Source organism: Musca domestica, unplaced genomic scaffold, assembly GCF_030504385.1.
Source record: "Musca domestica strain aabys unplaced genomic scaffold, Musca_domestica.polishedcontigs.V.1.1 1, whole genome shotgun sequence".
NCBI lineage: Eukaryota > Metazoa > Arthropoda > Insecta > Diptera > Muscidae > Musca > Musca domestica.
In genome coordinates, this window is record NW_026712114.1 from 8,009,087 (window position 1) to 8,153,265 (window position 144,179).

At 35.7% G+C, this 144,179-nt stretch overlaps 1 protein-coding gene across 1 annotated transcript; it reads left to right on the forward strand.

Annotated features, from left to right (window-relative positions):
- Positions 1-4,929: 4,929 nt before the first annotated feature.
- On the forward strand, positions 4,930-117,596 carry LOC101894763 (dopamine receptor 2). Its single transcript, XM_059118536.1, has 2 exons — positions 4,930-5,839; positions 115,688-117,596. The coding sequence occupies exon 2, from the start codon at positions 115,890-115,892 to the stop codon at positions 117,594-117,596; it is 1,707 nt and encodes a 568-aa protein (XP_058974519.1). The 5' UTR covers positions 4,930-5,839; positions 115,688-115,889.
- Positions 117,597-144,179: the final 26,583 nt, after the last annotated feature.

Below are 144,179 nucleotides of genomic sequence, written 5' to 3' on the forward strand. Positions count from 1 at the left end.
CAATGTTCGCATTAATCAATGTCCTTCAAACAGCGACAACAACGACAACAACAGCAAATCATAAAAAGTACATAACATTTAAACAGTTAGGTGCTATAAGCGTTGATGTTGACATTCTTTTGGGTTGTTAATGCCAAATAACTTTAAATTTCATGCTTATCAAGTTACATGCAACATTTCATGAAACACAGAACGCCAAACAATGGCTGAGCATCCACATGTGTGAGCGAGTGTGTGTGTGTGTGTCAGTTGGCACGCAGTACATGGCATGACAAAAAAGGTACATTCAACGAAAAAAAGAAAAAAAAAAACAAACACGCAAATGTCAGCTCACTTGACGTATGAGCCATTTTGAATTTATACAAAAACGCACACACACACACGGACTTTCTCTCATACCAAATTTTTGGTTAGCGCAGCCATGCCTGTGGCAAATGCAAACGCACACGCAATTTTGCGAGCATCCCAGGCTAAAATTGCCCTTTTCCCAAAGAAAACCATGTGAAGTAACACCAACACCATTTTGTTTAAAATCTCCCCCTCCCTAAATAAAACGACAAAGTTCCTTGTTTACGCCACAAAACAATTGTTGAAAAAAAAAAAATCAAATTTACCGCCTGGAAAAAATAAACCATACGAAGCATTTTATTATCTTCCTCCAGCAGCAAAAGTCTTCGCAGTCAAGCATGGCTGGCAGTTTGAGAATTTTATTTTGATAATGGCTGTCTTTTCGAAAAATATCAATCATTTTGAACAAAACAACATAAATACAGAAATAAATCAAAAAAAAAATCTAAGGCTATAACGGGGTAAGGAAAGGAAGAATAACGACGTAAATTTAATAATGTTTAAATAAACGGTTAACAATTTTAAAGACTCGTTAAAAGTGAAAGTTTTAAAGGTAAAGAACAAAAAATAAGTTAAATAGTATCAGTCGGTTTTGTCGACAGATGTATACACTCTGCCAATGTTTTCAACATACAGGGTGAGATAAAAAAAACTGCAACAAAGTCAAACGCCATTTTACATTTTTTCATTTACATTTTTTCTTTTAATTTTATTGAATGAAAGCAAAAAATATCGTAAATAGCATCAAATTTTAGAATAAGTTTAGATTTGTTCGAATTAGTCATCTTTGCCACCAATTATGGCCTTCAAACGGCCAATGAAACCGTCACACGCTGTCCGAATGTTGCTCGGCTCTTCTGATGCCACGGTTGATTAATACGAGCGGAGAGCGACCATCGGCTGTGATGGTGTGGACCGCCATACCACACCATCACTATGGCCGACGCTTGAGTTCTGGTGGCCAACCGAAGGTGCACATTTTCAGCTGACCTCTTTGGCAAGTAAACACGATCATTTTGTTTATTTACAAACTGCTGGACAACGAATGTTTTCTCATCGGAGAAAACCAAATTCGGCAGTCCACCACTTTCGGCCAAGCGAAGCAACTCTTTAGCTCTTTTGAGTCTATTTTCTTTCTGTTGCGGTCAAAGATCTTGCACTTTTTGGAATTTCAATCGCTCGGGGTAGCTCATTTTTCAATATTTGCCGATTGGAATATTGGGATATGTTCAGCTCACAAGCCATTTATCGGCCCCTACGATGCGGGTTTCAATAAAGTCGCTTCTTTGCTTTTCGAACCATTTCTGTTGATGTTGCTGTTTTTGTCCGTCCACTTCCTTGACGTCGGGCTACGCTACCAGCATCACGGTAACGAGCGACGGTATGAAACACAAAAGATTTATTCACACTTAAATGCAGGAATGCTCTAACGATAGCCACTTGTGGTTTTCCAGCCAAATATAAAGAAATCACACTATCACGCTTGAATTCCATCAGGAATAACTTTTTTCGGAAATTTCTCACCAATATGCTTTTGTACGCTTGAAAACAATATAATGAGCTGTCACTGGAATAATTTGTACAGCTGTCGGACGAGTGGCTCAGAAATGAGAGCATTCGTCTGAACTTGGTTGAAGTTTTTTCATCTCACCCTGTATATGGTTAAAAGTCCCCTATTAGACTCTGATACTCTTTGAAAAATAATGTATAAAAGGCCTATTGGAACGCTGATAGTCACAAATAAAAAGTAAAAAATATAAATTTATACAATTTTTAGATTTTAAAATTTCCAACAAGAATTCTTATAATTTCAAAATAACATCGTTAAAACATCTTCTCCTGTGGCTCGGATTTTTTCTTTAAAAATGGTTAAAAAGTTTACGATTAAGGCTGTCATATACCTTGAAGAAATGTGATTAATAAATATACAATTAACGTCATATGGCATTTATTCTGAAATAATATTTTAAACATCCAGAATTGAGGCTCATATAATCCCCCATGTGGCTGAGGGTCAACGAAAAATGAGTTCGATCGGATTGTAGTTTTTATTAGAGTTGAGTCAATCACAAGTTTTTTTAAACGTGTGAGTGATTTCCTACAGTTCATATATTTCATATCACTCATACGCAAAGTTTTAATACAAACGATCGGAGTCCTCGGAACGGAACAACTCTACTTTTTATATCCTCCATCATTTAAGGTTTTTTTATACCATCAGCCATATGGTTAGAGAGGGTATATATCATTTGATACGGCCAAAACATGCCTCATCGAAATAACGGGTTTAGACCCTAGGTCTCTTTGGGCCAAATCTATTTCAGGACATTTGGAGTCGATCTAGCGGTGTCCGTCCATCCGTCCGTCTCTCTGTCTGTCTGACTGGTGCGCACGATTAGTCTCGAAGGGAGTATCGGATTCGGTTCAAGCTCGGTACATCGTAATATTATTGTCAAATATAGATCGAGTTCGATAATGGGCAAAATCCTCCTCTCACACAAAAAGTCGAAATTTTTAAAAATATGTATATTTTTTTCTGCACCGAAATTTCCAATTTTGCTCCCACTTTGCCAATCGTAATATTTGCATCAGTGCTACGTCAGGTGCGAAAATGAACAATGTCGGTTTACTTCATCAAGTACCTACCGCACAAAGGGTCAAAATTTTGAATAATTTTAACTCTTATAAAATGTGATTTAAGAGTCCGATCATCTTCAAATTACACACATTCCAGAATTTTTATTAACCCAAGGTCTGATGAGAAGATGAAATATATCGGTACATTCCCCACAAAGGGTCAAAATTTTGAATATCGATGAAGCTAATGAGACGCGAAATTAACATTCAATTGCATTCAGTCTTTGCTCATCTCAATTTTTCTATCAACACAAGATCTGATATAGAGATGGTACATATCGGACCATTCCTTCTGGTACGTCCTCCACAAAGGGTCGAAGGTCTACTGTAAAGATGGGATTTATTGGTCAACTTCTTGTGGTACCTCCCCCACAAAGTGTCAATATTTTGAATATCCATTAAGCTTATATTATAATATGTTCGTCAACACACGATCTGTTATAATGATGGTAGAGATCGGACCATTTCTTCTGGTACGTCCCTACTAAGGGTTCAAAGTTTAAAAAAAAAGATCAAGAAGGCGAAATAAGCATCCAACCCTCTTCAAATTTCACACATACACAATTTTTGCTAACACAAGATTTGTTGTGAAGATGATATATATCTGCGAACCCCTTCTGTTATCTCAGCCACAAAAGGGTCACAAGTTTCAATATTTTTATCGGTCATAACTTGCGAAACAAGTCAGCGATTCTTTGCAATTTGCTATATCTCAATATTTCTCTCTTTGCCAGAAACCTGAGATGAATATGGAATTTCTGATTTTCCATAAATTAGATATAAATGTTCGACATTCTTATTATTTTGGCCATACCAATATTTTAATCTGTATTAGATGAAGCATGAAAATAGAATACTTTGGCCGACTATATTTAGTACCTCACGACAATGTTGACATTTTCTAAAAATTATCACATATCTCATATAAAGTGAAGGAAGTAACCAATATAGTCGAAACCTGGCACGTCTCAATATTTATATCATATTTATTTAGGTCCTATACGAAATTGACAATATTAGTCCATTTCTTCGGAACCTACTCCATAGATGGAACAATTTGAATAATCATAACAGAAGTCAAAATATAATTAAATAATCGAACATTGGCATAGGGTATACATCGGTCGGCAAAACCGACTGACACTTTTTAGCTTCACTTCAATTTTGGAAAGTCTGTATTTTCGACTGTATTAGAGAGAGTTACAAATTTCGAATATCGAACAAGTTGCACTGATTTGAGCTGGATTTGTGTAAAAAGTTTAAAAGTTATTCAATATCTCTTACCAGTTTCGAAGAAAAACACTTTTTCGAAAATGCCACATGTGCTATCTTCTACCATTAATTTTTTCGTAAGAGTTGTAATTTCTATGGACATGGAAATATTGGGATGCGGCAAATGGTGATGAGCTACATAGATGCACGCACCTTTAAGCGAACCCCAATCAAATAATTAAAGACATTTCTAAGATTTTTTTCCAAAACTAGATTTGCGGACATCGAAAAAAAATCGTTAGTGGAGCATATCTGACAATTTTTTTTTTTTTTTTTGAATTTCAAAACAATTTCTACACTTACCAAAATCGGAAAATTACAATTCCAGCGTTTATCTATTTCACGTATATTTTTGTTTCATTTCCTAGACACGTTTGTAGAAAGTTTATTAAATTTCCTTTTTTTTCAAAAATTGAAGCCCGAAAAGTTTTTCTACAAAACCTTGCACTGAGCACGATTTAAAATAGCCAACAATACCAACAAAGGATCGAAAATAAATTCTAAAATAATAACTTTAAGCATATTAAATTCCCAAACAAACTTTCGCCAAAAAAAAAGAAAACAAAGTACGCTTGTGCAATATTTTTCCAGACAGTTGTAATTAAATAAATTTAAAATAATATTTTTTTCCTATGAATCAAATCATATTTATTTCCAGACAAACCGAAAAAAAGAATAGAAAACAAAAAGAAGTATGAAATGAAATGAAATAACAGAAAAATACAAAAGAACGAAAAAAAAAAACAAATACTAATAAAATAATTTGAATTCGTGTGTTTGACAACAAGAAATAAAAAAGGACAAAGCCAAGGAAAAGTGAACAAACAAAATATAAAAGATTCAACTACAGTGGCAGAGATATCGTTTCAGTCAAGAACAACAACAACAGTAATAATAATAACAACATATAATTTGTAACAATAACAAACACATTTATCATCCGTAAAAACAACAAGAACTACAGCAAAATATGTAACCAAACTGGAGATTTGAAACAACAACAAGAAGGATAACAACATCCATACGTCCTTGCATTCCAGGCAGGCAGGCAGGCGGGTGTATATATGTGCCGACACCATAAGCCAGCCAGTGTTGGTGATAAAGTGTTCTGGTGTTGTGGCAATTGTTTTTCCATGCGGCCAAACAGATATTCTCCGGCTGTCTTTTGTGTGTTAATGAAAATCTCTTCAACAAAACAACAACAACAAGAACAACAATAGAAACAACCAACAAAAATAGAATATGATAATAAAACAAAACCAATAAACTGCTGCCCAAGTGTGGAGACATTCAAATAAGTGTATCCTTGAACTTGCTGGCATTTGTAAACAGACGCCTGGCCGAACGTACTCACATGTGTGTGAATATTGTGCCAGCATTTCCGTTTTGAGCGTGTGTGTGTATATTTTTTTGGAAACATTCAACTTAGTTCCTACAACTGCTTGTGTTTGTCTTCTTCAGTGCTCTGCATTTTCTAATAAAGTTGGAATTTATGAATTTTCATTTTCATCTGCATTTGAATTCAAATCCGAAATGTTTCTTGGCTCCGGTTCCTAGATTTTCACGTGTCTTGCAATCAATGGTAAGTGTTGTTTACATAGTATGTATGTATGTATATATGCGTGTGTGCACATTTGTTCATTTTGTATACCCTACAGAAATACGTGAAAGTAGTATCCACGTGTGAGTTAAGTTTGATAAAAACAGGTTAAATATTTAGCGGGATAAAAAAAAATATAAAATTATGTCTAACAATTCTCATTTCTTCATTAATGGAGGAAAAATTGTAAAAAATACGTGTGTATGTGTTTATAGAACTTAACGTTTTAGAACCTTCTATGAAAAGGTTTAATAAATTCGAAAAAAAAGAACATGTTTTCCTGTAGAAATATTGAAATCGACAACATAGGTCCACTATTAAGTACAGGTCCCATATAGTGCTACATCTTGATTTCGGTACTTCGCAGCTCAAATTTTTCAGAAGAATTCGGGCTTTCCTTAAATAAAAATTCGACCTACAATCTTTAAGATCTTTCGCTAAGGAATATTTCCCCCAAAATATTATGGACGAATTTCTATAAAAACATAAAATAATTGATGGTCTCTAGGATGCGTTAACCGATTTTGTTATTGCAAACTTTATATGAAAGGTGACGTCAATACCAAGGTTTCTATGGGCACTGGTTCATAAGTTACACATATTCGTCATCTATTTCGATACTTATTTTTATACCCTACACCACAAGGTGGTCAGGGTATTATGTCTTTGTGCATTTGTTTGTAACAGGCAAAGAGAAACGAGATAGACCCATAGTTCCTTTTGATAATCTGCATAGAATCACATTCTGAGTCGATGTATGCATGTCCGTCCGTCTGTCTGTCCGTCTGTCCATGAATTTTTGTAAACAAAGTACAGTTCGCATTTATTGCCCGATCCAGATAATATTTTGCACAAACCACTTGTTTGGTCCAAGGACGAACCCTATTGAATTGGAGATAATCGGTAAAAATTTAGATATAGCTCCCTTATATATCTTCATCCGATTTGCCTTTTATTGTGCACCAAACGTGTAATATCAGCCCGAATAGTATGGAATCTTGCAAATACAACCAAATTAGGCCTGAAAATAAATATGCCAAATTTGATCGAAATCGGTTCAGATATAGCTATAGCTCCCATATATATTTTTCATCCGATTTGTTATATTTGTTACCCACAGCCGTAATATGCACTCCGTAACAACGATATTCAGGGAAATATATCAAATGCTGTTCAGAAATACCTTTGCTATATTTTATCGAGGTCGGTACAGATATGGATATAGCTCCCATATATAACTTCGTCCGATTTACATTTTATTGTGCCCCAAATGTCTAATATAGGATGGACTTTGGCACATACGACCGAATTGAGTCTAGAAGCTAGTATGCCAAATTTGGTGAAGATCGGTTCAGATATAGCAATAGCTCCCATATATATTGTTAATCCGATTTGTCATATTTGTTACCCACAACCGTAATATGCACTCCGTAACAACGATATTCAGGGAAATATATCAAATACAGCTCAGAAATATCTATCCCAAATTTGATCGAGATCGGTTCAGATTTGAATATAGCTTCCATATATATTTTTATCCGATTTCAAATTAATTTTGCACCAAATGGGCAATACAAGTCGAAATTTAAAAGATACAAATGCTTCGGCATATTTAGTCCTTTAAACATTAAGTTATAATTATAATCATAGCGTGTATGATTGAATTCTCCCGTAAAAACTTTTAATTGTTATGCTGAGCTCTACTAAATTAACAAAGTGGTGTAGGGTATCATAAAATCGGCCCCACCCGACTTTAAGACTTTCTTTACCGGTTAATTTTCTATTTGAAACATATTTTTTGAAAATGTTTCAGTGTCTGGCTGATTAAACGCCCAGTCAAAACGGCCGAAGCTAGGATTTTGAAATCTAGCAAGTGGGTCAATATTAGCATATAGGGATAAGATAAGCATTAGTTTTTAGAGATACGAATTATTAGTGTACTAAAAGGTACTAAGAAATGTCATTTATTGTATTCAGCAAAACACATAGAGCTAGCATTCTTAAGTTGGGCATAAGTTTCCCTAATGGGGCGTAGGACAGATGTCCTACGCTATATTGAAATCATGTCAAAATTTGACACACAAAAATTGTTGAAAATAATTTCAAATAGACAGAGCATTTTTGATTAGAATATTTCTGCTGATGTTGCTGTTTTCTTCCGTCCTCATCGTTGACATCGGGCTACGCTACCAGTATCACGGTAACGAGCGATGGTACGAGACATAAAAGATTTATTCACATTTAAATGCTGGAGTGCTCTAGCGATATCCACTTGTGGATTTCCAACCAAATATAAAGAAATGACACTATCACGATTGAATTCCATCATCAAATTCCATTTTTTTTTTGGAAAATGCTCACCAAAATCCTTTTGTACGCTTGTAAGGAATATAATGATCTGTCACTGGAACAATTTTAAAAGCTGTCGGACGAGTGTCGTAGAAATGAATTAGAATTTTAAGAATTCTAAGATTTTTTAAAAAGTGTATGTCGGGCTTGCTGATAGCCAATGTTCGATTGTTTACACATATTTTGACTTCTGGTGTGATTAATCAAATTTTTGACTCTCTATGGAGTAGGTTCCGAAGATATGAGCCAATATAGTCGGACCTATATTATTATCATACATATATTGCGACGTGTCAGGCTTGGACTACATCGACTACCTTCTTCACTTTATATGAAGTATGTGATAATTTTGAGAAAATGTTAAAATGTGCGTGAATAACCAGATATAGTCGACCAAAAATACAGTTAAAAATACTTATATGGACAAAATGACAAGAAAATCGAACATTTATCTCCAATTTTATGGGAAATCATAATGAATGACAAATAAAGGAATTGATAATTGTGACCATTTGTGGGTGAGGTACCAGAAGGGGTTCGCAGATATATATCTTGTGTTAGCAAAAAATTTGAAATTTGAAAATAGTTGGATGCTTATGTCTCTTTGATTAAGCTTTTGTTTTTCAAAATTTGAACCCTATGTGGGGGGGTCCAATCTCTACCATCTTGAACCGGATGATTATTACGGACATTATAATCATTTTATTTATTAAAAAAATTTACCCCTTGGGGGGGAGATATCATAATGAATGGTCCGATCTCAACCACCTTTATAACAGATCTAGTGTTAATAGAAACATTTTGATGTGCCAAATCTGAATGGAATCAGATGAGCTTCATAGATATTTAAAATGTAAACCCTTTGTGGGGGAGGTAGCAGAAGGAGAGGATCGATATATTCCATCTTATCAACATATCTCGGTTTAAAAAAAATATTGGAATGTGTGAAATTTTAAGATATTCGGATCCTTACATCATATTTTATATTCAAAATTTTGACCAATTGTGGGGGAGGCACTTGATGGAGTGAACCGATATTGTCCACTTTCACACCTGACCTAGCACTGACGCATATTTTATGGTTTTCAAAGTTGGAGCAAAATCGGATAATTATTTCTCTTTCTGTGCAGGGGCAGGTACAAGAAGGAGTGGACCGATATTGCCCATCTCCGAGCTCGATCTAAGTTTGACAAAAATATTATGATGTACAAAGTTTGGACCAAATCGGGTACTTCCTTCGAGAGTTTTCGTGCGCACCAGTTAGACAGACAGACGAACGGGCGGACATCGCTAGATCGTCTACAAATGTCCTGAAACGGATTTGGTACAAAGAGACCCAAGGTCTATAACCGTTGTTTCGACTAGGCACGTTTTGAGGCTGAGGATATAAAAAATTGTGTAAATTATAATTTTCTAATTTTATTTTATTCAACACAATACTGACCTCCTCATGTAGGTCTTCTCGCAGTCTCCACTGCCGTCTGCGGAAACCCTTTAATACGGATTTTCTTTTCCTGCAAAATTCTACGTCCATTGTTTGAGTTAATTTAATAAAGTCAAATGACAAAACTTTCTTCAAATTCTTTTCATGCAAATTCAAGGTCTTTCTTGGTTTCAGTTAAGAATAATTTTTCGTTTTCTTAAATACACACACACACACCCATATTCACATACTTTGCAATACCTTTTGGCACGCAAGAAACCTTGCTGGCCATTGTATGGGAATGATGATATATGTATGAATGTGTGTGTGTGCGTGAATGATGCAAAGGATTGTAAAATGGGCAAATTTGTGTTTGTATTAGTGTGTTGAATAAATGTCATTCATATAAATTAAGTTACGTTTAACATTTACATTTTCTATGAATCTCACAATTCAGATAATGTATGGGGAGTTTTTGTGTGTGCGTGTGGCTGTGTGTGTGTGTGTATGTTTTCCGCATGTATTTTTTATGAATATGCAAATCATTACATGGCATTGCTTAAATTAATTTACTTAATTGCATTTATTCAAAATATGTTTTGTTCGGAGAAGAAAGGGAAATCACTTTCGCTGGAAGGGCCAAATTGTTGTGAAGATGAGGTGCGACATTGTGGTATTTATTTATACTAAAAATAGGTCTAGGTTCTTTTCTTTTTTACGCCATTTTTTAACATAAAAATCTAACTAATTTGTATTAAAAATTATAAACACAAAATTTTGCAATTGCAATTTTTATACCCTCAGCCGTATGGCTAGAGAGGGTATATATCTTTTGATACGGCCAAAAAGTGTCTCATCAAAATAACTCTAGGCTCTAGGTCTCTTTGGACCAAATCCGTTTCTGGACATTTGGAGTCGATCTAGTGATGTCCGCCCATCTGACTGGAAGGCTGGCTGGCTATAACTCTCGAAGGGAGTATCCGATTTGATCCAAACTTGGTACATTGTAATATGTTTGTCAAACTTAGATCGAGTTCGAAGATGAGCAAAATCGGTCTACTCCTTCTGGTACCTCCCCACACAAAATATCAATATTTTTAAAGAAAATAATTTACTGCACAGAAACTTTGTAAATTCTAAAATAGGGTGAGATGAAAAACCAGCAACCAAATTCAAACTGCTGTCATTTCTAAGCCACTCGTCCGACAGCCGTTAAAATTATTCCAGTGACAGCTCATTATATTGGTTACAAGCGTACACAAATCATTTTGGTGAAAATTTTCCAAAACAAAAGTTATTCGCGATGGAATTCAAGCGTGATAATGTGATTTCTTTATATTTGGTTGGAAAAACAACAAGTAGCGATCGTTAGAGCACTCCAGCATTAAAATGTGAATAAATCTTTTTTGTCTCGTACCATCACACGTTTCCGTGACACTGCTAGCGTAGCCCGACCTTAAAGATGTGGACGGAAGAAAACAACAACATCAGCAGAAATGGTTCGAAAAGTAAAGGAGCGACTTGATCGAAAACCGCGTTGCAGTGGCCAAAAAAATGGCTCGTGAGCTGAACATATAGCAATATTCCATTCGGCAAATATTGAAAAATGAGCTCGGGGTGAAGTCATTGAAATTCCAAAACGTGCAAGAACTTACACCGCAACAGTTAGAAAATAGATTCAAAAGAGCTAAAGTGTTGCTTCGCTTGGCCGAAAGTGGTGAACTGCCGAATTTGGTTTTCTCCGATGAGAAAACATTCGTTGTTTAGCAATTTGTAAACAAACAAATGATCGTGGCCGCCATAATAGCCGATGTTCGCTCTCCGCTCGTTTTAATCGACCGTGGCATCAGAATAAATGCCGAATATTATCGCGAACATATTCGGGAGGGTGTATTATAGCTTTGGACACGCAAACATTTTGGCCACAGACCTTGGACATTTCAGCAGGTCTCAGCACCATCGCACTCAGCACGCGCCACCCAAGAAAGGTTTCAAAATGAGGTTCCTCGCTTCTTTTCCAGCGCACAATGGCCACCAAAATCTCCGGATACCAATCCATTGGACTATTGCGTCTGGACTATTTTGGAAAGCAAGGTGTGCACTAAAAAATACCAAAGTGTCGATCACCTCAAGGGAGCGCTTCGCCGGGAATGGTCCATAATACCGCAGAGCAACATCCGGGCAGCATGTGACGGTTTCATTGGCCATTTTGAAGGTCATATTTCGAAGGTGACCAATTCATACAAATCTAAACTAATTCTAAAATTTGCTCCTATTTCCGACAATTTAAAACAAATGTAACTTCGTTACAGTTTTTTTATCTCACCCTGTATATCGGTCCAATCCTTCTGGTACCACCCCCACATAGTTTCAACATTTTTAATATACATGAAGCTCATACAACGCGAAATTAACATCCGATTGCATCCAGACTTGGCACATCTTAATATTTTCATAAACACAATATCTGATATAAATAGAGTAGAGGTGGGGCCATTCCTCCTGGTACGTCCCCCACAAAGGGTCAATGTTTTGAATAACCGAAACGATCATAAAATCCAAAATACGCATCCTGTTCTCTTCGTATTTCACACATCCCATTATCTCCACTGACACTAGATCTTCTGTGAATATTATATATATCGATCCACTCCTTCTGGTGCCTTCCCCACAAAGGCTCAACATTTTTAATATTCCCGAAGCTCATAAAATGCGATATTAATATCCGATTCCATTTAGACTGTTATCAAGACTGTAGATATCGAGCCGTTTCTCTTGGTACCTCCTCCCACATGGTGTCAAATTTCGAATAACCAAAACGATTACTAAATCCGAAATAATCATCCTGTTCTCTTCATATTTCAAATATTCCATTATTTCTTCTCACACAATATCTGCTGTGAAGATGGAATATATCGGTGTATTCCCGGTATCGGAATACCCATGAAACATCCGATTCTATTCAGACTTGGCATATCTTAAAATTTCTGTTTACACTAGATTTGTCATCAAGATGGTAGACTTCGGACCATTTCTTCCGATGTGAAAAACCAAACGCTCAAAGAAAGCCAAATAAGCATCCACCTCTCTTCAAATTTCACACACACACACAAACATTTTTGCTAACACAATGTCTTTTGTGAATATGGCATATATCTCCGAACCTCTTCAGGTACCTCACCCACAAAGGGTCACAATTATCAATACTTACATCTGTCATAGCTTGCAAAACAATTCGGCGATTCTTTACAACTTTCGATATCTAATTATTTCTCTCAACCAGAAACCTGAGATGAATATGTATATATATTCGATTTCCTTCAAATTTTGCACGTACCAATATTTTTATCTGTATTAGATGCAGTATGAAAATGGAAAACTTCGGTCCGCCATATTTGGTACCTCACACATATTTCCACATATTCCAAAAGATTTGCACATATCTCATATGAAATTTAGGAAATAGACGATATAGTCCAAATATGGCACGTTGCAATATTTATAGCAGAGTTAGGTCAAATACGAATCGGACAATATTGGCCAACTGCTTCCGAACCTCCCCCACAAAAGGGGCAACAGTTAGAATAATCATAACTCAAGGCTGGGGGTATAAATCTGCCGGCAAAATCGACTAATTTTATTTAACTTGTTATATTAAAAATAAAATAGCTTTTAGTTATTTGCATTAAAAATTATAAACACAATATTTTCCAATTTCCATTTTTTATACAAATATAAAGTAAATATTGCTCTTTAATCCCAAATGAACTTCAATTCTAAGAGAAATTATTTACTTTTGTGTTAAAAACAAATTTAGTGGCATAAAGTGTTATTGTTCATGTCCAGCTCGTCGACTATAAAGTGTTTCACAAAATTATTCTTAGAAAAGCAACAAAGAGGGCAATTCAAAAAGCAAAAAATATGTAAAAATAGCTGTGGTATCATTTCGCATTGTGATGTCAACACCCTCGTCCAATTCTCCCTCGAAACATGAGCGTGTAGCTAAAATCTCTCAAATCAACATGTTTTATGGTTAATTTTACAAGCCACTCACTTGGCAGTGGGTTTTCAAGGCTGGCACTTTTTATTTTGGAGACAAAAAAAAAACAAATTCCGAAACGAAAAAAAAAAAAAAAACAAAAAATAATTGCTTTTCTATTTGTGAGTGACATTTGCAGTGTTCAGCGTTATAATCATTTGTTATTTATAGGATAATTTATGTAGTCGTATCAGATTTATGTAAACGTTAATAAATCATTTTATGAGCAGCGAAAGCGTAAAAATACAAAATAAATATTTTTTGCAGCAAAAAAAAAAAAAATTGTTAACTCGATAAAAAAACAAGTAAGCAAAGGCTACAGTCGAGCGGGGCCAACCGTTGAATACCCTACAACACTATAATAAACGATACAGTTTATATAGGCGAGATACTCGAAAGAATTCCACAAAATATTGTGACAAATAATAAAAGAAAACCATCAGGTTTCGTTCTCTAATTTTCGAACAATAGCAACTTAAACTAATTTGCTCATTTCCAATTTATTGGTAGATGTTGCACGTAAATGGTCTTCCTAGATCTGGAACCAATATTTCCCAAAGACCTATAATCTCTCAGAAGTGGCAAAAGATTAACATTTATTATTGGTTTTTGACTGAAACGCATCTATATGAGATACAGACATTTGACTATATTCTTCAACGAAATCAGCGTTAACGAAATAGTCAGAAGTGCGTCTTTCCTGTATTTGTGAATTCTCCAAAAAGTCACTGGAATGGACACTTTCGAATTTTGTCTATAAAAGTTGGCAATCTCCTTCACACATTGAATATTTTTGGATAGCCATCCAAACTGCTTGGCTTTTGCAATGTCCGGTAACCCCCATAATTACGACCTGCTGAAAATTTTGCAGTTTTTTGGTCCATTTCAACCCCTAAATATATGGCGATCATCTCCAAAAAGAATAGGCTTTTATTCTGACCCTCATCTTATCTCCACGCAAAATTTCGTAAGGATCGGGCCATAAATGCGATCTGTATATGATATCCTGATATCCTAACTACTTAGTTTTGTTAGCTGTAGAAATATTACCAAATATTTAATTCAACATGAAAATATGCCAAAAATATGACAAAATTGAAAAAATATGAGAAAATTTTACAAAATCAATATTTTCATCTTTAGAGAGATATTTTTATGCGATTTTTTAGACGTTTTTTCTTTTCTGCCAAGAGGCCATTCTGAATTAATGAGAACTGTTGAAATCAGTTCAGCCGTTCTCGACATATAAGAGATTTTTCAAGCATATCTTCTTTGATAAACATATATATCGCACATATTTTGCTATATATCCGTTTTGTTGGATGTTAACATCAATGTAAAGATCAGAAGTAACCTTGTCATGGCTTTGTGATTTCGCCGGGATTTAAAATATTCGCGGTTTAATGAAAAATTTTGAATTTTTTCAACAAAAAAGATATGGTCTATTTTACCCGCTAAATATTATCCGATGACCACCCAAATGGGTAGGCTTCTTGCCAGCCCTAAACTCTAGCTACATGCGAAATTCCGCGTCGATTGGTCTATAATTGCGACCTGTAGAGCAAGTGCAAAATCAGGAATTTTTTCAGTTTTTGGTCCATTTCGACCCCTAAATATTATGCGATCATCACCAAAAGAAATAAGGTTCTATTCTGACCCTAGCCCCACCTCCATTTTAAATTTCGTGAAGATCGGACCATAATTGCGACCTGTAGAGTGATTACAAATTAACATGGACAGACGGACAGACGGACAGACGGACGGACGGACATACATAGCTAGATCGACTCAGCTCGACGAGATAGGAAGATCCATATATACTTTCCTATGTGGGAAATCAATATTTCGTGGTGTTACATAATTTTTGGCCCAATCAAACTTATAATACCCCCAACACATAGTGTTGTAGGGTATAACAACTTTTAGGAGATTATTTGTTTTTTTTATTAAAATAACTCAATAGGCAGAGAAGAGACAGTCAAATGTTGTTTTAACCAAACAAGCCTTAGGGTTGCCATTTATAATTGAGTATATGACCAAGATATAAGTGAAACCTGTAGATATCGGACAAATGTGTGCGAGGATGTTATATATACATTTATAAGGCATATAAGAAGTTAAACTTTGAAATTGGATGGAACTACTGTATTAGAGCTATAACCAAATTTGAACCGATTTTCTCAAAATCGTACAGAGGTATTTTTCTGCTGTATGTGGTCTTTCGTAACAAACATCATTGATATAGAGTGCAAACGATGACGTTAAGAAGATATAATTAAAAAAAAAAAAAAAAACAGATGAAACATACATATGGAAAATATAGCTATATGTGACCTGAAAACTATTTAGACTTTATTCTAGCCGGATATTGATCGTATGATCCAAATTTGAACGTATCACAGTAGTTCAGAAATGTATTTCCTGACCAAAATTCCAATTTTTTATCCCTACACAACAAGGTGGTCAGGGTATTATGTCTTTGTGCATTGTTTGTAACAGGCAAAATTATAGTACAATTATAGTGCACAAACCTTTTGCTTGGCCCAAGGACGAACCTTATTGAAATTGGAGATAATCGGTCAAAATTAAGATATAGCTCCGATATATATCTTCGTCCGATTTGCCTTTTATTGTGGACCAAACGTGTCATATCAGCCCGAATATTATGGAATTTTGCACAACCAAATTGGGCCTGAAAATAAGTATGCCAAATTTGATCGAAATCACTTCTGTAACACTCTGTAACAGCAATTTTTGGGGAAATATATCAAATACAGCTCAGAAATGCATTTGCTAAATTTTATCGAGATCGGTTCAGATTTGGATATAGCTCCCATATACAACTTCGTTCGATTTACCTTTTATTGTGCACCAAACATCTAATATTTGTCCAACTAGGATGGAATTTGGCACTTACGACCGAACTGAGTCTAGAAGCTAGTATGTCAAATTTAATGAAGATCGGTTCAGATATAGCTATAGCTCCCATATATATTGTTCATTCGATTTATTATATTTGTTACCCACAGCCGTAATATGCACTCCGTAACAACGATAATCAGGAAAATACATGAAATACAGCTCAGAAAAATATTTACAAAATTTTATCGAGATCGGTTCCGATTCGGATATAGCTCCCATATATATCTTTATCCGATTTCAAATTAATTGAGCACCAAATGGGCAACCAAGTCCGAATTTAAAAGATACAAATGCTTCGGCGTATTTAGTCTTTTGAACTTTAAATTATAATTATAATTATAGCGTGTATGATTGAATTCTCACATAAAAACTTTTAATTGTTATGCTGAGCTCTACTTAATTAGCAAAGTGGTGTAGGGTATCATAAAGTCGGCCCCGCCCGACTTTAAGATTTTCTTTACTGGTTTTGTCATTCAAAAGTTATCAAATTTTGACCAGCAATAACCATTCTGAACCAAAGTACATAGCATGGTTGGTGCTTTATTTAATTCATATTGAAGCAAATGTATTGATAGAAAACATAATAATTAAAAGGAATCTAAAATTTAGTATTGTTACGTCAAGTAAATATATTTTTCTCCATTTTCTTCTAAAATTAATATATAATTTTATGATCAACTATTTTAAAATTTAAAGTATCACCATTTTTCAAAAAAAAAAAATAATAATAATAAATAAATAAAATAAAGTGGGGCCATACCAAAACGGGAATCTATATTTATTTATTTATTTCATACCATAATACCAAAGCCTCCAAAGCCAATGAATAGTATTAATAATGTAATTATGCTCCAAGTAGAAAATAATAAATTAAAACTAATTATAACTAAGTCAATATATTATCAATATCAATATATATCCCCAGCCATAACTACACAAAAAAATTAAAAAAAATATTAAAATAAATAAAGGCCGTGATAGCAACAAAACAACAAGCCTTAAATAAGTGTACATACTCAAAGGTAAAATTACTAAAACATTTACTGTTTTTAACAGACATTTACTCTTTTTAACAAACATACTAATAACATACAGTAGATAATATGATAATACGATCAGAATTACAATTTTATACTACAAAGATTGTCATTTTCCCAAATTTGAACAATTTCGTGGGTAAACGAGACTAGGATTATAAAAATATGTGCGCTATAGGAAAACATGGACCTAGATATTCTATGTTTTGTCACCGGAGCTAGAATCCATTATGAACTACAAATACTAAGTTTTAGACAAATCCGTGAATATACTTTGAGTAGTGTTATTACTATTCAAACTGGCGGCCAATATTGTCCATTTAATATCTGACTTAAGTCTGATATTAATATTACAAAGTGCCAGATTTGGCATGTAATATTCTTTTGGAAAATGTGGAAATGTACAAGATGTATCAGGGGACCGAAGTTTTCTACTAATACTGACCAAAATATTGGAATGTGAAACATTCAAAGAAAATCGAACATTTATTTGCAATCATATGGGAATAATTATTAATCAAAATGTTGACCTTTTGTGAGAGAGGTACCAGATCTCTGTTTGAGAGAAACATTTAGATATAGCCACTTTGAAAAGAATCACCGACTTGTATCGCATGTTAAAAAGGATATATTTAAAATTGTGACTTTTGTTGTTAGGTTAGTTTAGGTTAGGCTTAATCCCTTTATTATTGTTTTTTATAAAATCAACGTTTGTTTATAAGTTGAGAATGATGTTAATGTTTACCAGGGGGTAAGGCAGGGAATGCCTAGGTTTCGGAAAGAGCCACCAATCCTCATCAGTTCCCTTGTTTTTTTTTTTTTTTTTTTTTTTTTGTCTGGGATATTCTTCCCAGAAGTTATTTTAAAAATAACTTCTATGACAAAAAACATATTTTTTTACCCAAGTGACGAGATCGTAAGCTCAATAGAAGATGAACCAAAGAAATAAATAAAACTAAAATTCTTTTGGAAAATCTTCTAAATCTTACAAGCGCACTTTTAAACATTTTCATCTTTCTCCACTTGTTATGCTTTCGTTTGCCATGAACGAAGTAGCATAACCATGTAAGTTGGTTTTGTTTGTTACAACAAAAACCCCTTCGTTGGCCTAACCATTTTGCAACAACAAAATACTGTGGCATCCCGAACAAACAAGCCAACATAGTTCTAAATTGTCACCCTTTGAGAGTTACAAGGAGAAGTGGACCGATGTCTACCATCTTCACATCAGATATTCCGTTAAGAGAAATATTGGAATGCGTTAGATTTAGAAAAAATCTAATGCCTTTTTCGCATTTTGGTAAATTTGACCCGTTGTGGGAGAGTTACCGGAAGAAGTGGACCGATATTTCCCATCTCCGACCTCGATCTAAATTTTATAAAAATATCACCCGCCAGATGGAGAGACGGATGGACATGCCCAGATCGACTTCAAATGTCCTGATACGGATTTGGACAAAGAGACCTCGAGAGATTCACAAGAAGCAAATGCATCCTCCACATGTCACTGTGTAGTATGGTTTTTGGGCTGGAGGAATCATTGGACCTTTTTTATGAAAATGAGCAAACAACCAATAGTGTTCAATGTCGTTAAATGATAACCAGTTTTTTTCTTTCCTAGAATTGAAGAAATGAATGTGGAGGGCATGTCGTTTCAACAAAACGGCGCCACATGTCATACAGCTAGAGAAATAATTGCTGCATCAGTCATTTCCCGGTGGGGTTATTTCGCGTTATGTAGAGCAGAACTGACCGCCTATATCGTGCAATTTAACACCTTTAGTTTTTTTTTTGTTTTTTTTTTTTTGAGGGGTATGGGTTACTCGAATAAGCCGACTCAAGCTTTAAAGAGGAAATTGGCTGCTGCATTAATGAAGAACCGCAGCATTAATGCAAAACGGTCATTGAACATTTTATTAAAATATCGTGTGTGTGCCAGTAGAACCGCGACGGCCATCTGCACGATATATTGTTTCTTGCTGAACCTCATTCTGTCTAATACCAAATTTCAGATTTCAAGCACTACCTGTTCACCCAATACCAAATTGTACCAAATATAGTACTATTGAGAACTTTTCCTGCACAATATTAAATGGTACCATTCAAAAAGTTTAACACTAAAGTTCGAATGTCCAAAAACCCTTTGGTACATCCATTCATGTACTCCATCAGTGACTTTCAATCCAAAATTCCACCTCATTCCGATCGTCCAATTAAATTTTTAGTATATTTTAGTACGAATTTCCAAAGGCCCAGTTTTGTCGTACTCCTATGCACCATGACTGCCCTCGTTGAAAATTTCAAGATGTTAGCATCAGGCGTTTCGTCTGGGCATTGATTCTCAGCCAGTCAGTTATTCCACTACTTTTATGTATATAGATTGAACAATTTTATATTAAAGATATATATGAACATCCCACTTTTTCGGGTACTTTCTGGTAACCCCCATTTAAACGGACAAAATTTCAAAAAAAAAAAAAAAAAAACTGGTAGTTCGAAATGGACAGGGGTTTCCGTATGGTAGAAACACCGAATTGATTGAACTGAAAGGCACACGCAATTGTGTAATTCTAAGAACTTAGTCACCAGATGGAAATATTGAATATCGGATTCCGGATCGGAATTAATTATATAGGAAAATATACATACTTGGCTGTAATAAAATCTTGAAGAAAATAAATGAGAAATCTTCGCAATAACATTATCACATTTTAGCATACGCATTAAATCATAACCTTTCTTCTAAAATTGTCACTATCATCCCATTGCACAGGGAAAATAATTTTTGAACATACGAAATATATTCTTTAACGAAGTAAGGTCTTAGTCGATGCAGCCACATGAATCTGACAATTGTAATAGCACCAATATTCTTACAAATTACAAAGGAGACAAAGTTTGGCACAAGTACTTTTCTCCTGCATCTTTTTTTTAATTTTTTGGTAGTTGCAATCCCAAAAAAACGGCAACCACCGCCCCTAACTCAACCTCCCTCGCTTAGAGTGTGCCGCGAACGAACAAATAAGTGTTGCTTTAAGTTTTTCCCAAGTATTGGAAATTGAAGTAGAATCGCTCTCAGCATTGCTGGTTCTGGTGTTTGCCTGGTTAGAAGTTATCTATCTCCAGCAAGCAGAAAAGTTTTCTTATTAAATAAAGCGGTTTCCACTTCAGAAAACCATTCAAAATTCTTTTTCACAATTTTTATAATTTTTTTCTTCGTTTCTCCACTCTCCTGGTTGTTGTTATTCACTTTCCAACGAGTTTTAGATAAGTTTATACAAACGACAACAGCTAACCAAAAAAATACAAAAAAAAAAGGAAAAAAATGTTTAGATAACGTGGTGAGAGAACATAAAACTTTTCCAAACATTTTGATTTCGTTTACTTATTTCTTGTATTTTCTTTGAGGGGTGAAAGAAAAAAGTGAAATCATGCCTAAATATAATTTATAGCAAGAATTTAAGGTATTTTTATTTATTTTCCAGAAATAGGTTTGATTTTCCTTTCGATTATAAGCACACGAGTACAGAGAAGAAGGTTCTTGGGGGGTTTTCTCAGGCTCTTCCTTTTGTGCTTGTAGCCGGTTTTGTTTTTAAATTTCATTTCAGTTCATTGACTGTAGCAAGTTTTTGGAGGAGGATGATGTGAAAAACTTTTAATTTACTTTGTATGGCATCGAATACTTCATATTAATATTGAAAATCTAGATTCGTAGAAGAAAACGGACAAAAAGTTTTTTCTACACTAATCAGCTTTTGATGTTGTGAAAAAAATGTATTTTCTTCAACATTTGTTATATATAAACTTTTAAACTTTTTATACCCTACAACACTATGTGTTGGGGGTATTATAAGTTTGATTGGGCCAGAATTTATGTAACACCTCGAAATATTGGTTTCCCATATAGGAAAGTATATATGGATCTTCCTAGCTCGCCGAGCTGAGTCGATCTAGCTATGTATGTCCGTCCGTCCGTCTGTCCGTCTGTCCATGTTAATTTGTAATCACTCTACAGGTCGCAATTATGGTCCGATCTTCACGAAATTTAAAATGGAGGTGGGGTTAGGGTCAGAATAGAAGCCTATTTCTTTTGGAGACGATCGCCAAATGTTTAGGGGTTGAAATGGACCAAATACTGAAAAAATATTCGGATTTTGCAGTAGCTATATAAGTCGCAATTATAGACCAATCGACGCGGAATTTCGTATGTAGCTAGAGTTTAGGGCGGGGAAGAAGCCTACCAATTAGGGTGGTCATCGGATAATATTTAGCGGGTAAAATATACCATATCTTTTGTGTTGAAAAAATTTAAAATTTTTCATTAAACCGCGAATATTTTAAATCCGGGCGAAATCACGAAGCCATGACAAGGTTATTTCTGACCTTTACATTGATGTTAACATCCAACAAATCGGATATATAGCAAAATATGTGCGATATATAAGTATGTCTATCAAAGAAAGATCTCTTGTATGTCGAGAACGGCTGAACTGATTTCGACAGTTCTCATTAATTCAGAATGGCCTCTTGGCAGGAAACAAAAAACCTCTAAAAAATCTCATAAAAATATCTCTCTAAAGCTGAAAATATTAATTTTGTAACATTTTCTCATATTTTTTCAATTTTGTCATATTTTTGGCATATTTTCATTTTGAATTAAACGTTTGGTAATATTTCTACAGCTAACAAAACTAAGTAGTTAGGATATCAGGCTATCATATACAGATCGCATTTATGGCCCGATCCTTACGAAATTTTGCATGGGTGTAAGATAGAAGCCTACTCTTTTTGGAGATGATCGCCATATATTTAGGGGTTGAAATGGACCAAAAAAACTGCAAAATTGTCTGCAGGTCGTAATTATCGCCCGATCCTCACGCACATTTGAATGGGGGTTACCGGACATTGCAAAAAGCCAAGCAGTTTTGGATGGCCATCCAAAAATATTCAATGTGTGAAATAGTTTGCCAACTTTTGTAGACAAAATACGAAAATGTCCATTCCAGTGACTCTTTGGTGAATTCACAAATACAGGAAAGACACACTTCTGACTATTTCGTTAAAGCTGATTTCGTGGAAGACTATATTCTTCCACAATGTCTGTATCTCATATAAATGCGTTTCAATCAAAAGCCAATAATAAATGTTAATCTTTTGCCACTTCTGAGAGATTATAGGTCTTTGGGAAATATTGGTTCCAGATCTAGGAAGACCATTTACGTGCAACATCTACCAATAAATTGGAAATGAGCAAATTAGTTTAAGTTGCTATTATTCGAAAATTAGAGAACCAAACCTGATGGTTTTCTTTTATAATTTGTCACAATATCTTGTGGAATTCTTTCGAGTGTCTCGCCTATACAAACAGTATCGTTGTATTGTAGTGTTGTAGGGTATTCAACGGTGTTGTAGGGTATTCAACGGTCGGCCCCGCTCGACTGTAGCCTTTGCTTACTTGTTATAAATGAGGTTATAAATGATAATGAAGGACTATTCTAATTATTTCCAGTGAGGAAAAGTCAAAAGTCAGACGGGGCTGACTATATGGTACCCAACACCACTATGCAGTCTCATTAGAGCTCCCGTAACAAAAGAATTTATTTGAAGCTGATTATACCACCTATCAACCTTTTGCTTTAGAGCAGTTATAATTCTGTTTCAGGTGGAACTAATATATGGAAGGAATATCCAATTCTGAATCGATTTTCACTAAATTTGAAGGAGACATTTTTATATTTTATACCATATAATATATGCTATGAAGTGCATGATATCACTTCGAGAAGGATTATTTATTATATATTATATATCGGAGCCGAGTTCCACCAAACTTACGTTCCGAAATTCACTCCATTTGCCTGATATTAGTTATTATTTGTACAATTAGCCTGGAATCGGATTAAGGATATATATGGGAGCCGATCTTGATAAAATTTGGCAGAAGTATTTCTGGGTTGTATCTGATATCGGGTACCAAATATCATTCTTGTGGGTGGATATTACGAATGTGAAGGACTAAACTCCAAATCGGTTGAAATATATATGGGAGCTTGCTTTTAGGCTGAGTTTCGTCGAAAGTGATAAAATTCAGTCCATTTGGACTGGTATCAACTATTTGGTGTAAAAAAAAAACTTGAAATCGGGTAAAGTTATGTATGTGGCGGCCACATCCAAATCTGGTCTGATCTCTTCAAAAATTTACAGAGGTATAAGTTACATAAGTTATCTGGTACCAAATATCGTTCTTGTGGGGTGTATATTACGAATGTGAAGGTCTTATACACCAAATCGGTTGAAACATATATGTGGGAGCTTAAACTATATCTGAACCGATTTTCACCAAATTTTGATGCACTTGCTTCTAGACTGACTTCGGTCAGAAACTGTGGCCATTTGAATTGATATTGGCCACTTGGTGCACAATAAACAAAAAATCGGTTGAAGATATATATGGGAGCTATATCTAAATTTGAACCGAAACTCACCAATTCAATACGGTCCGTCCTTTGCCCAAGCAATTTTGCTTGGAAAATTTCATCTCAATCGAATAATAAATGCGACCTCCATTTTGGACAAACGGTCGGACGGACTGACCGTGTTTACTTGCCAAAGCGGTCGGCTGAAAATGTGCACCTTCGGTTGGTCACCAGAACTCAAGCGCCGGCCATGGTGATGGTGTGGGCCGGCATAACAGCCGATGGTCGCTCTCCGCTCGTAATAATCGACCAGAAGAAAGAAATGCGTAAATATACTGGAGGGTGTATTCAAGCCTTGGGCACGCAAACATTTTGGCCGCAGACCTTGGACAATGCAGACCTTGCTGAATGCTTACAAAATGAGATTCCTCGCTTCATTTGCAGCGCACAATTGCCACCAAAATCTCCGGATACCAATCCGTTGGACTATTGTGTCTGTAGTATTTTGGAAAGCAAGGTTGGCACTAAGCAAGCCAAAATACCGCAGAGCAACATTCGGGCAGTGTGTGTCGGTTTCGTTGGCCATTTGAAGGCCATAATTCGTGTCAGCGGTGACCAATTCGAACAAATCTTAACTTATTCTAAAATTTGATGCTATTTCCGTAATTTTTAGCTTTCCTTCAATAAAATTAAAAAAACAAGTTAAAAAGCAGTAAGATCGGCCGGGCCGAACTTTGAATACCCTCCACCATTTGGAACGAATTTGGAAACTTTCAAAATATAAAATCCTTGAAAAATTCCGTTAAAATATTAAAAATACCGAATACAGCCGTTATATTGGGGTATATACGACGTGGGCATACATAGGCATTGTTTGTCATAAGCCATTACCATATTCAAATTCGAAACTTGAAATAAACGGTGAATAATGTAGCTAAAATCATAAAAATATCGTATATAGCGAGCTACCGTTATATCGGAGATGTGCGAAGACCTGGACCACCATAGACAATTTTCTGTCATAGGCTGTATCCATTACAAATTTCAAATACGACATTTCAAACAATTTCGGTGGGTATTGTACATAAACTCGTCAAAATACCGAATATAGGGAGGTACTGATATATGGGGCCTACACGAAGACCTGGACCTGCATAGACAATTTTCTGTCAGAGACTGTAGTTCCCATTACGAACTCTAAGTACGTAATTTAAAACAATTCCTGTGAATAATGACGCTAAAATCATCAAAATACCGAATAGTGGGAGGTAACGTTATATGGAGGCTACACGAAGACGTGGACCTGCATAAACAATTTTTTGTCTTAGACTGTAGTATCCATTTTAAACTTCAAATACCAAATTTGAAACAATTCCGGTGAATAATGGCGTACCGTTATATGGGGGCTATATGAAAACGTGAATCTACAAGGCCCATTTACAAACTTAACCTGCCTACTGGAAAAATAAACATGTGAGCAAAATTTTAGCCTTCTATCTCAATTCGTTCGAAAGATAGCGTAATTACAACAGACAGACAGACATCGCTGAATCGACTTAGAATTTTACGCTGATGAAGAACATAACATTGTAATGAGACGCTGCATAACAAAAGAGGCAGTTGGGATCCTTTTCATTTTATTGTTATTTAAACAAAGGTGATACAAGATTGAGATTCAATGCGCAAGTAATGAAAAGAAATCAGAGGGATTTTCAAAGGCTATAAGCAATTTATCGAAATAGTAGAGGATTTTGGATTGGAAAGAAAGACCAAAACCCTTGTAATAACTAAACTCATTACATAACTGCTGTACAACAAGTTTAAAAGTATCAGTCGGTTTTGCTGACAGATGTATACCCTCAGCCAATGTTCGATTATTTAAATATATTTTAACTTCAGTTATGATTATTCAAATTGTTGACCCCCTATGGAGTAGGGTCGGAAGGAATAAACCAATGTAATCCATTTCGTATCAGGCCAAAATAAATATGATATAAATATTGCGAAGTGCCAGGTTTGGTCTATATTGATTATTTCCTCACTCTTTCCACATGAGATATATGATAATTTTTAGAAAATGTCGAAATGCACGTGAGGTACCAGATATAGTCTGGGAAGTACTCCATTTTCCTACTTTATCCAATACAGATAAAAAATATAAGTATGATTAAAATTACAAGAAAATCGAAATTTTTATATCCAAGTTTATGCGAAATCATTAATTCCATATTCATCTCAGGTTTCTGGTTTAGTTAATATTTAAATGTAGCAAGTGTTAAAGAATCGCTGACTTTTTTTTCTCAACTTATGCCAGATAAAAGTATGGAAAATTGTGACCTTTTGTGGATGAGATACCAGAAGGGGTTTGCAGACATATATTCACAACAGATCATTTGTAAGCAAAGGTTTGTGCGAATGAAATTTGGAGAGAGTTCTTCGAGCGTTTTGTTTCTTAAAATCTTGAAACCTTTGTGGGCGAGGTACCAGAAGAAGTGGTTCGATCTCAACGATCTTTTTAACAGATCTTGTGTTGTGGAAATATTGAAATTTACCAAGTCTGAATGGAATCGGATGTTAATTTGGCGTTTTATTAGCTTCATGGATATTAAAAAATATGACCCTTTGTGAGGGAGGGAGGGAAACAAACTCACACAAAGTACGGTTTTACCATAAATTAAGTTTTACAGGGTTGCCCATATTTCGACGGTCGAATTCAATCGACGAGGCTTGTCCGCAGGCAACATTCTTTGCCTCAATTGAATTTTGTACGGGAACAAATGCAAATCAATGCGAATAATCCGTTGTAAAGTGGACCGAACCATGCCCAACTGCTGAGAACGGCGTTTTTGGGATGTTCTTGGGGACCTCTCAACACTGGCTCGTACGGCAGCATAATCTCGGCCGATCGCCTTGGTCGACTTTTATATGGCCTCTTCGGATTAGAAAGAGCCTTACCAGTCGAAAATTTTTCGTATAAACGCTTAATGGTGTTCTTAGAAGGCGCACTTCTCACATTTTTTTTCACAATTGACTTCTTCTGTTGAAGGTAAATTTCAACTATTTCAGAGCGCTCGTGTGGCGTGTATTGGTTCATGGTAAAAATCTGCTTGGACTGACGCTTCAAACGCGGTATGTCATTAAGCGATGTGACATCTCTGTCAAAAGTTATGGCGTTGCCAGATGGGTCCGTCGAATATGGGCAACCCTGTACTTTGTATACATTTTTGGCATTTAAGTAAAATTTCGACTCTAGCCGTCTTGTGGGACCCATAGTAGAATTTTATGACAAATAATTTTGTATCATATGCAGACCTGCTGCGATACCGTTTAACGGGAGTTTTTAACCATATTTTAAAATAGCACTAAAAAAGACCTCTTTGTTGTCAAAATTATGGTTTAAAATATTCGACCAAAATATCCCTCGTATTTTTATCTGCCGGAGACACTATAATTCCCCATTCAGAGGAATCTTAGTCTGAAAAATTCTAAAATTGTGGAAGAGGGAGGAACCTGCTCGTTCTGTTTATAATTTGAAATTTTGGATGGTCCAAAGGTGTCAGATAAGGCTGGGTTTGTGGAAATTCGTACTAAAACGCTACGAAAGGTACTAAGAGGTACTAAATAGTGTACCCTTTGTTTTTGAATAGATGGAGCTGAAATCCTGCATTTGAAATAAATATTTCCGACGGAGAGTAAGATTGGGATATGGATGCAATTTTCAAGATTTGTACTTAATGGTATTGTAATTTGGATATAAAATAACTATTGCATTGTAGAACTGAGGTATATACGTGGACTTGGAAATTTGTACCTATGTGTACTAAATTTGGTACAATTTGGATTTGGGTGAACCAATAGAGCTAATATTCAGTAATTAAGAAATAAGATTGCTTCAAGCCAATCCTAGCTTTAAGTTTTGGTAATTCGTAGGATTGTGGTATGGAAGTTGCGAAGTTTTTACTTATTTTCCACGAATTGTACTAAATTTGGTACAATGTAGATTTGGACCAACCGATAAGAGTGGAATCCTAAAATTAAAATTGGGACTACTGTGGGACTGTAGGACTGAGGAACGGAGGAAGTTTTTGGAAATTTGTACTTATTTGCACGAATTTTACTAAATGGTACTAAATTTGGTACAATGCTGAAATTTGGATTTGGCACTACTGTGGAAGTGCAGGATTGGGGTATGGAGGAAGGTTGCGAAATTTTTACTTATTTGCACGAATTGTACTAAATGGTACTAAATTTGGTACAATGTAGATTTGGGTCAACCGATACAGCTGGAATGCTGAAATTTTGAAATAAGATTACTTCTGAATTGCAGAACTGAGGTATGTTCGTAGTTTTTGAAATTCGTATATCCTGCTGAACTTTGAAAATAAAATTGCTTTCGGCGTGTAGGATGTATGGAACTAAATATGGTACGATTTCCATTTGACCGAACCGATATGGGTGGAAACCTAAAATTTAGATTGAAACTACTGTGAGAGTTTCGGATTGTGTTATGTAGGAAACTTTGGAAATACTTATTTTGGTACAATTTGGATTTGGTTGAATAGATAGGGCTGAAATCCTGAAATTGGGAAATAAGATTTATATTGGATTGTATTAGGCAGCTTGTAATGGAAATTTGTGGCAGTATGTACTAAATGGTAGCAAATTTGTTACAAATTGAAATTGTGGTGGCCCGATAGAGCTGGTATCTTGGAATTTTGGAAATAAGATTTATATGAGATGGAATGACTGATGCATGGAGGTAGTCTTGGCGCGTGTAGAAAATTTTGGAAGTAGGTAGTTATGTCTACTAAATTTGATCACATTTAGATTTTGTGAAACGATAGGACTGCTGGAATCCTGAAATTTGGAATTATGATTACTGTTGAAGTGTAGGATTGGGATAGATAGGGAAATTTAGGAAATTCGTACTTTGGTGTATCAAATGGTACTAAATATGGTAAAAATGGATTTGAGTGAACCTATAGAGCTGAAAACCTAAAATTTTGAATAATTTCTAGAAATTAGTACTATCAGTGTACAAAAGGTAATAAATGGTACAAAATTTGGTTTTGATTGTACGCATAGAGTAAGAATTCTGAATTTTGGTGTTAAGCTCAGAATTGCTGTATAGTGTTGAGATATCGAGGTGGATTTATAAAGACGTACCGTAGATGTACCAAAGGTACTAAAATGTTAATTATGGTCGATATTGGTGTGCAGGATTGTGATATGAAATGCTATTGAAAATTAATACTTACAAAAATTCTGTTTTCTGTGAAGACAACATAATATGTTAAGACCTGTTTAAATATCTCCGATATTTTGTCATTGATCGTCAACGAAATCAGCATCAAGGTAAAGGTCGGAGGAGTGCCTTTCATGTATTTGTGATTTTATTTATTTTGGTATTTTTTGAAAAAAAAAAATGAAGAATGGAGGATAATTGCGACCTATATAATACCCCTACATGTAGTGTTGTAAGGTGAAGAAATATTACAAAATATTGCCCCAAAACACATTACCCCAGAGTATAAAAATATGTTTATTTAACTTTTTTTTTATCCAAAATCTGAAATTAATGAAATGTTCACGCCAGTTGTATCAAAATATGGTAAATAGTTTATCCGAAAAAATGCAATAACTGCAACACAAATGTTGCCATCCGGTGCATTATTGTTTCTTGTTTCCTGCCTTTCCAAAGTTTTTACATTAAAACATACAAAATTTGCAGAAAAAAATATTCAAAAAACCCTATTATTCCTCCATAGAGTAAAGTATCTAAAAACGAAAACGGAAATGCAAAAGAAAATCGCCTGGACCGGCCAAACGACACACTGGACGGGACCAAAGGAGATTAGCTATGGAAACATTAAAAGGCTTTTAGTTCGTCTAATGCTAGAAACGCCATTATGCGGTTTCAAGGAACTGAGAGAAAAAACTGCAAACTTTGGGGTTTCGTTCGAAACAAAATATTTTTTCATGCACACATACGTTCGTTTTATTGCTCTCCCCCCTTAACCCTCCTCCATTTTTTCTTGGCATATTTACTTACATATTTACATAAATACGGGTGTTATGCCATAGCAAACACACACACAATCCGAAAAAACAGCTCACGAAGAGTAAAAACTGCGGTTTTTGTGGTTACTGGTTTTGTGTTTTGGTTTTTTTTTTTACAACTTCAAAAGGAAACCATCTGTCATCACTTGGTAAAACTGTGTAGAATTTTAAAGTAACTTTGATGGCCGTACAGCAACGCCAAAGGACTAAAGTAAACTTTGTTTACTCTTTTTGTTTCTCCTCGTGCATTTAACTTGAACTTGTCATATGTAAATGGCTTATTAATATTTGCGGTATGGTTTCTTTGACACACTTCATTTTTCCAGCAGAGCATGTTATTCTAATATGACAGCATATGGCGTGAGCAATTAAACGAGTTACAAGGGGGAAAGTTTTAGATTGAGCAACGTAAAATAGAATTAACCTCAGGTGAAAGAGGTTTTCAGTTCACTTTAGACCCTAAGAAAACCTTTTTTTTTTTTTTGAAAAGAAGTTATAATAAATAGGAAGATATCCAGTATGGAAGACCTTCAGAAGATTAACATTTGTCGAAGGGTCCATTCAATTGCATTGTCCTTCAAATAATTCATTCATAGATCTAGAATCCAAACCTAGAGCTTTCATGGTCATTTAAATAATTCGTAGATTGAATAGTCCTTTAAAATGTTTTCTTAAGTATCCACAATTTTGGCTTCCATGGAACTTTGAAAGATCTACATTATATTAAAGAACCATAAATTTATATAAAAGTCCACTCTTCAAAATATGTCGATCTTGAAGCTTGAAAATGTTTCCATATATTCATTCCAGCAAAAATGTTCTTCAGAAAATCCCCGTTCATAACTTGAATAGTCCTTTAAGAAATATTATTTATTATTTCTTAAAAACAATCCTAAAAATCCAAATTTATACACTGGGTAATCCTTTAAAAACATTCCAAAAAATCCGATTTTTTATTTAAACATTTCTTTAAAAAAAAACTTTAAAAACAAACGTTTGTAGCTAGGATTCGCCTTCTCAAAAAAAAAAAAAAATCATTTTTTAAAAACCAAGTTTGAATATTCCTTGAAAAGACCTTTAAAATACCATATCTATAACTCAGATGATCCTTAAAAAAAATATGCATATAAATCCACGTCTATGGCTTGGGTAGTCCTCGAAATTTTTCATAAAATTCCATGTTTATAGCTACTTGAAGAAAGATTTTTTAAAAATCCACGTTTATATTTTGGAGAGTCTTTGAAGATTTATTTAAAAGTTCAAAAATCAAAATTCTTTAAAAGTCTATTTTTTGGGTTTTTCCTGAAGAAATATTCTTTAAAAGTCCACATCTATAGCTTGGAGTGTCCTTGAAGAAAGACTCTTTATAATTTGGAGTGTCCTTGAAACTTTAATGTTGAAATTAAATTTCTTTAAAAGTTCACGTCCATTTCTTGGAGTGTGCTTGACGAAAGATTCCTAAAAAGTCCACATCTAGAGCTTGGAGAGTCCTTGAAGAAAGACTCTCTATATTCTGGAGTATCCTTGAAGACTCTTTAAAAGTTGAAATAAAAATTGTTTAAAAGTCCACGTCTATTTCTTGGAGAGTCCTTTAAGAAAGATTTTTAAAAAGCTCACGTCTATAGCTTGGAGAGTCCTTGAAGAAAGATTCTTTATATTTTAAAGTGTCCTTAAAGATTCTTTAAAATTCTTTAAAAGTTAAAATTAAAATTCTCTAAAAGTTAAAATTAAAATTCTTTAAAAGTCTAGGTTTATAGCTTTGAGTGCCTTGAAGAAATATTCTTTTAAAAATCCACATTTATAACTTGGAGCATCTTTGAAGAAAAGTTCCTGGAGAAGCCTCAAAGAAGTTTTTTTATAAATCCACGTCAAAAACTTGAAGTGTCCTTGAAGAAAGATTCTTTAAAAATCCACGTTTACAGCTTTCAGATTTTTTTTTAATCCACGTCTAAAATTTGAAGTCTCCTTGCAGAAAGATTCTTAAAACATCCACGTTTATATCTTGGATGTTTCTTGAAAAAGTATTCATTAAAAATCCATGTTTATATCCTGGATGGTCCTTGAAAAAATATTCAGTAAAAATCCACGTTTATAATTCGAATGGCCTTTAAAAAAAATTTTCTCCTTTAAAAAAGTTCTATAAAAATACCTAAATACGGTTCTAAAAAAATACGTTTATAGCTTGGGTACTCCTTGAAATAAAAAATCTCTTGAACCCATGTCTACAGGTTTAAAGTTTCTTAAAAAATCTGAGTTTATATCTTGGGTGCTCCTTTGAATTTTAAAAAAATCCACGTTTTGTATCTTGGATGGTAAGTGAAAAAGAAAATCGATCAAATCTAAGATTATTCAGGATATAAAAAAATTTAAAAAATTCTTCTTTAAAATGTGGATGGTCCATAAAAAATCCTATAAAAAAAACTTTGAAAAAAAATCTAAAAAACTCTTTCTAAATTCGGGATGGTCCTTAAAAAATATATAAAAATTAAAATTTACGCCTTAAATAACCCTTGAAAATATTTAAAAATCCACGTATATAGATAAAGATAAAAACACATCCCTAAAAAATCCTTCATTTGTCCTTAAGAAAATTCATATTGGCCAATGAAAAAAAAATCGTCCTTAAAACATTCTTAAAAAATCCATGCCAATAGCATGAGTGACCCTTAAAAAACCTATAAAAATCCACTTTTGTAGCTTGCGGTGCTTAAAAAATGTCAAGAATATTCTCATTTACATTAGTGATCGTCCTTGAAAAAATCTAATCTAAATCTAAAATCTCCTTTAAAATTTGGGTAGTTCGCACAAAAAAATCAAAAAAAAAATTTAATTTATTACTCAAATGGTCTTTGAAAATTCTATTCTTGTTCATAGCTTGGATGGTCTAGAAATATAGTTGTTAAAAAGTCCACGTTTTTAGAACAGTCCTTTCTATAAAAAACAAATTTGTAGCTTCGATGATCCTTGAAAAAATTTTTTTCAAAGTTCACTTTTAAAGCTTGGATAATCCTTTAAAAAGTGAAATATATTCTTGCCTGAATTGTCCTTCTAAGATAAAGCTTGCCTAATCCTTGGCGAAAATTTATATATAAATACACATTAATATCTTCTGTACGTCGGTAATTTTTGAGATACAGGCTTATAGCTTGGATAGTCCTTAAAAATTCTATACAAACTTTGGAAGGTAATTGTAAAACGTCTTGTAAAATCCAAGTTTTTAGTTGGTTGTCCTTATTTTTTTAATTAAAATTTTTAGTTGAACTTGTCTTTCAAAATATGTTATAGCTTGAATATTCCTTTAAAAAATACAATAACAACTTGGGACCTTAATTTATTTTATTTATTCATATATTTATTTATTTATTTATTTTTTTATTTTTTTTTTTTTTTTTGAAAATCCAAGTTTATAACTTTTTGTCCTTGATTTGTTAACCTTTTTAAGTGAAATTGTTCTTCAAAATATATATGAACGTCGTAAAAGTTCTCCATACAAAGAAAACATATAGATCGTCTTTAATGACTAAAATACCTCCTAAAAAACAACCAGAGAGTTTTCTATAAATAGACACCCTTCAAAAGATCATCCTATTCAACAAATAGAATACCTTCAGGTGGTCATCTGCTTGTAAAGTCTTTCTGAAAAGCTTTTAGCCTTTTAGAAAGGTTTTGTATGAGTTGAAGACCCTTTGATGAGCATTCGATGAGTGGATGACATCGTATTCTTTAACACCTTTTCTTGGAACAGCAAACCTCTGAAATTACTGAAAACAAGAACCAAAGATCTCTTGAATATTTTCTATAAATGGAAAACCTCTAAAAGTAAACCTTCGAAAGATTGTCTAGATATAGAATGCCACCAGAATATCTCCTACTTAAAAGCAACTCCTAAAAAGGCTTTCAGTTAGAATTGGTCTGCTATATATAGAGAATCCGAGGTCGATCTTTGCATAGAAAAGGGGCTAGGCTTTCCCTCTCGTTTTTTTCAATAAAATAAACCTCCTTTCAAGGCCCTTGTCTCCTAAAAAATGAAACTTTGTTCCTTTTTTTGATAGTTTCAACAATCGTTTGTTTTTATTGTTTATTTTTCTTTTTTTTGTCTCTCACAGCTATTTTTCCCATAAATCTCGCTTGTTGCAAATCTTTTCCCAAACAATCACAAAGAGGAATGTCTTTTGTTCTTATTGTCAGTGTGACTGTCATTGTTGTTGTTATACCCTACAACACTATGTGTTGGGGGTATTATAAGTTTGATTGGGCCAGAATTTATGTAACACCTCGAAATATTGGTTTCCCATATAGGAAAGTATATATGGATCTTCCTAGCTCGCCGAGCTGAGTCGATCTAGCTATGTATGTCCGTCCGTCCGTCTGTCCGTCTGTCCGTCTGTCCGTCTGTCCATGTTAATTTGTAATCACTCTACAGGTCGCAATTATGGTCCGATCTTCACGAAATTTAAAATGAAGGTGGGGTTAGGGTCAGAATAGAACCCTATTTCTTTTGGAGATGATCGCCAAATTTTTAGGGGTTGAAATGGACCAAATACTGAAAAAATATCGGATTTTGCAGTAGCTATACAGGTCGCAATTATAGACCAATCGACGCGGAATTTCGTCTGTAGCTAGTGTTTGGGGCGGGGAAGAAGCCTACCAATTTGGGTGGTCATCGGATAATATTTAGCGGGTAAAATAGAACATATCTTTTGTGTTGAAAAAATTCAAAATTTTTCATTAAACCGCGAATATTTTAAATCCCGGCGAAATCACCAAGCCATGACAAGGTTACTTCTGACCTTTACATTGATGTTAACATCCAACAAATGGGATATATAGCAAAATATGTGCGATATATATGTCTATCAAAGAAGATATGCTTGAAAAATCTCTTATATGTCGAGAACGGCTGAACTGATTTCGAAAGTTCTCGTTAATTCAGAATGGCCTCTTGGCAGGAAAGAAAAAACGTCTAAAAAATCGCATAAAAATATCTCTCTAAAGATGAAAATATTGATTTTGTAAATTTTCTCATATTTTTTCAATTTTGTCATATTTTTTTTGGCATGTTTTCATTTTGAACTAAACATTTGGTAATATTTCTACAGCTAACAAAACTAAGTAGTTAGGATATCAGGATATCATATACAGATCGCATTTATGGCCCGATCCTTACGAAATTTTGCATGGGGATAAGATGATGGTCAGAATAGATGCCTACTCTTTTTGGAGATAATCGCCATATATTTAGGGGTTGAAATGGACCAAAAAAACTGCAAAATTTGTCAAGAGGTTGTAATTATTGCCCGATCCTCACCCACATTTGGATGGGGGTTACCGGACATTGGAAAAGCCAAGCAGTTTTGGATGGCCATCCCAAAAATATTCAATGTGTGAAATAGTTTGCCAACTTTTGTAGACTAAATACTAAAATGTCCATTCCGGTGACTTTTTGGAGAATTCACAAATACAGGAAAGACGCACTTCTGACTATTTCGTTAACGCTGATTTCGTTCAGTCAAAAACCAATAATAAATATTAATCTTTTGCCACTTCTGAGAGATTATAGTTCTTTGGGAAATATTGGTTCCAGATCTAGGAAGACCATTTACGTGCAACATCTCCCAATAAATTGGAAATGAGCAAATTAGTCAAAGTTGCTATTATTCCAAAATTATAGAACGATACCTGATGGTTTTCTTTTATTATTTGTCACAATATCTTGCGGAATACTTTCAAGTATCTGGCCTATATAAACTGTATCGTTTATTATAGTGTTGTAGGGTATTCAACGGTCGGCCCCGCTCGACTGTAGCCTTTGCTTACTTGTTTTTATTATTGTTTTTGTTGTGTGAAACTGCACATGAAATTGAAAGGTGTTAAGATAGATGCAGCTGTGATTGCAACTTTTGTCCTTTGTCCATTGGAAACTTGATACCAATCGCTGTAAGGACCAACTAAGGATGCAGAAAACTGTCAATTGACAAAAAAAAATGGAATGTGTTGAAGAAGAGCAACGGCGTGAAGGATATAACATCTCCGGTCGTTATTTTCTCATATTTTCGAACAATTTTTTATGGGATTTTTATGTCAACAGTTTGGGCTAGGACGATGTTGGACAAAAATGGTAAAAAAAAAGTTTTTCAATTTGTTGAAAATAGAATATGTTGTCTCCAGCGAATTTTTAGATAAGAGTTTAAAGCTTTGACTTTTTTAACAAATTGAAAATATTTCTTGTGCCAATCTATATATAAAAAGGGTAGTAAAATAATTGATTGAATAACCGAAAATAAACACCTCGACGAAACAGCTGGAGCTAAAATCTTGAACGAGGGTCAGTCTTGGTGCGTAGGACTGCCTTTTTGGAAATCTTACTAAAAGGGTACGAAAAGTATTCAAACGTACAAAAAATTGAATATTATGTATTAGACAAATATAATAAGCTAGAATTGCAATGAGAGACACTAATGGAGTGCAGGACAGATATGCCAAAGGATTTCTGGAAAATCGAATTTTAAGGTTTCGAGAAGTTGGTAATAAACTTTTTGATAAAGAGGTGGTTTTTGGAAATGTGTACCACATATGCACGGAAAGTAGTAAATAGTTCAATTTGATATTTGGTGAATATAATTTGATATTAGGGTCCCTGTTCATACTATAATATTTATACTATAATTGTACAAAAAATACTGAATATTACTAAGATGGCAAGAAAGTTACCTCACTAACTTTTTTCTCACAAAAGGTCTAATGAAAGAAGACCAGAAAGTCATAAGAGAAGAGTAGAAAGTCTCATCATAAAAGGCTAGAATGATTTTTAACAGAAGATCAAAAGGTTCTCTCAAGAAGATTAGAAGGTCTTCTCATAGAAGACCAAAAGGTTCTCTGATAGAAGACCAAAAGCTCCCCTCATAGAAGACCAAACGGACCTCTCAAGAAGACCAGAAGGACCTTCTCATAGAACACCAAAAGGGTCTTATCATAGAAAACCAGAAAGGCCTTCTCATAGAATAAGAAGACCAGAAGGGTCTTATCATAGAACACCAAATGGGTCTTATCATAGCAGACCAGAAGCGTCATATCAGAGGAGAGGACAAGAAGGGTCATCTCAGAGGAGAGGACAAAAAGGGTCACCTCAGAGGAGAGGACAAGAAGGGTCATCTCAGAGGAGAGGATAAGAAGGTAGATCTTATCATAGAAGGTTAGCATGTTTCTTCAACAGTGTTGGAAGGTTTTTTAATGAAGATCAGGTCTACTCATTGAAGACCAGAAGGTTATCTCATTGAAGACCAAGGAGCCTTGTGGTACAAAGCAAAATGTCTTCTTATGGAAGAGCAGAAGGGGTCTTTTTATACCCTCAGCCATATGGCTACAGAGGGTATATATCATTTGATACGGTCAAAATGTGTCTAGTCAAAATAACGGTTTTAGACCATAGGTCTCTTTGGGCCAAATCCGTTTCAGAACACTTAGAGTCGATCTAGCGATGTACCTACCCCACAAAATGTCGAAATTTTCAAAATATATAATTTTTGCATAGAAAGTGAAAGAATAATCAGATTTTTTCCAACTTTGCAAATCATAATATTTGCGTCGGAGCTGGTGTGAAAATTGACAATATCGGTCCACTTCATCAAGTACCTCCCCAACAGATGGTCAAAATTTTGAATAAATACAACTCTTATAAAATGTGAAGTGAGAGTCCGATTGTCTTCAAATTTCTCACATTCTAATATTTATGTTAACCCAAGGTCTGATGTTAAGATAAAATATATCGATCTACTCCTTCTGGTACCTCCCCAACAAAAGGTCGAAATTGTCAAAGAAAAATATATTTTTTGCACAGAAAGAGAAAGGATAATCCGATTTTGCTCCACCCTTGCAAATCCTAATATTTGCGTCAGTGCTAGGTCAGGTATGAAAAAGGACTATACTATACTATACTATACTCCATCAAGTACCTCCCCCACAAAATTTCGAAATTTTGAATATTCATTAATTTCATAAAACGCGAAATTAACATCGGATTACATTTAGACTTGGCACATCTGAATGTTTCTGAAAGGTGGAGATCGGATCATTCCTTCTGGTACCTCCCCCACAAAGGGTCAAAATTTTGAATAACCAAAACTTTATAAAATCCGAAATAAGCATCAGGTTCTCTTTATATTTCACAAATCCCATTATATCTACTAACAAAAAATCCGTCGGTCCACTCATCTGGTACCTCCCCCACAAAGGCTCAAAAATATGAATATCCACGAAGCTTATAAAAAGCGAAATTGACATCCGATTCCATTCAAGACTTGGTAAGTCCCCATATTTCCATCAACACAATACAGTCCAAACCTAGCACGTCGCAATATTTATATCATATTTATTTAGGTTCAATACGAAATGGCCAATGTTGGCCCATTTCTTCGGAACCCATTTCATAAGGGGTTAAACATTTGAATAATCATAACAGAAGTCAAAATAGTTTTAAATAATCGAACATTGGCTGAGGGTATACATTTGTCGGCAAAACCGACCGACTTTTTTACTTGTTATAGAAGTATTCGAGATTTGCCTGTGTTTTGGTAATGCGTCCTATATTTGTACTAAAAGTACTAAATGGTATTAAATTTGGTATTTGGTGAAGGGATAGGACCGGAATCCTGAGGTGTTAATGAGGTCTAGGTGGGTGTATGGAATTGAAATATTGAAATGGTTTTGAAATTGGTTTACTATAATTGTACGAAAGTTACTAAATGGTACTAAATTTGGTATTATCTCTGCCTCTGTTGGTATCTGGTGCTGGTTTTGCAAATATGTACTATATTTGTTCCGAAAGTACTAAAATTGTACTTATTGATTGGATTGCTGTTGTTGTCTAGGATAGAGTGATGTTAATCCTTAATGTTACTAAATTTTGTATTGGGTATTAAAATAAGTTTCGACAGAGAAATTGGATGTGAGCCCATTGTGCAATGGTTTTACTCAGTAAACTTGAAAAATGAAAAATGTTGAAGACATTTTGGTGTAAAATTTAAACAGTTCCCTATTATTATTTCCGAAAAAGGAATAACTTAAATAATGTATAAAATCTCGAAAGTCTGAAAATTTAACGATACGATAATTTAAAGTTTGACTAAAAAATTTTATTAAACTGAACAAATTGTTCTTTGATTTTTTTTATTTTTTGCAAATTTCAAAAATCTACATTTTTACTTTTACACCTGGAAAATCGATTATTGCTTGCCATTACTTATTCCTAACTCATATCCCAATTTTTAAAAAATTGTAAACGAATGTTCGAGTTTTATTATGGCTCCCAGAAAACAAAATAACGCGCTTAATCGAAATCAATATCATTCTTCTTTTTCTCTTTCACTTCAATGAAGTCGTCTAAGATTTCCCAGTTGGAAAATCCCTTGTGTCCATGAGATTGAGATGTCTCCTTTGTGGATTTTCGTTAAGCTTCGTTATGTATTTGACAGTATTGATTGCCACAAATGATTGTTGACTTATTGAAACAAATCGTGCTGTTTGACAGACGTATTTAATGTCCGTTCGACCAAATGTGACAAATGGTTATCATAGGAAAATGTCGGGCTATAGAAGATACACATATATGCATATTATCATAAAATCATGAAAATCGAAGCGTAACACATTGTATATAAAAAAAATCAAATTATGCCGTTAAATTCTGTTTGGCGAAAATGATTTCCCCTACTTGGCTCTCGTAGCATATGTATTAATGTACAAACATATTTATCTCAATATTCCATCTATGATAGCTGCAAAATGTGGTTAATATTTGTATAACGTAACAGTTCATTTACCGAAATTGCCGGCATCTATTTGTGTATGTGTGTGTGTGTGTGTGTTTTTCAAATGAATATCATAATATATATGTATGAAATATATTCGATGATTTGATTTCTAATTTCCCATTTTGATATAACAAACATACACGTGTATCAAAAATGTAATATTTATTTCTGCTATTAGGAATATTTATTCAACGTTTGTCTCAAAGGCACATAAATAATACAAATATATTTTATGCGCCTGAGTTTGTATATGTAATAGTTTATTCTCATTGGAGATGTTGCCGCAAGCGACCCGTGGAAAGTTTAATTTTTGCCATTTTCAGTTTTAAGAGAATGGACACAAAAGTCACTTATGACAGCCCATATTTTTTATACATGCACCTGTAAAACTGTACCGTCACATTTTATATACTTTGAACTTAATATGGTTAAAATTGTCTATGTTAAAATCTGAAATATATTATTTTAACAACCTCCATCATAATATGTCATTGCGTGTGTAACTCATAGAAATGCTTATGTTTTCTTGATTTAGGTCGATTTGGCGATGTCCAATTGTCTGTCTGTTGTAATCAGGTAATCTTTGGAAATAATCGAGAAGAAAACTATAACTAACTTATGTTAAGTTCGTAAATGGGCCATGTAAGTCCATGTTTTTGTACAGTCATCAGTTTTTGGGATTTAAGCCATATATTGTTTAAAATGCTGTACTCAGAGTATAATGGAATTTTCTCGTTGGCTGGGGTTAACTCAGCTATATCCACTAAACCTTATGATATAAGAAAATTAGAATTATCCCTTTCCTGGTGGTGTAAATTAGATGTTTTATTGAGTTAAATACCGAATTAAATAAAATGCTGTCAATGCAATACCGATCAAGTAAGAAAAGACCCTCATGATCTACAGAAAAAGGTACTGAGGCTCAAGAGAGAGCCTGTAGATCAACAGGCCTATTAAGTAGCCCTTAATGGTATTCAGTCTGACGCGGTCTCAGAAAACATGGAGGAATATAGTGTGAATACCGCACTGGGAGACCATCCCCCTCCAAACGCAGCTGAAATGCGAGAGCTGCACCCGGGTTTTGGTTTTCTCGATAAAAAAACATTCGTTGTCCAGCAGTTTGTAAACAAACAAAATGATCGTGTTTACTTGCCAAAGAGGTCAGCTGAAAATATGCACCTTCGGTTGGCCACCAGAACTTAAGCGCCGGCCATGGTGATGGTATGGGCCGCCATAACATCCAATGGTCGCTCTCCGCTCGTATTAATTGACAGTGGCTTCAGAATAAATGCCGAATGTTATCGTAAAAATATTCTGCAGGGCACGCAAACATTTTGGTCGCAGACCTTTGACATTCCAACAGGACTCAGCACCATCGCACTCAGCACGCGTCACCCAAGAATGGTTACAAAATGAGGTTCCTCGCTTCATTTCCAGCGCACAATGGCCAAATAAATCTCCGGATACCAATCCGTTGGACTATTGTGTCTGAAATATTTTGGAAAGCATGTTTGGCACTAAAAAATACCAAAGTGTCGATCACCTCAAGCAAGTGCTTCGCCGGGAATGGGCTTTAGCCCAGAGCAACATTCGGGCAGCGTGTGATGTTTTCATTGGCCGTTTTAAGGCCATAATTCGCGCGAAAGGTGACCAATTCGAACAAATCTAAACTTATTCTAAAATTTGATGCTATTTCCGACATTGTTTGCATTCATTCAATAAAAAGTGTAAAAATTATGGCGTTTGACTTTATTGCATTTTTGCTTTATCTCACCATGTACATATAGTGCGAATTTTAAAAAAACCGGAATTTTAAAGACTATTCACCTTCCAATTTTACTGGCAAAAATAGAAGTGGAACCAATGTTAAATAGCTCATGGTAGAGGATATTATAATTGCAGTATGTCGGATCTTTGCACTTTTTACTTGTTAATTCTTGCTTTCGCTAATCCCCACTTCAAGTTAGGAGTAGAATGAGTCCTTGCAAAAATATTGGTTTAAGTTGACTCTCTCTTTAGAATTTTTGGGTTTCTTATGGCAAGAATATCTCTGCAGTTTTTTCCAATCCGAAAAAGCTAAGTTGGACTTCTGTAAAACTATCGTCATCTGGAACGATTTGAATTTCGCAAGCAAACTATTTTTCAATTTTGTTGACAATTTATCGCGGCATTTGCTAACTTTTTTAATTTGTAAATTGTTTCGCTAAAAGCCATAAAATTAATTAGTTGCAAAATTCCAAAACTAAAAAAAAAACAAAAAAAAAATGTGGCAACAAAAAAATAATTCACATAGCTTGAGGCACCGAGTAGAGCAGAGAAAATGCGGAAAATAATGCAATAACAAATAGTTAAGCGTTCTGGGGCAATATTATATTTCACACTGTTCAAATTGCGGGCGGATGCGACAAAAAGTTATAATGAAATAAATATTACAAAACAGGACATTTAAGGACAAACAGGGCATTTTATTTAGAATTTTTGGCAAAAAAAAAAATAAAATCTGAAATGGGGCTTGTATGAAAATTTAAATTTATTATGAAATCTAAATTCTGAAGAAGAAGTTAAAGATCCAAGGATTAATTTGTATTAAAAGAAAGAATTACTATGAGACCTTGGATGCACTTGAAACTACCACTCCCAAATGCCTCTCCCAATCTCTTCAACTTCAAATTACAAATTCCTCTCCTAAAAACATGCCTTCACTTCAAAATTGTTGTTATCAGATTTCAACTGATTGTAACAATAATTCCATAGCAATTTCAATCTTCTCCCAATAGCACAATCAATTTGAAAACTCAAATATACAACAGCAATAACAACAATAACCGAACAAATAATAGTTTTGTGAACTACAAACAAAAACCCCAATACGAACAACAAATTGAAATAAAACAAACCCTGCCAACATGCTAGGTACTAACGTTGTTGAGCAGTTCAAACAAACAAAAATTGAAAACATTTACTGCTGTTAGCAAACCAAATGTGAATTGTGATTCCGAATGTGAACAATGGGGAAAATACGGTTTGTGCAACAGAATAGTAGACATGTTCATAATCGCATTGTAATGTGTTCTCTGTGGTCTGTGGAGTAGCAGCAGAAATAAATTAATTCAAATAGGTGTTTCAATGGCTTGGTACTTGTTAATGGTTGCTTGGTGAACTGGGATGATTTGTTTTGTTTGTTTTTTGAAATATTATTAAAATTATCTGGAAGACAGATTTTTGGATTTATGAAATTCTTAAGAATCAGGTATCATGAAGAAAGAGAAGTCCCTTCATCATCATTGAGCATTAGTATTAAAGAAAATTCCATTTAAAACTAAAAATATCATAGAAATCGATAGGAAATTAGAATCAAAGCGTTCCGAATGCCCAATATCACTGCAGTCACGTTATTTTACGATTTAAGGATTTCAGCCCTTTCCCTTTATCCAATACCAAACTTAGTACCATTTAGTACTTTTCATACATTTATAGCACACATTTCCGTATGTCTAAACATGAAGAGCGACCCTAATAACAAATTTCCGATTTAAAACACTATGAGTTCACCTAATACCTAACTGTACCAAATATAGTACTACTTAGTACTTTTCATGCATTTTGACTACACATTTTTACATCTTTATCACAAACCTACCACCAACAGAGACCCCCAATACAAATTTTAAAATTTCAGCTCTATTCGTTCACCCTAAACTAAAGAGTTCCAAATTTAGTTCCACTTAGTACAGTTAGCACACTAAAATAATAATTTGTACCAAATTTAATACCATTTAGTACAAATAAATACGAATTGCCAAATCTTGCTACATACTCCAATCCTAAACTACCTACATATCCCAATAACGCAGTCGCGTTTTTTTACGATTCAATAGAATAGAGGATTTATCCTTTCGAATATGGAACAACTACCAATTGCCCGCCAGAGAACTCTCAAATTGTAGACTTGTCCAACAGTTCGTGTTAGGCCTTTTTAGTACACATTCTTCAGTTTGAATTTTTTTTTAAAGCCTCAAATATAAAATTTGGTAGCATTTAGTACGCATATCCAAAACAATCTACATCTCTCCATCCTAGCCACCAACAGTGATCAAAAGCTAGAAACATTTAATACTATTCTATCAGTTGCAGTGAGCAATTGCAAAGCCATCATCAGGTACCAACAGAGACCTCAAAATCAAATTTCGGGATTTCAGCTCCTTATAATCACTCTGTACTAAATATAGTACTATTTAGTAATTTTCGTACAGGGTGAGATGAAAAAATGCAACCAATTTAGGACTGCTATCATTTCTAAGCCACTCGTCCGACAGCTGTTAAAATTATTACAGTGACAGCTCATTATATTGGTTGCAAGCGTACAAAGGCATTTTGGTGAGAATTTTCCGGAAAAAAAGTTATTCGTGATGGAATTCAAGCGCGATAGTGTGATTTCTTTATATTCGGCTGGAAAACCACAACTGACTATAGTTGGAGCATTTCAGTGATAATGGAAGCGTAGCCTGACATCAAGAAAGTGGACTGAAGAAAACAGCAACATCAGTAGAAATAGCTCGAAAAGTAAAGAGGCGACTTCATTGAAACCCGCCTCGCAGTGACCGAAAAATTGGCTCGTGGGCTGAACATATCGCAATATTCCATTCGGCAAATATTAAAAAATGAGTTCGGGATAAAGCCATTGAAAAAGGTGCAAGAACTTACACAGCAACATAAAGAAAATAGACTCAAAAGAGCTAAAAGGTTGCTTCGCCGGCCATGGTGATGGTGTGGGCCGCCATAACAGCCGATAGTCGTTCCCCGCTCATATTAATCGACCGTGGCATCAGAATAAATGCCGAATATTATCGCGAAAATATTCTGGACAGTGTATTAAAGCATTGGGCACGCAAAATATTTTGGCCGCAGACCTTGGACATTCCAAAAGGAATCACCACCATCGCACTTAGCACGCGCCACCCAAGAGTGGTTACAAAATGAGGTTCCTCACTTCAGTTCCAGCGCACAATGGCCACCAAAATTTCCGGATACCAATTCGTTGGACTATTGTATCTGGAGTATTTTGGAAAGCAAGTTTGGCACTAAAGAATACCTCAAGCAAGCGCTTCGCCGGGAATGGGCCAAAATACCGCAGAGCAATATTCGGGCAGCGTGTGTCGGTTTCATGGGCCGTTTGAAGGCCATAATTTGTGCCAAAGGTGACCAATTCGAACAAATCTAAACTTATTCTAAAATTTGATGCTATTTCCGACATTTTTTACCTTCATTCAATACAATTTAAAAAAAAAAAAATAAATAAAAATGGTGGCGTTAGACGTTGTTGCAGTTTTTTTATTTCACCCAGTAAGTTGTGACATGTATGTCCAATATTTATAATAGGTCCCCCAAAAAAGGTACAGGGTTGCCATAATCCGACGGATCCATGTTTTTTATGGGCCCATTCCAATCGACGAGGCTTGTCTGCAGGCAACATTCTTTGCGTCAATTGAATTTTGTACGGGAACAAATGCAAATCAATGCGAATAATCCGTTGTAAAGTGGGCCGAGCCATGCCCAACTGCTGAGAACGGCGTTTTTGGGATGTTCTTGGGGACCTCTCAACACTGGCTCGTACGGCAGCGATATTCTCGGCCGATCGCCTTGGTCGACTTTTATATGGCCTCTTCGGATTAGAAAGAGCCTTACCAGTCGAAAATTTTTCGTATAAACGCTTAATGGTGTTCTTAGAAGGCGCACTTCTCACATTTTTTAATGTTTTAAAACCACGTTGAGATTTCACAATTGACTTCTTCTGTTGAATGTAAATTTCAACTATTTCAGAGCGCTCGCGTGGCGTGTATTGGTTCATGATTAAGTGATGTTACATTAAATGATGTCAAAAGTTATGGCGTTGCCAGTTGGGTCTGTCGAATATGGGCAAACCTGTATATGTAAATAAGTGGTCAAATGCTAAGGATATATATTTATCGGAACAACGTCCGATTTCTAACTTCTTCTACATAATTTGCTATTAATTTTCCCAATGGGCAGGAAAAACCTTGAAAAGAACTGCACATATAAATTCATTTGAGATTTAGATCCCATATAACATCACCCTCCAATGTAGGTTATTGTAAAGATTTTAAGAAATTATTAAACAGTTTTGTTTTGAAGTTGTTACCTGAACTTCACAATAGATACCACTTATCACAGGCAGAAAATTGTCTATGCAAGTCCACGTTAAATTATTAGTCTCAGATTTTCGGTATTTTGACATAAGTCTAGTTATTAAACGGAATTATTCCCAATTTTAGATTTGGAATTTGTAATGAGTAGAATCTTTTTCGACAGAAAGTTGGGTAAACAATTTCACATTTTCTAAGCACCTTTTTCAATATAATTTTTTGAAATTCCGGAAATATGGAAAAATCCTTATGTCACAAAATCTTTTTTTCCTGTTATACCCTACACCGCAAGGTGGACAGGGTATTATTTCTTTGTGCATTTGTTTGTAACAGGTAAAAGGAAACGAGATAGACCCAAAGATACTTTTGATGATCTGCATAAAATCACATTCTAAGTCGATTTATGCATGTCCGTCCGTCTGCCCATGTATTTTTGTAAACAAAGTACAGGTCGCATTTATTGCCCGATTCAGATTAAATTTTGCACAAATAACCCTATTGAAATTGGAGATAATCAGTCAAAATTTAGGTACAGACCCCATAAATATTTTCGTCCAATTTGCCTTATATTGTGCACCAAACTTGTAGTATCAGCCCAATTAGTATGGAATTTTGCACGTACGACCAGATTGGATCTGAAAATAAGTATGCCAAATATGATCGAAATCGGTCCATATATTATTATTTTTGTCTTCCGCAGCCGTAATATGCGCTCTGTAACAACGATATTTGGGGAAATATATCAAATATAACTCCGAAATACCCTTGCTAAATTTTATCGAGATCGGTTAATATTTGGATATAGCTCCTATGTATATCTTTGTCGATTTGCCTTTTATTGTGCACTGAACGTGTAATATTAGCCCAAATGGAATTGAATTTGGTACTTACGACCAAGTTGAGTCTAAAAACCAGTATGTCAAATTTGGTGAAAATCGGTTCATATGTAGCTATAGCTCCCATACATCATACGATTTGTTGAATTTGCCCTGCATAGCCGTAATATGGACTCTGTAGTAACTATATTCGGGGAAATATGTCAAATACAGCTCAGAAATACATTCGCCAAATTTTATCGATATCGGTTCAGATCGGTCTCATATATATCTATGCGATTTCAATAAATTGTGCACCAAATGGATAATACAAGCCCGAGGCGCAAATACCTCGACAAATTTAGTAGAAATCGATTCAGAGGAGGATATTACTCTCATATATTAGTTTTTTTTTTTTGGACTTTTAATTATTACTATAATCATAGTTGGTATGACTTAATTCTCACAAATTCCCCATTAAAACTTTTATTTGTGATGTGAAGCTCTACTAAATATGCAAAGTGGTGTAGGGTATCATAAAGTCGGCCCCGCCCGACTTTAAGAATTTCTTTACTGGTTTTTATTTAATGATTTTTTTATTTTGTTTAATTTTGATGAAGAAGATCCCAGAAAAAATCCATTATCAATTAATACCTTGTCTATATTAATTTCTTGCAAGTCTACCTACTAACCTTTTATTTTGGTACAATTGTAGTTGGCCCGAAAAAAATAGTAGAATAAAGAGGAAAATGTAATTTATTGTTGAAATTAATATTCCATTTTGTTTTTTTTTTTCTTCTCTTGCCGTTGTCGAGACTCAAACTCGAAAACTTCCGGCTCATACAGCACACTCTGTGTCGCAATACTAATTACTTTGTACTGAGAAAAGTAAATTCTTTAGGTTTAATGTTTTTTTTAGGAAAAACGAATTCTTTTCAAACTGCATTATCAGCATATTTCGGTCATTGAACTTAAAAAGTCTTTTCCTTTAACAGTACTAAATAATAATAATGTTGAAACATCATATTTCATATTCTGATCCTATTATTGTATTATCAATGTAATTAAATTATCAATACAAATGTATATTTCATCACTTGTTTGCTAAGCGGATGTAATTATTTTTTGAAACTTTTTCTATGTTTTTGTACATATTTTTTTTTTTAATTATTTCCTATTTTTTACAAATATGCAAACAATTTTGTTTGGTGCGACAAAAATTTACTTTGTGTGCTACAAAGCAATTATTCGGTTGGCAAATGCCAATATTGTTTTTCTCGGTAAATAAATAGTTTAAAATGTTTGTAAATTGTGAAACAAATGTGAAAAATATGTTTGTAATGGAAGGGTATTATATTGATTTAACGTTTTTTTTTTTTTTCTAAAAAAAACACACAATTTATTTAAAATGGATTAAAATTCTTTTTACGTGGTGGCGTATTATATACATATTTGTTATTAAAAAGCACTCATACGCTCTGATGGACACAAGATCCATCGTTCATTTGGGGGTTCAGTTAGAACTGATACAAAAATTTTAGCTGGAAGGTTGACTATTAACAAAATAGTAAAAGTTAAAAAACAAAATCAACGTTCAGAGCCATTAACCCGTCTTTCTAAAGCAGCACTAAAACAAGTGTATGCATTGGAAGCAATGTGGTGAGTGTGTGTTAGTGTCTATCTGGCTTTCCTTTTTACTGCAAATTTCAGATCATTAAGCTCGTCTCGAAAGAGAAACAAACACATAAATCCAATATAGTTTGTAACAGAAAACATAATTACAGAAAAAACTTAGCAGATTATGAAAAAAGAGCTTATAATAGAATATCGGCATTTTGAAAATTTCTTCACCAAATATCCTAAGCGAAAGGAAGACAATAACCCCATCTAAAAATTTTTAATTTTATTTGTCTTTCGCTAAATTACTAATAGCAGTATGAGTTTCAAAATGCAGAAATTTTTATTTTCAAGTGAGGCATTAAAGGGGTCTTTCCGGCCTTTTTTCAAAAATTGGTTAAACTCAATTTAAGTTGGAGTGTAGAAAGTGGGAATGCCTTACGAAATTATGTTTAAAAATTCCAAAATATTGGGGTTATTTTGTTTGCGGTTAAGGTTATATTTAAAGGTCATTAAACTTAGTCTAGTCTAAAAACCAGAAACCTTTTTGGGTGTTTATGTCGAAAGCATTCTACCCACTCCAGTTGGAATTTTTTAACCTCATATTGGCTGTGAATTTTTTACGCCTCATATTGGCTTGAGGACAATGTGCAGTGAATTCGGAAAACATGGATTTTTTAAAAGTAAAAGGAAAGGTTTTCGAATAAAAATAAATAAATAATTAAAAAAAATAAATAAAATAAAAATAAATTAACAGATAATTCAAACAAATGTATTACATTTAATTTACAGTCCTTATAATTTAATGTTTGAAGATTATATCATGCAAATTTTGATAGCGACTGCGTCTTAAATGGTCCATCGCCTTAGCCAATTTCGGCATACTTTTTCCAACATTTTAGCCGTTATTTCACGAATAAGTCATTCAAAGCAGTCTTCCGATGATTCAATTGAAGCGGGCCCGTCTGGAGAGACATTAGATTTAATATAGCCCCACAAAAAATATTCTAATAGCGTTGAAGCTCACGATCTAGGCGGCTGATTGACCGGTCCCGAAAGATAAATAAAATGTTCACCGAACTCATCTCCCAATAAGTAAGTAAAAAGTAAAGTCAAGTTCTTGCATTTGGTCGTAACAAAGTGGGCCTAATTTTTTCGGTAATTAATCGCAGCACACAATGATTTCAGCTTTTGCATGCTTCTCGCTTTTATACGTACCGAATGAGCTAAAAATGAGTTTCGTTTCTGTATACACTTTTATAACTTCAGCCTCTGATAGAGAGGGTATATATGATTTCAAACGGACAAATCGCGTCTCATTGAAGTAACGCTATAAGACCCCAGGTCTCTTTGGACCAAATCCATTTCGAGACATTTGGAGTCGATCTAGCTATGTCCGTTCGTCCATACATCAGTCTGTCTGTCTGGCTGGTGCGCACGAGAACTCTCGAAAGAAGTATCTTATTTGGACCAAACTTGGTACATCGTAATATTATTATCAAACTTCGAATTCGAAGAAGGACAATGCCGGAACACTCTCCCATAAAAGGTAGATAATTTGGCAGAAAATTATTTACCCCACAGAACAAGAAGGGATCATCCGATTTCGTTCAAACTTTGCAAATCCATAATATTTGTATCTGTGCTAGGTTAGGTGGATAATATAATATAGTACCACCCTCACAATGGTCAACATTTTGAATAAAATGTTACCCTTTGTGAGGGTTGAAATTATAAAATGTGAAATACGTATCAAAATTGTACTAAACTTTCTGGACAGGTCGGCCCACTCCGTCTGGCACTCCCCCACAACGGGTCAAAATTTTGAATACTAATCTTGAATACTTATATAACCACCCAAATCTCTTCAATTTTCACAATTCTGAATAATTTTTCTAACACAAAATCTGGTGTGAAGGTGCGATGTATCGTCCCACTCTTTCTGGTACCTCCCCCTCAAGGGGTCAAAATTTTGAATAACCATGAAGCTCATAAAATATAAAATAAGCATATTTTTCTTTTCTTTCTTTTAAACTTGGCACATCGCAATTTTTCTATCAACGAATGTTCTTATGTGGAGATGGAATATAGCACACCACTTATTCTGGTACCTCCCCCTTAAAGGGTCAACATTTTGAATAATACTTTAATAAAGTGCGAACGAAGCACCTGATTCTCTATAAATTTCACACATCCCAATATTTATTACTAACGCAAAATCTGGTGTGAAGATGACAGGTATCGGTCCACCCCTCCTGGTACTTCCTGACTGACGCTTCAAACAAAGGGTTGCAATATTCAATACATACAGGGTTGCCCATATTCGACGAACCCATGTTTTTTTGGGCCCATTCCAATCGACTAGGCTTGTCCGCAGGCAACATTCTTTGCGTCAATTGAATTTTGTACGGGAACAAATGCAAATCAATGCAAATAATCCGTTGTAAAGTGGACCGAGCCATGCCCAACTGCTGAGAACGGCGTTTTTGGGATGTTCTTGGGGACCTCTCAACACTGGCTCGTACAACAGCGATATTCTCGGCCGATCGCCTTGGTCGACTTTTATATGGCCTCTTCGGATTAGAAAGAGCGTTACCAGTCGAAAATGGTGTTCTTAGAAGGCGCACTTCTCACATTTTTTAATGTTTTAAAAGCACGTTGAGTTTTCACAATTGACTTCTTCTGTTGAATGTAAATTTCAACTATTTCAGAGCGCTCGAGTGGCGTGTATTGGTTCTTGTATTGTATGAAGATATCGAACTGGGTGAGCAATTTTCTATCAAAAGAGGTAATATCTGTTATGAACTCCAAATACCAAATTTGAAACTATTCCGTTAAAAAATGTGATACAAATCATCAAAATATCGAATATATGGAGGTGCTGTTCATATGAAGGTTGTACGAAGACGTGGACCTCAATAGCCAATTATCTGCCAGAGAAGGCATCGCCTATTACGAACAGCATATTCCAAGTTTGACATAATTTTTTTTGGCAAATCTGGCTGAAACTCTTAAAATACCGACCATCTGAAGGTACAGCCATGTGGTGACTATATAAAAACTTGGACCTATATTGACAGTTCCATGCACGGAAGTATCTTACATATTGAGAACACAAACTGCCAATTTATAGCGAATTCGGGTTAAAACTGTGACTAAAATATTTAAAACACCTTAAATCTGGTGAAACAGTTGTATGGGGACTATACCAAAATGTGGACCAACTTGGCCTACTTGGCGATCAGTACCAAGGTGTGAACCTTCCCTGCAAATTATCTTTCAAATTTAAATATAACATTCAATCGACATTCTTTAAACCTTGCACTTCCCAATATTGATACAGAAATTTGAATAATTCAGAACCAAGCCATGGTCAGCTATTCCTTGCCAAAATTTCTGTAACTATAGCTTCCAATTCGAAATGCAATGGCTTTCGTTTAATTAAAGTTCGGAGTATTTTCCAATGAATTTTAACTTTACTGCAATGCTGTTCGGAATTCCAACGAAATGTGACAACCTACGTTGACTCTATGACAAGTGACAGTACAATACTTTATTCATGTGTAAGTCATTCGGTTGCATTCATTAGAATCGTTAGTAATTATCAACGACATCGGACTGCATTGGTGCCATGGTTGGTGTAACAACAACGAGAGTAATTAACTGCAGTAGTCATCTATCTTTTTGTTTGTAACGAAATGGAATTAGAGCGGTGTGTATGTGTATGTGTGAAATAGTGCCATAATGGTTGAGTTGATTTTAAAGTATTAACACATGTAGTAGAGCCTTCAATGCAATTGTCACAAACCTTATTTGTCCCGTGCAATTTTAAGTTTATAGTTGTAACATAAACAATGATTTGCATTTTGTGTTGGTCGCAAATAAAATGAAAATATACATGTTTGAAATACCCACATTGAGAATATACAACAGGGTGGGTAGAAAAATTGAGACAATATTTTTATTTGACAAAAACAGTAAAAAAGTATCGGTCGGTTTTGCCGACAGATGTATACCCTCAGTTAATGTTCGATTATTTTAAAATATTTTGACTTCTGTTATTAATTTTCAAGTTGTTGACTCTCTATGGAGTGGGCTTGGAAAGAATGGGTCAATATTGTCCATTTCGTATCTGACGTATCTGATATAAGAAAACTAAACATTTCTACCCAATTCTTTTTATGAACTTCATGGATATTCAAGATTTTGAGCGTTTGTGGGGAAGGTACCAGAAGGAGTGGACCGATATATTCCGTCTTACTACCAAATGTTGGGTTCATAAAAATAGTAGGATGTGTGAAATTTGAAGGCAATTGGACTCTAACACTATATTTTTTAAGTGTTATTATTATTCAAAATTTTGACCCTTTGTGGGAGAGGCGCTTGATGGAGGATGGATGGAACAGACGCAAATATTAGGATTTGCAAAATGTGCAGAAATATTTTTTTTTTTGCAAATTTCGACCATATGTGGCTGAGGTACCAGAAGGAGTGGACCGATTTTTCCCATCTTAACATCAGACCTTGGGTTAAAAAAATATTGGGATTTGTGAAATTCAAAGACAATCGGACTCTTACATCACATTTTATGAGAGTTGTAATTATTCAAAACTTTGACCATTTTTGGTGGAGGTACTTGATGGAGTGGACCGATATTATCCATTTTCACACCTGACCTAGCACTGACGCAAATATTAGGATATGCAATCTTGGAGCAAAAACGGATTATCCTTTCTCTTTCTGTGCAAAAAATATATTTTTTGAAAATTTCGAACTCTTGTGGGGGAGGTACCGAAAGGAGTGAACCGATATTGTCCATCTTAATATCAGACCTTGGGTTCATAAAAATAGTAGGATGTGTGAAATTTGAAGGCAGTCGGACTCTTACACCATATTTTTTAGGAGTTATAATTATTCAAAATTTTGACCCTTTGTGGGAGAGGCGCTTGATGGAGTGGACCAATATTATCCATTTTGGCACGAGACCTAGAACAGTCGCCAATATTAGGATTTGCAAAATGTGCAGAATTTTTTTTTTGCAAATTTCGACTATTTTTTGGGGGAGGTACCAGAAGGAGTGGACCGATTTTTCCCATCTTAACATCAGACTTTGGGTTAATAAAAATATTGGGATGTGTGAAATTTGAAGACAGTCGGACTCTTACATCACATTTTATGAAAGATGTAATTATTCAAAATTTTGTGGGGGAGGTACTTGATGGAGTTGACCGATATTGTCCACTTTCACAGCTGACCTAGCACTGACACAGGAGGATTTGCAAAGTTGGAGCAAAAGTGGATTATCTTTTCACTTTCTGTGCAAATAATATATTTTTTGAAAATTTCGACCTTTTGTGGGGGAGGTACCAGAAGGAGTGTACCGATATTGCCCATCTCCGAACTCGATCTAAGTTTCACAAAAATATTACGATGTACCCAGTTTGGTCCAGATCGGATACTCCCTTCGAGAGTTTTCGTGCGCACCAGCCAGACAGACGGACGTCGACTCCAAATGTTCTGAAACGTATTCGGTCCAAAGAGACCTAGTGTCTAAAACCGTTATTTCGACTAGGCACATTTTTACCGTATCAAATTGTATATACCCTCTGTAGCCATAAGGCTAAGGGTATAACAATTATTATGTTGCATCGAATTAATATATGGAAATGGAAAATGACCTTAAAACTCAAAATGAAGATATATAAGGTCATAATTGTACATACCGAAATATATTTTCAATATTTTTTTTTTTTATCTTATTTGGGTACATGGTTTATTTTAATGGGGTTTAAAATAACCTTAAAATCTTAACAATTACTTTTCTTTCCATTAGCAATTATTTAGAATTTATTTTTCTTATATTTTTCTTGAAGGGAATTAGAAGTCTACTCTTGAATTTTTTAATATTTTTTTTCTCCATCACTGATCGCTCCACCCCAATCACCACCGAAAGTAATCCTTTTTAATACTTTTTCACCTCATCAACTTGAACCAACTGCAACTGCATTGTTACGACAATGACAATTGTCATTGTTATGTCCATTTAAGGATTCAAGCTTTTGTTGATATTCTGTTGCAAACTATTTTTATCTCCAACATATATGTGTGTGTACATGTGTGTAGCAGAACTGTGTGTAGTACACAATGTTAACTGTACAAATCTAACATGTAGATATTTGTGGCTTAAATGACAGAACATGTTTTTAACTTTCCTATAAATAGACTGGAATAGGGTCAGTGGAATAAATGTAAGGCTTCAATTACTACTATCCAGGAAGGTTGCAATAAATATTATTAAATATTATGTGTTGTGTGTTATTTAAATATTTAAAAATAATATTAAAAATAATTGTTGTTAATGCTAATGCAATTATATTTCTATGGATATTTCATTCATTTTTATAAATTCATTATTTTAACACAATGTAGTTTTCCTCAAAATAGGAACCCTGTCCTCGACTAACTAGGAACCTTGTCCTCTTTGTCCTAAAATAGGAACCATGTCCTTGATGGGTTTTATAGGTAAATAATACGTTCATGGGTGGTATAAGCACCACATTATATTTCGCCACTCATTTGTAACTCATTGAATAATTAGTTCAGTCAGATTTTTGTATAAAAATCTGTAAAATTTAATTTCAATTAAAATGTTATTTGAATTTGGCAAAAAATTGTCCAGAAAAAACTCGACAGCAACGGAACAATATAGAACAATATATTCAATCTTCTCCCTACATAGAGTCTTAAATATTAGTACTTTGAAAATAATAATTTTACATATTAATGGGAGGAATAATTGTTTGAAATTTCTAACCTTATATCAGGGTGCGATAAAAAAAAAACTGAAAGAAAGTCAAACGCCATAATTTTTACATTTTTTTTTTTTAATTTATTGAACGAAAGCCAAAAATGTAGGAAATACAAATTTTGGTCCATTCCTGGCGAAGCGATGGCTTGACGTGATCGACACTTTGGTATTTTTTAGTGCCAACCTTGCTTTCCAAAATACTCCAGACACAATAGTCCAACGGATTGGTATCCAGAGATTTTGGTTGCCATTTTGCGCTGGTAATGAATCGAAGAACCTCATTTTGTAACTATTCTTGGGTGGCGCGTGCTGAGTGCGATGGTGCTGTGTCCTGTTGGAATGTTCAAGTCTTTAATACACCCTCCAAAATGTTTTCGCGTTAATATTCGGCATTTATTCTGATGCCACGGTCGATTAATACGAACGGAGAGCGACCATCGGCTGTTATGGCGGCACACATCGTCACCATGGCCGGTGCTTGAGTTCTGGTGGCTAACCGAAGATGCACATTTTCAGCTGACCTCTTTGGGAAGTAAACACGATAATTTTGTTTGTTTACAAACCGCTGGACAACGAATGTTTTCTCATTGGAGAAACCCAAAACCGGCAGTTCACCACTTTCGGCCAAGCAACTCTTTAGCTCGTTTGAGTCTATTTTTCTTTTTGTTGCGGTGTAAGTTCTTGCACTTTTTGGAATTTCAAGAGCTCTACCCCGAGCTCATTTTTCAATATTTGCCGAATGAAATATTTGGATGTGTTCAGCTCACGAGCCATTTTTCGGCCACTGCGACGCGGATTTCGATCAAGTCGCTTCTTTACTTTTCGAACCATTTCCGCTGATGTTGCTGTTTTCATCCGTCAAATTCCTTGACGTCGAGCTACGCTACCAGTACCACGGAACGAGCAATGGTACGAGACGTAAAATATTTATTCACGTTTAAATGCTGGAGTGCTCTAACGATAGCCACTTGTGGTTTTCCAGCCAAATGTAAAGAAATCACGCTATCACGCTTGAATTCCATCACGAATAATTTTTTTTTCTGGAAAATTCTCACCAAAATTCTTTTGTACGCTTGTTAACTATATAATGAGCTGTCACTGGAATAATTTTAACAGCTGTCGGATGAGTGGCTTAGAAATGAGAGCAGCCTGAAGTTGGCTGCAGTTTTTCATCCCACCTTGTATATATTCTTAATCAGCGTAAAATTCTAAGACGATTTAGCCCTATCCGCTCGTTCGTCTGTCCGTCTGTTGTACTCACGCTACAGTCAAAACGAATTAAGATAGGAAGCTTAAATTTTGGCACAGATCTAAATTTTTTCTTCATGTAGGTCAAATTCGAAGATGGGCTACATCGACCCCGATATTCGGTATTTTGATGATTTTAGCCACATTTTTCAAAGGAATTGTCTAAAAATCCACACAAGGAGTCCCTTGTGAGTACTTTACTTTTACATATAGGTCCACTATATCGTACATCCCCTATATAACGGTACCCCCGATGTTCGGTATTTTGATGTTTCAACATTTTTCGACGGAATTGTCTGAAAATGCTCATAAGAAGTTACTTGTGAATACTTTATCCCCTAGAAGAGAATTATCAGGATATTGTATAGCCCCTCATATAACGGTACCCCTCGATATTTGGTATTTTGATAATATCAGCCAAACTTTTTAATGGAATTGTCCACACAAGGGGTTATTTCAGAGTACTTTAGCACCTAGAAGAAAAATATCTAAATAGTTCCACGTTTTAGTATAGCGCCCATATAACGGTACCACCAGATATTCGGTATGTTCGTGATTCATTTTTCGTATATAAAGTTCGAAATAGTTACTACAGCCTATGACACAAATTACCTATGCAGGATTACGTCTGCATATAGCCACAATTAATTTGAGAGGTATTTCTCGACAGATTTTTTTTTTTTAAATTTTCGAGTTTCTTCCAAATTGTGGAGGGTATAAACAGTTCGGCCCGGCTTAACGTTTCTGCTTTTTTACTTGTTTTATGTAGTTCTTCTTCATATTTTTCATAACATAAAAGTCCTGCTATAGACATTTTAGATATAGATAATTTGCCACATGTTCTATGTAGATGAAGAAAGACTGCTTGATGATGAAAGACCCTTTTGCGATTAATTGAATTCTCAATAAATTTTGTGAATTGAAAATCAGATTATTTTGTAAATTGAAAATCATTTACATATTTTCTTTATATAGAAGTCCTCAAGTGAAAAAAAAAAAAAAAAACATTGCGGTTTTCTATAAATAGCGGGCCTTTAGAGATTCTTCCGAAATTGAAATCCTGTTTCAACTCGCCCTTGCTAAGACAATTCATATATGCATATGTGGACTATGTTTGTCTATTGCATTTATATTCACGGTCACTCATCTCCGTTCTAGAAATTTCTGCTAACAAATGTTGCCTATTTCTCAGTAATCTGACTAATTATCACCTCTGATATTTGACATTTTTATATATTCCACTCTCGCATAACAAATCACTTTTTCAATTTCTAAATTAGTTTACTATTCACAGTCTATTATGTTTTTTTTTTTCGTTTCAATCATTTCATTTAGAAATGTTCTCCGGAGTATAGAAATTTAATTGAATTTCTGTCTATTATTGGCATTTTTCCAAATGTAAGGGACAACGAAACCCAGAATGCACATCGTTGCTCAATTTAAATTGAATCAATTTAAAACAAAGCTTCAGCAACAAAAACCAAAAAAACATTAAACCTTCTACAACTCATACCTATAACCGGGTCAAATGTACACACACACATCTATAGGACACACACGGGGCGTATATTACACGCTTCCGTTTTTACAGTTCACAGTTTTTAGTTTTTTTCTAGAACATTGTTTTCAACATTGTATGGCTTTTTGTTGTGGTAACCATGCTGGCTCTCTGTGGTGGCATGTGGGGGCTATAAAAACATTTGCTGCTTAATTAAAAAATCCGCAACACTAAATGCCACTCCAAATCATAGAGTAAAGCCATTGTCTAAAACTAAACCGAACACGGCCAATACCGTTGCGGTTGTTCACCACTGAAATCATTACGAATAATTTCAGTGTATGACGGAGTGAGAGAGATCAATCGGCTATGTGGTTTTGGGTTTTGCTTCCCATTGTCTTTTTCCCCATTTGCATTTTTTTTTTCCACAGCTAATCACTTAACAAAAATTATATGGATTTCTAGCCTTAATTCAAATCCAACGCATTGGTCATATTGGCTACAATTTCACTTAGTTTAATTACTTGATTAATTCCGTCAATCAGTTCTGTCGATGCAGTTGTATGAGGCTATAAATCCCATTGTCTGTCTCATAAAACAATTAGCTTGATGGGTGAATGAATTATAATGTGAAACCACCAATTCTGGTCAGGTAATTACTGTGATTTGATGGCTCGTCTCTCGGGTGAGTGTGGCGTATACAGAATATTTTGTGGTGAGTTTATAATTATATTACTCATACGTCACCTGTAGCAATAGGGTAGTTCAATAAATTCCAATTTGGAGTTAATTTGTACAATTTCGATTAAATAATAAAAATTTGGGAAGGTCAGTTGGAGTTCCAAAAGAAGAGCAGAAGTTCTTCTGTTAGAAAACCAGAAGGTCATTCAAGAAAATGCTAGTAGGTCTTATCAAAAACGGTAAGAAATTATTCAAAACAAAGACCATTCAAAGAAGACTTTAAGAAAAAATATTCTCATAGAAGACAAGAAGGCCTTCTCAAAAAAGAGCAGAAGGTCTTCTCATAGCAGAGCATAAGGTCTTCTCATAGCAGAGCAGAAGGTCTTCTCATAGAAGAGCATAAGGTCTTCTCATAGAAGAGCATAAGGTCTTCTCATAGAAGAGCATAAGGTCTTCTCATAGAAGAGCATAAGGTCTTCTCATAGAAGAGCATAAGGTCTTCTCATAGAAGAGCATAAGGTCTTCTCATAGAAGAGCATAAGGTCTTCTCATAGAAGAGCATAAGGTCTTCTCATAGAAGAGCATAAGGTCTTCTCATAGAACAGCACAAGGTCTTCTCATAACAGAGCAGAAGGTCTTCTCATAACAGAGCAGAAGGCCTTCTCATACAAGAACATGAGGTCTTCTCATAGAAGAACATAAGGTCTTCTCATAGAAGAACATAAGGTCTTCTCATAGAACAGCACAAGGTCTTCTCATAGAAGAGCAGAAGGTCTTCTCATAGAAGAGCAGAAGGTCTTCTCATAGAAGAGCAGAAGGTCTTCTCATAGAAGAGCAGAAGGTCTTCTCATAGAAGAGCAGAAGGTCTTCTCATAGAAGACTCGAAAGTATTCTCATAGAAGACTTCAAAGTTTTCTCAGATAATAATAAATCCTAGTTGTCAGCTCTTCTCATAGAAGTCGTGAAGCACTTCTGGTCAGCTATGGGAAGACTTTCTGGTCTTCTTAGAGATGGCCAAAAGTTCTTCGAATAAAAGACCAAAATGCCTTCTCATGTAACCCTCGGATGGGTAATTGTAGAAAAAGGGCAGTAGGTTTTCTTACAGAAGGCCAGCAGGTTTTCGCATAACATCTTTCCATAGAAGGTCGAAAGTCCATTTGTTTAAAAAATAAATGTAATTTCAATATTTTCAATTCAATATTTCAATGTGAAAACCTGATCCAATTTTTTAAACTATATTTAGTTTCTCTGTTGATTAACTATTTTAGTATTCTTGGAATTCTTTTAATAACTAATTCCTGATTCAATTATGAACTATTTCTTGCTGAGAAATTCCTCTATCACTGAGTACAGGTTACCAGCGAATAATTAATACCCTTGCACTGATTTTGTGCTCATTTCGAAAGAATATTTATTAAATTTCTAGGCATTTCATGACATGTAATTTGTCCAAAAATTGTCCAGTTTGTTTCGAATTTAATACAAACATACCCACACACACACTCTCCATTATAAGTGCTCGTTGGAAAATTGTTTACATACTGATATTTATATTGTTGTTCAGCCTATGTGATGTGTGTGGGTGTGTGTGGGAATTCAGACGAAGGCCATATTCACTTAGGGCATTACTTTAATAATAGCATACATGCATACAAGAGTGTGTATGTATGTAATTACATTGAAGAGTTTCATTGTTTAAATGTAAATAAATAATATGTAGTAGTAATATAGGACACAAAATAAATACGTTTATTTATATTTATATGGCTTTCGGAGGAAACTTTTTTTTTGGGTTTTGTTTAGAATGGAACACAACTCTCCTTAGGCCTCAATGCGCTTCGGAAATGGCACTCACAAGATTTTAAATATACTTTTTTTTTGTATTGTTAATAGGGTATGAAGATATCTGTTCATTTACAAAGCTGTGTTTATAAACGCTTAAATAAATAATAAAAAATCTCTTTTTCATTTCAGGTAATATCACTTTGAAGAATAAATAATAATAATTAAAAAAACATGTGAGTAGGTTCAGTTTTTATTTTAAATATTTATTTTATTTATATACACATAGCAAAATGTTGAATATTGTTTTGGAAGGAGAGGGTTAGAATCCATTTTCTGTTGTTTCTTAACAAATAATTCGCAGATGGAGTACATTATCCACTAATTTATCCAACCCCCTACAATGTTCTTAAAATAAACCTACCTTTTTTAAACCTTCCACCAAAAGATGGTGGGTATATTAACTTAGTCATTCCGCTCTCAGGCTATATATATTCCCAGATATCTGCATCTAATTCAATGTCGATTGAACACTGTCTGTCGGTCTGGAGACATCAATATAGAGCTCACAATACCTAAGATAAATTAATGAAATTTGGAGTAAGCGTTTTTGATTTGATAAAATCCTGCTTGTTATTTGAAAAACTTATTTATACAAATCAAATATAATATGAGCACAAAGTTTAAAGAAATCCGATACTAATTGCAGATTTTTCAAAGATATAGATTTTTGGAATCCAGAGTGGTTTCGCAATTTATGACAGATAAAAGTATTGAAAATTGTGTCCCTTTGTGGGTTAGGTACCAGAAGGGGTTCGCAGATATATAGCATCTTCACAACAGATCATGTGTTAGCAAAAATGTTTGTATGTATGAAATTTGAAGAGAGTTGGATTCTTATTTCGCTTTCTTTGAGCGTTTTGTTTTTCAAAATCTTGAACCCTATGTGGAGAAATGGTCCCATCTCTACCATCTTTATAACAGATATTGTTTTAATGGAAGTATTTTAGATATACCATGTCTGGAATGTAATCAGATGTTGATTTTGCTTTTTATGGGCTTCATGAATATTCAAAATTTGGGGATTTGTGAGGGAGGTACCAGAAAGAGCGGATCGATATTGTCAATTTTCGCACCAGACCTATCACTGACGCAAATATTAGGATATGCAAAGTTGGAGAAAAATCGGATTATCGTTTCTCTTTCTATGCAAATAATATATATTTTTGGAAATTTCAACCTTTTGTGGGGGAGGTACCAGAAGGAGTGGACCGATATATTCGATCTAAACACCAGACCTTGGGTTAATATAAATATTAGGATGTGTGAAATTTGAAGACAATCGGACTCTTACATCACATTTTATGAGAGTTGTAATTATTCCAAATTTGACCCTTTGTGGGAGGTACTTGATGGAGTGGAACGATGTTATCAATTTTCGCACCTGACATTGCACTGACGCAAATATTAGGATTTGCAAAGGTGAAGCAAAGTCGGATTATCGGTTCTCCTTCTGTGCAGAAAATATATATTTTGATATTTTCGACCTTTTGTGGGGGAGGTAACAGAAGGAGTAGACCGATATTGGCCATCTCCGAACTCTATTTAAGTTTGAAAAAATATTATGATGTACCGAGTTTGGACCAAATCTTACACTCCCTTCGAGGGTTATCGTGCTCACCAGCCAGACAGACGGACGGACATCGCTAGATCGACTCCAAATGCCCTGAAACGGATTTGGTCTAAGGAGACCTAGGGTCTAAAACCTTTATTTCAACTAGGCACGTTTTGATCGTATCAAATGAAATATACCCTCTGTAGCCATATGGCTGAGGGTATAATTAACAGATGTATTTCTAGCTGGCATTAAATATCGTTGTTGTGGAGAGCATTTGGAGGGACTATATACAAAATCGAATGAAACATATATATATATATATATATATATATATATATATATATATATATATATATATATATATATATATATATATATATATATATATATATATATATATATATATATATGGAAGCTATAGCAATATTTCTACGGATTGTCACTAAAATTAATACACTTTCGTCCAGGCTGAAATCGTTCGTCCGTGCCAAAATCCATTCATTTGGTCCGCAACTTAAATTGAGTAAATATACATATGAGAGTTATATCTAAATATGAGCCGATCGCGATAAAGTTTGGTAAAGGTATTTCTGGGTTATATCTTTTATATTTTCCTGAATATCGTTGGTACGTAGTGCATATTACGGCTGTGGAGGTCAAAAATAACAAATCGGATGAAAAACATGAATGGGAGCTATAGCTATATCTGAACCTATTTTCTCCAAATTTGATGTACTTACTTCTATACTGAATCAAGTCCTTTGAACTGATATTGGCCATTTGGCGCACAATTAACCCGAAATCGGTTGAAGATATACATAGAAGATATATTCAAATCTGAACCGGTCTTGATAAAATTTAGCAGAGGTATTTCTGGACTGTATCTGATATCTGGTACCAAATATTATTCTTGTGGAGTACATATTACGAATGTGAGGGACTTAAACACCAAATCGGATGAAAAATATGTATGGGAGCTATAGCTATATCTGAATCTATTTTCACCTAATTTGTTGTACGTCCTTCTAGACTGAATTCGGTTGAATTGGCCAAAATTCAGATCATCTGTGCTGATATTGGCAATTTAGTGCATTCATAAATCGATCCGAAATGAAGATCCTTAACAGTAATCGTAAGGAAAGAACAGACCTTTCAAGAACCCCAAATTTTAGATGAATTGGTTGGAAATTGTGGCATAAACCTTCAAAATTCCGAAAAGCGAGAGGTACCGTTATATGGATCCTATTGGATTTGAATCGAACATTTTTTATTTCAACTTTAAACATTTGGCTTATTTCAACTTTCAGAAAAATCCACTGATGTGTTCCAACTTGATTTTAAAGTTTTCTTGCTAGTTTTGGGCAATATTGAAAAATTCAATTCAACAAAATTTAATACAACTGCTTCCACTTCATTTCCGGAATGACGTCCCGTAACAATCTTTTGTTGTTAACATGATGTAACATTTCAAAATTCTGATCGAGTAGAACGAACGAAATGTGTGAGTTAAATTCTTTGCGTTCGGTTTGTGGGTTTTTGCATTAGCATTCCCATGGCATTGCTACTTTTCTTTGGCTAAATTGACAATTGAATAATTTTTCTGGCATTCCATTACGAGACACGCACACACACACATTATGGTAAACTCAATAACGCATACAAACCACACACATACTCTCATATTGGTAAATAATCTTACACATAACAGACGTTTGTATATTGGGGTGGAGCGAAGTTTTGAAAAAAACTGGGATGGGTAGAAATTTTGTCAAACTTTATACCATTCTTCCTGCATTGAATATAAATCCAGGATTCTGCATACCCTTATATACCTTTATAAGACAGAAAAAATCCGCCTAACTACATATTTGCCTCTTCCAATTTGATATTTCTCCCCTCAGCCCTCCCACTCACACATTTCCATCGAGAACTAATTTACACGTTTTCATCTTTAACTCAGACATTCATTTCTTAAGGGGACAATAAGATGCTGAAAGGAAACGCGAAAAACACACACACACGCACAATGACATAAACGTGCAAACCTCAACTGACAGACGCACATTACTCTCCAGTCCATGTGAAAGTGAATTCCTTTGAGGCCACATCCGAATTTCATTTCGTTTTCATTTATTGAAATTTATTTTCAATTTGCCTTACTCAACGTCTGCATTATTATTAGCATTATGTTGATTAGAACGACGCGTTTTGGAAATTCATTTAAACCATTCCCGGCATTAGAAATATATTTATTTGAATATGAAATTAAACTACGCGGTGTGGTGGGTATGTAATAATTCGCACTGCCGTTTTCGAAATGTATATCCTTGGGGATAAGGAGAGGGGGAAAATACAATAGGCCTCAAACACAAACTCTCAAATTGGCTTTGCATGTGCCTGACAAAAACCTATAATATTTCAAAACTTTGCTAAAGTAACGAACATATATTTGCCAAACATAAATTCCAAATTCATCTCAGGATACTGAATGCGAGACATATATTTAGATATAACAAGTTGTAAGAAATCACTGAGTTCTTTCGCAATTTATGACAGATCAAAGTATTGAAAATATTGTCCCTTTGTGGGTGAGATACCAGAAGGGGTTCGCAGATATATAGCTTGCAGATCTTGTCTTGATGGAAATATTGAGATGTACCATGTCTGGAATGGAATCGGATGTTGATTTCGCTTTTTAAGAACTTCATGTATATTCAAAACTTTGACCATTTGTGGGAGAGGCACTTGATGGAGTGGACCAATATTATTCATTTTGACAGGAGTCCTATAACTGACGCAAATTTTAGGATTTGCAAGATTAGAGCAAAATTAGGTTATTGCTTCACTTTCTGTGCAAAAAATATAGTTTTTGAAAATTTCGACCTTTTGTGGGGGAGGTACTTGATGGAGTTTACCGATATTGTCAATTTTCACACCTGACCTAGCACTGATGCAAATATTAGGATTTGCAAAGTTGGAGCAAAATCGGATTATACTTTCTTTTTCGGTGCAAAAAATATATTTTTTAAAATTTCGATATTTTGCAGGGCCCCCGTAACAAAAGAATTTATTTGAAGTAGATCATACCACCAATTTGGCTTTAGAGCAGTTACAGTATGGTTTCAAAAGGAACAAATATAGGGGAGACATCTCCAATTCTGAATCGATTTTCACTAAATTTGACGGAGAAATTTTAATCTTTTATACCAAATAACATTGATTAGAGTGCATGATATCTCTTAGAGAAGGACTATATTAAAGAAGAAAAAAAAAGCTGTCATTTCGGCCGGGGCGAGCTTTGAATACCCTCCAGCATTGGGAACGAATTTGGCACTTCTCAAAAACAATAAAATCTGTTAAAAATTCTGTTAAAATCTTAAAAATACCGAATGTAGCTGTTATATTAGGGTCTATACGATGACATGGACCTGCATCGGTAAATTTTGTCATAAGCATTACAATATTAAAATGAGAAACTAAAAAAGTCGGTGAATAATGTAGCTAAAATCTTCAAAATAGAGAATATCGGGAGGAACCGTTATATGGGGGCTATACAAAGACGTAGACCTATACAGACAATTTTCTGACTTAGGCTGTAATATCCATTTCGAACATCAAATACCAAATTTGAAAGAAATCCGATGAATAATGTTTCTAAAATCATCAAAATACCCAACATCGGGAAGTACCGGTATATGGGGTCTATGGGGTCACAGGCTGTAGTATTCAGTACGAACTTCAAATACCAAATTTGAAGCAGTTTCGGTGAATAATGTCGCTTAAATCATCAAAATACCGAATATCGGGAGGTACAGGGAGGCTATACGAAGACTTGTACCTGCACAGACAATTTTCTGTCATAGGCTGTCGTATCCATTACGAACTTCAAATGCGAAATTTGAAACAATTCCGGTAAATAATGTCGCTAAAATCATCAAAATACCGAATATCGGGGGTACCGTTATAAGGGGGCTATATGAAGACGTGGACCTGCACAGATAATTTTCTGTCATGGCTGTGGTATCCATTATGAACTTCAACTGCGAAATTTGAAATAATTCCGGTAAACAATGTCGCTAAAATCATCAAAATACCGAATATCGGGAGGGACCGTTTTATGGGGGCTATACGAAGACATGGATCTGCAGAGGCAATCTTCTGTAGTATTCAGTACGAACTTCAAATACAGAATTTGAAACAATTCCGATGAATAATGTCGCTAAAATCATCAAAATACCATATATCGTGAGGTATAGTTATATGGGTGCTATACGAAGACGTGGATCTGCAGAGGTAATCTTCTGTCATAGGCTGTAATATCACTCCGAACTACAAATACCAAATTTGAAACAATTCCGATGATAAGGTCGATAAAATCATCCAAATACAGAATATCGGGAGGTACCATTATATGGGGCCTATACGAAGACGTGGACCTGCACAGACAATTTTCTGTCATAGACTGTGGCATCCATTACGAACTTCAAATGCGAAATTTGAAACAATTCCGGTAAATAATGTCGCTAAAATCATCAAAATACCGAATATCGGGAGGTACCGTTATATGGGGGCTAAACGAAGACATGGACTTGCACAGACAATTTTCTGTCTTAGGCTGTAGTATCCATATCGAACATTAAATACCAAATTTGAAAGAATTCCGGTGAATAATGTCGCTAAAATCATTAAAATACCGAATATCGTTATATATATATATATATATATATATATATATATATATATATATATATATATATATATATATATATATATATATATATATATATATATATATATACATATATATATATATGGGAGCTATATCCAAATCTTAGTCGTTCTCGATAAAATTTGGCAGAGGTATTTTCGAGCCCTAAAAGATATCTGGTACCAAATATCATTGTTGTCGATTTCATATTACGAATATGGGGACTTACAAACAAAATCGGATGAAACATATATACGGGAGATATAGCTATATCTGAACCGATTTTCTCCAAATTTGATGTACTTACTTCTAGATTGAATTCGGTCAGATGTACTACAATTCAGGTCACTAGGATTTATATTGGTCATTTGGCGAACAATTAACCCGAAATCAGTTGAAGATATATATGGGAGCTATATCCAAATCTGAACAGATCTCGATAAAATTTGAATCAGAAAGTGATTCTATGAATATCCTCAGAAGTAACTATGGGTCTATCTCGCTTCCTTCTCCATGTTACAAACAAATGCAGGGTGCAGGGTATAAATAGTTGTTCAAATAAATGCTGAATTAAAAAAAATAAATTTGTTTTGGCTCATAAGTTTTTCATCTTCAAAATAATGCCTGTCTGCCTTTTCGTAATCCGAAATTCAAACATATATTTCGAGTACATTAAAAATCACGCACCACAATTTAAATATTTGACAACGCTAATCTCCATGTGAACTGTACTTGACATCAACGCCAAAACATATGTCTGATATGTTGCAGAGAAGAAATGTTTTTGTTTTTTTTTTTGCTTCCTTTTTTCTCATATTTCACCTCGTCTCAGACAGGGTTATACATTTTTAACGAAAGAACTGTCACAATAAACAAATAGACTGACAAATGGATTATTTCGATGAAAAATACTCATCTCAAGATAATGATTATGGAAAATATTCATATTTGCCTGATAGAGTGGAAGCGAAGAAATATGGACATTTTGGAAGAACGGATTTAAAAATCGCAAATTGTTTTTAGAAGGTATGGATTGGATTCATATTTTAGCAGACTTTGGAAAAAATTTGATCTTGTTTTAATTTAAATTTTGAAATGTTTTTCTACACCTCCCAACACTATGTGTTGAAGGTTTTATATACAGGTCGCAATTATCATCCTCACGAAATTTTGCATGGGTCAGAATTGAAGCCTACTGTTATGGAGATTTAAATTCAGGGGTTCAAATGGACCAAAATAGAAAGACATTTTTCTGATTTTGCAGTCGCTCTACAAGGAGAGAGAGAGAAAGAGAGCTACGGGCAGGAAAGAAGTTGAGCATATTGGACCACCATTGGATTATATTTAGCTGTAAAGTGGACCACGGGTGTTGTGATTTTTTTTTGTATGCATACGCTGAGTGCGTAAAATGAATTTGGACATAAGGGGGCTTCCAACATGTTGTAGTGTTGTAGGGTATCACATGATCGGCCTCGCACGACTATAGCCTTTGCTTACCTGTTTAAACATAATTTGAAGAATATGAAAAATTCGCCAAACCGACATATTTATGTGGTTGATTAACTCAAAAAATACAAAAATCTCACAATTTAGTTCAGTACGAAAGCATCAAAAAACATTGAATGTCCCCCATAATAAGATAAGGGATATCATTCACCATAATCCCCACTTCTCCTTTCCCCGTTATGTAAATCAACGACAACCTAAATTTATATACAAATTAAGTGACTTAAATTATTAAATAAATATCCGGCAGATTATGTTCTTTGTCAACACAACGCAACACAAAAGTCAAATTTATTTTACATCTCTCTTCGCTCTCTGGCAGAACAATGATGGGATTTTTAATTTTTAATTAGGGGTTCAAATGAGAACATAAAATTGTTGCTGGTGGTGGTCGTATCTCATTGTCTTTGTTAAACAAGAATTTTGTGCGTAATTTAATTGTCATAAATAAAAGAGATGCTAATAATGCCCTAAAGTATGGCAAAGTGAGAGTGAGTGCGTATAAGCCTCAAGTCTTCACTATAATGTGTAATTTTTTTACAAATATCATCACACAAAGAGACATATATATGCTCGGCAGAGGGGGGTATGAGGGGAAAGGAAAGCCATCATTGGTCCAAAAAAAAACACACACACAGCCATACAGCCAACACCATTTAGCTTCATATCCTCTAACCAATATTTACATTAGGTTGCCATTTCCAGTCCTTGGCATCATCAGCATGGCAACCACGATTATCATTAGGATTTTTTTCTTTGCTTTCTTCTCACATCGCTCCAAAAAAAAAGGTGTTCTGTTTGCTGTCGCCGACATTCATGCGAACAAAAATGCCACTGACAACGAGGATTATGAAAATCCAGGTGACAGTTTTATACCACTGCCACTGATGAAGATAATGACAATGATGATGCTGCTAGTGGTGGTGATGGTGGTGACGGTGGCTGTGGTGTGGTATGCGCGTGTTCCTCCTGGAATCTGTTACATATTTTAAAACAGATATTCCGGCTCTCATCCTGTGCTAATACCTAACATAATTAGATGCCATAAATAACAGAAATTCCTGTTTGGGAAATGGGCCAATGTGGGTAGGAGGTGTGGTATAAAAATGTAGTTTTTGAGAGTCAAAGAAATTTCTCGAAATTTTGACAACAAAAAAACTCTCCTGTACTTGTTTTTTCTAAATACAAATATAATAAGCAATTTAAATACAAAACAAGTAAAAAAACTGTAAGTTCGGCCGGGCCGAAATTTGAATACCCTCCAGATTTGGCAATTTTCAAAAAATTAAAAGCCATTAAAAATTCTGTTAAAATCTTAAAAATACCGGATGTAGCCGTATACTAGGGTCTATACGATGACGTGGAACTACATACGCAACTTTTGTCATTAGCCTGCACAGACATTTTTCTGGCATAGGCTGTAGTATCTATTACGAACTTCAAATACAAAATTTGAAATAATTCCGGTAAATAATGTCGCTGAAATCATCAAAATACCGAATATCGAAGGGTACTGTTATATGGAGGCTATACGAAGACGTGGACATGCACAGACAATTTTCTGTCATAGGCAGTAGCATTCATTACGAACTTCAAATACTAAATTAAAAATAGTTCCGGTAAATAATGTCGCTAAACTCATCAAAATACCGAATATCGGGGGCTACACGAAGACGTGGACCTACAAGGCCCATTTTCTGTCTTATGCTGTAGTATCCATTACGAACTTTGAATATCAATAATAAATAAAAAATGTTGCTAAAATCATCAAAAATACCGAAAATCGGGTGGTAGCGTTATATGGGGTCTATACGAAGACGTGGACCTGCACAGACAATTTTCTGTCATAGGTTGTAGAATCCATTACGAACTTCAAATAGTAAATTTAAAATAGTTCCGGGAAATAATGTCGCTAAAATCATCAAAATACCGAAAATCGAGGGGGTACGTTATATGGAGGCTACGAAGACGTGAACATGGCCCATTTTCGTTCTTTCTTATTCGAAGTTCGTAATGGATACTACATTACGAACTTCGAATACCAATTTTGAAACAAATCCGGTAAATAATGTCGCTAAAATCATCAAAATACCGCATATTGGGAGGTACCGTTATATGGAGGCTATACAAAGATGTGGACCTACATGACCCATTTTCAATACCCAAGGTCCTGCAGACATAATACACATTTGAGTAAACTTTTGTTAAGTTACTTCATTTCCTTTGCTAGCTAGAGTGATTTGCACAGACGGGTAGACGGACAAATGGACAGACATTGTTAAATCGATATAGAATTTTATGCTGATCAAGGTATTACAAACGGAATGACAAACTTAATATACCCTCCATACTATGGTGGAGGGTATAAAAACACTAACTTTTTCATAATTTTCATGGTAAAAATTACCGTTTGAAATTGCAATATAATATACATGTCTTTCATCCTCTCCAAACATTTATCCCCAAGAAATATGATGAATAGAAACAAATATTCATAAAATACATTCCGAACGAATATAAACAAATATGCCACTCCCACGTAATAAATTACACATTATTGTATAATATTCAAGTGTTGTTTATGCCATACAAATAAATCCATTACAAACACCAACCGACTTAGTCCTATAATTATCAAACACCCTCCCGCCACTCACCCAACGATTATAGGCAACATTCCCTTTAGCTTCCAAATGTCATTCACATTCGGATTAAGCTTGTTGACATAATTAAAATAGTTGAATAATGTAAACAGAATTCTTAGTATGAAATACCAACAACCTGTGGTTGAAGACATTCCCCAACCTGTCATCAAGGCACTTATGAACAGAGGATAAACAACCGCAGCCAGTAAGGAAGAAATATTCTGGAAATAGAAAATATTTTGGAGGTGAAAGAGCAACAGAGAGAAATATAGAGAATTTTGGTGAAAAGATTTTGCAGCACAAATAAATACAAGAAAATAAAGAAGAATAACAGACGAGAAAGTTTTTTCACAAAAGACGAGAAAGACTTGTCAAAGAAAACCAAAAGGTCTTCTCTAAGAAGGCTAGAAGGTCCTCTCATAGTAGAATAAAAGGTCTTCTAATATAAAAGTCGAAAGTATTCTCAAAGAAGAGCAGAAGGTTTTCTCAGAGAAGAGCAGAAGGACTTCTTACAGAAGAGCGTATATTCTTCTCAGAGAAGAGGAAAAGATCTTCTCATAAAAGACGAGAAGGTCAGAAGCTCTTCTCTTAGAGGGCCCGAAGGTCTTCTCTTGGTAGGCCCGAAAGTCTTCTCATAGAAGAGCAGAAGAGCAGCAGAAGGTCTTCCCATAGAAGAGCCAAAGGTTTTCTCATGACGACCCGAAGATGTTCTCATAGAAGACCCGAAGGTGTTCTCCTAGAAGACCTGAAGATGTCCTCATGAAGACCCGAAGATGTTCTCAGAGAAGACCCAAAAGTCTTCTCATAGGAGACTCATTTTTTCTCATAGAAGACCCGAAGTAATTCTGATAGAAGACCAGAAGATCTTTCAATGGAAGACGTGAATGTTTTCTTATAGAAAACAAGAAGGTTCTCCCATAGAAGACGTGAAGGTCTTCTCATAGAAGACTCATAGAAGAACAGAAAGTCTTCTTCAAAAATAGCAAAAGGTCTTCTCCCAGAATAGCAGAAGGTCTTCTCCTAAAATAGCAGAAGGTCTTCTCCTAGAGGAGCAGAAGGTCTTCTTTTAGAATAGCAGAAGGTCTTCTCCCAGAATAGCAGAAGGTTTTCTCCTAGAATAGCAGAAGGTTTTCTCCTAAAATAGCAGAAGGTCTTCTCGTAGAATAGCAGAAGATCTTCTCTTAGAGGAGCAGAAGGTCTTCTGCTAGAATAGCAGAAAGTCTTCTCCTAGAATAGCAGACCTGGAGGTCTTCTCATAGAAGACCTAGAGGTCTTCTCATGAAAGACCTAGAGGTCTTCTCATAGAAGGCCTAGAAGACCTGGAGGTGTTCGTACAGTATAGAAGACCAGAAGGACTTCGCATAGAAGACCCGAAGGTCTTCGTACAGAAGACCAGAAGATCTTCGTATAGAAGACCAGAAGGACTTCGCATAGAAGACCCGAAGGTCTTCGTACAGAAGACCAGAAGATCTTCGGTCTTCGGTCTTCGTATAGAAGACCAGAAGGTCTTCGTACAGTAAACTAGAAGGTCTTCGTATAGAAGGCCAGATGGTCTTCGCATAGAAGACCAAAAGGTATTAAAGACGAGAAGATCCTCGTAAAACAAGAATGTCTTCGCATAGAAGACCAGATAGTCTTCGTACAGAAAACCAGAAGTTCTTCTTATAGAAGGACCTAAGGTCTTCTCACAGAAGGCCCGAATGTCTCTTCGTGGAGGGGCCATAGGCCTTTTCATAGAAGGCCCGAATGTCTTCTCATAGAAGACCCGAAGATGTTCTCCTGAAGACCCGAAGGTCTTCTCATAGAATTCCCGAAGGTCTTTTCATAGAAGGCCCGAAGGTGTTCTAATGTAGACACAAAGGTCTTTTCTTAGAAGACTCGAAAGTCTTATTATAGAAGACCCAAACATTTCTCATAGAAGACCCTAAGGTCTTCTGATAAAAGAGCAGAATGTCTGTCATTAGAAGACGTGAATATTTTCTTATAGAACTCCAGAGAAGAACATCTCATAGAAGACATGAAAATCTTCTCACAGGAGAGTTGAAAGTTTTCCCATAGATGAGCTGCAGGTCTTCTCACATATCAGCAGCAGGTCTTCTCATAGATCAGCAGCAGGTCTTCTCATAGATCAGCAGCAGGTCTTCTCATAGATCAGCAGCAGGTCTTCTCATATATCAGCAGCAGGTCTTCTCATAGATGAGCAGCAGGCCAATTTATCTTTTCATGGTAGACTAGAATGTATTTGGTCTATTGTGGCGTATGATCATTACTGCACGTTTCAAAGCGTTTATCATACGCCCCACGGCCCCAACTCGTTCATTTGTATCATTGCACATTGGTATTACCTCTATTAATATTTAATTCCAAAAAAATAACATATCGAATCCATTCATCTACACTTGACGAACGAAAGAACAATTCACCACTCAGCCATGTGCCACTTCATGGAAAATCCAATTCCTCAAAATTTGCACAACAGAAATTGAATTTGTTTAAAGGGTATTATTGGTGTTATTTATTTTCCTTGCTGTTGTTTGTTTTTTTTCCACATCGCACTATTTTTCCTGGGAATTGTTGTGAGTTTGTTATGGTCGAAGTAAATCAATTAACTCAAACAAAAAACTATTCAAATTGAATTCAATCAACGACAACGTGGAAAACAAAGCAAGCAATCCCTCAAACTATACAACTGAATGAGCATGGGAAAACAACAATAATTAAAACGCTATGCATTTAGTGATACCATCAGTATTTACATTCTGAATTTGTATTGGATTTTTTGCAGAAATACACATACACGTACACGTATATGCTCAAAAACAGTGTGTTCGAAAAATATAGTCATTTACTAATGACAACAAATGATTTGCTTGTGCAAATATTGAGTGTTTTTAGCTCAATTTTTCCCCAATATCAATTGAAATTTATGTAAGGGGATTTTATACACACACACACATACGTGCACACACACACACTCATTCATGAGAATTTACTACTGCTGCATGTGTTCACTCTCCATTTTATCAAACCATTTAATTGTAGTGGCGGTAGCATACTTGTAAGAGTGTACCAGTAAACATACATTGTTTATGTGCTCTCACACCTCCAAACAAATAGAGAAAGACACACACATATGCACCCATTTATACCCATACCATCATCATACACTCATAGCTCCATTTATTTCTATTGGGAATTTATGTTGCATGCCATTAGTTTTCATTAAGTTCAAGCATTACTTCATTTGCTTCATCGCTTTTTCGCACCCTTGAGATACGAGTGTTTTTTGGTTGCGAGGTTTTTGGCGGAATGTTCAATACCGTGGGAATAGGTTATTGTGGCATTCTCTTAAATGAAAAGATTTTTGAAATTGGATTTCGCGCAGATTATTGGAAGAAAACGAATTAAAATGATTTTGGCAAATCTAATAAATGGAGGAACAATTAGATCAACAGATAATAGATTTTAATTAACCGATTTGCCATTACATTGATGCTTGGAGTTATGGGTGGATTAAAACAAGGGCTGCAAAGACGAACTGGTTTTTGGAGGAAGACAATTTTTCCAACGTTAGTCTACATTATAAACATATTTTTTTCAAGTTTCGCAATTGAATACTGTAACAGCTTGTGACAAAAGTTGCCTATGCAGGTCCACGTCTTCGTATAGCCCCCATATAACGGTACCCCCTGATATTCGGTATTTTGATGATTTTAGCGACGTTATTTACCGGAAATATTTCAAATTAAATATTTTGAAGTTTATAATGAATACTACAGCCTATGCCGGGTACGGGCTTATGGGCTTACGTATGCAGGTCCACGTCTTCGTATAGACCCCAATATACAGCTACATTCGGTATTTTTACGATTTTAACAGATTTTTTAACGAATTTTATTTTTTTTAAAGTTGCCAAATTTGTACCAAATTGTGGAGGGTATTCAGAATTCGGCCGAACTTACAGCTATTTTAAGAAAACATCATTTTTAGGAAAAACAGGGAAGTGCGGTCAAGACCCTTGAAATTAATGTTATCAGGAGCATTCTATATATGGGGCCCCCAGCCTAGAGTTGTGATGTTGACACTTGAAGGGGGAGATTCCGAAGCAGTTGGCCAATATTGTTTAATTCGTATCTGACCTAAGTCTGATATAAGTATTACAACGTGCCAGACTTGGACTATATCGTCTACTTCCTACACTTTATTTGAAATATGCGAAAATTCGGAAAATTTGAAAATATGCGAGAGGTTCCACATATAGCGCACCGAAATGTTCCACATCATCTAATACAGATAAAAATATTAATATGTCTAAGATTTAAAGAAAATCGAACATTTATATCCAATTTTATGCGAAATAATAAATTCCGTTAAAATATATATTCATATCAGATTTATGGTTAAGTTATGGTGGTTTATATATATATATATATATATATATATATATATATATATATCGTCTTCACAAAAGATTTCGAGTTAGCAAGACCCATTAGGAAGAGACCCAGAAGTACTGAGCTGATATATCCAACTTTCACAGCATCTTGTTGTAGTAAAAAACATGGTATGTGTAAAATATAAAGAGAATAATTATTCAACCATGCTATGGAGGGTATGTTAACTTTGTTATTCCGTTTGTAACTTCTCGAAATACTCAAAATTTTTAAGATTTTAACAGAATTTTTAACGGATTTTATTTTTTGAAAATTGGAGGATATTCAAAGTTCGGCCCGGCCTAACTTACTGCTTTTTAACTTGTTAAAACAGATCCTGTGTAGATTGACATATTGAGATATGAGTGTGTTTTATGAGATACAAGAAGGAGTACACCGATATATTCTATCTTATAAAAATATTCACCCCATGGGCTCATACGAATATTTCTTTAAGGACCAACAGGACTATTAATCTTTTTATGATATTTTTAATATTTGATAAGAATGGTTTTTGAGGATCAACAGACCAATACAAACCAAAACATTGTTTCTTGACCAAGAAGAATTTTTAAGAATATTTTTTCAAGGACGTGGAATTTTCCATAAATTTTGTCCCCATTTCTCATTGGAATTCTCACGAAATCACATTGCCTTTGTAAATGAGAATTCCCATTTATTCTGTAATAGGGGTGATTGTGATTTGTGAAATTTGAAGACAATCGGGCTCTTAGGTCACATGTTATAAGAGTTATAATTATTCAAAATATTGACACCTTGTACAGGGCAGGTACTTGATGGAGTGGACCTATATTGTCCATTTACGTCACAGACGAAAATTTGTATTACTCTCAGGCGTAAACATGGAAAAAAGATCCGAGGAAAAATTGATATAAAAAAATACTAAAACGACTTATTTATACCCTACACCACAAGGTGGTCAGGGTATTATGTCTTTGTGCATTTGTTTGTAACAGGCAAAAGGAAACGAGATAGCCCATAGTTCCTTTTGATGATCTGCATAGAATCACATTCTGAGTTGATTTATGCATGTCCGTCCGTCCGTCTGTCCATGTATTTTTGTGAACAAAGTACAGTTCGCATCCAGATGAAATTTTGCACAAATCATTTGTTTGGCTCAAGGACGAACCCTATTGAAATTGGAGATAATCAGTAAAAATGTAGATATTCCTCCAATATATATCATCGTCCGATTTGCTTTTTATTGTGTACCAAACGTGTAATATCAGTCCGAATAGTATGGAATTTTGCACATACAACCAAATTAGGCCTGAAAATAAGTATGCTAAATTTGATCGAAATCGGTTCAGATATAGCTATAGCTCCCATATATATTGTTCATCCGATTTGTTATTTTAGTCCTCCGCAGCCGTAATATGCACTCAGAAACAACAATATTTGGGGAAATATATCAAATGCAGCTCAGAAATACATTTGCTAAATTTTATCGAGATCGGTTCCGATTTGGATATAGCTCCCATATATATCTTTATCAGATTTCAAATTAATTTTGCACCAAATGGGCAATACAAGTCCGAATTTAAAAGATACAAATGCTTCGGCATATTTAGTCCTTTGAATTTTAAATTATAATTATAATCTAGGGTGTATGATTGAATTCTCCCATAAAAACTTTTAATTGTTATGTGGAGCTCCACTAAATTAGCAAAGTGGTGTAGGGTATCATAATTTGCACCGCCCGACTTTAAGACTTTCCTTACTAATTTTCTTGTGCTTTTATCTGCAATATTGTCGAAGTCTTGCCTAAAATGCACGGATTTCGAGGAATTTAAATCGTCGCACAGTGTAAGTTAAAGCTCATATGGTTGGATATTGTGGCAGAAACCTTGAACAAAAAAAAAAAATGGTCATATTTATCTTATATCTAATTCTTTGAACGCGTCTCAACAAATCCAGTGATATTTTCGAAATTAGTCCAAAACCTTCTTGGTGAAAATTAAGGGTTCAAATACTCTATGGAGAACATTTTTAAATTAAGCTCTATTAATACTTTGAGGTATCCTATTTTTCAAACTTAGTTCTATTTAATGGTATTTGCAAGGAATTTAGCAGTGTAAGAATGTTGGAGCTGATTTTCTTGAATTCAAGATTGAACACGTTCTTCCTAAAATATAGGTAGATTCACAGAAGCTTGAATATTTTCTAAATTTTACTATGTCCTTTTTATAAGTGTTAAATAAAGTTGAGACGAATTCATATTGATTTTAAAATGTTTCTTTCCCAATCCTTGGCTCGACAGTTAAAAGGCATTTCCAATACAAACATGCCATTTTGTCAGTCTCCAATGGAGTGATGAACATTTTCGTTTCAAATTTCCTGGGAAGTACTTACCCATACATTGAAATATTAATGAATAGTATGAACTACCAATGTTGAAACATTGTACTTGTCTATAAATCTCTTTTTTTTTTTTTTGTATTTTCAATAATGTTTTCCACGTACTGTGTCATTAAAATTCCATCTTTTTCATTCTTTCTTTTATGAAAACATTTTTTGGTTGGAATTGTTTATTATGTCTCACTTTATCTGAGATTACGCCATAAGTTTATGATTTATGCAAGTGCGTGCTGGGCTAAAGTAGTATATTTCTCTGAACTCTAGAAAAGTACACAAAATTTCGCATTCACTACTTACACATCGTGACATATATATGATGAACTATATTTGTTTGCATGTAAATATGTGCGTGACACTTTACATTTCGATTTTACATTAAAAGTCAAGTACAACTACTCGACATGCATCATGACACAAACATATACATATGCACACATATACAGGGTGAGAAAAAACTGCAACAAAGTCAAGCTCCATTATTTTTACACTTTCTTTTTAAATTTTATCGAATGAAAGTAAACAAGTTAAAAAGCAGTAAGTTTGGCCGGGCCGAACTTTGAATTTGGAAATAAAATCCATAAAAAATTCTGTTAACATTTTAAAAATTCCAAATATAACCGTTATATTAGTGTCTATACAACGTGGACCCACACAGGCATTGTTTGTCATAAGTCATTACCAAATTCAAATTCGGAACTTGAAATAAACGGTGAATAATGTAGCTAAAATCATCAAAATATCGTATATAGGGAGGTACTGTTATATCGGAGCTGTGCGACGACCTGGACCAGCATAGACAATTTTCTGTCATAGGCTGTAGCATCCATTACGAAATTCAAATACGCGTCTCAAACACTTTCGATGGGTACCGAATATGGGGAGGTACTGGTGTATGGGGCCTATACGAAGACCTGGACCTGCATAGACAATTTTCTGTCACAGACTGTAGTTCCCATTATGAACTCTAAATACGGAATTTGAAACAATTCCGGCGAATAATGACACTGAAATCATCAAAATACCGAATATCGGGAGGTACCGTTATATGTGGGCTATACGAAGACGTGGACCTTCACAGAAAATTTTCTGTCTTCGACTGTAGCATCCATTGCGAACTTCAAATACCAAAATTTTAAACAATTCCGGTTAAGAATGTGGCTAAAATCATTAAAATACCGAATATCGGTGGGTACCGTTATATGGGGGCTATATGATAGCTTGGACCTACATGATCCATTTACGAACTTAACCTGCCTAGTGGCAAAATATACATGTATGCAAAATTTTAGCCTTCTATCTCAATTTGTTCGAAAGATAGCGTGATTACAACAGACAGACAGACGGACAGACAAACGGACATTGGTAAATCGCCTTAGAATTTTACGTTGATCAAGAATATACTTTGTTGGGTCTGACATGAGTATTTCGAGGAGTTACAAACGGAATGACAAAGTTAATATACCCTCCATAGTATGGTAGAGGGTATAAAAATGTCGGAAATTGCGTCAAATTTTAGAATAAGTTTAGATTTGTTCGAATTGCTCACCTTTGGCACGAATTATGGAATGGCCTTCAATGAAAGCCAATGAAACCATTACACGCTACTCGAATGTTGCTCTGCGGTATTTTGGCCCATTCCCGGCGAAGCGCTTGCTTGACGTGATCGACACTTTGGTATTTTTAGTGCCGACCTTGCTTTTTAAAATACTCCAGAGACAATAGTCCAACGGATTGGTATCCGGAGATTTTAGTGGCCATTGTGCGCTGGAAATGAAGCGAGGAACCTCATCTTGTAACCATTCTTGGATGGTGCGTGCTGAGTGCGACGGTGCTGAGTCCTGTTGGAATGTCCAAGGTCTGCGGCCAAAATGTTTGCGTGCCCAAGGCTTTAATACACCCTCGCGTTAATATTCGCCGTTTATTCTGATGCCACGGCCGATTAATACGAGCAGAGAGCGACCTCGGGTGTTATGGCGGCCCACACCATCATCATGGCCGGCGCTTGAGTTCTGATGGCCAACCGAAGGTGCACGTTTTCAGTGACCTCTTTGTCAATTAAACACGATCATTTTGTTTGTTTACAAACTGCTGGACAAGCGAAGCAACTCTTTGAGTTCTTGTGGACAACCGAAGGTTCACATTTTCAAGTAAACACGATAATTTTGTTTGTTTGCTGGACACTGCTGGACAACGAATGTTTCTCATCGGAGACGGAAAAAACCAAGTTCGGCAGTTCACCACTTTCGTCCAAGCGAAGCAACTCTTTAGCTCTTTCTGTTGCGGTGTAAATTTTTGCACCTTCTGGAATTTCAATGGCTTTACCCAGAGCTCATTTTTCAATATTTGCCGAAAGGAATATTGCGATATGTTCAGCTATGGAGCCATTTTTCGGCAACTGGGACACGGGTTTCAATAAAGTCGCTTCTTTACTTTTCAAACAATATCTGCTGATGTTGCTGTTTTCTTCCGTCCACTTCCTTGACGTCGGGCTACACTACCAGTATCACGGTAACACAGCGATGGTACGGGACACAAAAGATTTCTTCACATTTAAATGCTGGAGTGCTCTAACTATAGCCACTTGTGGTTTTCTAGCCAAATATAAAGAAATCACACTATCACGCTTGAATTCCATCACATATAACTGCTTTTCTGGAAAAATCTCACCAAAATGCTTTTGTACGCTTGTAGACATTATAATGAGCTGTCACTGGAATAATTTTAACAGCTGTCGGACGAGTGACTTAGAATTGACAGCAGTCTGAAGTTGGTTGCAGTTTTTTCATCTCATCCTGTATATCTGCATAAAATATTATGGGAGTTGACAAGCTACTAACATGCTTACTGTATAAACACACACACACACACACACATAGGGAAAGACATATGTATTGGCATAGCCATTGCATGCATACAAGCAACATAGACTGTTTTTCACAATTTTTACAACCCATTGTAAAGGAAATGAGAATATCGACAAAAAAAAAATAAGAGAGAAGAAAATCCTCCATTCACAAGCTGCTGGGAATCCAGTTGGAGTGGATGCACTTCTCGGCGCATCCACGTTCATTTATTCGTTTTTATGCAATTGATTATGCTGAGAGCTGGAGGGATGAGCCAGAGCAGAGGTTTTTCTCATTTCTCCAAATTTACATTAATTTACACTTTAATGACATCATCTTTTTTTTAGAATCTCTTCAACATTGCCAAGTGGAATATTAAAAAACGAACATACACACAAATTGTAAAGTTTATTAGACTTGCAAATGAGTTCATACTTTAATACCAATTTGTGCTTAATAACAAATTAAGTTTTTTTATGTGCTCTCCTTTGCATAGGAATATTTTAATGTTTTGTTTAATAAAATACAAAGTGGAAAAGGCAGAAAGTTAATTTAGGTCAGTGTTTTATTTTTATTCGTAAGTTGTGAAGAAAATTTGGGAATGGAGAAATAAGTCAATTACGGATGTCCACTTTGGGAAAACATGTAATGAAACTTGTGGCCATGGTCAGTATGTTATTGAGGAGAAATATTCCCTTGAAATCAAAAAGAGTGAATGGTGTGTTTGGACCGGAACACTGTGGCAAATTCTCCCGATCCTATTATTGTCTCAGAGACAATTATTGTTGGAGTTGTAGACCCTGAATTGGTTCCAAGTGGGTTAGGTAACGCTATGATAAGCCTTATTCGCAAATCAGTGCTATCAATACAGGGCTGCGATGTTGGTGCGTGAACCGAAAAAAAATTCGTCCTCAACTGGACGTCAATATATAATTTTTGTAAATTTTCTTAAATATTTCCTGAGTTTATGGAAAAACCATTTATATGCCAAGAATATACGAACTTCTCTCCAGGAACAGTAATATGTTAACAAATGAATGGTACTTGATGAGAAGAAAGTTGCATTTCATACATTTGTTTGTAACAGGCAAAAGGAAACGAGATAGAACTATAGTTCCTTTTGACGATCTGCATAGAATCACATTTTGAGTCGATTTATGCATGTCCGTCCGTCTGTCCATCTATTTTTGTAAACAAAGTAGAGGTCGCATTTATTGCCCGATTCAGATGAAATTTTGCACAAATAATTTGTTTGACCCAAGGACGAACCCTATTGAAATTGGAGATAATTCATCCAAATTGTCTTATATTGTGCACCAAACTTGTAACTTAGAATTTTGCACGTACGACCAGATTGGACCTGAAAATAAATATGCCAAATTTGATCGAAATCGGTTCAGATATATAGCTATAGCTCCCATCTATATTGTTCGTCCGATTTGTTATTTTTGTCCTCGGCAGCCGTAATATGCACTCTGTAACAACAATATTTGGGGAAATATATCAAATACAGCTCAGAAATACCAAATTTTATCGAAATCGGTTCAGATTTAGATATAGCTCTCGTAAATATATATATATATATATATTTACATATATATATATATATATATATATATATATATATATATATATATATATATATATATATATATATATATATATATATATATATATATATATATATATATATATATATATATATATATATATATATATATATATATATATATATATCCGATTTCAAGTTAATTGTGCACCAAATGGATAATACAATTACTATCCCGAATTGAAATAACGCTAATGCCTTGACAAATTTAGTAGAAATCGTTTCAGAGGAGGATATTCCTCCCATATATTAGTTCCTTTGGACTTTGAAGTATTACTATAATCATAATTGGTATGATTTAATTCTCGCAAATTCCCCATTAAAACTTTTATTTGTTATGTGAAGCTCTAGTAAATATTCAAAGTGGTGTAGGGTATCATAAAGTCGACCCCGCCCGACTTTAAGATTTTCTTTACTGGTTATGCTTGACATTTTGGTCTTTTGCTAGCCCGGCACAAGTAGGGATGTTCTGATTTAGTCCATCATTGAAATTAATTTATGTTTGGAGAAACAACTAAAAATTCCGTTGATGTTCCAACATACTTATAAAGAGTCCACCAAATTGAAATTCTGCGGAATATTTTCTCAACATTTTTTTATTTGAAAGTACCACCCATCCTGTTAATAATGCAAATAATTTCATTCAAATGACTGGCCATGCAGTAGCCTACACGATCTGGTCAACTTAAGAATTATCGATTGTGTGCAGCTGTAATTCACCAATGGCTTTACGAATATTGTCCTTAATGTGTCAATTGTTTCTGGATTGTCGGCGTAACATTTATCTTTGACAGTACCCCAGAAATAAAAGTCCACCGGTGTAAAGTCGCAGTTCTAAGGTGGCCATTAGACATCTGTTCTGCGGCTTTTGATCGCCATTGACTGTAACCGCGACTCCCTCCTCATTTCCAAAAAAAAATTACCGAATTATGCATCGGATTTTCAATGTAAGCAATGGCCGGTTGGCTTAAACTTAATCAATAGATAACAAACATAAGGAGTTGACGGTACTTCCTTCTTCCAAAATCCGCAGTATTTTTCGCACATATTCTGCAACATTATTATGATTTTCGAAGTAATGTCGCAATAAAAAAATGCTACAAAATCATACGCCATCATTTTTAATTTTTTTTTTTAATTTTATTGTTTTTAAATTTTATTGAATGAAAGCAAAAAATGTCGGAAATATTATCAAATTTTAGAATAGGATTAGATTTGTTCGATTTGGTCACCTTTGGCACGAATTATGGTCTGCAAACGGCCAATGAAACCCTCACACGCTGCCCAAATGTTGCTCTGCGCTATTTTGACCCATTTCCAGCGAAGCGCTTGCTTGAGGTGATCGACACTTTGATATTTTTTAGTGCCAACCTTGCTTTCCAAAATACTCCAGACACATTAGTCCAACGGATTGGTATCTGGACATTTTGGTGGCCATTGTGCGCTGGAAATGAAGCGAGGAACCTCATCTTGTAACCATTCTTGGGTGGTGCGTGCTGAGTCCTGTTGGAGTGTCCAAGGTCTGCGGCCGATCTGTGCGCATGACAAGGCTTTAATACACCCTCCAGAATATTTTCGCAATAATATTTTGCATGTATTCTGATGCCACAGTCGATTAATACGAGCAGAGAGCGATCATCGGCTTTTATGGCGATCCACACCATGACAATGGCCGGCGCTTGAGTTCTGGTGGCCAACCGAAGGTGCACATTTTCAGCTGATCTCTTTGGCAAGTAAACACGATCATTTTGTTTGTTTACAAACTAAACAACGAAGTTTTTCTCGGCCAAGCGAAGCAACTCTTTAGCTCTTTTGAGTCCATTTTCTTTCAGTTGCGGTGTAAGTTCTTGCACTATTTGGAATTTCAATGGCTTTACGCTGAGTCCATTTTTCAATACTTGCCGAATGGAATATTGCGATATGTTCAGCTCACGAGCCATTTTTGGCCACTGCGACACGGGTTTCGATTTTCTGGAAAATTCTCACCAAAATGCTTTTGTATGCTTGTAAACAATATAATGAGCTGTCACTGGACAAATTTTACCAGCTGTCGGCAGGGTGGCTTAGAAACGACAGCAGTCTGAAGTTTGTTGCTGTTTTTTCATTTCACCCTGTATAAATCGGCAACTCCCTTCAACAGTGAAAATTAATTTTGGAACGAAATGAAGTAGGCTAATAAAATATTACTCCCATATATTTGGGGTTCGTAGAATTTTGTTGTATTGATAATGGTCTATATAGGTCCACGTTTTAGCATAGTCCCCATATAACTGTAGTGACAGATTTGAAGTGTATTTTAGGTTTTGTTAAACCAAATTTGCTCCAAATTGACAGCTTGTGTTCCCAATACATAGGAAACATCTTTTCAGATATTTGTTCATACAGGTCCAAGTTTTGGTATAATCGTACCTCCCTATATTCGGAATTTTGATAATTTTAGCACACCTTTAATGAGAATTATTTCAAAAATCATATAAAAAGCTCATTAGTGTACTGCCTCTTACCACCGAAAATTGGCATACGTACTTCTGAAAATTTCAACAAATTAAAACAAATAAATTAAAAAATAAGTAAAAATGCTGTAACGTCAGCCGGGCCGAACTTTGAATACCCTCCACCATTTGGAACGAATTTTGGAATTTAAAAAAAATAAAATCCGTTAAAAATTCTTTTAAAATTAAAAAAAAAAAAACAAATTTAGCTGTTATATTAACGAAACTCGGAAAAAAGAATCGGTGAATAATGTCGTTAAAATCATCAAAATATCGAATATTTAGAGGTACTGTTATTTGAGGGCTACATGAAGAGGTCGACCTGCACAGACAATTTTCTGTCATAGACTGTAGTATTTATTACGAACTTCAAATATTAAATTTGAAACAATTCCGGTGAATAACGTCATTAAAATCATCAAAATATCGAATATCTTGTGGTACAGTTGTATGGGGCTATACGAAAACGTGGACCTGCCCAGACAATGTTCTGTCTTAGGCTGTAGTATCCATTTCAAACTTCAAATATAAAATTTGAAACATTACCAGTGAATAATGTCGTTAAAATCATCAAACTATCTAATATCGGGAGGTACCGTTCTATGGAAGCTATACAAAGTCGTCGACCTGCACAGACAATTTTCTGTCTTAGGCTGTAGTATCAATTTCAAACTTCAAATACAAAATTTGAAACATTACCAGTGAATAATGTCGTTAAAATCTTCAAAATATCGAACATCGGAAGGTACTGTTGTAAGGGGCTATACGAAAACGTGGACCTGCCCAGACAATGTTCTGTCTTAGGCTGTAGTATCCATTTCAAACTTCAAATATAAAATTTGAAACATTACCAGTGAATAATGTCGTTAAAATCTTCAAAATATCGAATATCGGGAGGTACCGTTATGTGAGGACTACACGAAGACGTGGTCCTGCACAGACAATTTTCAGTCATAGGCTGCGTATCCATTACGAACTTCAAATACCAAAATTTGAAATAGTTCCGGCAAATAATGTCGTTAAAATCATCAAAATACTGAATATCGGAAGGTACTGTTGTAAGGGGCTATACGAAAACGTGGACCTGCCCAGACAATGTTCTGTCTTAGGCTGTAGTATTCATTACGAACTTCAAATATTAAATTTGAAAAAAATCCGGTGAATAATGTCGTTAAAATCATCAAACTACCGAATATCTGGAGGTGCCGTTATATAGGGGCTGTACGAAGACGTGAACCTGCACAGACGTGAACCTGTCATAGACTGTAGTATCCATTACGACCTTCGAATGCCAAATTTGAAACTACTCCGGTGAATAATGTCGCTTAAATAATCAAAATACCGAATGTTCGGAGGTTCCGTTATATGGGTGCTATACCAAAACGTGGACCTACATGGGCCATTTCCAATACCAAAAGTCCTGCAGACATAATATACATTTGAGAAAAATTTTGTCAACCTACTTCGTTCGGAAGCAAGAGTGATTTCCCCAGACGAACTGACGGATAGACGGACAGAAATCGCAAAATCGACATAGAATTTTAAGCTGATCAAGAATATATATACTTTGTTGGGTCTAAAAGTTATATTTCGAGGTTTTACAAACGGAATGACAAACTTACCGTCCATACAATGGTGGAGGGTATAATAACCCTTATAAAATGCGAAATAAGTTCATACTTCTCCTGCAAGTACCCAATATGGTGTAGGTTGCCTATTTGGAGAATTCTTATTAAAATTCTCAATAAAAGATGGGAGTATTTAAAGAAATACCTGCATACATATCGAAAATTATTGTAATCTTCTTAAATTATTAATAACAGCAACAAAAAATCTAATTCACTTCGTAAGGACAGGCCTATTGTTTCAATGCCCTCTTAACCCAATTATCAACAACCTTAGCCCTCCCTACTCAGCAGTTCACACAAACAGGAAGTGAAAAAGTAAAGCAACTATAAATATGACAGACAACGGAATGACGACACAATCATAATTGCAGCTATTTGTCGTGTCGTTTCAAATCTGTTCCACCGCTAAGCATGGCACAACCAATGAACCGTGGACTACCGATTTCCCCTCCTCCCCCTTAAAACAAATTTTTGTAGGAGAGAGATATAAAAAAGGCCCGAATGAAAGCGAAAAAAGACATATACATAAATTGTTACGAAGGGACACCAGTGAGGACAATAATAATGATGATGATAAAGGACAATGACAGGAAGACAAACAACCGTATGGATATTACAAAAAACTAAAACAAACCAACCGTAATGGCGGTAACACCAGCCAACACTTGTCAAAGAGGAAATACAATAAAGAAAACAAAAACAGCAAAACAAAACACAACAAACAAACCGTACCCAAGTTACTTCCGTTTAGGAAACAGAGGCTGTTTCCCATGTTTCCGGTAACAACTTGAGTTGGGTACCAAAGTTGTTGTTGTTGCTGTTGTTCCCGCTGTCGTGGCGAGGTCAGTAATGGCAAATCTCATGCGACACAAAATTGATACGATGTCGTAAGGCTATTACCGATAATAAATGTTGGCATGACAGTCAAATCGATGTTCACCTTTGCAACCCAAGGAAAGACGAGGAAGCAGGTAATCGTCGTCGGGGTTTACTAATTTATACCTGAAAACGAAAGATAGTTGAAAAAGGAAAAGAAATGACAAAGTTATACAAATTACTAGTGTCATGTAAGCGATATCAACGTATTTTAATCGCGGGAAGATGAATTTTGTTTACTTTACTTTCGTATTTTTGGAATTCAATTTTTGATGGAATTGGTATTCGATATTTCCGTTTTTAACATGAATTTGAAAAGTAGAATAATTGAGTTTGATTCCAAAAATTTTGGCTATTTAAAAGTAGTCATACAAATAAATAAAAATGTAAGTGGAATTACTGTTTTAATCGAACTAGGCACAATGATGGTGCATCGTAATATTTTTATGAGATATAGTTAGAATTCGGAAATATTCAACATTGGCTTATAGGACAAACCCTATTAAAATTGGTGAGAATCGGTTCAAATTTCAATATAATTCGCATATATATATATATATATATATATATATATATATATATATATATATATATATTTAACCGATTTCGGTTGAAATATGCACGAAATGATCAATATCAGTCCGAATGACCTGAATTTTGGCACATAGACTGATTTCTTTCGGATGTGCCAAAATTCAGGTCATTCGGACTGATATTGATCATTTCGTGCATATTTCAACCGAAATCGGTTAAATATATATATATATATATATATATATATATATATATATATATATATATATATATATATATATATATATATATATATATATATATATATATATATATATATATATATATACATAGACTGATTTCTTTCGGATGTGCCAAAATTCAGGTCATTCGGACTGATATTGATCATTTCGTGCATATTTCAACCGAAATCGGTTAAATATATATATATATATATATATATATATATATATATATATATATATATATATATATATATATATATATATATATATATATATATATATATATATATATATATATATATTTAACCGATTTCGGTTGAAATATGCACGAAATGATCAATATCAGTCCGAATGACCTGAATTTTGGCACATCCGAAAGAAATCAGTCTAGAGCAAATACATTAAATTTGTGCTGTAGGTCTTATATATATGTTTCATCCGATATGGAGTTTTAAGTCCCTCACATGAGTAACATGCCCTCCACAACAATAATCTTTGGTACAAGATACCAGATACAGCTCAGAATTGAGTGTTTAAAATTTTGTGGAAATCATATCAGATTTGGATATAGCTTCCACATATAACTTTATCCGATTTCAGGTTTTTTTTGTGCAAGAAAATAGCTAATATCAGCCCAAATGGAGTAAACTGTGGCACTTCAGACAGGATCGGTTCAGATTTTTATATAGCTTCGATACACATCTTCAACCAATTTTATGGTTATTGCTCACAATATACAGGGTGAGATAAAAAAAATTGAAACAAAGTCAAACGCCATAATTTTTACATTTTTATACCCTCAACCATAGTATGGAGGGTATATTAAGTTTGTCCTTCATTTTGTTACACCTCGAAATATAAATTTTAAATCCCGCAAAGTATATATGTTCTTGATCAGCATAAAATTCTATGTCGATTTAGCAATGCCCGTCCGTCCGTCTGTGGAAATCACTCTAGCCTCAGAACGAAATAAAGTAAGTTAATAAAATTTTACTCAAATGTGTATTATGTCTGCAGGACTTTTGGTATTGAAAATCGGCCGTCTTCGTATAGCCCCCATATAACGGTACCACCCGATATTCGGTATTTTGATGATTTTAGCAATATTATTTAACGGAATTGTTTCAAATTTCGCATTTGAAGTTCGTAATAGATAATACCGCCTCTGACAGAAAATTGTCTGTGCAGGTCCGCGTCTTCGTATAGCCTCCATATAACGGAACACCCAATATTCGGTATTTGGATGATTTTAGCTACATTACACACAGTTTTTTTCATTCATTTTCAAGATTTTAACAGAATTTTTAACGGATTTTATTTTTTTTTTTCAAAATTGCCAAATTTGTACCAAAAGGTGGAGGGTTTCCAAATTTCTTCCCGGCCGAACTTACAGCTTTCTAACTTGTTTTTTTTTTTCTTTTTTTTTTAATTTTATTTTATTAAAATCGGAAATAGCATCACATTTTAGAATAAGTTTAGATTTGTTCGAATTGGTCACCTTGGGCACGAATTATGGCCTTCAAACAGCCAATGAAACCGTCACATGCTGCCCGAATGTTGCTCTGCGGTATTTTAGTTCTAGTGGCCAACCGTAGCGGCACATTTTCAGCTGACCTCTTTGGCAAGTAAACACGATTATTTGGACAACGAATGTTTTCTTATCGGAGAAAATCAAATTCGGCAGTTCACCACTTTCGGCCAAGCGAAGCAACTCTTTGGCTCTTTTGAGGCTATTATCTTTCTGTTGCGGTGTAAGTTCTTGTACCTTTTGGAATTTTAATGGCTTTACCCCCAGCTCATATTTTCAATACTTGCCGAATAGAATATTGCGATACGAGACACTGCGACGCCGGTTTCGATCAAATCGCTTCTTAACTTTTCGAACCATTTCTGCTTATGTTGCTCTTTTTTTCTGTCCACTGCCTTGGCGTTGGGCTACCCTAATACTATTATCACGGTAACGAGCGATGGCACGAGTCGCAAACGATTTATTCACATTTAAATGCTGGAGTGTTCTAACGATAGCCACTTGTGGTTTTTCAGCCAAATATAAAGGAATCACACTATCACGCTTGAATTCCACCACGAATAACTTTTTTTCTGGAAAATTCTCACCAAAATGATTTTTTTACTCTTGTAACCAATATAATGAGCTGTTACAGGAATAATTTTAACAGCTGTAGGACGAGTGGCTTAGAAATAACAGCAGTCTGAAGTTGGTTGCAGTTTTTTCATCTCACCCTGTATCTTTCGTCAAACTGACTAATATTTTCCAACTGGCTTTTTAAAGAGCCCCAAATTGTATTTTCTACGACCTTTTGCTAAAAAAATTAATAAACTTTTCCCAACAAATGACAGCTTGAAATAAGTACCGTCAAATATTTTACTTTTTGGCCGATGAATTACAAGAATGTCACATTAATAGCATCCAAGAAAAATAATTGCAAATGTTTTTCTTCTGCGTCTTCATCAGAGGCAATAAACAGTAAATGAGTCTTTGAGCCATCAGTCTTATTGCCATCGACGACCCGACGGATGGTCCACAGGACACACACACATACTCATAAGTGCGTTGAAATATATGTGGGATGGCCTAACTGCTTGGGAAAACAGTCAAGTCTTTCCCCTTCCCAAGTTGATGCTGTTGATATTTTGCTGCTATCAATTATTCTGCGACAGTTTGAGGAAACCAATTTATTTTCAACTTTATTAAAATTCCATTGATTAAATGTGTTGCTCTACCAAAAAAAAAAAAAAAAAAAAAACATAGTCTCTTTCGTCATCACCAACACACCGCCAGAGTGACACAGTGATGAAATGAATGTTGTCGAAATGAATAATGAACTGTGGAGCAACATTATTTGCGAATGCCGTTGTCTGTATCGTCCCCTTGTTTGCCAGTTTCTAATTTGGATCCCATCTCATCATTTGAGGCTACCACAGACAGCCCACGTTCACGTTCGAGGCATGGGTTTGATAATTTCAAAATAATAACCAAAAACGACAAAGTCACGTATTCGGGCAAACATTCATCACTTTCTGCTATGTCAAACATTTGTTCGAGCGATGAGAGACTTGGTAAATAAACGATAACAGAAAATGAAATAAAATGAAAAAGAAGATGAAAAACAAAAACATGCCACATTTGACCGTGAATTGTTGTCGCCACGGACGATTCATTCATCTCGCAAGGCTTCAAATCAACAGTGGTACTGGTGCCGGTTCTAGGAATGACAACATCTTCGTTATCCCTCTGCCACCAGTCGTCAGTCACTACTTATAACTAATGCCAGAAACGCGTGCATTTTCTAAAACAATTTCATTGCTGTTCAAGGTTGAAATTGGTGGCGTTTGGACAAATAACTGATTGGAAAATAATGTGATTTTTATTGTCTTTGTTGTGGGAGACTTCATTTTCATTTTTATTGAAAGATATATATTCCAAACATATTTTATTTCTTTTTCACGAAATTTTCCGCTACAGATAATGTCAAACGTAGAAAAACAATTTGTGTTCCAAATTTGCCTACATTTATCGCTTTTTACTTTTGTGGAGATGAAATTAATATTCTCTTAGTTACGAAAAGTAATAAATAACGAGTAAGAAAAATTATTTTGAATTTAGGGAGAGATATTTCCGTTCTGCCTTTAAGCGTAATTTTATTTTTTCAATAATGAAGAAGAGAATTGGGAAGAGCCATGGTATGCCGTTTGTAATCACTTTAGGACAGATATAAAATATCGTTTAAGGTTCACTCGAAGTGAAACTTGCTCGAGAGCGGCAAAGCTTAAAGAGTGGACGTTAAATACAGAGATATCTCACTACTCTTTTTTTGTGAGAGTGCTTCAAAGTCACTCCTGTTTAAAAAATTAGAGTGGAAACAGAATAGCTTAAAATAGAGTTAGAGTTTGCTCTAAGAGTGAAGTCGAGTGGAAACAATTTTTTTCTGATCTGTGTGTGTGTAACATCAAACCGGATTTTATCTTGCTGCGAACTGTGGGAGAGGGGTGTGATCGATGAAGAGAAAAACAGCAGAAGCTAGGGGCGGATGGATTTTGTGTAGAAAAGCAACAACACACCAACTACGTTTGTTGGTACAGATTAACGAGAATCAGCAGAGGTAGAATCTGCTAACAGCAGGAGTAGAATCTCGCTATTGAAGGAATTTTGGTCTTACACTTAAACGAGCAAGGTATGCTCGCCCTAAAACTAAAGTTTGTTTTTCTCTACTCCAAGGAGTGCTCCCGCCCAGATGAAACGACTGAAACTAGAGGTTGGAAATTTTGGATGAGACTCAACATAGGGGCGGATGTGTGAGATAATGCTGGGATTTGGAAATCCGAATAAGAAGGGTACAAAAAGTACTAAATATAGTACAATTTGCTAAAGCTAGAATTTTGAAATTTGGAACGAAGGTTGTTGGGTATGTCGTATGATAGAAATGATAATTTCTTTTTTTTTGGAAAGTTTATGAACAGAGATGGATTTTTGAATTTTGCTGCAAGGGTCACTGTGAGTCTGTGTGTGGACTTAAATTGTCAATCTTTCCAACATTTCGGCCGGTATATCTCCTGAAGCTAGAATCTTGAAACTTAAAGTTATGGTCAACCTTGGGTCGGAGAAAATGCTGGGTTTTGAAAATTCGAACAAGAAGGTTACAAAAAGTACTAAAAGGTACTAAATGTGGTACAAATGGAGCTAGAATTTTGAAATTTAGAATAAAAGTATTTGATGGGGGTAGGACAGAAGTGATAACAGTTTTTTTCAGTGTAGGAATAGATATGAACTTATGACTTTTGCTACAAGAGACACTTTGAGTTAAAAAAGAACCTTTTTTTTTTTTTTTTGAAATGGCAACGTGGCCTCAAACGGTCAATCTGCTTAGTCCTATCTTAGAATATTCTTTCCAAATTTTCGGCCGGTATCTCCCGAATAAATGTTTAATAGGTTAGACGGCTGAATCGTGTAGATAATGAGAAGAGGATAGGGCTGGGTTTTATAAGTCCGAAATAAAGTACGAAAAGTACTGAAATGTACTAAATATGGCACCAAATTATAAATCGAGAATTATAAATTTGGAAAGAAGTTCGCCGTTGGAAATTCGGAATATAAATGTACTAAAAAGGTCCCTTTTGGCATAATACGGCATATCTACCTGTGGGCTGAGATCGAAAATATGACTGTACGGACTAGCCGAGCTACCATCTATAGGGGAGCCAGGGTCATTACCTACCTAAATAAGGAATCTAAAGATTCCCTAATTTCCGAAGGCCTTGAATCCCTTTAGAATGGCAACGACGCCTTTCTCGGAGTTGATGTCTTCGGAGTACATTCCAACCCCTATTATGGAGTTGAAGTTAATTCTGAAGCTTCCTTCACTAATAACAGCGGGATGATTCTTAAAATAACCACGAAAAAGGCCGTAGAGGTGTAACTAACAAGGCGAGGGGGACTGATATCCTCAATCTAGATGCCCCACGAAGACCGGAAACCAACTCACAAAGATGTCCTGGACCTGTTGGCGGTGCATGCGACATCATCTTAGGATGTGACGCAAACGTCCATCACTTGTACTGGGGAAGCATCGATACGAATGTGAGAGAGTGAACAGAATGGACTAAAGGTCTCCAAGTTAAGGGTCAGATAGGGCTGGGTTTTTGGAAATTCGCAGAAAAATATTAAATATACCCTTTGTATTTGAGGAAACAGTAGAGCTAGAACTCTTGAATTTGGAATGGGGGTCACTGATGAAGTGCACAATGGGTGCACTAAAGTTTTTGGAAACTACGAAAATCTACAATATATGGTACCATTTCCTATCATGTGAACGGTTAGAGCTAAAAACTTAAAATTTGGAATGGCAATCAAGGCTGAGGAATGGAGTCGATGTAAGGAAGTAGTTTTGGAAGTGTTTTCTCATTTATACGAAAGTTACTAAACGGTATTAAATTTGGTACAACTCGAATTTGGAGGAACGAATGGAGTTGGAATCCTAAAATTTGGAATTAACAATACTGGCGGACTGTAGGTTTGGGATATGGAAATTTGTACTTATGTGCACGAAAATTACTAAGTGCTACAAATTTGGGTACAATTTCGGGCCGATAGAACTGGAATGCTGAAATTTGGATATAAGATTACTATTGCATTGTAGAACTGAGGTATGTAGGCGGTTATGGAAATTTGTGCTTATTTGTAAAAAAGGTACTAAATTTATCACAATTGGAATTTTGAGAGAAGCGGTAGAGTTAGAATCCTGAAATTTGGAAATAAGATTTCTATTGTATGGTATGGTGTAGGCAGTTATGGAAATGTGTACTTATGTTTACCAAATGGTACTAAATTTGGTACACTTTTGATTTGGGTGAACCAATAGAGCTGAAATGTGAATATAAGATTACTGGAATATGGAGGTACAATTGGGGTTTTGGTTAACCGATAGAGATAAAATTTGGAAATCAGATTTCTGTGGGATTGTATGATTGAGATATGGAGATAGGTTTGCAAATTGGGAGTGTAGAATTGTGGTATGTAGGAATTGGAAATTGTACTTATTTACTTATGTGTACTAAATTTAGCATAATTTTGATTTGTGTGAACCGATAAAGCTGGAATCCCAACATGTGATATTAAGGCCACCTTTGGTGTTTGTGGTTAAGATATTGAGGTAATTTTTGGAAATGTGTTCGAAAAGGACTAAATTTGGTATTAGGTGATGCGTTAAGGCTGGAATCCAAAAATATGATATTGAGGTCTCTCTTGTTATCTGATCTTGAGATCTGATGGTTGTTTTGCAAATTTGTACTATAATTATTCGAAGAGTACTAAATAGTATACATTTTGGACCACGGTGTCTAAGATGTAGATTGTTTTGGATATACGTACAAAATGTCACGAAATCTGGTATTGGGTAAATCATTAGAGCTGAAATCCCGCAACATGATATTGAGGTCATTGCAGGTTTCTAGGGTTCACATATGGGGACGTTGAAATAATTTTGGACAGAAAAATTTGATTTGTGTCCATTATGCAATAGTTTCACCAATATCCTCGTCGGTATACTTCAATATTAAATATTATATTAAAAAGGAAAATTTTGAATGAAATATGAAAAATCGAAGTCTGAAAATTTAGTATTCGTATCCAGCTAAAATATACTCTTTCAATGGCAATCGTCATCACATATTTCAAACGCAATTACCTATTGGTACGTAACTTACCGTACTCGAATCCCACTCTTCCAGGGAAATCACGTTGCTATTATTATGCAAATATCAAACAACTGGCATAAAATACACTTTATCATCATCAGCATTCACCCACACACACACACAAAACCCTCCCACACTCTCTCACAATCCAAATAAGAATTTCTCACTCAATTAGTTGGCATTTCTCATTTTAAGCTCCCTTGTGATTTTCATTATCCTGAGCTCATTAGTAACAGAGCTAGGATTGTTTGTTTATTTGTTTGTTCTAATGTAATTTCTAGTAAATTACCTTTTTGCGACGAGGACGACAAAGACTACAACGACGACGACGACGACGACGATAAGAAAAGAGAGAAGTAAACTAATTTAAGCATTTTTATGCAATATTAAGCCATTAATTGTGTGATCTCCTAGTTTCTTTGAATGTTCCAAGGGGACAAGGATTCGCACAAACAACATTATACCAATTACCATCATTAAGGGGAGAGAAAATGTTATGATTTCGTGTGTGTGCATGTGTGTGTATGAGTGGGTGTCAGCATTGTTCCCTAACAGCTGGAAGCTGTATGATTGTTATATGCCAGATTATTCTCAATAGAGCTTGAAATGACCATTTAGTTGTGTGAAAAAGAACAACTAATTAATATAATTGCCACCTAAATATATATTCAGAATGCTAACCAAGTCATTATCGTTAACACCTGTCACAAACACATTCGCTGCCTGGGAAATGATTTTATGTGACCACTTACGGTTGTTGGTATGTCATAATGCTAGTTATAAAAATGGAATTGTGAATTCTCTCCAGGTTCTCAACTTTGTTTAAAGCGTGCTGCTACATAAGAGACGTCAAAGGTTTTAAAGAAAACATTTTTACAACATAGTCCTTATGAATTGTATGTGAAATTTGGTACGTTTGATATAATCTGGCTAGAGATATCAAAAAATCTTATTTCAAATAAATGGAAAAGCTGCACAATTTTGTGGATCCTTAAAAGCACCGACAGTTTCGAATCTTTGATTTTTGAGTTGTTTGATATAAAACTAGCAAGTGCTTCAAATTTTAGATACGGTTCAATATTTCGTGTTAGGCCTTTTCTAGTCCTCAAAATGCAAAATTTGTTCAGTTTGACAAAATTTATGAAACATTTAAGGCTTTATATATTATATGTAAATGCATCCGCAAACACGGATACAATCCGCAATAGAAATATTAAGTTTCAGAATTTTATCTCTATCCCTTCACCCAATACCAAATATAGTAACATTTAGTACTTTTCGTTTCTTCGTCCAACCACAAACACCAACAGTGAGATCCATATCGAATTTCGGGATTCCAGCCCTATCCCTTCACCCAATACCAAATTTAGTACTATTTACTATTTTTTCGTACAATTGTAGGAAACACAACCATCTCCCTATTTCAATTCCAGATACGAACAGAGACCTGAATTTTAAATTTTAAGAATTCCAGTCCAATTCCTTTACTCAATACACAATTTAGTACCATTTGGTACTTTTTCTACAATTATAGTACACATTTCCAAAACCACATCTATATCTCATTTTTAGATACCAACAGAGGCCTCAGTGTCAACTTTGTGGATTTCAGCCCAATTACTTCACCCAATACCAAACATAGTACCATTTAGTACTTTTCGTACCATTATAGAACACATTTCCGAAACAACCACCATATCCCAATTCATATACATCAAAAGAGACTTTAATATCAAATTTCGGAATTCCAGCTCTATCCTTTCACCCAATACCAAATTTTGTACCACTTAGTACACTTTGAAATATTATAGCGCATATTTCTTAAACCATTCATATGAAATTTTGACATTCATATGAAATTTCAGAATTCCCTTCACATAATAGCAAATTTGGTACCAGTTAGTACTTTTCGTACAAATATAGGACGCTTTTCCGAAAAAAACCCTATATCTCAAATCCCAGCTGCCAACGGAGATCTCAATATAAAATTTGAGGATTCTAGCCCTATCCAGCCCTCAGCCCTCAGTTTAGTACTATCTACTACACATAAGTACGAATTTCTGAATCCAATCCTAAAAAAAAAATACCGAATTTAGTACCATTTTTTACACATAAGTAAGATTTTCTAAAACTACTTTAGTCCTACGATGCAATAGCAATCTTAATTCTAATTTGAGGATTCCAACTCTATTGGTTTTCCTAAAATTTAAATTGTGCCGAATTGAGTACGATTTAGTACCTATAAGTACAGATTTCCAAAACTACCTACATTCCTCATCCCTAGAATGTAATAGTAATGGTACTTCTGAATTCTATCGATTCACCCAAATCAAAATTGTACCAAATTTAGTACTTTTCGTGGACTTCCTCCTACATTTCGAAGACTTCCTCCATATCCCAATCCAAAACTCCGCCAGTACAGTTAATTCTAAATTTCAGGATACCAGCTCCATCCGTTCTCTTCAAATTCAAATTGTACTAAATTTTTCGTATAAATAAGTACACATTTCCAAAACTACCTCATTACATTGACTCTGCTCCTCAACCTCGATTTCCATTACAAATTTCAAGTTTTTAGAACTAACCATTCGTATGATACGAAATGGTAAAAAATATAGTACATTTTAGTACTTTTCGTACACGATTACCAAAAAACCCTTAGTATATCTATCATACTCGCCTTCAGTGTCTCTCATTCAAAGTTTCTTACATTGCATTAATTTTCGTACCCTTTAAGTACGAATTTCGAATGATCCTGATCACACGCCTACGCATCAATATTGACCCTTGAACAAATTTTATAACTTCTAGCTTCAGTTGTTTCTTCTGGGCGTTGATACTCAGTCAGTCACTTATTTCACTGCAGTAAATGGTTTGTGTCTTTGCTGATGCGCCCTTATTTCAAATTTACTCTGGTCGGTTTTTATACCCGACCGTAGTTCCTTTTGCCATTAAATTAAGCCTGGAAATAAGTATACCAAATTTGATCGAAATCGGTTCAGATATAGCTATAGCTACCATATATATTGTTTATCCGATTTGATGTTGTTGTCCTCCGCAGCCGTAACAAGCACTCTGTAACAACGATATTTGGGGAAATATATCAAATACATCACAGAAATACCTTTCTCAAAATTTATTGAGGTCGGTTCAGATTTTGATATAGCTCCCACATACAGGTTGAGATGAAAACACTGCAATAAATTTAAAACTGCTGTCATTTCTGAACCACTCGTCCAACAGCTGTTAAAATTGTTCCAGTGACAGCTCATTTTATTGTTTACAAGCGTACAAAAGCAATTTGATGAGAATTTTCCAGAAAATAAGTGATTCGTGATGGAATTCAAGCGTGATAGTGGGATTTCTTTATATTTGGCTGGAAAACCACAAGTGGCTGCAAATAGAGCACTCCAGCATTTAAATGTGAATAAATCTTTTGTGTATCGTGCCATCGCTCGTTACCGTGATACTGGTAGCGTAGCCCGACGTCAAGGAAATGGACGGAACAAAACAGCAACACAGCAGAAATGGTTCGAAAAGTAAAGAAGCAACTTGATCGAAACCCGCGTCGCAGTGGCCGAAAAATGGCTCGTAACGGAACATATCGCAGTTCTCCATTCGGCAAATATTGAAAAATGAGCTCGGGGTAAAGCCATTGAAATTCCAAAGTGTGCAAGAACTTACACCGCAAGAGAAAGTAAATGTACTGAAAAGAGCTAAAGAGGTGCTTCGCTTGGCGTGGAAAGTGGTGAACTGCCGAATTTGGTTTTCTACGATGAGAAAACATTCGTTGTCCAGTAGTTTGTAAACAAACAAAATGATCGTGTGTACTTGCCAAAGAGGTCAGCTGAAAATGTACACCTTGGGTTGGCCACCTGAACTAAAGCACCAGCCATGGCGATGGTATGGGCCTCAATAACAGCCAATTGTCGGTCTCCGCTCGTATTAATCGACCGTGGCATCAGAATAAATGCCGAATATTATCGCAAAAATATTCTGGAGGGTGTATAAAAGCCTTGGGCACGAAAACATTTTGGCCGCAGACCTTGGACATTCCAACAGGACTCAGCACCATCGCACTCAGCACGCGCCACACAAGGATGGAGAGAAAATGTGGTTCCTCGCTTCATTTCCAACGCGCAATGACCACCAAAATCTCCGGATACTAACCCGTTGGTCTATTGTGGATTATTTTGGAAAGCAAGGTTGGCACTAAAAAAAACCAAGGTGTCGATCACTTCAAGCAAGCGCTTCGCCGGTATGGGCCAAAATACCGCAGTGCAACATTCGGGCAGAGATTGTCGTTTTCTTTGGCCGTTTGAAACCCATAATTCGTTGCAAAGTTGACCAATTCGAACAAATCTAAACTTATTCTAAAATTCGATGCTATTTCCAACAAAAAAATGTAACCAGTAAAGAAAGTCTTAAAGTCGGCGGGGCCGATTTTATGATACCCTACACCACTTTGCTAATTAGGAGAGCTCCACATACACGCTGTGATTATAATTTTAATTTTTATTTAAAGTTCAAAAGATATGCCGAAGCATTTGTATATTTTAAATTCGGACTTGTATTACCATTTGATATATATGGGAGCTATATCCAAATCTGAACCCAACTTGATAAAATTTGGCAAGGATATTTCTGAGCTGTATTTCATATATTTCTCTGAATATCGTTGTTACGAAGTGCATATTACGGCTGTGGGGACCAAATATAACAAATCTGATGAACAATAAATATTGGAGCTATAGCTATATCTGAACCGATCTTTACCAAATTTGACATACTAGCTTCTACACTCAATCGGTCGTGAGTGCCAAATTTCAAATATTAGACGTTTGGTGCACAAAAAAAGGTAAATCGCACGAAGTTATATATGGGAGATATATCCAAATCCGAACCGATCTCGATAAAATTTAGCAAAGGTATTTCTGAGCTGTATTTGATATATTTCCCCAAATATTGTTGTTGCCGAGTGCAAATTACGGCTGCAGAGGACAAAAATAACACCTCGGATGAACAATATATATTGAAGCTATAGCTATATCTGAACCGATTTCGATCAAATTTGACATACTTATTTTCAGGCCTAATTTGGTTGTATGTGCAAAATTTCATACTGTGCTGGCTGATATTACACGTTTGGTCCACAATAAAATGCAAATCGGACGAAGATATATATGGGAGCTATATCTAAATTTTATAGGGTTCGTCCTTGGGCCAAACAAATGTTGTTTGCAAAATTTCATCTCAATCGGATAATAAATGCGACCGGCATTTTGTTCACAAGAATACATGGACAGACGGACGGACGGACGGACTGACATGCATAAATCAACTCAGAAAGTGATTCTATGCAGATCATCAAAAGGAACTATGGGTCTATCTCGTTTCCTTTTGCCTGTTACAAACAAATGCACAAAGACATAATACCCTGACCACCTTGTGGTGTAGGGTTTAAAAATTATAGCGTTTGACTTTGTTGCAGTTTTTTATCTTACCCTGTATACCTTCGTCCGATTTGCCGCCAACCGTGTAATATTAGTCCAAATGGGATGGAATTGGACACTTACGACCAAATTGAGATTAGAAACAAGGACATTTGGTGAAAATCGGTTCAGATATAGCTATAGCCCCCGTATATATTATTCATCCGATTTGTTATATTTGTTATGTGCTCAACTAAATATGCAAAAGGGTGTAAGGTATCATAAAGTTGGCCAGACCGAGATTTAGACTTTCTTTATTGGTTTTCTTCCCCTCAACTTCAGTTTTTCAATGGACCTTAAAACTCTTCCTCCTCCTTCTCCTCTTTTTTCTCTATAATAAAATAAACTTGGTTTATTTCTATGATGACATAAACTAAGATTTCCTGTTAAATAATTTGACAAATTTAGTGTGTTTCGAATAAACCTCATGTTGTTTGAAGGCGCCATCTTACGACGATGGTTGCGTGCTAATTCAACACTCAACTAAACGAAAGACAAACGACACTTGAACGACTTCAAATGTACACAGCCGTCGAACTAACTAACCCCTGCAGAAAATAAAAATAGATTTGAAGTGGTGCAATGGAAAGACTAACTAACTGTCATTTAGGACACATTTACAGGCAAACAAGTAAATACCTGAATCAAACTTGTATGCCACCACTACCAGCAATGGTTCCAAAGATGGCAGCAGTTGTCCTGCTGCCGTTGTTTTACAACTCGACCTTTGTCGTCATGACAAATCTTGGAAGAAAAATATTTCCCTTAGTTGACAAACTGAAACCATGTCTCTATGCCATGGCTGTGATCCATTTGGAATGAAGTAAGCCAAAGGTAAATAGCCCAGGATTTTCATTAGTTCCACAAATCCACAGAAAATTGTCGAAGAAGATCCCCCCGTGCAGTTGGGCGGCACAAAACATTGTGTAATTCTCATAACATGAACAACTACATGAACGGGGGAGGATAGTAGCGGGGGAAACAGTTGTTAGCCGTGCTTTAACAAGAACCTCTCACTCACTCGCCACTCGACATGTAACACGACTATTACTTTAGCTGATTTGACATTCCATGGAGACCAACTCAGTGCAAGTGCTGGGTTCGCTAGCTGGTCCGTGCTTAATTGTTTACCCCAAAACTGACAATCGTGTCATTGTCAGCACAGCCAGGCAGACAAACAGACAAGTTATCGCGTTGTGTCATAGAACAAAAGTAAAAATAATTCATGTTTTTCCTCCTGTCGTCTAAAGTAAATGTGTTCATTCCTTGGTGTCAAACCAACGCCCAAGCCAAAGTCAAAGCGTCGGAAGAAAATTCACTTCACTTACCTGGCTGTTTGCCAATAAAACTAGTCCAACCTTTTGGGAGAACGCACCAGGATGTCTGTGGCCCACATTTCATGCAATGTCTGAACAAACTGAGAGAAGCTTTACCGACTACGAGGATCACGAAAAGTCAATACATTAAAGGGCCATAACGGAAGTCCTAATGGCAGAAAGTCATAAAATTTATGTAGCATGTTATCTCTGCCATAATTGCGGCTAGGATTTGTTGAGAAATAAAGAAGCACTCTCAAGCTGTTAAAATAAATAAAAAAAATGTATAGCTTAGGCTTATCTTTTAAAGTGCTAAGCTTTCAGGTGAAAAGCGAGCCGTAATAAATTATGGATAATGTCACTAAACATTGTGGAAGAAATCTCCTTTTCGACATAAGACCAATATAATACATTTATGGCTTGATAGCGAAATTTTCGAAACACCTACTACTACAAAGCCACTGTGAAGTAATCAGTACTATTACATCCATCTATCATAATAGAGACATTAGCGATAAAAGTTACCCAAGTCTCAAATTTGCTTTAAATCTGACCGTACAATTATGTAAGATCATCTTTGCCAATAGATATTCGAGCATGTATTTTCGGACAATAGCAACTAATTCTAATGGAAAATCTCTTCAAGACCAATAAAATAGAAAACTAGTAAGGAAAGGATCAAAAACGGGCAAGGTGTCCTACACGATCCTACACAGGTCCACGTTTTCGTAGGTCCACGTTTTCGTATAGCCCCCATAGAACGGTACCCCCCGATATTTGGTATTTTGATGAGTTTAGCGAGATTATTTACCGGAATTATTTCAAATTTTTTATTTGAAGTTCGTAATGTATACTACAGCCTATGACAGAAAATTGTCTGTGCAGGTCCATGTTTTGATTGATTTTAGCTACATTATAAACAGATTTTTTTTAAGTTTCGCATTTGAATATTGTAATAGCTTGTAACAAAGTTGCTTATGCAGGTCCACGTTGTTGTATGCACACTAACATACGGCTACATTCGGTGTTTTTAAGATTTTAACAGAATTTTTAGCTGTTTTTTTTTTTTTTGAAAATTGCCAAATTTGTACCAAATGGTGGAAGGTATTCAAAGTTAGGTCCGGCCGAACTTACAGCTTTTTTACTTGTCATTGTTAATTTCCATACATAATTATATTGTTTATATCAGTTTAGCAGGTCCGGGTGTAACTCGTGTAGTGGAGTCCGTCCTTCGAGAAAATATACCCTTCAGGAATCAGGGTGTAAATACCTACCTCTGGCAAAACTTCAAAAAATACCAAATTTTTTTGATAAACTGAAGTTTACGTTAGGGCTTAATTTAATGTGTGTCATTAATTTTAGGTCATTATACCCTCCACCTTGAAAAGGAGGGTATATTAACTTTGTCATTCCGTTAGTAACATCTCTAAATATTCGTCGTAGACCCAACAAAGTATATAAATTCATGATCAGCTTAAAATTCTACGTCGATTTAACGATGTCCTTCAAAATTTGGCAGAACAATTTGTATTGTGTCTAGAATGGTTGGTATTGAAAATGAGATATGTCGGTCCACATTTTGGTATAGCCCCCATATAATGGTACCTCTCGATATTCGGTATGTTGGTTTTTGCCACATTTGTCCATGGATTTGTCTAAAAGTTGTTATTTGTAGTTCGTAATAGGTTCTAGCTCCGGTGAAGGAACATAGTATATATGGGTCCACGTTTTGTTATAGCCCCCATATAACGGTACCTCCCGATATTCGGTATTTTGATGATTTTTGCACATTTGTAGTTCATTGCAATTTGTAGTTCATAATAGGTTCTAGATGGTGTGGCGAACGTCCATGTTTTGGTATCGCTCCCATATAACGGTACCTCTCGATATTCGGTTTTTTGATGATTTTTGTAAAATTGTTCACGGATTTGTCTAAAAATTGGAATTTGTAGTTCATAATAGGCTCTAGCTCCGGTGGCAGAACATTGAATATATACTTCCACGTTTTCCTATAGCGCACATTTTACGATACCCACCGATATTCATTTCGCATTTTATGGTCATTTAAATATTGTCCCATTGTGGGGAAAGTACCAGAAGGAGTAGTCCCTTTATTCGTTGTTCACAACAGATCTTGTGTTGCAAAATTTTAAGACAATCTGACTCTTATTTTTCATTTTATAAGTGCTATAATTATTGACAATTTTGACCCTTTGTGGAGCGGGTACTTGAAGGAGTAGGCCAATATTGTCCATTCTCACGCTTGACCTAGCACTGATACAAATAATACGAATTCCAAATTTTGCTCTGAATCAGATGACATCGTCATATTTATATAAAACTTGAGTTGAGGGAAAAAGGGACATTATTCTTTCATTTTCGAAGTAAAATATTTAAAATTCAGAATAATTTAAAGTTTTCGGTTCTACTTATGTTAGCTTTGCTTACAAAGAAATTGAATAAATTGAAAATCAGTCGTATAACTCATATAAAACCAATTGGCTAACCCATTAAGACCAAATTTGCTTTTCGGTAATATCTCTATCAGCCATAGGTCAGGATGGAAGAAGGAAAATATTGTCCCACAATTTATCAGTCCAGAAAAAACTAATTTTTTTCGCATGGAGATATTTTGGTACTTCCAACAAACCATTAGAAGGATGATGTCAATGACAAAACTATTCCTCATAAAACTTCACTAATCACCTAGAAAATTAACTATTTTTCCATTGGGTATGTAAAAAAATGTCCATCAAAATCCCCAACAAAAAAAGGAAAAAGGCTAAAAAAAACTTAAAAATACCAAATGTAGCAGTAAGTATACGACGACGTGGACCTGCATAGGCAACTTTCATCATAAGCCATTACAAAATTCAAATGCAAAAAAAATCGGTGAATAATGTAGCTAAAATCATCAAATTACCCAATATAGGGAGGTACCATTATATGCGGGTTATAGACAGGCATCGGTATATTCGGTGTTAGGCTGTAGTATCCATTACGAACTTTAAATGCCAAATTTGAAACAATTCCGGTGAATAATGTCGCTAAAATCATCAAAATACCGAAATCGGGAGGTGCCGTTATATGGGGGCTATACGAAGAGCTGAACTTACACAAACAATTTTCAGTCATAGGCAGTAGTATCCATTACGAACTTCAAATTCCGGTGAATAATGTCGCTTAAATCACCAAAATACCGAAATATGGGGGCTATACCAAAACGTGGACCTACATGGCCCATTTCTAATACCAATCCTGCTGACTGCTAAATTGAGATAAAATATATGTTTCGGTTTTCGGGAATTATATAAATTTAGGTATTTGCAAAGGGAGCAAATATTGTTTTACGATTTGCACATGCATTCAATTTAGTTTGGCCAAATTCGGACATTTTAGTTCTTATAATAAAGAAATGCTATTTTTCAAAGGGTTATGAATATAGGTTTATCTTTTGGTATAGTCCTGATATAAATATATGAAAATCAGGATGTATAGGCTGATACGTTCCATCTTGTGTGGTCCAAATTCTGTAACTTTTGAATGGTTGAAGATGTTTCAGAAAATTTTTGTCGGAGAGACAAAGATGATTTATTTATTTTTATTGTTATTATTATTATTTTATTTATTTACTGTTTTTTATTTTATTTTATTTATTTATTTATTTTTTTTTTTTTTGTTTGGAAAAAATAATTTTTAAAGAACCCAATTTTTTCTGGTGGTCCCTTTGTGAGAGCATTGAAATAATTTAATAAAATTTATTTAAAATGTAATTCAATTGTACTTACCTTTTTGACCAGGAGTAAGCTCGTCATGTTGGGATTTTGAATCCGCACACTGAAATAAAACAAAAAATAAATACATATATATGAACAAAATACTAAAAACAAAAAAGGTATCCCTAGAGTTATGGGTACATAAAACATTTAGCACTACCTGGTGCAAAAATGTATTTAATATACAATAATAAAACAAATACAATCCAAATCTGGCATATCGGCAATTCATTCCATCGAAGCCATGAGTGAAAAATTTGGAAAACATATTTTTTTCTAATCCCTGACATATCAGTGTCGAAACCATTCCCATTTTTGGTTAATCGATTACCAATCCTCAAATCACCTTAAAAAATCCACCACATTGAAAAACTATAATCTTTATGATAAACAATCTCTCAAGTCATTTCCTGCTTTATTACACATTTCATATCCGTTTCGTACTTCCTTATGAATGTCGAATGTTTCCTCCCCTCTGTCTTTTTATGTTTTCTCGTGTCAGAGTTCCACTTTTCGTCATTTTAATTGGAAACATTTTATTATCAGATAATTTCACATGCACAAAGAAGCCATGGCAGAAGGAGAGACTTCTTTTCACATGAATATCGGGCATTCTTTCTTATCGCAGTCAACTGGCTGCCTGAGTGACTGAGTGACGAACGAACAAACGCATTATTGCTCCCAATTGCAAATTTAATCGTCGTTCTTTTGACGTTCATTTTCTTATTTTCGCGCTTTCGTTCGTTCGTTAGTTGGTTTCCTTTTGTTTCGCCTTTATTACCACATTTATATTCAATGAATATTCATAATGAACGAAGGATCCGCAAGGAATTGGCTTATCAGAATGCGATTAACATGATTAACATATTGACAATGTTGGCGTTACTGGTGTTGTTGGTGCTGTTGGTGGTTTTTTATGTGTTGGTGTTATAAAAAAAAAAAAAAAAAAAAAAAACGACAAACAGGAAAGTATGCGAATTGAATATTTAATGTTGATTTCAATTTAATTAAGGTGTGGTGTGGTATGATGAGAAGAAGAGAGTGGGAGAAAATCGATTTTATAATGTATTTATTCAAAAGCAATTATTCATTGTTCCGCATATTGCCAAAGGTAAATATGGAAAAATTTTTCCACCCCTAAATAAGGAGTGCAAAAAAATTTTTTTTGGGCAAAAATTTTAAACTCTTCAAATTTTCAGCCAATTTGGTTTGAGAATGTAAAAGAGATACTGCTGCGTGTGTACTTTCTCCCATTAAATATACATTCCAGAGCGGCTCGCCATACTTAATACCTTACAAAAATATTGACATTATCCCTAGCCCCCTATATAGCCATATCTTCTGATGTAAGCGCTTTAAATGTTTCGACCAAAATTAAGGGATTTTAATATTTAAAAACGCTTCTTGAAAAATCTGTATGACCCCATATAATGGGAAAGGGATCTTCAGATGACATGTTACAAGCTAAACTAAAGCAATGGTATAATCGTTTACTTTCAAAATCATTACGTAGACGACAATAGATTTTAAGGATTACTTTTCAATATTTTTTTCAGCCAGGCGAATTATATCGTGGATTTTTAAGAATATATTTTCAACGATCATCTGAGTTGTAAAGGTTGATTTTTTAAGATTGTTTTTCAACAGCCATCTGTACGTGAATTTTACAGAATTTTTTTATGGACCATCTGAGGATATTTTTAAAATACATTTATGAAAACCATCTGAGTTATAAAAGTGGATTTTTAAAAACATTTTCTAAACCACCATCGGAACTATAAATGTCGATTTTTTAAGAACATTTCTTAAACGATCATTTGAGCAATAAGCCGGGATTTTTATTGAGCATCATAGACCATTTCAGCTGCACCCCGAACTTTTCAATAATATTTTTTTCAATTTCATAGACTATCTCAGCTTCGTCCAATATATCTGATACCACATTGATATTGATTGATTTTTGGCAAGGATGGCTTCTTCTTAATCAAAACCCGAATCACGAAAATTCGACGAAATTAGTATGAACAAGTAAAAAAGCTGTAAGTTCGGCCGGGCCGAACTTTGAATACCCTCCACCATTTGGAACGAATTTGGCAATTTTCAAAAACAATAAAATCCATTAAAACTTCTGTTAAAATAGTAAAAACCGAATGTAGCTATTATTATAGGGCCTATACGACGACATGAACCTGCGTAGGTAACATTTGTCATAAGCCATTACAATATTCAAATGTGAAACTTAAAAAAATCGGTTATAATGTCGATAAAATCAAAATATCGAATATCGGGAGGTAACGTTATATATGGGGCTATACGAAGACCTGGACCTGCACTGACATTTTCTGTCGTAGGCTGTAGTATCCATTTCGAACTTCAAATACCAAATTTGAAACTATTCTGGTGAAAAATGTCCATAAAATCATCAAAATGCCGAATATCGGGAGGTACAGTTATATGGGGGCTATACCAAAACGTGGACCTACAAAAATACCAAAAGTCCTGCAGACATAACATACATTTGAGCAAAATTTTATCTTCCTACTTTAATTCGTTCGGAAGTGATTTCCACAGACGGACGGACATCGCTAAATCGACATAGAATTTTATGCTGATCAAGAATATATATACTTTGTGGGGTCTAAAATGTAAAGCTATATCTTAAATTAAACAAGTTAAATAGTATAAGTCGACTTTGCCGATAGCAGATCTTGTGTTAGTAAAACTAATGGCACATGTGAAATTTGAAGAGAACTAGATTCTAATTTCAGATTTTGTGATCGTTTTGGTTGTTCCATATTTTTACCCTTTGTAGGAGAGGTACCAGCACGAATGGTCCGATCTCTAACATCATTATAACAGATCTTGTGTTGATTGAAATATTGAGCTGTGCCAATCGAATGGAATAGGATCTTAATTTTGCATCTTATGAGCTTCATAAGTATTCAAAAAGTTGACCCTTTATGATGGAGGTACCAGAAGGAGTGGACCGATATATTCCATCTTCACACCAGACCTTGTCTAATAAAAATATTGCGACGCGTGTAATTTGAATATAATCGAACTCTTACATTACATTTTTTAAGAGTTATGTTTATTCAAAATTTTGACCCTTTGCGGGGGAGGTACTTGATAGAGTGAACCGGTATTGCCCATTTTCGCACCTAACCTAGAACTGATGGAAATATCAGAATGTGCAAAGTTCGAGCGAAATCGGATTATACTTTTTCTCTCTCTCTGTGCACTAAAATATTTTTTTTATTATTTTTTTTAATATTTCGAACTTTTGTGGAAGCGGCACCAAAAGGAGTGGACCGTTAATGCCCATCTCCAAACTCGATCTAAGTTTGATAATAATATTACGATGTACCAAATTTGGACCAAATCTGATACTCCCTTCGAGAGTCATCGTGCACTACAGACAGATCGACTTCAAATGTCCTGAAACGGATTTGGTCCAAAGATGCCTAGTGTTTAAAACATACATTTTGATGAGGCACATTTTGGCCATATCAAATGATATATACCCTCTTTAGTCATATGACTGAGGGTATAAAAAATATTAAATGAAATAAGTAAATAAAAGGCATACCAAAATCCAACACTCCCACTGTAACCCCACTTCTAAATTTCAGTAAAAATTGTACCAAATTTAGTACCATATAATACAGATTAATACGAATTTGCAAACCTTCCTACATAAGCCATCCTACACTCCAACAGTAATTTAATTCCAATTTTCAGGAAGAAATCTTGAAGAACAGTTTATTATTCTTCATACCGCTGTTCACGATAGGTATTGGATCTCCACCTTCCATGATGTGATCCAAGATTTTGTTGTTGACCATTTCCTCTAATGCTTCTAAATGGTCTTTATGCAAGTTGTCTGAACCTTTGTTTGTATCAATCAATGTATAATGCATTTCGTCCCTCAACTATTTTTTTGCTGTCTTTGTATAAGAAGTCGGCTTCGTACCCGTTTCCTCTTCTGTTGGACCAGGGATTTCTTCTCGCAAACCCCTGGTTTAGCAGTCGATTTCACGGTCGGGTACACCTATCCAGTGCTGGGGCGAACCTTGTCGCCCTCGGTCAAAGGATTCCTATTACAGCCTCCTTTGCGGCGTCCTTGACTTATTTTGCCCGGAGCATCTGTAGGTGGGAAGCTCTTTTTCTTTTTCGCCGGCATCGCAGTGCTCTGTTCTTCAGGGGCCTTATCCTCTTCCCTGCCTCCAACGGAGTGGTGGGAGTATTTGTCGCCTCCTTTGGAAAATCCTGTGCCTCAGCATTTTTGCTGTTTCGCCAAGGCACCTGTGGTTCACCCAAACCTGTGGTTCACCCAAATAAAAATTGTACTAAATTTAGTACCATTTAGTACACATTTGTATAACTACCTACATCATACAGTGCAAAAGAAATCTTGTTGTCAAATTTCAAAATTCCAACTCTACCGGTTCACTCAAGAATTAAATTGTATCAAATTTAGTACCATTTACTACACATAAGTATGAATTTTTAAAACTACCTACATTCCTCAGTTCTAGAATGCAATAGTTAAGGTATATCTAAACGTCAGAGTTCCAGCTCTATCGGTACCCCCAAATCCATATTGTACCGAATTTAGTATCATTTAGTACTTTTCGTACACAGACAAATTTGGAAACTTCCTCCATACCCCAATCATACACTCCACCAGCAACGTTTATTTCAAATTTCGGGATTCCAACTCCACCCGTTGCTACAAATTCAAATTGTACTAAATTTAGTACTTTGAGTATACACTTCTAAATCTACCTCCTTACATCGACCCTACTCCTCAACCTTGATTTCCATTTCTAGTTTTTAGCTCTAACCGTTCACATGATAAGGAATGGTACCAAATGTAGTATATTTTAGTACTTTTCGTACACTTATAGTGTAAATTTCCAAAAATCCTTTGGTACATCTATCATACACTCCATCAGTGACCCTCATTCCAAGTTTAAGAGTTCTAGCTCTGCTACAAAGGGTACCGTATTTAATACCTTTTAATACTTTTCGTACCGTTCTAGCACGAATTTCCACAAACCCAGGTTTATCTGACCCCTTCGGACCAAGAGTGACCCTCACCATTCTAGCTTCAGCCGTTTCGCCTGGACGTTGATGAAGTGTTACGAAGACTGCTACTTCTGCCCTGTAAAAATTTACGGATACGACAACATAGTAATGCAGTTTTTGAACGTTTTTGAAGAAAGTAATAATTTGTTTCGAAATCTTAACTCGAACATTTCGAAAGATGGAAAAAGGGAGGCGGAACTATCCAGGCCTTCTGCTTACCGCCCAATGTAATTGTTTGTATTGTCGATACACGTGTCTCATAATTTTAAATTTCAGCATTCCTGCTCTATCAGTTCACCCAATACAAATTGTATCAAATTTAGTACCATTTAGTACTTTTTGTGCACATAAGCACAAATTTCGAAAACTTCCTCCAAATCCCAAACCTACACTCCGCTAGTAATGTTAATAAATTTCAGGATTCCAGCTCCATCCGTTCCTCCAAATTCAAATTGTACTAAATTTAGTACAGTTTAGCACTTTTCGTATACATGAGTACATACTTCCAAAAATACCTCCTTACATCGACACTACCCCTCAAACTTGATTTCCATTCCAAAATGTCAAATTTTTAGTTCTAAACATTCACATGATACGAAATGGTACCAAATGCAGTACATTTTAGTACTTTTCGTACATTATAGTGCGAATTTCTAAAAACCCTTTGGTACATCTATCGTACACTCCATCAATGACCCTCTTTCCAAATTTAAGAGTTCTAGCTCTGCTACAAAAAAAATTCTCATCTTTAAACGTTTAAAAATTTCTCCGAAGAATAAACTTTAAATATTAGTTGTCCATTTCTATACCCTCCACCATATCATAGAGGGTATATTAAGTTTGTCATTCCGTTTGTAACACCTCGTAACATACATTTTAGACCCAACAAAGTATATATATTATTGATCAGCATAAAATTCTATGTCGATTTTCCGATGTCCGTCCGTCTGTCCTTCTGTGGAAATCACTCTAGCTTCCGACCGAAATGAAAATGTCTTCAGGACTTTTGGTATTGTAAATGGGTACTCAAAAGGTCCACGGTATGGTATAGCCCCCATGTAACGGTACCTCCCCATCTTCGGTATTTTGGTGTTTGTAGCGACATTATTCACCGGAAATGTTTTAAATATGGTATTTGATGTTCGTAATAGATACTACAGCCTATGACAGAAAATTGTCTGTGCATGTCTACGACTTCGTATAGCCCCCATATAACGGCACCTCCCGATATTCTGTATTTTAATGATTTTTGCGACATTATGTAATTGTGTCAAATTTGGTATTTGAAATTCGTAATGGATACTACGGCCTATGACAGTAAATTGTCTGGACCCTATATTCGATATTTGATGATACAGGTGCACGTCGTTGTATAGACCCTAATATAATGGCTACATTCGGTATTTTTAAGATTTTAACAGAATTTTTAACAGATTTATTTATTTATTATTATTTTTTTTTTTTTTTTTTGAAAATTGCCAAATTCGTTCCAAATGGTGGAGGGTATTCAAAGTTCGGCCCGGCCGAACTTGCAGCTTTTTTACTTGTTTTCCACATGTATATTCCAACTTTCCCTAGCATATTCAGACTACCCACCACTGATGTGTGATAATACAAAACTTTAAGCTTCTTAGCAAAGGAACCCGAGCAAAAAGACACGAAGAAGACAAATGAAAAACAAACTTGAAAAACAGATGATTGAGGGCTAATCCCTCATGGGTTAAGAGTAAAACAGTATTAAGTCGCTTTCCACAAAAAAGTGAAAAAAGAAGCGAAATTTATTCTTCTTTATTTTCTTTGCAATTTCTGTTTGCAGATCTGCACTTTCTTCATTGAACTCAAACATAAGTTCACGACACAGTTGCAGGTGTTGGCAAAACATTTCAATTCAATGGGGAAAATTGCGAATTTTCAGATGAAGAAGGCATGTGGCAAAAGGTAGATTGAGAGACAGATACAAAGGGGATCCCATGGCATATGAGTAGTTGCCGTTTGGTTGCAGATAACGCAAATTACATTTCAATGTTTGTTTGCTCTGCTTTATAAAGGATAACCGGCAACACATGCTAATCACCGTACAAATGTAGCAGCTGGATGTGGGGGCTTGGGAGTTTAGTGTGGAGGCTAGGGTAAATAAATTTCCATAATGTATTGGAATTTGTGATATGCCTCTGCTTGGGTAATGAAGAAATAAACATAGGTTTTCAGTAGGACATTATAGAGATTTTTAAAACTGGTTTTAAGCAAAGTGTCAAAAAAATCCAAATTCCAAAATCAATTCAATGAGTTTGTTTGAGATAGACAAATGGTTCTTGGAATATCCCTCAGTGCTTAACAAGAACTACATTTTTGCTTTCAACTCCCTTATCGTTATCTTTGGTAGACAGACTTCCTGTTCATTGAAATTCCCATCCTCAAAGAGGGTGGCAGCCCACTTTTCTTGTGAAAACTTTTTTTAAACTTTCCGCTGATAAAAATATCTTTTTAAAGTATTCAATTCGTTTCTCTTCTTGTGTTTTTTTAGTTTGCAAAATTCAATTTCCATTCGATTTGTTTCTTTCAAGGAGACGACATTTTTCAATTTCCGACATTAATTTGTCGATAACTTGAATGTGGCATTCGAATCATGCTGCAACTTTTCATGGCGAATATTAAAAATAAGTTTCCTTTTCAAATTGGATTATGTTTCCGGCAGTTTTCTTGTTCATATCACATTATTGTTGCTGCTGTTGTTAGAAGGTATAGGAAAGGACACATTTTGTTGGTTGTCAGCGTAGTATCTGTTATTTTAACGCGGGGATATTTGGGGGTATCGCGGGGATATTACTGGAAATCAATAGTTATGGGAAGACTGGAATAAGTGCATCAAAGTAAGTGCTCAAAGTAACTGGGTGAAAATGTTATAAACATTCAAGGTATTCTGATAATTATATAACATGAGGACTTCTCCTAGAAGACCAGTAGTTTCTCTTACTCAGGCCACATGGAATTCTAAGACCTTCTCATATTCGGCATGATCGACATCTTCTCATAGACAAGAGCTGAAAGCCCGCTCATAGTGGATCCAAAAACCCTCTTATAAAGGACAAGAAGGTGCCCACACACAGAATCAAAGTGCTCTCTCATAACATACTAAGACACCACCTCTCAAATTACCGAAGAGGATAGTAGATCAAAATGACTTCTCATTCCGGGGCAAAAAATACTCCCAGAGAGTATCAGAAGGTCTTCTCATACACCCCCAGAAGTTTCTCACATATTAAACATAACCAAATAGAGAAAATCATCTTGACCAGAAGGTCCTCTAATAGACAAATATAAAGTCCTCTCATAGTTGACCAGATGATACTCTTATAGAATACTGGAATGTGTTCCCATAGAGTACCTAAAGGTTCTCAAATTGATAACCAGAACTTCCTCTTATACCAGACCAGAAGTTCGTCTAATAATCGACCAGAAGGTGCTCTCATAGCGGTCCGGAAGTTGCACTTATAATGGACTAGAAGGTACTCTTATAAATGACTAGAAGATCCTTCCATAGAGAACTAGAAGGCCATCAAATAGAGCCCCAGAAGACAAGAAGCTTACCTTAGATGGACAAAACGTCCCTCTTATAAAGGAATAGAATATTCCATAATATAGGACCAGAAGTCATCTTATAAATGACTAGAAGGTCCCCCCGAGTGGACCAGAAGATCCTCTCAACGTGGATCATAAGGCTATTTCTTAGAGGGCAATGATGTCCTTTTATAGAGATCTTGGAGTTCACTAAAAAAGGATAAAGGACTAGAAGGTCTTCCTTTGCGTGAAGATTATTCTATAGAAGGTCTTCCTATAGACATTTCATAGAAGGCCAGAAGGGCTTCTAATAGAAGACGAGAAAAGCTTCTCATAGAAGGCCGGAAAGGAGTAAAGTCGAAGGTCTTTCCTTGGAAAAGGCGAAAATCTGTTTTAAAGGAGAGGCGAAGGTCTTCTCAGAAAGAGCAAAAGAGTTTTGAGTCTTCTGCAAAAAAATACTTTAATAGAAAGCCAGAAGGGCTTCTCATAGAAGTTTAGAAGGGCTTCTGAAAGAATGTCAGAAGGGCTTTTCATAAAATGTCAGAAGGGCTTCTCATAGAAGTCCAAAAGGGCTTCTCATAGAAGGCCAGAAGGGCTTCTCATAGAACAGTAGAAAAGCTGGAGGTCTTCTCAGCGAAGAGAGCTGGAGATCTTCTCAGCGAAGAGAGCCGGAGATCTTCTCAGCGAAGAGAGCTGGAGATCTTCTCAGCGAAGAGAGCTGGAGATCTTCTCAGCGAAGAGAGCTGGAGATCTTCTCAGCGAAGAGAGCTGGAGATCTTCTCAGCGAAGAGAGCTGGAGATCTTCTCAGAGAAGAGCTGGAGGTCTTCTCAGAGAAGAGCTGGAGGACTTCTCAGAGAAGAGCTGGAGGTCTTCTCAGAGAAAAGATGGATGCCTTCCCAGAGAAGGGCTGGAGGTCTTCTTATACGATAAGAAGTCTTCTCAGAAGATGTCAGAAGATCAGAAGTTAATCTGAAAAGGGCATATCGTAGAAGGCAATAATAATCCCTGAATATCCTCTCAGGAAAACCCAAAGGTCTTCTCGTACATGAGAAGAAGTTCTTCTTATTTAGAATTAAAAGGTCCATAGAAGCCCAAAAGCGTGTTCATATAGAAAGCCGAAGTAAATAATTTTCTCAGATTTTTTTTTTTATATTAAATATCGCCCTCAAAACTTTTATATAAAAATATTTCCATAACATATTTACTTTTATTTCATTTCAGGATTTGCCAGCCAATGCAGAGCCAACTAAAATATATTCGATTGGACTTTCAAAAATGGATTTCACTGACTACACAATCAATAATAACCTCCATTAGAATCTAAAACAGAAAATTTACAAAAATCACCGGCTCAAAACAACAACAACGACCTAAAAAGTCGAGAGAGAAAGCGCCCGAAATTCTATTCAAACATAAATGACAAATGATAATGAATAATGCAATCGGTAACATTGGAAACGTTACAACAACACACTACAACAGCATCGCCAGTGCCGTCAACAGCTCTGTACCCTACTGGGAATATGCCGCCCTGTTACAACCCCTGGCCGCTTCCATACCGAGAGCCTTCAGCAGCATGGAGTCGACTCACAATGCCGGCCAAAAGTCGGAATCATCATCGACCCACTACCAGCAACAACAACACATGTCCGCACAATACTACCCCTCATCCGTCGGAGAGGCAGCATTACCCGATACACCCGCCTTCACACGAAACGACAATCACCACAACTCCTCCGCCAGTGCACCAGCTACACCATCGCCTACATTCTTCTCTAGCTACAACATTTCCGATGACCTGTACTACTATTTCAATGGCTTTGTCGAGCACGGCGACACCATTTCCACATCCATATCAAGCACCGCCCCGACCATCATCAATCCGGCGGAAGCGTTTGCCACAACACCTGCGGATCCCTTCAACAGCACCAGCATACCTCAGGAGCCGGACTTGTCGGAGTTCCTCACCTCGTTGTCCAATGATCGGGTCAGCCTGCTGTCGTTTTTGTTCCTCTTCTCGTTTGCCACCGTTTTCGGCAATTCTCTGGTCATCCTGGCCGTCATAAGAGAGCGTTACCTGCATACGGCCACCAACTACTTCATCACCAGCTTGGCGGTGGCTGATTGTTTGGTGGGCTTGGTTGTGATGCCTTTCTCGGCACTGTACGAGGTGCTGGAGAACACGTGGTTCTTCGGCACCGACTGGTGTGATATCTGGAGATCACTGGATGTGCTCTTCAGCACGGCTTCCATACTCAATCTATGTGTCATATCACTGGACCGTTACTGGGCCATAACAGATCCGTTCTCATATCCCATGCGCATGACTGTGAAGCGGGCCGCACTGTTGATTTGTGCGGTCTGGGTATGTTCCAGCGCCATCAGCTTTCCGGCCATACTGTGGTGGCGGGCAGCCCGTGATGGTGAGATGCCGGCCTACAAGTGTACCTTCACGGAACATCTGGGCTACTTGGTGTTTTCGTCGACCATTTCATTTTACCTGCCGCTCCTCGTGATGGTATTCACCTATTGCCGCATTTATCGAGCGGCAGTGATACAGACGCGTTCACTGAAGATCGGCACCAAACAGGTGCTCATGGCCTCCGGTGAACTGCAGTTGACGTTGCGCATCCATCGCGGCGGTACCACACGAGAACCCTCCACCAGCTCTCACCATCAGGCGCTGCACGGTTCACTGGGCGGTGGTCCCAGTGGTGGCTCTCAGCATCATCCGCATGTCCATCATCATCATCGGACGTCGCATCACAATCACAGTAATGCGGGCACCACCACATCTACGCCGGAAGAGCCAGATGATGAGCCGCTATCGGCGCTGCACAACAATGGCCTGGCACGACATCGTCACATGGGCGGTAAGAACTTTTCGTGGTCAAGGAAATTGGCCAAATTCGCCAAGGAGAAGAAGGCGGCTAAGACGCTGGGCATTGTAATGGGTGTCTTCATCGTTTGTTGGCTGCCATTTTTCGTTGTGAATCTGTTGTCGGGTTTTTGCATGGAATGCATAGAGCATGAGGAGACCGTTTCGGCGGTGGTAACATGGCTGGGTTGGTTCAACTCTGGGATGAATCCTGTGATTTACGCGTGTTGGAGCAGAGATTTTCGGAGGTGAGTGTGGAGGAAAATTGGGAGAAGTTTGGTTGTTTAAAAGATATGAAGAGGTTATTTCCAGATTTTCGTCTTCTGGTCAAAGAAGACCAGAGCTGACCGTGATCTCATAGAAGGCCAGAGTTGATCTCATAGAAGAGCAATTGGTCTTCTCATAGAAGAGCAAGGCATTGTAATGGAGGAGGAGAGGAGCAATTGGTCTCCTCATAGAGAGCAATTGGTCTTCTCATAGAAGAGCAATTGGTCTTCTCATAGAAGAGCAATTGGTCTTCTCATAGAAGAGCAATTGGTCTTCTCATAGAAGAGCAATTGGTCTTCTCATAGAAGAGCAATTGGTCTTCTCATAGAAGAGCAATTGGTCTTCTCATAGAAGAACTGAAGGTCCACTCATAGAAAAGCTGAAGTTTATGAAAGAGCTTCTCATTGAAGAACTGAGCTCATGAAAGAGCTTCTAATTGAAGAGCTGAAAATCTTTTTTAAAGAAGACTAGCAGTGGGTCTTCTCCTAGAAGACCAGCAGTGGGTCTTCTCAAAAGAAGACCAGCAGCGGGTCTTCTCAAAAGAAGACCAGCGGAGGGTCTTCTCAAAAGAAGAGCAGCAGTGGGTCTTCTCAAAATAAGACCAGCAGTGGGTCTTCTCAAAATAAGACCAGCAGTGGGTCTCCTCAAAAGAAGACCAGCAGTGGGTCTTCTTAAAAGAAGACCAGCAGTGGGTCTTCTCAAAAGAAGACCAGCAGTGGGTCTTCTCAAAAGAAGACCAGCAGTGGGTCTTCTTAAAAGAAGACCAGCAGTGGGTCTTCTCAAAAGAAGACCAGCAGTGGGTCTTTTCAAAAGTAGACCAGCAGTGGGTCTTCTCACAAGGAGACCAGTAGTTGGTCTTCTCATAGAAGACCAGTAGTTGGTCTTCTCATAGAAGACCAGCAGTTGGTCTTCTCATAGAAGACCAGCAGTTGGTCTTCTCATAGAAGACCAGCAGTTGGTCTTCTCATAGAAGACCAGCAGTTGGTCTTCTCATAGAAGACCAGCAGTTGGTCTTCTCATAGAAGACCAGCAGTTGGTCTTCTCATAGAAGACCAGCAGTTGGTCTTCTCATAGAGACCAGCAGTCGGTCTACTCATAGAATACCAGTAGTTAGTTTTGTCACCCACTACCAAGTTTTCCATTAGAATTGCAGTTGTTCTGCTAATAGAATTAAGGTTCGCCACCAAATAAGAAAAAAATGATTCCAATAATTTGTAAATTCTCATTGTGGCAATCTGTTCTCTTTTATCACAAAACATTTTGGTTAGCAGCCTTGCGGTTTTTCTGGTAATAACTGTCATAAAAAAGATGTTGTTGCCATGATGACACTGCTGTTGTGGTTGCAGATTTTCCACCACGCAACATGACTGGTGTCTGCCAGGCTCATTTTATTTAAGAAGAATTGCTGAGGGACTAAAAAAAAACACTTTTGCCATTTGCATAATTTCAAAATGTGTTGTCTAATGGCATGCTTTGGGGCATTCGAATTTTAATGTCAATGTATCTCTCCCCCAACAACAACACACAGTTAATTTTCCCCACAACATAAAAATTGCGGCAGCAAGGACCATTTTATGCCAATTATTTTAGACCATACTCTTGGCCAAGGGTGTTGAGGTAATCCAAAGCAGAGAGAAAAAAGTGGCAAAGTGACCGAATATGTACCAGTATGTTCACGGAGGGGGTGCGAGAAACAAGTGTTGACCACATTTCCTGCTCGGCAATAACATTGAAATGCTTTGCTGTGGTTTGCAGGGCTAATTGTAACATTATGATTATGGTTTTTCAAATGAAAGTGATTTTCTAGAAAGCATGGCAAGCTGCGGGACCCTGTAGATAGCCAACCACGATGAAAGTACCAAGGGGAGTGCAAGATATGATTTTTGTATTATGAAATTACTCTAGTCTCCCTTTTCAGAATATTAAATGCAATTTACAGCATCTTATGGTAATGTTATGAGAAATGGAAATGCATATGTAGTTAGGATTTCATATAATCCAAAAGAGCATTACATTTTTTACAGACCTTACAATAAGCGAATTAGTTTTGACGATGTTACGAAACATCTATGTTTTCATACCATAAGCGCATTACAAATTTGATGTGGCCAAAAAGTTTGTTATTCTTAGAAATATTGGAAACGTCGCATTTATCGACAGATCCTCACGAAATCTGCATGGGGTATAGAATGGACAGAATTAGCTCATATTTTGCATTGCGTAACCTTCTCACCTGTATGAGAAGACTTTTTTAGTCATATTCCTGATCGAAGAAATGTTTCTTAATGAAGGACCTGGAGTTTTCGCATGAGAGACCAGGAGAATTTCTTGAGGAAGACTAAATGGTCTTTATACAAAATATTAAGCTCTCCCATAGAGGACCAGAAGGAGTTCTTAAGAATTTCAAAAGGCCTTTCTTATATGAGAAATTATTGCATTCATAAGAAAGGCCAGTAGAATTTCTCACAAAAAATGTCTGATGTGACATGGCAAACTGTTCTTCAGAAATTCCAGAAATACCAATGAGAAGATCAAATTGTCTTCCATAAGAAGAAACTGTCTTCTTAAATTATAATTCTTCTTTTATATAAGACAATTTTATAGGTTGTATAAGAGTTACTTTTATTTATTATTATGAGATGGCATATGATCTCCAATTATATCCATTTAAGTTTTCTAACGGAAGAATTTACCTTACATACGCACAACTATAAGCTTTTTGTCAATCGCGAAAATATCTTTTGGAGTTCTCGTAGAAGACCAACTGATCCTCTCATAAACACCGATAGAGCCGATGGTCGACTAGTAAGTTTTGTAAAAAAGTACAAATTTAAATCGAAAAATGCTGACTAATCTCTCACGGTACAGAATCAAAAGTAGGAAAATAAAAATACTTTTTTATAAAAAAAGGCGGGGAAGTCATTTAATAAAAGACCACCAGATCAGAAATTCATTTCAAGTAACATCAAAAGGAGGTCTTCATCTATAGGACCAAAAACAATTATCATATGAGTTAAAAAGGTCTTCTCATAGAAGACTAGAGAATTTCTCATGGAAGAACAAAAAGTCTGTTCATGGGATGACTTAAGGTAATATCGTAGCAAAATTCATTCGAAGAACACCTAAGGAAAATTTTATATAAAGGGTGTTTTTTTAAAGCTAGATAGAACTTTAAATTGTAAAAAGTAACACAAAAATTAATTTTGACCGATCAAAATTTGGATATAGCTCCCATATATATCTTCGTTCGATTTGCCTTTTATTGTGCACCAAACGTGTAATATCAGCCCGAATAGTATGGAATTTTGCACATTCAACCAAATTAGGCCTGAAAATAAGTATGCCAAATTTGATCGAAATCGGTTCAGATATATGTTAAAATTTCAATAGGGTTCGTCCTTGTCCAAACAAATGGTTTGGGGAACAAATGCGAACTGTACTTTGTTTACAAAAATACATGGACAGACGGAAGGACGGACATGCATAAATCGACTCAGAATGACTATGCAGATCATCAAAAGGAACTATGGGTCTATCACGTTTCCTTTTGCCTGTTACAAACAAATGCACAAAGACATAATACCCTGACCAACTTGTGGTGTAGGGTATAAAAACTGCAACAAAGTCAAACGCCATAATGTTTGCATTTTTTAATTTTATTGAATGAAAGCAAAAAATGTCGCAAATAGCATCAAATTTTAGAATAAGTTTGGATTTGTTAGAATTGGTCAACTTTGGCACGAATTGTGGCCTTCAAACGACCAATGAAACCGTCACACGCTGCCCGAATGTTACTCTGCGGTATTTTTGCCCATTCCAGGCTAAAGGCCTGCTTTCGAGGTTATAGACACTTTGGTATTTTTTAGTGCCAACATTGCTTTCCAACATACTCCAGACACAATAGTCCAAGGGATTGGTATCCGGAGATTTTGGTGGCCATTGTGCGCTGGAAATGAAGAGAGGAACCTCATTTTGTTATCATTCTTGGGTGGCACCTGCTGAGTGCGATGGTGCTGAGTCCTATTGGAATATCCAAGGTCTGCGCCCAAAATGTTAGCATGCCCAAGGCTTTATAACACCCTCCAGAATATTTTCGCGATAATATTCAGCATTTATTCTGATACCACGGTCGATTAATACGAGCGGACAGCGACCATCGGCTGTTATAGCGGCCCACACCATCACCGTGGCGGCGCTTGAGTTCTGGTGGCCAAACGAAGGTGCAACTTTTCAGCTGACCTCTTTGTCAAGTAAATACTATCATTTTTTTTTTTTTTTTTTTTTTGCTGCTGGACAACGAATGTTTTCTCATCGAAGAAAACCAAATTCGGCAGTTCACCACTTTCGGCCAAGCGAAGAAACTCTTTAGCTCTTTTGAGTCTATTTTCTTTCTGTTGCGGTGTAAGTTCTTACACTTTTCGAATTTCAATAGCTTTACCCCGAGCTCATTTTTCAATATTTGCCGAATGGAATATTGCGATATGTTCAGCTCACGAGGCATTTTTCGGCAACTGCGACGCGGGTTTCGATTAAGTCGCCCCTTTACCTTTCAAACCATTTCTGCTGATGTTGCTGTTGTCTTCCGTCCACTTGCTTGACGTCGGGCTACGCTACCAGCGATGGTACGAGACACAAAAGATTTATTCACATTTTAATGCTGGAGTGTTCTAACGATAGCCACTTGTAGTTTTCCAGCCAAATATAAAGAAATCAGACTATCACGCTTGAATTCCATCCAGAATAAGTTTTTTTCTGGAAAATTCTCAGTAAAGTGCTTTATACGCTTGTAAACAATATAATGAGCTTTCTATGGAAAAATTTTAACTGCTGTTGGACGATCGGCTTATAAATGACAGCAGTGTGAATTTGGTTGGAATTTTTTTTCCATCTCACCCTGTATATGGCTCAGCCGCCATGCCATAATTATTATAACAGATCTCTACCATCTTTATAACGGATCTTGTGTTGATGGAAATATTGAGATGTTCCATGTTTGGAATGGAATCGGATGTTGATTTCGCTTTTTATGAACTTCATGGATATTCAACATTTTCAGCGTTTGTGGGGGAGGTACCAGAAGGAGTGCACCGATATATTCCGTCTTACTGCCAGATCTTGGCCTTATAAAAATAGTAGGATTTGTGAAATTTGAAGACAATCTGACCCTTACATCATATTTTTTAAGAGTTATAATTATTCAAAATGTTGACCCTTTGTGGGAGAGGCGCTTAATGAAGTGGACCAATACTATTCATTTTGGCACGAATCCTAGAACTGACGCAAATATTGGGATATGCAAAGTTGGAGCAAAATCAGATCTAAGTTTGACAAAAATATTACGATGTACCCAGTTTGGACCAAATCGGATACTCCCTTCGAGAGTTATCGTGCGCACCAGCCAGACAGACAGACGGACGGACATCGCTAGATCGACTCCAAATGTTCTGCAACGGATTTGGTCCAAAGAGACCTAGGGTCTAAAGCCATTATTTCGAGTAGGCACGTTTTGACCGAATCAAATTGTATATACCCTCTGTAGCCATGTGGCTGAGGGTATAAATATCGAAAGACATATACCCTCTGTAGCCATATGCCTGAGGGTATAAAAAGGCCTAATACGAACAGTTAGAACAAATCTACAATATTTAGGTGAACTTTTCGCTAGGCATTTCCTAGTTTCTATAAAACATTATGTCTTATATAACAGGCGCCTATGATTTTGGCAGACCCATCTGTCTTTTTAATGAGAACATTTGGGTCTTCTCAGCTAGGGTTCTAAACAACTGTGTGGCGTGTAATCATTACTTAATTAAACATTTTTGACGAGGGAACATTAATAATCTGCATACACATTTTGACGTTGCTACATAAATCATGCTGGAGGAAATTCTAACCTTTTCGCTTTACCATACCATCCTTGCCAGTAAAATGGCACGTGCATCCATTTATGCACACACACACACATATAACTCTTATGCTCGTGGACACATCAGGAAATGATATATTTACAAATTTGTCCTTGAGCCTAAAGAAAATTATATGCCTCTATTCCTTTCCGCAAACAAAGCAAACTAATAGAAGACAACGGTGATTCTATTGCCCATGTTTAGCCTGACTCAGCAAACACTTAATTTCCACTTCAGTGAATCTCAACGAGGGTATGTGAAGATATAGCAGATTCCTGTTACTTGTTGAAAAAAGAAAAAAAAAAACGGAATTATGAGAAATGATTTCTAATTTTCCACACACACACACACATTTATACACTTTTATACAATCCACCATTTTATGGAGGGTATATTAGCTTTGTCATTCCGTTTGTAACTCCTCGAAATATTCATAATAGACCCTACCAAGTATATGTATTCTGGATCAGCGTAAAATTCTAAGACGATCTAGCGATGCCCGCCTGCCTGTCTGTCTGTCTATCCGTCTGTCTGTCTGTCTGTCCGTCTGTCTGTTGTAATCACGCTATCTTTCGATCGAACTGAGATAGATGGCTAAAATTTTGCATAAATGCATAGTTTGCCGGTAGGCAGGTTAAATTCATAAATGGACCGACATGGCCCACGTTTTCGTATAGCCCCCATATAACGGTACCTCCCGGTATTCGGTATTTTCATGATTTTTGCGACATTATTTACCGGAATTACATAAAGTCTCGTATTTGAAGTTCGTAATGGGTACTACAGCCCATGACAAAAATTTTTGTATGCACGTCCACGTCTTCGTATAGGCCCCATAAAACGGTACCTCCCGATAGTCGGTATTTTGATGATTTTCAGCAACATTATTTACCGGAATCGTTTCAAATATCGTATTGGAAGATCTTAAAAGGTACTACAACCTATGCCAAAAAAATTCGTATTAAAGTCCAGGTTTTCATATAGCCCCCATATAACGGTACCTCCCGATAGTCGGTATTTTGATGATTTCAGCAACATCATTCACCGGAATCGTTTCAAATTTCGTGTTGGAAAATCTTAATGGGTACTACAGCCTATTACAGAAAATTGTCTGTGTGGGTCCACGTCTTCGTACAGCCCTCATATAACGACCCCCGATATTCGGTATTTTGATGATTTTAGCGACATTATTTACCGGAATTATTATTTTAAATTTCGTATTTGAAGTTCGTAATGGGTATTACAGCCCATGACAGAAAATTTTCTGTGCATGTCCACGTCTTCATATTGATGATTTTAGCGACATTATCCACCGGAACTATTTAAAATTAATATTTGAAGTTCGTAATGAATACTACAGCCTATGACAGAAAATTGTCTGTGCAAGTCCACGTCTTCGTATAGGCCCCATATAACGGTACCTCCCGATAGTCGGTATTTTCATGATTTTTAGCCACATTATTCACCGGAATGGTTTCAAATTTCGTTTTGGAAAATGTTAATAGGTACTACAACCTGCGGCAACAAAAATTCGTATGCAAGTCCAGGTCTTCGTATGGCCCCCATATAACAGTACCTCCCGATAGTCGGTATTTTGATGATTTCAACAACATCATTCACCGGAATCGTTTCAAATTTCGTATTGGAAAATCTTAATGGGTACTTCAACCTACGGCACAATATTTCGTATGCCGGTCTACGTCTTCGCATAGGCCTCATATAACGGTACTTCCCGATAGTCGATATTTTGATTATTTTAGCAACATTATTCACCGGAATCGTATTGGGAAATCTTAATGGGTACTACAACCTATGACAAAAAATTTCGTATGCAGGTCCAAGTCTTCGCATAGCCCCCATATGACGGTATCTCCTGATACTCGATATTTTCATGTTTTTTGGGACATTATTCACCAGAATTGTAACAAATTTGGTATTTAAATTTCGCAATGGGACCTACAGCCTATGACAAAAAATTTCGTATGTAGGTTCACGTTTTCGTATATCCCTCATATAACGGTACCACCCGATATTCGATAATTCAATGATTTTAGCGACAAGAAAGTCTTAAAGTCGGGCGGGGCCGACTTTATGATACCCTACAGCACTTTACTAATTTAGTAGAGCTCCACATAACAATTAAAAGTTTTTATGGGAGAATTCAAACATAATCGATCTCGATAAAATTTGGCAAAGATATTTCTGAGCTGTATTTGTAATATTTCCCTGAATATCGTTGTTACGGAGTGCATATTACGGCTGTGGGTAACAAATACAACAAATCGGATGAACAATATATATGGGAGCTATAGCTATATCTGAACCGATCTTCAATTTTACGTACTAGCTTCTAGACTCAATTCGGTCGTAAGTGCCAAATTCCATTCAATTTGGACAAATATTAGACGTTTGGTGCACAATAAAAGCTAAATCGGATGAAGTTATATATGGGAGCTATATCCAAATCTGAACCGATCTCGATAAAATTTAGCAAAGGTATTTTTGAGCTTCATTTGATATATTTAACAAATAACAAATCGGATGAACAATATATATGGGAACTATAGCTATATCTGAACCGATTTCGATAAAATTTGGCATACTTATTTTCAGGCCTAATCTGGTTGTATGTGCAAAATTCCATACCATTCAGCCTGATATTACACGTTTGGAGCACAATAAAAGGCAAATCGGACGAAGATATGTTTGGGGATATATTTAAATTCTGACCGATTATCTCCAATTTCAATAGGATTCGTCCTTGGGCCAAACAAACGATTTGTGCAAAATTTCATCTGGATAGGGCAATAATTGCGAACTGTACTTTTTTTACAAAAATACATGGACAGACGGAAGGACGGACAGGCCGACGGACGGATATGCATAAATCGACTCAGAATGTGATTCTATGCAGATCATCAAAAGGAATTATGGGTCTATCTCGTTTCCTTTTGCCTGTTACAAACAAATGCACAAAGACATAATACCCTGACCACTTTGTGGTGTAGGGTATACAAAGGTTGACGTCTTCGTATAGCCCCCAGATTTTTTTTTGAAAATTTTAAGTTCCTTCCCAATGGTGGAGGGTATAAAAAGTTCGGTCTGTTTTTTTACTTGTTCATCCTCTTTTTCTCCTCTTATTTTAATTGCAGAGCTTTTGTGAGAATCCTGTGCGTTTGCTGTCCACGAAAGATACGAAGAAAATACCAGCCGACTATGCGTTCAAAGTCACAGGTAAGTTGTTGCCACAACTTGTTTCATTTTCATGTTCCTGCTTTGCAAGGACAAAAGGCAAGCAGGCAAGCTGATGCTGCTACCGTGCTTTCTCCATTTCTCGTTCTCAGTGTTCCTACCTCAAATGTTATCCTTCCAATGATAATTATAATAATGATGAAGATACTGCTGCTGTCGCCGGCCATTTGTTGTTGTTTTTTATTACATTTAACGTCTTTATGTTATTGCTGTTGTTGTTGGTGTTTTTCTTAATGTTTTTGTCCAGAAAAAAAATGTTTTTTCTTATATTGCTTTCAGCTTAACTAACCAAGAGAAAATGAGGAAAGCAAGCAACTTGGCTTTAGTGTGTGTCTATGACCTCCTAACACGGTTTAATTAATAAATCTTCATCTGCCCCTAATAATTTATTTACCTTTAATTTTTTTATGTTGTTCCTGCTAGTGCTGTAAATATTTACCTGTCCTGTACCAGTTCATAAGTTATGGAAGTCATTTGGGGCTGGGGGCTGGGCGGAGGAGCTTGGACTTAATTCAATTTCCTTTTCCCTTTATTTTAATGCCACACTTTTTGTGTTTAGCTTCTCTACTTAAAAGCGATTTTGAGTTAAGCTGTAATTTTGGTTGCCTGACTTGCTTTTAGTTTTTTTTTTTTTTGTTTTAATTAAATTTACATTTGCTTTATCTGATTAATGAGTTTTTTGTGTTACGACGTTTTGTTTGGTCCACTTTCCTCCATGCCTTTCTTTCATTTTCCACTTTTCTCATTTTCTATACCCAGTTATTTGTTGTTTGTTTTTCAGTATTTACTATAAAGGACTTTTTGAAATGAATACCCTTCTTTTCTTGCTCAATTTAAAGGTTAAAATCATTGAAAACGCTATTGTCTTCCACCAAAACAATTTTCGTTTCGTTGTTGCACCAAAAGTATCCAAGTTGGTTGAGTGTTTCCCCTCTCTCCACGTTGTAATTCATTTATAAATGTTTTTTTTTTTTCTTCTATTTTATATCCTCCCAATGTCGTCGTCCCTCTATTCTTTCCTCACAAAAATTCCAATAGCAATTTAAGTTTTTCGGTCATTTAAGAGGTTTCGTTATCGCTTAAGCAGAGAACAATTGAAAACGCTGCTTCTTACCTTCGCTGAGCAAATAAATCTTTGGCAAAATTTGTTATAACAACTTTCTCAGGAAAATAATGTAAATGAATGAGAATAATTTGAATAAAGTACTTTATTTTTGCAAGGACTTTGCTATTGTGCCATACTGAATGGGGAAAACTAAGGTTGAAGTTGGGGGGAGATGGGAGATTTTTGGTATAGTGTGAGAATTAATTGAAAAATCTCCACGTTATAAATATAAAGATTTGAAGCAGGGCTGAGTAAATAAATAACTTTTGAACAAAGACTAAGTAAAACAGCTGGACCTCTGATTTTGTGAATGGTTAAATAGACTAGGTCTTAGAAATACCCAATATATGGTTAGCAGGGATGTATGCAGAAATGATTTTCGAAATCATTTCCAGCTGGTAAAAAAAAACATAAAAAATAACAATTTCAATCACTTCGGAAAGGCATGGGTTCCAGTGTCCTACGTCTTTGACTGTTAGGAAAATGTAAAAACAAAATATTTTCTACTGTATGAGTATTTGAATTGGAACCTGTGTTGTAGTAAAGTTTATTTTATTCGAACTAACCCCAAAGATTCAGAGACAGATGGCTAAAATAAACCGGAAATATATATTTTTTTGACAGATTCCGAAAAGCTGTAAACAATAACATTTTTTTGAGAATTCTGATAGCTAGCGGGGAGATCCAAAACTATTGCAACGGAAACCCGGTGAGAACACTTTTAAACATAAGAAACGATTAAAGATTGAAATTTTGGTAGGTGACATTAAAAATATCGGTGGTATTGATACTATCGGTGTCCCGGAAAAAACACACTACCAAGTGATGGGCTTATTAATTACATTTGGGTACCAGTAAGTACCTACAAACAGCTTTCTATTTTTTTAACATGACGATGTTATTGTGATTAAATATTTGCCCAACTGCTACCAAGTGTCAATAAATAAGTACATAAAACAGTCGAATATTATTAGAACACAATTAAATTTGTAGTTATGTTACTTTGTTTGCCTGCCTATAACGATATGTCAGAGCCGCACTCGAATCCTATCGTAGTTTTCCTTTATAATTTGACATTAACTTATCCCCCTGGAAGGTCAAGCTGCTTACGTATCATCAAATTTAGGCTTTGCAGTCAGAAGTAGGAACACCTGAAAAGAGTAAATCCAAAATGCTGTAGCAAAAGGCGTTTTATACTAATAAATAGATCCTGAATGGTACCAAAAATATTCGTCTCAAAAACTACGTAAAAATGTTAATGGTATCACACAGTTCTTTTTAAATATATCTACCAACACAAGATCTCGATCACAAACACAAACGCTCAATATTTTTAGTCGTTTCAATCTAGACTCTGACACAAAATTTTACAAAACAGATCATTAATTTAATGATCGTTTTGGTTATTCGAATCTTTGACCCTTTGTGGTGAATGTACCGGAAGGAATGGTCCAATATCTATCATCTTTATAACAGATCTTGTGTTGATAGAAATATTGAGATGTGCCTGCTCTGAATGAAATCGAATGTTAATATCGCGTTTTATGAACTTAATAAATAATGAAATGCTGACGATTTTGTGGGAGGGGTACTAGAAGAGGTGGCCGATGGCTTAAATAAAAAAATAATGTCACGATGTACCAAGTTTGGACAATATCTGATACTCCGTTCAAAATTTATAGCGTGCACCAGCCAGCAGACAGAGAGACAGTGGGACGGACGCACGAACATCGCTAGATCGACTCCAAATGTCCTGAAACGGATTTGGTCCAAAAAGACCTAGGGTTTTAAACCGTTATTTCGATAAGACACGTTTCGGCCGTATCAAATGATATATACCCTTTCTAGCCATATGGCTGAGGGTATAAAAATAGCTGCTGAAAATATGGAAATTAGTGGCTGATTTTCTTCAAATCTTTCACGTATTTCCCCTACAAAACTAAAACTTTTCGAAAAATCTTACATATTTCCTATACTACAAGAATATGCTACCAGATAGAGTTCAAAATTGGACAGTAGTAATACGTTTATCAGATTTAGGCAAGGAGCGAACTTGAAAAATATTTACCCACTGAATTTAGTGACTTACGTCTGCAGGTCAACATTTTGAATGACTTGATGAGTGTCCACTTTTCTTCAAGCTTCGTATATCGCAATAAGATACCATTAGATTTCGCATGGATATGTGGTCCACTCCTTCTGCTAGCTCTCCCACAAAAGTTAAACATTTTCAACACTCATAACTCTCAAAAGAGCAAAAATATTTCCCATTGTTTTTGAAGTTCGCTCAGTTCAGTATTTTTAACATAGAAATCCAGTCAAAAATGCGAATAAAAACATACCAAATGTAGGTTTTACGAAAATGTGAAGCTCCATAGACCATTTTCTGTCATTGCGAACTCAAATTAAACAATTCCGTTAAACATTGTGGTTTAAGTTTTTATACCCTACACCTCAAGGTTGTCAGGGTATTATGTATTTGTGCATTTGTTTGTAACAGGCAAAAGGAAACGAGATAGACCCATAGTTCCTTTTGATGATGTGCATAGAATCACATTCCTAGCCGATTTATGCATGTCCGTCCGTCCGTCCGTCCGTCTGTCCGTTTATCTATCCATGTATTTTTGTAAACAAAGTACAGTTCGCATTTATTGCCATATCCAGATGAAATTTTGCACAAATCATTTGTTTGGCCCAAGGTCGAACCCTATTGAAATTTGAGATAATCGGTCAAAATTTAGATATAGCTCCCATATATATCTTCGTCCGACTTGCTTTTATTGTGCATCAAATGTGTAATATCAGCCCGAATAGTATGGAATTTTGCACATACAACCAAATTAGACCTGAAAATAAGTATGCCAAATTTGATCGAAATCGGTTCAGATATAGCTATAGCTCCCATATATATTGTTCATCCGATTTGTTACATTTGTTACCCAAAGCCGTAATATGCACTCCGTAACAAAGATATTGAACAATATATCAAATACAGCTCAGAAATATCTTTGCCAAATTTTATATAGCTCCCGTATATATATCTATCCAATTTCAAATTAATTGTGCATCAAATGGGCAATACGAGTCCGAATTTAAAAGATACAAATGCCTCGGCATAGTTAGTCTTTTGAACTTTAAATTATAATTATAATCATAGCATGTATGATTGAATTCTCCCATAAAAACTTTTAAGTGTTATGCGGAGCTATACTAAATTAGCAAAGTGGTGTAGGGTATCATAAAGTCGGCCCCGCCCGACTTTAAGACTTTCTTTACTGTTTTAAACCATCGAATATCAGAAAGTAGCAAAATTTGGACAATTAATGGGAAGGTAGCTTTTAGTCGCTGGCAAATATGGTTGAAAAATAGAAGTAAAACCCCACTAGTACCTTAAATCGGGTAATTCCGCTATATGGGAGCTATAATAAATAGTGGAAAAATTTGTCCCTATTTCCATACCAACAAGTAAAAAAGAAGCTAAGTTCAGCCGGGCTGAGCTTTTAATACCCTCCACGATTTCGAAGGAAATTGAAAAGTTTCAAAAAACATCCAAAAACTACCACTTAAATGAAAACGACATTTGTTACAATTACGTTGAATAATGTCGCAAAAATCATGAAAATACGGACTATCCGGAGGTACCGTCATATGGAGGCTATACGAACACTTGAACATACATACGATTTTTTTTTGACATAAGTTGAAGTACCCAAGTAAGATCTTATTCTATAAAAAAAATGTTTGTCATAAGCTGTAGTACCCATAACAAACTTCAAATACCAAATTTAAAACAATTCCGGTGAATAATGTCGCTAAAATCGTCAAATGCCGAATATTAGGAGGTACCGTTATATGGGGGCTATACGAAAACGTGGACCGACATGATCCATTTTAGAACTTAACCTGCCTACTGGTAAACTATGCATGTATGCAATTATCTCAATTTGTTCGAAAAATAGAGTTATTACAACAGACAGACGGACATCGCTAGATCGTCTTAGGATTTTACGCTGCTATAGAAAAAATACCTTCCATAGAATGGTGGAGGGTATAAAAATTCGCCGGTCATAACATACATTAGAGTAAAATTGTATCAATCTACGTCACTCCGATCGAAAGATCGGGTGAGTTTCACAGAACAATATGGCTAAATTGATATAAAATTGTATGAGATCTTAATCTTACTTTACAAAATAGTTACAAATAGAACGACAACTTAATATACCATCCATAGAATGGTAAAGGGTAGAAAAATTATAATACAAAATATAAACAATTTTTTTTAAAATAAGAATCACCCAAATATTAACCTATTTTTTATGACTACCGAATATAAGCAATGCCTGTTTACTCTAACTTATAATCCTTTAATGTATTTGTTCCTTCGAAATTTTATATATGTATTTGTCTCACATGTTCATCTCTCCCTGTTGTCCTTACATAATTGATTTGGTTTCCCTTATTTGTCCTAAGTCTCTGTAAGAGGTTAATGATGGCAGGAGTTTGACCCCTTTTTTATTAAAAAACAATATTGTCTTCCACATTTGTTAATGGTCTATGTGTGTATTTTTGAATTAAAACAAAAACCTTGAAATTCCTCCTATGTGTCTTTGTCCCATATATCTCCAAATAAATGTGTCTTCAGCGTCTGTTTCTGTCTCTGTTATATTCCAGAATTTTTAAGGTATTTAATAAAGAAATATTGTTGTTTTTTTTAATTTAAACCACATTCAAATACCCATCTTAAATGTTCACCAAATCAAAAAAAACAAATCGCAACAATTTTTTGTCACCACTCTCGTTTGTCTCTAACAAATTATATGTTCAGTGTCGGTTTTTGTCCATTGTCGAACAAAATCTTTGTTATATTCTACCTTTCTTTGAAATTTTTATTAAGGAAAGTCAGTTGTTCTCATTTTAAAATATAAAAATTGTCAATTCTTTTATGGTCTATGTCTTTTTTAAAAAAAATTCAAAACCCTCTTTTTGATATTCCTCCTATTTGTTCACCACGTCAAGAAAAACAAATCTCAGCAATTTTTGTCACCCCCGCAACCTCTGCAATTAATTGTGTCTCTTTAACCTCCAACTTTTTGTCTACTGTGTCTGTGTCAAACTAAATATTTACACCATCTGTGGGTGTTTATCTTTGCCACTTCCTCTTCTCTCCTCCCACCAAATGGTGGTCCTGCTGCTGCTGTAATCTCCATGAGTGTGTATTGTTGTTTAACATCAGTGTGATATTTTTTTCTTTACTTGTGAATTTTTGACGAGTTTTTTGATCCATAAAAAATGTGTAATACTTTGCAGAGATTCGCAACCAGACGCTGTTACTCGACATGTTCTCTGCATAGCATCCAACATGTGCGACACAATTCCTGTGAGCAGACCTACATTTAGTAGCGGTGGTGGTGGCAGTGTTGCGCCAACAAACGGCCACCAAGGCAATGTTGAGAATAGCAACAACAACAATATTGATGATGATGAGGATAATAAACCGCCTTGTCTAGTAACCCTGCAATGATGACAATATCCTGCCGTTTAAAGGATGTCTTACAACCATTCTCGAGACATACATATCAAACAAAAAAGAGAATAACAAAAACATAAAAAACAGAGAGAACAGATTATAATGACTGCCAGCGGATAAGACAATTGGTATGACAAACAAACAACAGCTGCTTGGCGCGATACAAACAAAGGTGAATGCAAATGGAAATTGTGATGATCATTTGAGAAAGGAAAAATTCCCAAACCAACAACAACAAATCACAGCTAAACCCCAAGTGCAAATAAATACTTGCTGGCCAAGATTGTTGCACAATAAAACGTATTTTCTTCGTTTATCCTTGGCTGTAATTTTATTATCCTTAGAAAATAAATTGTCCAACAACAGGACGACGTGGCCATGATTTTCAACTGTGGAAAAGAAAATTATTACAATTGCAATAACATGCAAATGAAACGACCAGTTGCAAACGTTGTTGTCGTTTGAAGAGGAAACTAAGCCAAACTTCTGACATTCAGCAATGGTCACATTTATGGGAAATCAACAAGGTGATGGTGATATCGTCCAACAGCGAAAAAGAAGAAAACTTAAGCTGATTTATTCATGTTGTTAGTTTCTTTTACAACTCTACAATTTGACACCTTTCTCCCCCATCGTTGCTGCAACAAAATTTTTGAGGGTCATAAAAAAACTACTTTTATTTCCTGAGATGGTGACAACATTTTCTTCATTGGTCGTTGAAAGCAATAACAGTTTCTTTCCAACCTCCTTAATCCTTACGCCGACGAGAGGTATGTATCCACAGAATTTGGATAAAAACGCACCAACACCTCTCACCTCTCGCAATCATGTTGTCATCTTTGATGTGTGTTCTTGTTAACTTGTTGTCGTTATTGTTTCATGCACTTGTTGTTGGTGTAGAACTTGTTGAAAGTTGTTTGCAACACATTTACACATTGTTGTTGCACCACAGTATTGGCACACACTCACAATTTTCATTAATTCATTAAAAAATTAAATGGATCAAATTTATGGCTGAAGCAGCGATCCAGTCTGTGAGAGAGATGTCTGTCCACCCCACACAGATATTGTGCATCAAAACAAGAAAAACAAGTTAAAAAGCAGTAAGTTCGGCCGGGCCGAGCTTTGAATACCCTCCACCATTTGGAACGAATTTGGAAATTTTCAAAAAATAAAATCCTTAGAAAATTCTGTTAAAATTTTAAAAATACCAAATATAGCCGTTATATTGGGGTCTATACGACGTGGACCTACACAGGCATTGTTTGTCATAAGCCATTACCATATTCAAATTCGAAACTTGAAATAAACGATCAATAATGTAGCTAAAATCATCAAAATATGTATATAGGGAGGTACCGTTATATCGGAGCTGTGCGAAGACCTAGACCTGCATAGACAATGTTCTGTCACAGGCTGTAGCATCCATTACGAACTTCAAATACAACATCTCAAACAATTTCGGTGGGTATTGTACTTAAAATCGTCAAAATACCAAATATAGATATTTACTGATATATGGGGCCTATACGAAGACCTGGACATGCATAGACTGGACCTAAAGAACTCTAAATACGTAATTTGAAGCAATTCTGGTGAATAATGACGCTAAAATCATCAAAATATGGAATATCGGGAGGTACTGTTTTATGGGGGCTATATATAAACGTGAACCTACATAGCCCATTTACGAACTTAACCTGCCTACTGGAAAAATAAACATGTGTGCAAAATTTTAGCCTTCTATATCAATTCATTCGAAAGATAGCGTAATTACAACAGACAGACGGACAGACAGACAAACGGACGGACGGACATACAGACGGACATCGCTAGATCGACTTAGAAATTTACGCTGATCAAGAATATATATACTTTGTTGGGTCTGACATGAGTATTTCGAGGAGTTACAAACGGAATGACAAAGTTAATATGCCCTCCATAGTATGGTGGAGGGTATAAGAACAGATAAGTTCGTCCGGGGCGAACATTTAATACCCTCAACCATTTGGAAAAAACTTGAAAAATTAAAAAAAAAGAAACTTCCGGAAACTACCACTTAAATGATTTTTTTTAAATTGAGACTATATGCTTACGAAATTTTTGTCATAGGCAGTAGTACTTATTACGAACTTCTAATACCAAATTTGAAAGTACCGAATATTGGGAGGTACCATTATATAGGGCCTATATAAAGACGTGAACCTGCATACATTTTTTCTATAGGTTCTATAAATCATTTATATTTAATCGGACTTTGAAACGATTTATTACCCATAAACCAGCAAAAAACGTCAAAAAAAATTCTGAGAGGCTGACTACATGATACCCTACATCCCTTTGCAAAATTACTAGAGCTACCCATTCCATATTAACGAGATTATGGGAATTTGTGGGAAATAAATCATACCAACTATTAGTTATGATTTAAGGCCGAAATATGGGAGGTATACATTCCTCTGAATCGATTTCTACTAAATTTGCGGAGGCATTTGTGTCTGGGCCAATATTCATCAAAGTTCATCTTATTTGAGCTGATATTACAAAAAAAAAATATTTTCCGAATGGAATATTGCGATATGTTCAGCTCACGAGACATTTTTCGGCCACTGCGACGCGGGTTTCGATCATGTCGCTTCTTTCGAACTATTTCTGCTGATGTTGCTGTTTTCTTCTGTCTACTTCCTTGACGTCGGGCTACGCTATCAGTATTCGTTACCGTGAACGAGCGATGGTACGAGACACAAAAGATTTATTCACATTTAAATGCTGGAGTGCTGTAACGATAGCCACTTGTGGTTTTCCAGCCAAATATAAAGAAAATACACTATCACGCTTGAAATCCTGGAAAATACGCTTGTAAACAATATAATCAGCTGCCACCGGAATAATTTTAACAAGATTTTGGTGGTCATTGTGTGCTGAAAATGAAGCGAGGAGCATCATTTTGTAACCATTCTTGGAGGGCGCGTGCTGAGTGCGATGGTGCTGAGCTGTTGGAATTTCCAAGGTCTGTGGCCAAAATGTTTTAGTGCCCAACGCTTTTATACACCCTCCAGAATATTTTCGCAATAATATACGGCATTTATTCTGATACCACGGTCGATTAATACGAGCGGAGAGCGAACATCGGCTATTATGGCGGCCCACACTACCACCATGGCCGGCGCTTGAGTTCTGGTGGCCAACCGAAGGTGCACATTTTTACCTGACCTCTTCGGCAAGTAAACACGATCATTTTGTTTTTTTTACAAACTGCTGGACAACGAATGTTTTCTCATCGGAAAAAACCAAATTCGGCAGTTCACCACTTTCGGCCAAGCGAAGCAACTCTTTAGCTCTTCTGAGTATATTTTCTTTCTGTTGCGGTGTAAGTTCTTGCACTTTTTGGAATTACAATGCCTTACCCCGAGATCATTTTTCAATATTTGCCGAATAGAATATTGCGATATAATCAGCTCACGAGCCATTTTCGGCCACTGCGACGCGGGCTTCGAACAAGTCGCTTCCTCACTTATCGAACCATTTCCACTGATGTTGCTGTTTTCTTCCATCCAGGATCACGGTAACGAGCGATGGTACGAGACACAAACGATTTATTTACATTTAAATGCTGGCATGCTCCAACGATGGCCACTTGTGGTTTTCCAGCCAAATATAAAGAAATCACACTATCACGCTTGAATTCCATCACGAATAACTTTTTATACCCTCCACCTTGGAAATGAGGGTATATTAACTTTGTCACTCCATAAAGTATATATATTCATAATCAGCATAAAATTCTAAGTCGATTTAACGATGTCCGTCTGTCTGTCTGTCTGTCCGTCTGTCTGTCTGTTGAAATCACGATACAGCCCACAATATTTGACGTAGAGCGCCAAAATTTAGCAGAGCTATTTGCATTGTGTCTAGGATGGTTGGTATTGAAAATGAGATATATCGGTCCACGTTCTGGTATAGTCCCCATATAACGGTACCTCCCGATATTCGGTATTTTGATGATTTATGCCACATTTTTTCACGGATTTGTCTGGAAATTGGTATTTATAGGTCAAAACGGGTCCCTGAGCGTGTATGTATAGGTCCACGTTGTGGTATAGCCCCCATATAAAGGTACCTCCCGATATTCGGTATTTTAGTTTTTTTTTTGCCACATTTTTTCACGGATTTGTCTAAAAATTGGTATTTGTGGGTCATAATGGTCTCCAGCTCCGGTGGCGAAACATTGCATGTATGTGTCCATGATTTGGTATAGCCCCCATATAACGGTACCTCCCGATATTCGGTAATTTTATGATTTTTGCCACATTTTTTCACGGATTTGTCTAAAAATTGGTATTTGTGGGTCATAATGGGTCCTAGTTCGTGTGGCGAAACATTGTAATTATAGGTCCACGTTTTGGTATAGCCCCCATATAACGGTACCTCCCGATATTCGGTAATTTGATGATTTTTGCCACATTTTTTTCACTGATTTGTCTAAAAATTGGTATTTGTGGGTCATAATGGGTCCTAGTTCGTGTGGTGGAACAATTTATTTATAGGTCCACGTTTGGTTTGGCCCCCATATAACGGTACCTCCCGATATTCGGTAATTTGATGATTTTTGCCACATTTTTTTCACTGATTTGTCTAAAATTGGTATTTGTGGGTCATAATGGGTCCTAGTTCGTGTGGCGAAACATTGTAATTATAGGTCCACGTTTTGGTGTGGCCCCCATATAACGGTACCTCCCGATATTCGGCATTTTAATGATTTTTGCCACATTTCTTCTAATGTTTCTTTTACCCTAAGGTGGAGGGTATTAAAAGTTAGGCCCGGCCGAACTTAATGTTTTTTTACTTGTTTTTTTTTTTTTTTTGGAAAATTCTCACCAAAATGCCTTTGTACGCTTTTAAACAATATAATGAGCAGTCACTGGAATAATTTTAACAGCTGTCGGACGAGTGACTTAGAAATGACAACAGCCTGAAGTTTGTTGTAGTTTTTTCATCTCATCCTGTATTTATGCCCGTCTGTCTAAATCACACAACCTTCCGAACGAATTGAAATTGGTAAATTTTTTTTCATATGTATTCTATATCTGCAGGACTTGTGGTATTGAAAATATGCTATATAGGTGCAGTTTGTGTTCCTAGCATGCACACATCTTCTTTACATATAGTCCCCATATGACTGTTCTTCCAGATTTAGAGAATTTTATCTAAATTTTTCAATAGCTAAAACTTTGTCTGATAGATAATTGGCTACAGAGCTCTACGTTTTTGTATAGCCCCCATATAACTGCACCTTTTGATATTAGGTATTTTAATGATTTTTGTTATACTTTTCAACGGAATTATTTCCAATTTAACAGAAAATGTCCTGTACAGATCCATGCCTTCGTATAGCCCCATGCTATGTTTATTATCTCAAACTTGATGGTTGGAGTTCGTTAACCGCACAACTTTCTCTAGCTGATAATTAGAATTTTAAAAATGACAGCTACAGATTTCAGCAGAATTGTTTTACATTTTGTAATATCCTTGCAAATGGTGGGGGGTATTAAAAGGTAAGTTCGGTCAAACTAAGGTACTTTTTATACTCTCCATTCTATGGATTTGCCATTCCGTTTGTAACTCCTCGAAATATTCATGATAGACCCTACATAGTAGATATATTCTGGATCCGTTCGTCCGTTCGTCCGTCCGTCTGCCTGTCTGACTATCTGTATATTTGTTGTAATCACGCTATCTTTTGATCGAAAGAGCTAGAAACTGACAGTAGGCAGTTTAAGGTTAAAGGGCCATGTCGGTCAACGTTTTCGTTTAGCCCCCATATAACGGTACCTCCCGATATTCGGTATTTTGATGATTTTAGCGACATAATTCACCTGCATTTTTTGAAATGTCGTATTAGAAGTTTTTAATGGGTACTATAGCTTATGCCTAAAAACGTTGTATGCAGGTCTTCGTATAACCCCCATATAACTGTTCCTCCCGATATTCAGTATTTTGATGATTTTAGCAACTTAATTCACCGGAATTGTTTCAAAATTCGTATTTAAAGTTCGTAACGAGTAGTACAGTCTATGACAGAAAATTGTCTGTGCAGGTCCATGTTGTCGTATAACCCTCCTATAACGTTACACCCGATATTCGGTATTTTAAAGATTTTAGCGACATTATTCAACCGAACTGTTTCAAATTTTTTATTCGAAGTAGAACCTAATTCACCAAAATTGTTTCAAATTTCGTATTCAAACTTCGTAACGGGTAGTACATCCTATGCCAAAAAATTTCGCATGAAGTTCCACGTCTTCGTATAGCCCCCGTATAACGGTATCTCCCTTTATTCGGTATTATGATGATTTTAGCGCATTATTCGCCGGAATTGTTTTAACTTTCGTATTTGAAAATTGTTTAATAAATACTACATCGTATTACAAAAATTACTCATGCAGGTCCACGTCTTCGTAAGACCATCATCAAGTAGTGTAGGGTATTCAAAGTTCGACTCGGCCGGACTTAGCTTCTTTTTTACTGGTTACACGATTTTCTTTGTTTTTCCGACCGAATTAGTTATTATTTGGCATATAGATTCGTCTACAGATGTAAAATTACATATTTTTTAATAATCTTACGCCACACAGTCAATCAGAAAAACTCAACATATCCATATAGTGGTTCTACCCAAACTTAAACAACTAGCCACCATTAAAAACTGACGTTCTTCAATGCTGTCGAATATTCTGCCAATATCTATGACTCCAAATGAAAATATCCATTTATTAATTACATCAACAAGTAGCCAACACTTCCGCCTCTACCGCCCAATGTCGTCTCATTTATAAATCAATTAGTTAAAGTACCTTCTAATCGAAAATTGATGACTAAGGCAAAAGCCCCCCACCCCGAAGACTTGCATATCAAAGTTAAGTGACAGTCATCCTTGATACCTGACTTCTTCCGATTATTGATTAAATGCAATTTGGTATAGGTGTTAATGAAGATTACCAGCACATTTCGTATAATGAGAATCGATACATACATTATGTATGTATGAGCGTGTGTGTGTGCGAATGTAAATGGCCAGAATAGCATGGCCGATTATAGGAGGCAAATGTTTATATTTGCCCAGCAAAATGGCAGAGGCAAATGGGTTAGGGTGTTTCAAAGAGAAGTAACAAAGAAAGGACTTATAGATAACCTAATCTATACCCCAATTCAAGTTTGGAGTAATCGAGGTTGTTGCATTCAAATTAATTGGGGAATATTTTTGATCTGTGTCAAATTTCTGATAATTTTAAACTTTTGGAATCATGGCACTAAAGTAGAAACCTTACGAAGAAAAAAGATATATTTCTTTAACCATTTGCGGAAGAGATATCCAAAAGTGAATTAATTTTTCCGACCAAGTTTGAGTTTTGCCTATACAGTATGATATGAAAAAACAGCAACCAACTTCAAACTGCTTTCATTTCTAAGCCACTCGTCCGACAACTGCTGAAATTATTCCAGTGACAGCTGATTATATTGTTTACAATCGTACAAAAGCTTTTTGATGAGAATTTTCCAGAAAAAAAGTTATTCGTGATGGAATTCAAGCGGGATAGTGTGATTTCTTTATATTTAGCTGGAAACCCACAAATGGCTATCGTTGGAGCACTCCAGCATTTAAAAGTGAATAAATCTTTTGTGTCTCGTACCGTGATACTGGTAGAGTAGACCGACGTCAAGGAAGTGGACGGAAGAAAACAGCAACATCAGCAGAAATGGTTCGAAAATTAGAGAAGCGACTTGATCGAAACTCGCGTCGCAGTGGCCGAAAAATGGCTCATGAGCTGAACATATCGCAATATTCCATACGGCAATTATTGAAAAATTAGATCGAGGTAAAGCCATTTAAATTTCAAAAAATGCTAGAACTTAAACCGCAACAGAAAGGAAATAGACTCAAAAGAGCTGAAGAGTTGCTGCTTCGCTAGGCCGAAAGAAAACATTCGTTGTCCAGCAGTTTGTAGTTCCCAAAGAGGTCAGCTGAAAATGTACACCTTCGGTTGGCCACAAGAACTCAAGCGCCGGCCATGGTGATAGTGTGGGCCGCCATAACAGCCGATGGTCGCTCTCCGCTCATATTTATCGTCCGTGGCATCAGAATAAATGCCGAATATCATCGCGAAAATATTCTGGAGGGTGTATTGAAGCCTTGGGCACTCTAACATTTTGGCCGGAATTTGTTTGCTTTCTTTCAATAAAATTTAAAAAAAATGTAAAAATTATGGCGTTTGACTTCGTTGCAGTTTTTTTTTTTTTTATTTCACCTTGTAGTTGGAGAAAATAATTTTGCCTTGAATCTAAATTAAGTTCGAATTATGAAATGCCCTAAATTTTTACTAAGTCGGATATTTTGTTCCATGGTCAAAATATAAAGATTAGTATTCGGATACAGTCAAACCTCGAAATACTGCCACCTTCTGTAACCATAAAACAAAGTATATTAAATCCTCCTATCCACCTTACCCATTCCCGCCCAATAAACAATTTCTTCTTTTCAAATTCACTTCAAGTAAAGTAATTACACCAATATCTTTTTGTAAACCCCACCTGCAATTCAACTTCCATTAGGGATACAAGTTTAATTAAACGAAGCTCTTAACCTGATATTAAGATACAATTTTTCATTTTTGGAAAATTGCCCTGAATCACAATCAGCCACCTCTCTCTCCCTCCCCCGCTTCCTACCATCAATCTGCGCCCAAAGTTAAAATGTAGCCAGGATATTTTACAGCAATCTTTGGTCAGCTGGTCATTGTTTGGATCACATCCAAACCAATCAGGATATGGTCAGGTGAGCTTATCAATTCGACAAAAGGCCACACACACAAACGTGTGCTGCCAACATCAGGACACCATCTGGTTGTTGATGGAACAAGAATCGAACCGAACAAACAAACAAAAAATATCGAAAATGTTGCGGTTTGCATTATCTTGGTCATTACTTGGCAGTTCTACATTCCAATAGAATAGGAGTGGTGGGTGGCTTATTGGCCAGTTTGGTCAATGGGCAAAGGTGTGAAATATTCGCATGTCTGAAGGTTTGTGTGCTGCAAGTGAGAAAAAAATATATCGTTGCTTTAAATAATTGGTTTGGCTTTGCTTCACACTTTGATTTTGTTCTCTCGAATGTTGATCCCATTGATAAATTGCAGGTGTGCTGGAGTTTTTGTTGAGATTGTAATTTTTTCTAAAATCATTGTGACTTGCCAAAATAAGGGAACATTCAGAGTTGCAAAGTTGAAGTAGCGGTGAGACGAGGACACAAAATAAAAGCAGATAATCATTTGATTTCTTGCTTGACTTATCGCTGCATAACAGTGGTTGAACTTTAGTAGGAAAATGAAAGTGAATTAAACAATGCATCCAAACATCATTCGGGATATAATGTAGAGGTTTCAATAACTTATTCAAATATAAACAGGATTCCAAAAAAACTGAAGCTGATTAGTATTTTTAAAGCATTTAAGACTTTTCAGATTTTTTTGAAAACTTAATCTAAAGGGTACAATAAGTACAAAAAATTGGAAAATTAGAAAAATAATATTGTGTGTCACTACTGGTTTTTTGGTAAAAGGGCATTTTTATTTTTGGACATCGGAACTGAAAGGGTAGTAGATGCCATGCTATGGTACTTTGCAAAGCAATAAGACTAAAACTTTGAAAATTGTGCTGCTGATATGTGGCTTTGATGAAATTTGAAGGAAGTTAATCTCTGTGCCTAGGCTTTAGATAAGGCCAGGTTTTTTGGAAATTCGGTCTAAGAGTGTACTAAAAGTACTATAATTTGAATGAATGAGCTGGACTGACTTGAAATTTGTGATGAGTCACTGATGGAGTGCAGGATAAATGTGCCAAAGCGTTTTTGGAAACTCAAACTGTAAAATAGCGAAAAGTTCAAAAATGGTACTAAACTTCTGAAATTGTACCGTTTGAAACGGATAACGCTAAAAACCTGAAATTTGAGATATAAATAACATTCTGAAATTCTATATTTATATTATTTATTGGTATCGGTATTTGAGATTTGGCGGTGGTTTGGGAATACATCCTATATTTGTACGAAAAGTTCTAAATGGTATTAAATATGGTAGTGGATGAAGGGATAGGGCTGAAATACTCAATTTTTGATATTAAGGTCTCTGTTGGTATCTGGAAATGAGATATGGAAGCAATTTTGGAAATGTGTACTTTAATTGTACTAAATGTACTAAATATAACTTAATTTGTTATTGTATAAAGAGATAGACCTGCAAATTTTAAATTTGATTTGTAGCAGATGGGATGTAGGATAGATGTAACAAAAGTATTTTGATGAGTCGAACTAAAAGTGTACAAAATGCACTAAATTTGGTATAATTTGCTATTATTTCAACGGAGAGAGCTATAGTCCTGATATTTATATTTGAGTATGATTGACATAAAGAGTTGATTTTGGAAATGTGTACTAAGTGTAAGAACTGTAAAAAATATTTATGTGTTTGTTTCTCTTTCGAGACGAGATTAATGATCGGAAATTTTCAGTGAAAAGGAAAGCCAGATAGACACTGTCACACACTCGTCACTATGCGACGCGTTTTGCCGTTGGTTAAGCGGCTCATTAGGCATATTTGGTGTGGGTGATGGCTAAATGTGGTGCAATTTGGGTGAACGGATGGAGCTGGAATTTTGAAGAAAAAAAACAATATTGATATTGAGCTCACTTTTAAAGCGTAGGGCTAAGATATGAATGAGAC

Bases quoted from the DNA above. Each gene is read 5' to 3' on its own strand.
- LOC101894763 (XM_059118536.1), top strand. From the start codon at position 115,890: ATGATAATGAATAATGCAATCGGTAACATTGGAAACGTTACAACAACA.